The sequence below is a fragment of the Mauremys reevesii genome, linkage group 4 (assembly GCF_016161935.1).
Source record: "Mauremys reevesii isolate NIE-2019 linkage group 4, ASM1616193v1, whole genome shotgun sequence".
Classification (NCBI taxonomy): Eukaryota; Metazoa; Chordata; order Testudines; family Geoemydidae; genus Mauremys; species Mauremys reevesii.
The window spans coordinates 143,712,060-143,848,631 of NC_052626.1; the positions used below are offsets into that span (position 1 = coordinate 143,712,060).

Below are 136,572 nucleotides of genomic sequence, written 5' to 3' on the forward strand. Positions count from 1 at the left end.
GGAAATTACACCGAGACAAAATTTAGTCAATAAAGACCTTTTATTTAAAATCAATAAAACAAGAAGTAAATGTAAAATGTTAAAAGCAGTATGAGATTACAAAGTTACAAAATATCACAGTTCTTTAAGAGATATAATATGACATTACACAGTTCTAAATGCACTCTGCAGCAAATAGGGTGTTGTTCACACCTATTGATAGAGGAAGTTATAAAGGAACTGGTTATGAGTGAAACCCTCTTTTTAAACTAGATGCTCTAGCAGAAATAAGAATTTGTTCATACTCACAACTTTGAAAAGAATTAATACTATGACTTAGTATTGACAGCTTTCATAGGAGAGAGAGGCTTCGAAGCAGGTTGAGACGACAAGGAAACAGAGAGATGTATCGCCTGTCTAATGGTGGATTGTCACCCTTTTTATAGGGAGAAATCCTTCCTCCTATGCCCAAATTTGTCTTTCCCCCATGGAAAGGTGAGGGTACCTGTTTTCATAGGCTGACCTTTTGTGTGCGTACTAATGACAGCTATGTAGTAGCTTGCGGGTGTACGTGTTACATTTGTGGGCAAAAAAACCCCACTTTTCACCCTATCTAGGTGAAAGGTTAGTAAACATTCAAAAGGTCCCTAGACATTTGCATAGGTTTGTCTCCTATTATTACTTTTCTGAGTAAGGGTCTTAAAGGTTGCTGTCAGCGTCACAGAGGAAATAGGCCAGGATGTCTGGCCTAGAAGCTTCTAGGTATCTTGCATTACAGCTTATTATAAATTTCTATTAATCTATGCAGCCTACACACTTTATCAAAAAGACATTTTATACAGACCAACAGATTAATCCTCAGGGCTACAATGTGCCCCATGTTTTTGTTTTCGTTTTCTATTGCAGAATAATTTATTTTGATGGGGAAGATAAAAACACTGGGCTTCACCCACCCCTTCGTACAGCATGAAAGAGTAACAGCCCACCCCCCAACTTCCCACATGTCACTGCCAAACTGGGCAAGGGGAGATCTGACCACCCAGGAACCCACCAGCTTTTAATGAGATGAAAGGAGGGGCCTGTTCTGCAGGACGTACTATTGTATGACTGGTAGGGTTGCCTCCTGTCCAGGTTTTGGCTTTTGTGTCCAGGTGCCATTTAGGGTTTCTGGGTGTCTGGTTTTTGGGATCTGGCAACTCTAAATGGTGCCAGAATCAAAGGTCTGTTTACAAGGCAGGAGGAGGCAGCAGAGCTGAGCAAAGATGAAGGGGCTGAGGCAGGCGTACCAGAAGGCAAGGGAGGCAAACCCCCACTCTGGTCCTGCGCTGAGGACCTACCACTTCTATAAGCTGCTGGATGCCACTCTTGGTGGTGACCCCACCTCCACTGCCAAGAGCCCTGTGGATACTTTGGTTGGGCTGCAGGCAGTGGACAGGGGGCTCAAGCCCAAGAGTGAAGTCGTGGGCAAAGAGGTCAAGTTGGAGAACATTGTGGAGTCCGCGTTAGGGTCATCCGGTGGCACAGCGAGTCAGGGGTTCTCCTCTCCGGAGGGGTCTAGCCGGGCTCAGCAGTCTGTTTGTGGCCCACATGCCACAGGAGAGGAGAATCATAGCAAATGTTCATTTTGGCGTTCATGCTGCTCAGTTATAACTGTTCTTTCCTATGTATATTGTCAAAGTGGGTGAAGGGACAGAGAAATTAAAAAAGAAAAAGAAAAAAAGAAAACCCCAAAGCATGCACACACAGCCCCAGTCCCAAACCCCTCCCAGCCCTACTTCCCAAAATGAATAAGCATTCATTCGAGCCAACTTATAAACCACCATAAGCAAACATTCAAACTAGCTTTATAGATGTCACCCATTCACATACACGTTCATACTTGTTTTTCAGCATTATTTCATACAGAATACACACACAGCCTAGCTTAAAAGAAATCTAACTGTGTTCAATTGTTCAATACACCACATGTAGATAAAATATAGGGCTAGTTTAAACTATTTTGTGTTAGAGTTGATTGCACTTTTTACCAGAGCTATAAATGTTTTTTTTAACCTCTTGACACACATACAAACACATAACACTAACATCCACCCATCCCTCCTCTTTCTCAAAACAATTAAGCATACACTCAAACCAAACTGCATATTATTGTATAGATAAACTACTTCAAGCATACATTCAAGTTAGTTTTATTGACAGTTAAGTCTCCATGGGTGGGGGCCTGGCCCCAAGCCTCCAGGGTCACCCAGAGGATTCAGGGGGCCTGGGATCTTTGGCAGCCGGGGGGCCCCACTGCCGAATTGCCATCGAAGACCCGGCACTTCGGCGGCGGGTCTCGGGGCAGAAGGAAACCTGTCACCGAATTAGCACCGAAGACCTGGCACTTTGGCGGCAGGTCCCGGAGCGGAAGGACCCCCCCCGCCGCCGAATTGCCAATGATGACCTGGAGCAGAAGCAGCTCTGGGGCCCGGGCCCCGCGAGAGTTTTCCAGGGCCCCCGGAGTGAGTGAAGGACCCTGCTCCAGGGGCCCCGAAAAACTCTCGTGGGGTCCCCTGGGCGGCCCGGGGAAAATTGCCCCTCTTTCCTCGCATCTCTGGGTGGCCCTGCAAGCCTCCCCGAAGGGGGCAGGGAGGACCCACCCCCCATCACTCACCAGCGGTGTGGCTGGGGCCGGGCTGCTGTACTTCCTGCTGCCAGTGGGTGCAGGCCCTACCCTGCTGCAGGCCTCAGGGAAGTGGGGGTGAAGCAGGGGTGGGACAAGGCAGGGCTGGGGTGGAGCAGGCAGAGGCTTTGGGGAAGGGGTGGAGTGGGGGCGGGGCTGGGGTGGAGCAGAGGCAGGTGTGGGGTGGGGAAGAGCAGGGGCTGGAGCAACATGCAGCTGTGCAGGACACCAGGAAATTTGCCCTATGCAGCTGTGTACTTTGCGTACGGGTAAGGACAGCCCTGCCCCTCGGCACGGCCCAGACAATGCAGCAAGGCTGCAGCTCATGAGCCCCCTGCCCTGTGAGCTGGGCTGCCAGAATCTGGCTACATACTCCTCCCTTGATGGCTGCCTCAATGGCTGCTCTGGGCTTGCTCTTACTTCGGCACTGCTCGATGATGTTGGACAGGTTGGTGTGGAGATCAGGACTGGGTGGGTCCCATCTCTGCAGGAGGCATCACTAGGAAGACATGGCTGAGATCCCATTTCAGGGTTGTCCTGGCTCCCAGCCCCCACTATTTGAACCCACAAGCCTCCACTCCTCTTCCAGAGCCAGGGAAAGAACCCAGGTTTCCTGACTCTGACCCCCCTGCTCTAACCCACTATCCCCTTGCACAGCTGGGGATGGGACCCAGATCTTTGGAGGCCCCTGGTGACCCTCCCTGCCCCAAACCACCTGTCCCAAGGCCCTTCCCCTCTTCAGCCACCGTTAGCTGTTACCTTAGGCCACCTGAACCACAGGGACTGGACTCCCCCTCTCCTATGCCATCACACACCAATGGCCCCGTCCCTCAAGTCCCCTGGGGAAGATCAGTATTGTATGTTGCTGAAGCTGTTGCAGGCATTGCAAAGTGTTCTGGGAAGGGTTAAAGGTAGAAGAGTGGAATGAAAGGTTCCTTTGCAGATTTCAGGAGGCTGGAGGTGGGTGGGGGGGAGGAAGGAATGGATTAATTTGAAAATTCAACTTGGCCTAGAGATAAAGAGAAAGCTGCTCTGCGTTCAAGGTCAAGAATCGACACAGACATACTCTTTGCATGCCAAGCACTAACACACTGCTTTCAGCCCCAGCTGGCTGTAAAAAAAAATGAAGACAGAGGCAAAACAAAATCAGAACAAGTTGCAGGACTGAGATTACGCGTTTGGGAAGGTTGGCCGCCCAGTGAGACACAACAGTCTGTGAACCCTGTGTATTTTGGGGAAGCCGAAGAAGCCGCAGAAGGCAGTCCTGGACTGGAACACCGAGCAAAGGTCTCTGCAAGGGATGCCCCCAAGAGACCCCCGGGCATAAAAACCCTCCCAAGAGCAGAAGCAAGCTGGAGATTTGGCAGCAGAGCTCTGGACAACCTTTGCACAGGATAACCTCCCGTCCATCCCCCCCGTCCTCTTCTGATGGTACCCCCAGGCCTGGCCAGCCTGGGGCGGCTTGGCTGTATGAAAGTGGGTCAGGGTTTGAGCACTAACGCTTCTTCCTTCCTTTGAGTGACGTGGAAGCAGTTCCTGCACTCACTGCTGATTTTTTTTTATTATTTTATTAATAAAGCTTTAAAAATCCATCACATGGTATGTTCCTGTATCTCACATCCAAACGGTCCTGTGGTCTCAGACTGATCACCTGAGATCCTAGGGAGACTGGTAACAGAAATCTGTCACAATGCGAAGCAGCTGTTGGGGGGTGGGGGGGGCAGATACCCAGCCACCTTAGGGGAGGTGCTGTGGGACAGAGGAAAGGTCCAGTGGAGGAAGGATGAGAATGGGAGACACTACCCCAGGGGCCGGCAACCTATGGCCCGTGGGCCACATCTGGCTCATGGGACCGTCCTTTCTGAGCTCCCAGCTAGGGAGGTGAGCCCGGGCCCCTCCCCTGCTCCCTCTCCCCTGCCCACCCTCCCCCGGAGTCTCCACCCCTCCGACGCCCCCTGCTTCCTGACTGCCCCCCACGACCCCTGCCCCTTATCCAATCCCACCCCTGCTGCTCGCCGGAGCCAGTCACGGTGCTGTAACGCTCCCCGGCAGGAGCAGCGGGCTGGAGCGCTAGCAGCATGGCTGCGGGGAAGGGGAGACGGCAGGGGAGGGGCCAGGGCTTGCCTCTCTGGCCGGGAGCTCAGGCAAGCCAGACAGGACATGGGCAAACTACAGCCCGCAGGCCACATCCAGCCTGTGGGACCGTCCTGTCCAATCCCCTGCCCCCTCCCTGTTTCCTCCCCTCCCCTGCAGCCATGCTGCTAGCGCTCCAGCGTTACAGCAGTGTGACTGGCTGCGGCGGGGGTGGGATTGGATATGGGGTAGGGGGTCGCGGGGGCAGTCAGGGCGCAGGGGGCATTGGATGGGGCGGAGACTTGGGGGAGGGTGGTCAGTGGAGGGGGAGCGAGGGGGTGGGGTTCTGGGGGGTGTTGAGGTGGGAATGTGGATTCTGGTCTGGGGGGCTGGATAGGGGGTGAGGTCCCAGAGGCAGTTAGGGTGGGGAGCTCACTAGAGGGGGCAGTCAAGGGACAAGGAGCAGGGGGGCTTAGATGGGGGGGTGGAGTCCCAGGGGGTGATTACAGGTGGGAGGTCTCTGGAGGGGGTGGTTAGGGGATAAGGAGCAGGGGGAATTGGATGTGTCTGGGATTCTGAGGGGGGCAGTCAGGGGGCGGGAAGTGGGATGAGGTGGATGGGGCGGGGTCCATGCTATTTGGGGAGGCATAGTCTCTACCTGGCCCTCTGTACCGTTTTACAACCCCATGGGGCCCTCGGGCCAAAATGTTTGCCCACCCTGCACTACCCCATAGACCAGCATCCTCCTCCTCAGCCAGAGGGGGTGCTGGCCTTGGGTAACAGAGGTTAGGGGTAACAGGGTCCTGTTACACATGCACACTACACCATACCCAGCCTGGGGTGTGATCTCCTGTAACATACGCACCAACACCACACAGCGAGCAACAAACACAGCCCGACCCAGCCCTTACTGTGACACACACGCTGCACAGCCTGGCCCGGGGCCCCTTATACACACTAGTCCCCGCTCCCCTCCCACAGCCGGGAGAGAACCCAGGAGTCCGGGCTCCCAACCCTCAGCCCCAGCCAGCTCCCCGAGGCGCAGCGGTGCCCCACTCCCAGCCCAGGACACGACGTGCAGCGAGCGCCCCCCGGCGGCCGGATTCGGGACCCAGGTGTCCGGGGGGCTGGGTTGGAAGGTCCCTGCGCTGGGGCCTCCCGCGGCTGCTGGAGGCGGCGGCGCAGGCGCGGGGCGGAGCGGGGCCAGCCCGGCCCCTGGGTCCCAGCCCGGCCCGTGCGCAGGCGGGTCCCGGCTGCAGCCCCAGCGCGGGGAGCGGGCGAGAGGCGGCCCCGGGGAGGCAGCAGCCGCGGGGCGGGAAGTCGCTGCCGGGCGGAGGAAGCGGCCGGGGCCGGAGCCGAGCCCGGCGATGGCTGCAGCGGGGCCGGCGCAGGTAGGACGCGGGGCGGGGACTCCCCGGCCGGGCACGGGCTGGTCCCGGCTGGGGGCCGAGCCGAGGGGGGCCGGGACCCGGGTCCCTCCCGCGCTAGTGACCCCGGGGCCGGGGCTGCAGCAGCCGGAGCGCGGGGGCCGGGGAGCGGCGCTGGGGCCCCCCCGGGGCTGGGGGGCCCTGGCCGGGCGGACACGCGGAGCCGGGCGCGGCCCCTTCCCCCGAGCGCGGCCCCGGCCGGGCAGAGGAGCCGGAGCCGGGGCGGGAGCGGGGCTGAGCACAGGCCTGGGGCGGGGGCGGGGACTCCGGCCGGGGGCGGGGCGGGGGGCGGAGCCTGTTCCCTGCCCTGGGGTTCGGGCCCTTCCCAGCGCCCCGCCCAGAGCCCCGTGGGGAGCCGAGGGCGACTCCTGTCCCGGCCAGCAGGGCCCCGGGTCCCTGGGGGAGCTGGGGGGGGGAGTGTCCCTGGGTCACAGGTGCTGGGCGGGGGGGTCCCTGGGAGTCGCTCCCCTAGAAACCGCGTCCCCTGCCGAGACTCCGGGCTGGGGGCTGGGGCGGAAGGTGCTGAGTGTGGAACGCTTGTGCCAGCAGCTCCAGGTGGCGTTTGAGGACGTCGCTCTGTATTTCACCCGGGAGGAGTGGGAGCTCCTATCCCAGCCAGAGAAGCAGCTGTACCGGGACCAGATGCTGAGGAATTACCAGGCCCTCGTTTCCTTGGGTAAGAACCAATGTATCTTTACTCACAGCTGTGAAATGTCTGGGTTCCCTTGTTGCCTCCCTTGCCATGTGCCACCACGTGCCCAAGTAGTTGCAAATGTCAGCCTCTTTCAGTTCGGCTTCTTGTTAAAGATGAAATCAGGGCTACAGAGCCTGGGGCTAATCTTAGTGTAACTTGTTTACCTACCTCAGTCCTGGCACAGGGCTGGTTGCAAACAGCACATGCGCAAATAAGACTAATAACGCAGGAAGAAAACAGCTCCCCACTGCCCCCAAAAGAATGAACATCATAATCTTAACTGTACATTTGAACAATTATTGCACCCTAAGCAAAAAATTGATAGGTCTGTATAACAGTGCCATGACTCAGCCCCAAAGTAAATTGAGACGGGTCATAGACGCTGCTGCTTCAGAGTATGAACTGAACTCGCCTGGCAGGAGACAGGATGAAATCTCCTCTAAGGAAGGTTTATTTCATTATTCTCCTACTTGGGATCTCCTGCGCTTTCCTCTCAAATAGTGTCCGAGATTGGGGCCTCATTGCACCCAGTGCTGCGCAGACAAACACTGACCGAGATCAGGGCCTATTGTGCTGGGTTGCAGCAATATATAAATGAGTCCCTACCCCCAAAACTTGAGTAATAAAACTGATTCATTCCCCCTAAACAGGCTATTCAGGTTCCACACCAGACTTAATCCACCGGATCGAGGTAGGGGAGGCAGAGCTCTGGATCCAGGATGCCGAGGACTCCAGGGAAAGCTCCGGGCCTGAGAGCCCATCCCGAGGTGAGTCATAATAATCCGATCTCTTGTGATTTACGCACCTGCTAGTGGAGGGCTCCTTAATGTAGAAGGCAAAGGCAGAGCGAGATCTACTGGCTGGGAACTGAAGGGGACAAATGGAGGCTGGGAATTAGGGGCCAGTATTTATTAGGGGAAGGAATTAGGGGAAGGAGTTAGTGGGGTGGAGGCAGGAATCACTGGGGAGCTTCTCTGGCTGGGATAGGCAGGAAGCCAGGCTGGATGGGCACAATGAGCCTGTCTGGCCTTGATATCTATGAATCCTAGAAATTATAGACATGTAGGACTGGAAGGGACCTCAGTAGGTCCTCTAGTCCAGTCCCCTGCACTGAGACAGGACTAAGTATTACCTAGTCCATCCCTGACAGGTGTTTGTCTAACCTGTTCTTAGAAACCTCCCATGATGGAGATTCCACAACCATCACAGGTAATTTGTTCCAGGGCTTAACTTCACTTAGAGTTTTTCCTAATGTCTAACCTAAATCTCCCTTGCAGCAATTTAAGCCCATTACTTCTTGTCCTGGCCTCAGTGGATAAGGAGAACAATTTATCACCCTCTACTTTGTAACAACCTTTTACGTACTTGAAGACTGTTATCAAGCCCACCTTAGCCTTTCCTTCACCAGACTAAACACATCCAATCGTTCCTCAGAGGTCCTGTTTTCTAGATCTTTAATCATTCTCATTGCTCCCCTCTGACCCTGTCCAGTTTGTCTACATCCTTTCTGGAGTGCAGGGCCCCGAACTGGACACAGTAGTCCAGTTGAGACCGTACCTGTGCTGAGAAGAGTTGAAGAATTACTTCTCACATCTTGCTTGCAACACTCCTGCTAATACATCCCAGAATATTTGCTTTTTTTCTTTTCAGCAGTATTACACGGACTCGTATTTAATTTGTGATCCATTATAACCCCAGATGGTTTCCTGCAATACTCCTTCCTAAGCAGTCATTTCAATTCTGACCATTTCTCCAGTTTCAGTCACTTTACATTCTAATCCTGTCCTCTAACGCGCTTGCAACCTCACCCAACTTTGAATTGTCCATAAGGATATTAGGTTGGTTTGACATAATTTGTTCTTGACAAATCCATGCTGACTGGTACCTATTACTTTATATCCTTGTAGGTCAGGGGTCTCAAACTCTGTGGCCCGTGAACCTCCCAATGTGGCCCACGGGGCTCCAGCATTTTTGAGGCCGGGTCTCTCCTTTGGCCCCACTTGCCACCCCCGGGCACCCCTCACCCCCCCAGGCAACTTACAGTGGCCTGGGTCCCTGGCAGCACAGCAGAGTTGAGTGGTGTCTGCTAGCCCACTCCCTGCAGCGGGATGGGGCATGCCCGCCCCGAGCGCCCCTGCAGCCAATGGGAAGCTGCAGGGGTGGTTCTTGTATGACTCTTTTTTTGAGTTTTAGGTCATTGAAGATGTCCTGGTTAAGCCAGGGAGTCTTATTATCATACTTCCTATCTTTCCTACTCATTGGATATCTGTCACCTAGGATGGGACCTAAAAATGATGGGACCTCAAAGCTGTGAAAGAGAAATGGATTGGAGGTGGGGAGGTGATGAAATTGGAGAGGGGTGGGATGGTGATATGGGACAATGTGGGGAGGGGGAAGATTTGAGGGATGCTGAGGGAAAGAGAGAGGTCTCTGTGGTGGAGGAGCATATGGGGACTGCATTTACCTAGGGGGTGGGATATTGCAGTAGGATTCAAAAGATCTTGGTTCAGTTCTGGAAGTGAGTCACTACAGCTCCACCATGCCTCAGTTTCCCCAGCTGTGTAATGGAGAGGGCACTGGGGCTGTGAGGATCAAATCTGTGTGTGTCAGTGGGTCTGGCACTGGTGTCAGACAAGCACCTGGGTAGAAAGACACGCCTGCGGGTCCATAGACCACAATACCATCTTCTAGGCTTCCCACATCTCAGAAAATCATACCAAGGCAGGGGTGCCCTAGAGATTTTTCAAATGGGCTTCGTGCTGCTGACCCTCCTGACTCAAGCTGTGTGTGCTGGTGCCCTGTGGCCCTTGGCACCTGGATCCAGAAATAGTTCAGATAGGGACAAAAACCTGTGTGCAGCCTGGGAGAGTATCCCCGAGTCTCTGGCCCTTGGCAAAGAAAGCGCTGTCCTCTCCAGGTTCCCGCCCAGCCCGCTCTCTGCCACTTCACTTTGCACGTGACCTCTCAGACTGGAGAAACCTGTCCCTAGCAAGCAAGGAGAAAGCTGGGAATGACTCAGGGCAGGGTCAGTCACGTATGATAAGTGATGAGTGCGAGGTTACACCACGCGGAGGACGCCATTTTACAGAGCAGGTCTCTGACACTTCCAGCTCTTCACTGTAATGCTCTAAAACTGCCCCGTGTTCCAGGCAGCTGCTGCTTTGGGAGTGGCCATGTTTGGGAGCCAGACAAAATCATCCTTCGGGCCACAATGTGGAGTACCCTGGTGTATGGGCTGGGTGTGAGGGAGAGGGGGTGGAATGGCCTTTGTCACATCCCCTCTCCTCTTGCTCTGTGACACAAAATCATTGTCATTTACATTGCTTCAGTGTCAATGCTTTGCACAGCCCTCAGCCTTAACACGGTCTCTGACTGTCTGTTGATCAAAGGCCTGCCGGGTAGCAGCCATTCACCCCTTCCAGCTCAGCAGTGTCACTGATTGGGTTGTATAACAAAAGACATGGTTTTCAGATTACATCACACAAACCCTGAGTGACTTGTCATCCCCTCTATCCCCTTCCCACCCCCACAAAAAAACCCTACCCACTTAAGGATTTTAGTTTAGTTTTAGTTTTGCATAAAGAGTGTAACATCAGGTCAAGGGTAAATGACGTCTTTAGAAGGAATTCCTTGAAAAGGACTCACTCCCCTGCAGGAATAAAACGCGTAGTTCTAAGCAGCTTGATACCGGTCTCACTGCATCTACGTGAGCTAGTTTCGAACCAATATGGTTAAAACAGCGCAAACACTGTGGAACAGGCCTCATGGTATAAAACAGGAGAATGTGAAGAACCAGCCACATGTAAATAAAAACCTCTGATTGAAATAAAACCAAAATCAATTTGAAACAAACCCCGGTCTCTATTTGTTAGCACTTTGAGGCTCTAGTTCTGGATGAGGGCCCTGTTGTGCCAGGCGCTGCCTGTGTCCTGGGCAAGCTACAGTTTAATCATCAAAGAAAACCCAAGAGGTGCGTGGCGCATGTGGGCGCAGGCCCTAGGCGCTGCACAAACAACATAGGGTGGAACCACCGAGTCAGGCTGCAGATCTGTTATGGCATTTTTGTATCATAAATTACAGAAAATGTAGTAAAAGTCACAGGTCACTAAACTTCCTCTGACTGCTCCCTGATTTTTAACAAAACCTGCCCTCCTCCTCGCCATGCCCAGGGAGCACCCGCCCAGCACTTCCCCCAGTGCTGCAATCCTGACCGTAGCCTGGTGCAGAGGGGTTGGTGCGAGCTAGAGAGGATCTGGGGGGCAAGGCCATTCACTGAAGTTTGGCCTCCTTCCCCCACCATTATCACTGGGGGTGGGGGCAAATCCGAGTGGCGCTGTAACCCCACAGGCCAGGTCTCAGTACCCAGAGTGAGTCGTTGGGTCCAACCCTGTGAGACTGGAGCCGCCATTGCAGGGTGAGGCACCCATCCCACAAACAGTCATGGACAAATGGGGAAATCGTTCCATTTGTGACTTCTCCATCCTTGACTAACCTGTAGCCTTAACCGTGAGCTAACACCGGGATTGCCTCTGCTCTCTCCAGCAGGGCTCGGGATCCTGGGGGGAACACGGACACAGTCTGAATGCGGGGAAAATGCGGCAGGGAGGCAAGATTCCACATCCCATAGAGGGATCCATGCACCGGACGCAGTCCATCACCGGGGTAAACTCAGCCAGAGACTAGAACTTGCTACACACCAGAGACTCCCCATGGGCCGGCGTCCCCACCACTGCATCAACTGCGGCAAGAGGTTCAGCAACCCCTCCGCACTGACCCAGCACCAGTGCAAGCACACCGGGGCGTGGCTGCACCGCTGCTCTGACTGTGGGAAGGCCTTTGTACGGAGGTCACACCTGAGAAGACACCAGTGCACGCATACTGGAGAGTGGCCGCTTTGCTGTGCTGACTGTGGCACGGGCTTTGCAGAGAGCTCAAGCCTGAGAATACACCAGCGCATGCACTCTGGGGAGAGGCTGCATCACTGTGCCCACTGTAGTAAGGGATTCTGCAGTGCATCCACACTGACCCAGCACCAGCGCACGCACACCGGGGAGTGGCCGCATATCTGTGCTGACTGCGGCAAGGGCTTTGCATGGCGCTCAGAGCTGAGAAGACACCAGCGCATGCACACTGGGGAGCGGCCACACTGCTGTGCTGAGTGCGGCAAGACCTTTTTACGGAACTCACACCTGAGAACACACCAGCGCGCACACACTGGGGAGTGGCCACACCGTTGTGCCCACTGTGGTAAGGGATTCCATTGTGCCTCCACACTGACACTGCACCAGCGCGCACATACTGGGGAGCGGCCATACTGCTGTGCTGACTGCGGGAAAGGCTTTGCAGGGCGCTCACAGCTGAGAAGACACCAGCGCACACACACTGGGGAGCGGCCGCATTGCTGTGCTGACTGCGGGAAGGGCTTTGCAGAGAGGTCAACCCTGAGATCACACCAGCGCACGCACACCGGGGAGCGGCCGTACCATTGTACTGACTGCGGCAAGGACTTTGTACAGAGCTCAACCCTGAGAACACACCAGCTCACACACGCTAAGGAGCGGCTGCATCGCTGTGCTGACTGTGGGAAGGGCTTTGCAGACAGATCAACCCTGAGAACACACCAGCGCACACACCGGGGAGCTGTCACACCACTATGATGATTCTGGTAAGACTGTCAAAAAAAACCTAGCTCTGTTCCAGCCAGCTGGTGACTCTTGGGTGACATCTACAGGTGGGATTTGCAGTCCTCTCAGCATGGATTGGGTTGAGGGGCGGGGCAGGACAGCCCAGAGTGTGTGATTGAAAGACGACTCAGGAACTGCTCATGCCATCTACTTTATATAGAAATGTGATGAAGAAGAACTAAGTACCTAATGTGTAACAAAGGTCTGTCTAACCAGGTGTTTCTTTGCTATTAAAAAAGCTGATGCAGTCACATGGCAGGTGGAGAAGCCAATGTGAAGTGCAACCAATGAAAGTGTGCTAGCTGACCAGGAGGTCTGATGAACTGTATGACAGGCAGGCGCATAGGGAGAGTTTCCCATTACTCTTAGGGGAAATTCTGCGCCTAAAAATTCTGTGAACAATATTTTAAAATTCTGCACATTTTTATTTGTCAAAATATCACAATATAATCACACTAGTTTGTCATTTTGGTAATTTTTCAAAATACTGGTCGGCAAGTATGTCTGTAACAATGCAGACAACGAAAAAGATTCAGAAAATGCTTTTTGACAAATAGATTCTTTACTAGGCTATTAATACAGAACTTTGAGTAAGAATTCATGTAAACTACAATACAGAAATGGATTTCCTGCACCCCTCCAGAAGCAGTACAAAGGCTTGGGGGAGTCAGGGGTAACAGAGGAGCTGAGGGAGAGGGAAGTAATTGCTGGAAGTAGCCTGGGAGTGAAGCAGGAGGGTTGTTGGGTGTGGGTGGGAAAAGTATGTAACAGATTTTTTTTTTGTGGGGGTGGGGGGGAATTATTAGAGAGTTGGGGAGCCTCCCTCATGCTTCCCTGACTGACCTGCTAGCCTTTCCCATTCAGTTAGGTACATCTGCCCCATCTCTGTGTCCCCCTGCACTCTCCTCCCCCCATCCCTGTGTGACCCTGTGTGGTCCTGCACCCCCACTCCCACCCCCATCCCAGTCTTTCTCCCCACCAGCTCTTCTGAACCCCAGCCTATGTGATCCACGCAGCAGCCCTATGTGCCCTGCTCTGTCTCCCTCCTCCCCCCATATTGCGTGCTTCTTCACCTGGGCCCGTGGGGCCTGCTATGGCTCTGAGCTGGCTGCCCTCTGTTCTGGTGCCACAACAGCTCCTGGTGTAACGGCAGCGCCTCGCTGGCAAAATGTATTTTCTGCCCAGGAAAAAATAAATTTGCGGGGGACATGAATTCTGCGCCTGTGCAGTGGTGCGCAATTTCCCCAGGCCTGTGCAGGAGACCACATTCAGCCTGAGCTCCTGTACAACACAGGCCAAAGAACTTCCCTGCGTTAATGCCTGTTTGAACTAGAGCAGAGCTTTTGTTTGTTTGGTTTTTTTATTCAATCTTGATTTTAAAATTGCCAGAGATGAAGAATCCACCAGGATGCTTTGGAAGCTATAAATTGTACATGCATGGTTAAAAGTAGGGAAGGAAAATTGTTTTTATTTTACCATGTGCCTGTGAAGAAGAGCTTTAAGTTGCCATCTCCCCACCCCCCCACCCCACCGACAGCTCACACTGCAATGAAGAGATGAATTCTCTGTTGCAAAAACAGCTTATGAACACGGGGAAATGGTTGTGAACGTTCTCAGGGGAGAGTCAAACGGCACAATGCCTCTTGCAGGGGAACAGCCATTGCACCAGATGTTTTCTGTGCAAAGGTGGGCTGAAGGCAGCAGTAGCCGGCTGTGCAGCGTGGGCTTCATCCCCCTAGGGCAGTGGCTGCTTTTTCTCCTTCCATGAAAGTCTGTCTGATGCTTTGATGGCTCCACCCCTTACACAATAGCTCCTTGATTGGACTGCCACAGCCCACGCTGACCTGTGTTTTGGGGTTGGAGAAGGAAAAAAGGCCTCAACACTTGGGGTAGGCGGGTGGTTTGATTTGGTTGTACCTGAAATGTATTATTCTATTGAAATACTTAAAGATGGGGGCCAGCTGTACACCTCAAAGTGCTTTACAAAGCCACTTAGTGCCTCAATCCCCATTTTACAGATGGGGAAACCAAGGCACAAGAGAGCCTCACCCTGGGTCAGTCAACGGGCCAGTGGCAGAGCTGGGAATGGAACTCTGGTCTCCTAGATCCCAGCCCATAGCTCAGCCCACTGAACCACACTGCCTTTAAAAACAGCTCTTCAGTGTGTAATGTCTTGCTGTGCCTTTAAATGAAAGCGCTGAGTTTCACACACCCCTTCGTACAGCATGAAAGAGTAACGTCCCCCCCAACCCTCCAGATGTCACTGCCAAACTGGGCAAGGGGAGATCTGACCAGCCAGGAACCCACCAGCTTTCAATGAGATGAAAGGAGGGGCCTGTTCCGCAGGACGTACTATTGTATGACTGGTAGGGTTGCCACCTGTCCAGGTTTTGGCTTTTGTGTCCAGGTGCCATTTAGGGTTTCTGGGTGTCTGGTTTTGGGAATCTGGCAACTCTAAATGGTGCCCGAACCAAAAGTCCGGTTCCAGGGTGGGAGGAGGCAGCAGCGCTGAGCAAAGATGAAGGGGCTGAGGCAGGCGTACCAGAAGGCAAGGGAGGGAAACCCTCACTCTGGTCCTGCACTGAGGACCTACCACTTCTATAAGGAGCTGGACGCCACCCTTGGTGGTGACCCCACCTCCACTGCCAAGAGCCCTGTGGGTACTTCGGTGGGGCTGCAGGCGGTGGATAGGGGCCTCAAGCCCGAACCAAGTCGTGGACAAAGAGGTCAAGTTGGAGAACGTTGTGGAGTCCGGTGGCACAGCGAGTCAGGGGTTCTCCTCTCTGGAGGGGTCTAGCCGGGCTCAGCAGTCTGTGACCCACATGACATGGGAGAAGAGAACCATAGTAAATGTTCATTTTGGAGTTCCTGCCGCTCAGTTATATGAGGTAGAACTGTTCTTTCCTATGTATATTGTGGAAGTGGGTGAAGGGTTAGAGAAATTAAAAATAGATTAAAAACAAACAAACCCCAAAGCATGCACACACAGCCCCAGTCCCAAACCCCTCCCAGCCCTACTTCCCAAAACGAATAAGCATTCATTCGAGCCAACTTATAAACCACCATAAGCAAACATTCAAACTAGCTTTATAGATGTCACCCACTCACATACATGTTCATACTTGTTTTTCAGCATTATTTCATACAGAGTATGCACACAGCCTAGCTTAAAAGAAATCTAACAGTGCTCAATACATCCCATGTAAACAAAATGTAGGGCTAGTTTAAACTATTTTGTGTTAGGGTTGATTACACTTTTTCCAGAGCTATAAATGTTGTTTTCTGACCTCTCTACACACATACAGACACATAACACTTTAACATCCACCCTTCCCTCCTCTTTCTCAAAACAATTAAGCATTCACTCAAGCCAAACTGCATATTATTGTATAGATAAACTACTTTAAGCATACATTCAAGTTAGTTTTATTGACAGTTAAGTCTCACAGAACATCATACTTGTTTTCAGCAGTATTTTATACAAAACACACACACAGCCTAATGTCAGTTAAATCTAACAATACACCCAGGTAGGAGACAAAATGCAGACCTGGTTATTGACTTATTTGGCACATTTAGCAAAATACTAAAAAAGAAATAAGAAAATCATGAAACACTTAGGCCTGGCAGAAGTTATAAAAAGCCCTAGAAGCATCTGCATTTTGCCTCTTTCCTGCACCGATATCTGGACTACAGACTTATAATAAAAGGAGCTTTCTAACCAATGGACTTGGGACCTTCCTTTCTTTTGGATGCCATCAGAGACTTAACAAGCCAGCAGTTTATTCCATCACTGCTTCAAACCGGCCACAAGAACTTTGCAATGTGTGTATGTGTTTGATTCCGTTAACTGTTTTAACCCTCACCTCTTTCATTTCGCTTATACCTAAACCTTTAGATAATAGATACCAAAGGATTGGCAACGGCGATTATTGGGCAAGATCTGAGCTATATATTAACCTTCATCTTTTGGGATCAGAAGAACTCTTTGTTTGATTAAATTGGTTGTAAATAACCATTCATCATTAAGTCTAGTGTCTGGGTGGTGAAACAAGGACTGGGATACGCTAAGTTAGCCACTGTGGTGAGACACATGTTTCCTGGTTTGGTATCTTGTGGAGGAATAACCACCAGGTTTGGCGTGTCTGCACCTATTTCTCAGCAGTTTGTCCTGAATCTGGTATTTTCGGTGTGACCCTCTGAAGCACAGTGACACTAGCGCAGGGTGATTATCCCCACATCCACCACTGTGGGATTCTTACACCTGCCTCTGTAGCCTCTGGTGCTGGAAACAGGACATTGGAGTGGACACACCTCTGCTCTGATCCAGTCTGGCAATTCTCTATGACCTAAGTGATTTGCCCAAGTTCACAGAGGGTGCAAGTGGCAGAGCTAAGCATAGACACCAGGAATCCTGTAGCCCAGCCCAGCCCTGTAGCCACCAGCCCAGCCTCGCTCCCTCATTCAAGGCTCCCAATGCCCCTTGCCATGGCCCAGAGAATGCAGCAAAGCTGCAGCTCATGAGCCCCTCTGCCCCATGAGCTGGGGCTGCTGGGGCTGCTGGGACCTGGCTCCATACCCCTCCCTTGATGGCCACCTCAATGGATGCTTTGGGCATGCTCTTGCTCTGGCGTTGCTCGATGATGTTGGCCAGGTTGGTGTTGAGATCGGGGTTGGCTCTGCAGGAATTGAATGGTTGGGTCATTACACTAATTGAATCTATTTCCCTATGTTAAGTTCTCCTCACACCTTCTCTGGGCCATCTTAATTATCACTTCAAAAAGTTTTTTTTCCTCCTGCTGATGATAGCTCATCTCAATTGATTAGACTTTTCCTGTTGGTATGCGTACTTCCACCTTTTCATGTTCTCTGTATGTATAAATATCTCCTGTCTGTGTGTTCCATTCTATGCATCCGAAGAAGTGAGCTGTAGCTCACCAAAGCTCATGCTAAAATAAATTTGTTAGTCTCTAAGGTGCCACAAGTACTCCTGTTCTTTCTGCAGGAAGAGTTACAAGGAAGACATGGCTGGGATCCCATTCCAAGGCAGTCCAGGCTCCCAGCCCCCACTCCTTTACCCCACCAGCCTCCACTCCTCTCCAGGAGCCAGGGATAGAACCCAGGTGTCCTGACTCTGACTATCCCTCTCTGCCCCACACCACCTGTCCCAACACCCTTCCCCTTTTCAGCCAGTGTTAGCTCTTCTCTTAGGGTGCCTGAACCACAGAAACTGGGCTTCCCCACTCTTATGCAAAGCAGCTGCTAGAGGCGGGCAGAGACCCAGGCACCTTATGGGAGGTGCTGTGAAACAGGAAAGGTCCAATGGAGAAAGGATGAGGAGGGGAGACATTACCCCACAGACCAGCATCCTCTCCTCCAGCAGCCAGAGGGGATGCTGGCCTTGGGCTAACAGAGGTTAGGGGGTACTGGGCTTAGGGACACCAGAGTCAACGCTACTGGTCAATGCTGGGCTGGCAGGGCTCTGCAGCCACAAGCTTGGCTGGAGCTGGGTCACACACAGGATCCGTCCCTTCCTCTCCCCCTCCCCCCCATGCCTTTCATGGCAAGCACAGGGCATGGTGAGATCCTGGAAGAGCCAGCTGTGGTCGACGTCCCATGAGCCCTTGAGTCTGACTTTGGACTATTTATTGTGGCTGGCGGTGGCAGCACGTGTGGTGTGCAGGGCAGGGGCAACCAGCTCCTTCAGTGCCAGCACCGAGGCCAGAACATGGCATCTATGGGGCAGCTGCTTTCCCCATGGTGCTGGGCAGGGACATGGGTGTGAGCTTCAGAAACACACACACAAGTTACACAGATGAGTGAGAGATCCTGTAACATACATGTGACACACACACTGTGCAGCCCTTCTGAAACACACATGTAGCACACACTACAGCCAGGTGTGACTGAGCTCCTGTAACACACACACACACATACACACAGCTCCTGAAACACATGCACATTTCAGCCAGGGGTTAACTCCTGTAACACACACACACACACACACACACTACACAGCCAGGCTGGGATCTGTAAAACACTCACATCACACAGCCTTCCTGCAACACTCATACCTGCACACCATACACAGCCTGGGGTGTGATCCCTTGTAACACACACACCTCAACATCACACACAGCCTAACAACAAACACACCACAGTGTTACTGTGACACTGACACACTCCACAGGCTGGCCTGAGCCCTCTTGTACCGACGAGTCCCGCTCCCCAGAGCCGGGAGAGAACCCAGGAGTCCGGGCTCCCAGCCCCCCACGGCACAGCGGGGACCGGGCTGCCCCCTTATGGGCTCCTGCCGCTCGGGCTCCAGGTGCCGCGAGCGCCCCCGGCGGCCAGACTCGGGACCCAGGCGTCCGGGGGGCTGGGCTGGAAGGTCCCTGCGCTGGGGCCTCCCCCGGCTGCTGGAGCCGGCGGCGCAGGCGCGGGCGGAGCGGGCCAGCCCGGCCCCTGGGTCCCAGCCCGGCCCGTGCGCAGGCGGGTCCCGGCTGCAGCCCCAGCGCGGGGAGCGGGCGAGAGGCGGCCCGGGAGGCAGCAGCCGCGGGCGGGAAGTCGCTGCCGGGCGGAGGAAGCGGCCGGGGCCGGAGCCGAGCCCGGCGATGGCTGCAGCGGGGCCGGCGCAGGTAGGACGCGGGGCGGGGACTCCCGGCCGGGCACTGGCTGGTCCCGGCTGGGGCCGAGCCGAGGGGCCGGGACCCGGGTCCCTCCCGCGCTAGTGACCCCGGGGCCGGGGGCTGCAGCAGCCGGAGCGCGGGGGCCGGGAGCGGCGCTGGGGCCCCTCGGGCTGGGGCCCTGGCCGGGCGGACACGCGGAGCCGGGCGCGGCCCCTTCCCCGAGCGCGGCCCCGGCCGGGCAGAGGAGCCGGAGCCGGGGCGGGAGCGGGGCTGAGCACAGGCCTGGGGCGGGGGCGGGGACTCCGGCCGGGGGCGGGGGGCGGAGCCTGTTCCCTGCCCTGGGTTCGGGCCCTTCCCAGCGCCCCGCCCAGAGCCCCGCGGGGAGCCGAGGGCGACTCCTGTCCCGGCCAGCAGGGCCCGGGGTCCCTGGGGGAGCTGGGGGGGGGGAGTGTCACAGGTGCTGGGCGGGGGGGGTCCCTGGGAGTCGCTCCCCTAAAAACCGCGTCCCCTGCTGAGACTCCGGGCTGGGGGCTGGAGCGGAAGGTGCTGAGTGTGGAACGCTTGTGCCAGCAGCTCCAGGTGGCGTTTGAGGACGTCGCTCTGTATTTCACCCGGGAGGAGTGGGAGCTCCTATCCCAGCCAGAGAAGCAGCTGTACCGGGACCAGATGCTGAGGAATTACTGGGCCCTAATTTCCCTGGGTAAGGACTGATTTCCCTTCATTTATTTACTGCAGTGGGCTCCCTCGATGCCTCTGTTGCCATGTGCCACCGAGTGGCCAAGTGATGGCAAATGTCAGGTCAGCTTCCTGTTAAAGGAGAAATCAGGGCTACAGTGCCTTAGGGTAACGTTAATGTAACCAATTTACTTGCATTATACCTCAGTCCTGGCACAGATTTGGTTATAACCACCTCTTCCAGGAATCCCAGCCCAGACACCGAGGGCAAGAACCCTACCTCAAGAACTGACTCCAGTTAGACAAATAAGGCAGAGAGAAAAGTCTCCTGCTGCTTGGAACAGGTCCCTGCCAATGTTCTCTCTAAGTTTTTACATGCATGTGCAGAATAAATTTTGTTCTGTGCACCAATATGGAGGTGATGTGTGGCAGTGGTGGGGCTGAGAGGTTTGGAGTGTGGTAGGTGGCTCAGGGCTGGGTCCGAAGGTTGGGGTCAGGGGAATTAGGGCTCTGGCTGGGGGTGAGGGCTCTGGGGTGGGGCCGAGGATGAGGGTTTGGGGTGCAGGCTGCCCCAGGGCTTTGGCGGAGAGAGAGGACTCCCCCAGCCCTCTCTTGCTGCAGTGGGCTGGGGAAGAGGCACCTCTCCCCCGGCCGCAGCAGCTCCGGGGCTGGTTCAGGTGGAGAAGCGTCTTTCCCCAGCAGCGGCGCTTCCCCAGTCCAGACCCCATGGCTGTGCCCCTGTGCAGACCCACTAGTTCCCCACCTCCCCAGAAAGAATCATACATCATAAATTTAACAACCGCACAGTTGAACAATGCTGCATCCTAAGCAAAAGAACTGGTAGGTGTGTGTAACGGTGCCACCTGCCATGACTCAGCCCCCAAAGCAAATTGAGAGTGGTCATAGACATTGCTGCTTCAGAGTAACTGAACTTGCCTGGTGGGAGATGGGAAGAAATCTCTAAGGAAGGTTTATTTCATTATTCTCCTGCTTGGGATCTCTTGCGCTTTCCTCTCAAGCAGCGGCCGAGACTGGGGCCTCGTCGTGCCAGTTGCTGCACAGACAAACACGGACGGAGATCAGGGTCCTGTTGTACTGGGCTGCACAAACATATAAATGAGTCCCTGCCCCCAGAACTGATTCTTTCTCCCCAAACAGGCTATTCAGGTTCCACACCGGACTTAATCCAACGGATCGAGTTAGGGGAGGCAGAGCTCTGGATCCGGGATGCTGAGGCCTCCAGGGAAAACTGCTCCTCAGGTAAGTCATAATAATCCGATCCCTTCTGATTTACACACCTGCTAGCGGAGTGCTCCTTAATGTAGAAGGCAAAGGCAGAGCAATATCCATTGGCTGGGAGCTGAAGAGAGACAAATTTGGGGCCAGTGTTTATCTGGGAGGGGAATGAACCACTGGGAGAGCTCCCCTCAGGATGCAATGGATTCTCCCTCAGTGGGAGTCTGTCGGTGGAGATAAAGCGACTCTCCCTCAAAGCCAAGGCTCTAACTCAGCCAGCAGTTACTGGGCTGGAGGCAGGAATTGCTGGGGGAGATTCTCTGGTTCGGATAGGCAGGAAGCCAGGCTGGATGGGTACAATGAGTCTGTCTGGCCTTGATATCTATGAATCATAGAAATCATAAAAATGTGGGACTAGATGGGACCTCCGTAGGTCATCTCGTCCGGTCTCCTGCACTAAGACAGGGCTAAGTATTATCTAGACCAGTGCTTCTCAAAGCCAGTATGCTGCTTGTTCAGGGAAAGCCCCTGGCAGGCCAGGCCGGTTTGTTTACCTGCCATGTCTTGAGGATTTTAGTTTAGTTTTAGTTTTGCACAAAGAATGAAACATGAGGCCGAGGGTGAATGACGTCTTTCGAAGGAATTCGTTGAAAGAGACTGACTCCCCCTTAGGAATGAGCTACGTTGTGCTAAACAGCTTTATACCGGTCTAACTGCGTACACATGAGGGGATTGTAGCACCTCAACTAGTTTCAAACCAATATTGTTTAAACAGCACAAACACTGGGGAACAGGCCTTGTGCTATAAATCAGGAGACAGTGCAGAACCAGAAACATGTAAGTAAATAACCTCTGATTGAAATAAAACCAAAATCAGTGGATCAGGGCCTCGTTGTGCCAGGCACTGGGTGTATCCTGGGCAAGCTACCATTTAAGCATCAAACAAGACCCAAGAGACACATGGCACACGTGGAAGCAGGCACTAGGTGCTGCATAAACAACATAGGATAGAACCACCCTGAGTCAGACAGCAGATTTCTCACGGTATTTCATATAAAAAATTACGGAGCAGTTACAGTAAATTTATGCATCCGACAAAGTGGGTATTCACCCACGAAAGCTCACGCTCCAATATGTCTGTTAGTCTATAAGGTGCCACAGGACTCTTTGCTGCTTTTAGTAAATTTACTAAAAGTCACAGGTCACTAAACTTACTGTGATGGCTCCATGATGTTTCACAAAGGGGGCACCAACTGTCCAAAGAAGCGCTTTCCCCCAGCACTGCACCCCTAACCCCAGCCTGATGCAGAGGGGTTGGTGCGGGCTAGAGATGATATGGGTGGCAATGCCATTCACTGAAGTTTGGCTCATCTCCCCCACCATCATGACTGGGTGGGGGCAAATCTGAGGGGTGCTGTAACCCTGCAGGCCAGGTCTTAATGCCCAGAGCGAGGTGTTCGGTCCAGCCCTGTCAGATAGGAGCTGCCATTGCAGGGTGAGGCGCACATCCAAAAAACAGACACAGAGAAATTGGGAAATCGCCCTGTGTGTGACATTTTCCCATCCTTGACAAACCTGTATCCTTAACCATGAACTAACACCAGCATTGCCTCTGCTCTCTCCAGCAGATCACGAGATCCTGGGAGGAACGAGCACGTGGTCTGGCTGTGGCAGGAGCTTCAGCCAGTCGTCAGTCCTGAAAATACACTCGCGTACGCACACCGGAGAGCGGCTGTACTGCTGTGCTGACTACGGGAAGGGCTTTGCATGGAGCTCAAATGTGAGAACACAACAGCGCGCACACACTGGTGAGCGTCCGCACCGCTGTGCTGACTGCACCAAGGGCTTTGCAGAGAGGTCACACCTGAGAATACACCAACGCACACACACGGGAGAGCGGCCGTACCACTGTGCTGACTGCGACAAGGGCTTTGCAGAGAGCTCAAGCCTGAAAAGACACCAGCGCACGCACACCGGTGAGCGGCCGTACCACTGTGCTGACTGCGGAAAGTGCTTTGCACAGAGCTCAATTCTGAGAAGACACCGGCGCACACACACCGGGGAGCGGCCATACCACTGTGCTGACTGTGGCAAGGGCTTTGCACAGAGTTCAAGCCTGAGAAGACACCAGCGCACACACACAGGGGAGCGGCCATACAGCTGTGCTGACTGCGGCAAGAGTTTTGCAGAGAGCTCAAACTTGAGAACACACCAACACACACACAGCGGGGAGCTGCCGCACCGCTGTGATGTTTGCAGCAAGAACTTCAGCAACACCAATGCACTAGCCAAACACCAGCGCACGCACACCGGGGAGAGGCCTTTCCAGTGCACTGACTGCGGCAAGAGCTTTGCAGAGAGCTCAAGCCTGAGACGACACCAGCGCGCACACACCGGGGAGCGGCCATACAGCTGTGCTGAGTGTGGCAAGCGGTTTAGTAGATTGGCCAACCTCACCCGGCACCAGGTCACTCACACCAACGCCCCTCTGCCATCGCCAGGGCCTGGGGGGCTTCTGGCAGCCAGTGGGCCTGACGTAGCACCAGCAGATGTAGACCAGCGAGTGGTCCTGTCCCCCTGATGACCAGCAGAAACTGTGTGGGGCGGGGAAGGGAACTTGGTTGAGCAGTGTGGGGACGAGCAGACCGGTCCGGGTAGTAATTTAGAGATTGTCACAGCCTACTCCATTAGGGAGCTCCCCACTTGCCCCCCACACCATCCAACTATGTCTGTCCCACACACACTCATGCATCTAGCTGGGATGCAGCCAGAACAACCCCCTCCCCCCATCTAGATGGGACCCAGCCAGGAACTTCCCCCCACACCTACCTCGGTTCCAGTAAAGACCTGCTAAATTGACCGCAGATTGCTCTCCCATCGACTCCTGTACTCCACCGGATCGAGAGGAATAGGGGGAGTCGACAGGAGAATGTCTCCTCTCGACATCACGTAGTGTAGATCCCTCGGTAAGTAGATCTAAGCTATGTCGATTTGAGTTACACTATTCACGTAACTCAAATTGCGTAGCTTAGATCGAATTTCCCCTGTAGTGTAGGCAAGGCCTCAGTCTGCAGCATTATTAAGGACTTCAGCATCTGTATTTGCTCCTCCATTACTTTTAATCAGTCGCTCAATTGCATCATTAATAAAGGTGCGATTCTCTTTTCTGTCCTGCCATTCGGCTTCCCAGCACTCCTTGTGTTCCCTTTTTTCTGCACTGGAGCACTGCCAGACCTCCCGAAACATGTCTTTTTTGCTGCGTCTTGGGCGCTTTCTTATCTGGCAGAGACGCTCGGCCAGCATGCGTGGGGTGTCCCTGAAGGCCACATCTGGTGAAGCACAGGGGACAAGGCACAGAAGCGGGATTGTTAAATTCACACACCTCATTGAAACATTTCAGTTAAATACACCTTTTGCAACATTGCATGCATCACCACCCTGTTGCATCGTACTGATTATCATAGAGTCTGCAGTCAGGCAGAGCAACACAGCAGTGTAGGGGGATCAGCTCCCTGGCGGAACAGTCAGCAAAACCATCTGGTGTCCTAGTTTGAGCGGGCGATAGACCAATGCAGGCTTCTTGGCCTGAAGGTGGGGAGGCTGTCAGCCCCAGGGATGGAGTGGCAGGTGGACGCAGGCCCACCCACTCCACTGTGTCCCAGCCCAGGGCCCTAACAGTGGCAGAGTGGTCCTATTCAGCTTTCTGGGGCTCCTTCCTACTCTCCCAGTCAGGGGGCAGTGGGGTTCTGGGGTTGTCATTCATCTCGCTGGGGTAAACGGCAAGTGGCAGCTCCAACAGCTCCTCGGTAGCCCCAGCGTCTGGCAGCTCCGGCAGTCCCTCTGGGCTCTGGCCCTGTAGCAGCCTCCGTCGGGTCCAGGCTCCAGCAGTGTGGGGGAGATGTCCTGCTCCTCTGGCAGCTCTCCCCCTGCTTCCAACGGAGTGCTGCGCATGTCCCAGCTCTGCCCATCAGGGGGCGGTCATGGTCTCTCCCTGTCCGTCAGGGTTGGCGACCACACCCTCTCACTACAACCCTCCCTCAAGTCCAGCTCCTCCCCCACTCTCCGGGGTTGGTATGGTCCCCCTTCCCCAACCAGGAGAGACTATCAGCATTTGCATTCTCCTTACCTGCCCTATGCCAACTGTTGAAGGGTGAGGTACCATCTTATTAGCCTCACGTTATCGTGGTCTGGAGCCACTTGAGGGGGGGTATGATCCATGACAACAATGAAGGAGTCCCCCAGGAGGTAATATGAAAGGGCTTTCACAGCCCATTTAAGTGCCAGGGCCGCCGCCTCAATGATCGAATTGTTGCATTCCCGGGGAAAGAGCTTTCAGCCAATGTAAAGGAGGGATGGTCTTCTCCGTCGAGGGTCTGAGAGGATGGCCCCGAGTCCCACTGCCACGGCATTTGTCTGGACTATGAACCTATGAGGGAAGCGGGGCTACAAAGCATTGGTTCATGGCAGAGATGGTCCTTTAGCGTCTGGAACGCTTTGGCACACTTGGGGGGACCAGTGGCTGCACTGCGGCTGGTTCTTTGCTAGGCGTTCCTAATTCTATAGTATGAGACAAGATATTCATTTAATGTTTAAGAAAAGTTTTGTAAATGAGTTCCAATAGTTCATGGATTAGAGACCCAAGCGTATGGAGTTCCAGGCAGTGGTGAGCTGGAGCTGGTTCATACCGGTTCCCGCAAACTGGTGGTTAAATTTTGAGTTGAGAACCGGTTGTTAAAGGGTTGGGCAAACTCCGGCCCATGGAATCATCCTGTCTGACCCACCTGAGCTCTCGGCTGGAGAGGTCCCCCCTCGCAGAGCCCAGTGCCATGGTAAGGGGGTGGGGCTGCAAGCTCCAGTGGGCCTCCATACACGCTGCCCCGAGCAGCATGGTAAGGGGGCTGGCCTGGGGCTGGGATTGGCTATGGGGCAGGGTGTGGTGGGAGGGGGCAGAGGTTCTGGGAGAGCGGTCAGGGGATGCGGAATGGGGGGGTCTGTCGGGATGGTGGTGGATGGGGTTGGAGTAGTCAGGGGACATGGAGCAGGGTGAATTGGGTAGGGGGTGGGGTCCTGGGGGGCAGTTAGGGGTGGGGGGGTCTCAGGAGGGGGTGGTCAGGGTACAAGGATTAGGGAGGGTTGATGGATTGTGTGTTCTGAGGGGGGCTGTACGTGGGTGGGGGTCAAGGACAAGTTGTTTTGGGAGGCACATGGGGCTTGTACTCACCAGGCGGTTCCCTACTGGATCTTCGGTGGCGGGTCCTTCACTGACTCCGGGTCTTCGGCAGCACTAAAGGACCCACCGCCGAAAACCCAGAGCGAGTGAAGGTCCCCCCGGCCCGCCACCGAAGTGCCACCGAGGACCTGGTAGGGAGCTGGTTCTTAGGATTTTCGCAGCTCATCACTGGTTCCAGGGGCTTCTGTATAGATTATTTAGGTTAATCTTTGTATCTAAACCATGGGACTCAGTGCTCAGTCTAGAAGATACCATCAGAGATGTTTAGTTTTGCAGTTCTCAAACTGTGGATTTGTCTCCAGAGATAACATGCTTGTTAATGGCAAAAATGTTTTTAAATAAATATATAGAGGTGAGAAATAACAGACCTCAACCCTACTGTCCCTCTGCAAATTTGTGAACGTAGAGTCAGTCCTTTTCCTCTCTCACAGGAGGGACAGGCAGCAGAAACAAAAGTGGAACTGTTTGAGCAGCATATTCCAGAAGTCTTGAGGTCTTTCTGAGTGTAGCCTTCTGATTTGAGACCTACCATACCATTCTCTCACTAGAAGGGAAAACCTATAATGGCAGCAGGTCATAAGAGACCCAGTTTGGGAATAAGAACCATACAAGAAATATATGTTTGCTAATGATGTTTTAAAGAAAGTCACATTGGTGGAACTGGTGGAAGTCACTTAAGCACTTGAATTCAGAGACTGTTGAAGTGACAATCTCACTTAAGAGGAGTAGCTTCTTCTGCCAGAGTAGAAAGAATATTTTCTTCTTTTAGAATAATTCATTCCAAATTGAGAAATCATTTGGGACCTGAAAAGGCAGGAAAGCTTGTTTTTCTTTTCCAGATTATGAACAAACAGGAAAACAAAAGGTGAAGACGACTGAGTTAGCTGCAGAAGCCAATATTTTAAGTTTCTCATGTTGACCTGGCTGATAGTCGATTTAATTAAAATATATATGTTTCATTTAACTATTTTAGTTAAACAATTTTAACAAAAACAAACCTGATTTTAAAAAACTTGAATGTTTAAATGAAAAAATTCATATGCTTGTTTTGTAAAAATATTATGTTTGCTGTTGAAGAAAAAAATCCAGAATACATAACGTTGTTGCTTTAGTTAAATAAAACAATTTAAGTGTCTGTCTGGTGATGTTCTCCTCCTAATACAGCATGGCAAGAAAATCCTCCAAATATTAATGATTAACCTGTTGAATTGGAGATAGTTCACCTCCCAATGACTTCATAAATATCTGCTTCATTTACCTTTGGTAAATGAAATAACCAATCATTCATTTTCTGATATAGCTGTAAAACTAATCTGAAAAGTTTTCAAAATAAATTACTTAAAAATGTGTAGTGTGTAACCTTCTAAAAATGAAACCTACATCTATCTCTTAGTTGTGAAGACTATGCATTAAGGTTATAACAACCAACAAGAATGCACTTTTAATCATGGATTTCTACATAAATCACTTCTTCCCGACTAGTGATTTAATCATGATTTAAATCAAATTGATTTAAATCAAATCCACCCTGGTTAGACAGACCTTTATAACACATTAAGTACATAGTTCTTCTTCATCACATTTGTATTTAAAAATATGGAATGAGCGGTTCCTGCATCGTCTTTCAATCACATGCACCAGGCTGTCCTGCCCTCAGCCCAATCCATGCTGAGACAGGACTGCAAATCCCACCTCTAGATGTTACCAAGGAGTCACCCGCTGGCTGGAACTGAGGTAGGTGTGTGGGGAAGTTCCCGGTTGGGTCCCACCTAGAGGGGGATGGGGGTGTCCTGGCTGCATCCCAGCCAGATGCGTGAGTGTGGGACAGAAAGGCCTGGCTGGATCCCACCTACAAGGGGTGGGGGTGCTCCCAAATGGAGTAGGCTGTGACCATCTGCTCTAAATTCCCCATTCCCCAGAGCTGTTTGCTCTTCCCCACATTACTCAGCCAACTCCCCTTCCCTGCCCCACACAGTCTCTCTGTCGGGCATCATGGGAACAGGACCACTCCCTGGTCCACATGTGCTGGTGCTGTGTCAGGCCCACTGGCTTCCAGAAGACCCTTAGGCCCTGGCGTTGGCAGAGGGGCACTGGTGTGCGTGATTTGGTGCTGGATGAGGTTGGCCAACCTGGTAAAGCGCTTGCCACAGTCAGCACAGCGGTGCGGCCCCTCCACGGTGTGCGTACGCTGATGGACTCTCAGGTGTGAAATCTGTATAAAGCACTTGCCGCAGTCAGCACAGCGGTGCGGCCGCTCCCCGGTGTGCGTGCGCTGATGGACTCTCAGGATCGAGCTCTGTATAAAGCACTTGCCGCAGTCAGCACAGCGGTACGGCCGCTCCCCAGTGTGTGTGAGCTGGTGTCTTCTCAGGATTGAGCTGCGTGCAAAGCTCTTGCCACAGTCAGCACAGTGATGCGGCCGCTCCCCGGTGTGCGTGCGCTGGTGTTCACTCAGGTGTGACCTCTGTGCAAAGCTCTTGCCACAGTCAGCACAGTGGTGCGGCCGCTCCCCGGTGTGCGTGCGCTGGTGTGTTTTCAGGACTGAGCTCTGTCCAAAGCTCTTGCCACAGTCAGCACAGCGGTGTGGCCTCTCCCCGGTGTGTGTGCGCTGATGGACTCTCAGGTGTGCGAGCTGTGCAAAGCCCTTGCCACAGTCAGCACAGCGATGCGGCTGCTCCCCGGTGTGTGTGCGCTGGTGTCTTTTCAGGTGTGCGAGCTGTGCAAAACCCTTGCCACAGTCAGCACAGCGGTGTGGCTTCTCCCCAGTGTGCGTGCGCTGATGGACTCTCAGTTGTGCGAGCTGTGCAAAGCCCTTGCCACAGTCAGCACAGCGATGCGGCTGCTCCCCGGTGTGTGTGCGCTGGTGTCTTTTCAGGTGTGCGAGCTGTGCAAAACCCTTGCCACAGTCAGCACAGCGGTGTGGCCTCTCCCCGGTGTGCGTGCGCTGATGGACTCTCAGTTGTGCGAGCTGTGTAAAGCCCTTGCCACAGTCAGCACAGCAGTGCGGCCGCTCCCCAGTGTGTGAGAGCTGGTGTCTACTGAGGCTTGAGCTCTGTGCAAAGCTTTTGCCACAATCAGAGCAGTGGTGTGGCCGCTCCCTGGTGTGCGTAAGCTGGTGTATTCTCAGGACTGAGGACTGTCTGAAGCTCCTGCCACAGGCAGCACAGCGGTACGGCCTCTCCCCAATATGCATGTGTTGGTGCTGGGTCAGCGCGGAGGGGTTGCTGAACCCCTTGCCGCAGTCGATGCAGCGGTGGGGACGCCGGCCCATGGGGAGTCTCTGGTGTGTAGCCAGATCCGGTCTCTGGCTGAGTTTACCCCGGGGATGGACTGAGTCCTGTGCATGGATCCCTCTGTGGGATGTGGGAAACATCTTTCCTGCCACACTCTCCCCACATTCAGCCCGTGCCCTTGTTCCTCCTGGGTTCCCGTGCCCTGCTGGAGAGAATCCTGGTGTTAGCGCACAGTAAAAGCTACCGGTTTGTCAAGGACAGGAAAATGTCACGGATGGAGCCATTTCCCCATTTCTCAGTGACTGTTTTTTGGATGGGTGCTTCACCCTGCAATGGTGGCTCCTGTCCCACAGGGCTGGACCCAACGCCTTGCTCTGAGCTCTGAGACCTGGGCTGCCGGGTTCCAGCACCACTCAGATTTGCCCCCACACACAGCCATAATGGTAGGGAAAGCAGGCCAAACTTCAGTGAATGGCCTTGCCCCCCAGATCTTCTCTACCCTACCCCAACCCTCTGCACCAGGCTGGGGTTAGGGCTGCAATGCTAGGGGGAAGGTGCTTCTTTGGGCAGGTTGTGTCCTCTGGGCAGGACGAGGAGCAGGGCAGGTTTTGTTAAAAATCATGGGAGCCGTCACAGGAAGTTCAGTGACCTGTGACTTTAATAAATTTACTGTAACTGCTCTGTAATTTCTGATACGAAATGCCATGACAAATCTGCAGCCTGACTCAGGGTGGTTCTAACCTATGGTGTTTGTGCAGCACCTAGCACCTGCTCCCATGTGCGCCATGCACCTTGGGTCTCGTGTTATGCTTAAATTGTACCTTGCCCAGGATACACCCAGCGCCTGGCACAACAGGGCCCTCATCCAGAACCAGGGTCTCAAAGTCCTAACAAACACGGTCTGGGTTTTGTTTTCACACTGATTTTGGTTTTATTTCAATCAGAGGTTTTTATTTACACGTTGGGGTTCTGCACTGTCTCCTGTTTTATAGCACAAGGCCCGTTCCCCGGTATTTGCGCTGTTTAAACTACATTGGTTTGAAACCAGCCGAGAGGCTATAATCCCCTCATGTGGACCCAGTGAGATTGGTATAAAGCTGCTTAGAACAACGTAGCTCATTCCTGCAGGGGAGTGAGTCCTTTTCCAGGAATTCCTTCCAAAGACGTCATTTACCCTCGGCCTGATGTTTCACTCTTTGTGCAAAGCTAAAACTAAATTGAAGTCCTGAAGAGGGTGGGGGTTTGAGGGGTGGGTGGGAAGGGGGTTGAGGGGATGACACCTCACTCAGGGTTTGTGTGATGTAACCTGAAAAACATGCTTGTTTTGTTTTACAACCCAATCAGTGACACTGCTGAGCTGGAAGGGGTGAATGGCTGCTACCCGTCACAGACCGTGTTAAGGCTGAGGGCTGTACTAAGCATTGACACTGAAGCAATGTCAGTGACAACGATTCTGTGCCACTGAGAGAGCAGGGGCCAGTCCCCCCCCACACACACACACACCCAGCTCATACACCAGGATACTCCAAGTCGTGCCCTGCAGGACGATTTCCTCTGGCCCCAAAAGGTCCTCTCCCCCAGCCACAACTGCCTGGAACGCGGGGTAGTTTTAGAGCATTACAGTGAAACACTGCAAGTGCCTGAGACCTGCTCTACAAAATGGCCGCCTCCGCCTAGGCGCGACCTCGCACTCGTCATACGTGACTGATCCTGTCCTACCCTGAGTCATTCCCAGCTTTCTCCTTGTTCGCCGGGGACAGGTTTCTCCAGTCTGAGAGGTCACGTGCAAAGTGAAGTGGCAGAGAGGGGGTGGGGTGGGAACCTTGAGAGGACAGCACCAGGGGCCAGTGGCTCAGGGATGCTCTCCCAGGCTGCGAGCAGGTTTTTGCCCCTGTCTGAGGCGAGTGATAAATTGTTCTCCTTATCCACTGAGGCCAGGACAAGAAGTAATGGGATTAAATTGCAGTGAGGGAGATTTAGGTTAGAGATTAGGAAAAACTTCCAAACTGTAAGGGTAGTTAAGCACTGGAAAAAATTACCTGTGATGGTTGTGGAATCTCCATCATTGGAGGTTTCTAAGAACAGGTTGGACAAACACCTGTCAGGGATGTTCTAGATAATACTTAGTCTTGCCTCAGTGCAGGGGACTGGACTAGATGACCTACCAAGGTCCCGTCTAGTCCTACATTACTATGATATCTATGATTCATTGATATCAAGGCCAGACAGGCTCACTGAGCACATCCAGCCTGGCTTCCTGCCTATCTCAGCCAGAGAATCTCCCCAAGTCACTCCTGACTCCATCCCAGGAACTCCTGGCTGAGTTAGAGCAGGGCTTGGAGAAAGAGACGCCCCATCTCCACTGACAGACTCACAGTAGTGGAGAATCCACTCTCTCTGAAGGGAGTTCTCCCAATGGATCATTCCTCTCCCAGAAAAACGCTGGCCCCTAATTCCCAGCGTCAATTTGTCTTGCTTCTGCTCCCAGACAGTGGATCTCTTTCTGCCTTTGCCTTTTACATTAAGGAGCCCTCCATTAGCAGGTGGATAAATCAGAAGGGACTGGATTATTATGACTCACCTGAGGGGGGGCTCTCAGGCCCAGAGTTTACCCTGGAGGCCTCAGCATCCCAGATCCAGAGCTCTGCCTCCCCTAGCTCGATCCGGTGGATTAAGTCTGGTGTGGAACCTGAATAGCCTGTTTGGGGAGAAAGAATCAGTTCTCGGGGCGGGGACTCATTTATATGTTTGTGCAGCCCAGCACAACAGGGCCCCGACCTCGGTCAGTGTTTGCACAGCACCTGGAATGACAAGGCCCCAGTCTCGGATGCAAGAGATCCCAAGCAGGAGAATAATGAAATTAACCTTCCTTAGAGAAGATTTCTTCCCATCTCCCACCAGGCAAGTTCAGTTCACACTCTGAAGCAGCAACGTCTATGACCCTTGTTAGGATATAGATATTCAGGCCTGTCTGCAAAGGGCTATGCTTACTTAGCTAGTTATAGAGGTATAAAAGAAAGAATCAAAATCATTGTCTGTCTGTGTACGGGCCTTCTCTTACTGTGACAGTCTGAGGCCCTGTTCTTAGGCTAAGGCCTTTGGTTAAGCAGCAGAGGCAGCCATAAGCTGGGAAGTGCATGGTCACATCCTTACATTCCAAACTAGTCACACTGAAATAAAATGCTATTGGGCTGTGAAGAATACAATCCTGTCCTGATAATGCCTATCACCTCCAGAGAAAGGGAAGAGCCTAGATGATGTAAAAGAAAACTTAATTTGATAGCATCCTGTCTGGCAAGAACTCACTTATCAATAGCTGGGGTGTGAAATCCTCATTTCTTTGTTGTTCTATCATTGTAGTCTCCACTTCCCTATTGTTTGTCTGTATAATCTCTACCTGGTTCTGTGATTGTTTCTGTCTGCTGTGTAATTCATTTTGTTGGGTGTAAACCAATTAAGGTGATGGGATATAATTGGTTAAATAATCATGTTACAATATTTTAGGACTGGTTAGTTAAATATCAGTAAAATGATTGGTTAAGGTATAGCTAAGTAGAACTCAAGTTTTTTACTATATAGTCTGCAGTCAATCGGGAAGTAAAGGGGGGGATGGGAACAGGGAATGGGGGTGGGGGAATTGGAATCACGTTTTGCTAAGGGGGGGCAATGGGAACAGGGACACAGGCAAGGCTCGTCACAGCTGGGAAGGGGGACACTGAGGAGGGAAACTGGAATCATGCTTGCTGGAAGTTCACCCCAATAAACATGGAATTGTTTGCACCTTCACGCTTCGGGGATTGTTGCTCTCTGTTCATGCGAGAAGGACCAGGTGTGAAAGTAGAATGAATTATATTGTAAAAATAAGAATGGATTAAAGAAATGCTGTATGTATCTTTAAGCAGAAATAAATGTTGAAATACAGGTGTCAGGAAAAGAAACATTAAGGCATAAACAATGAGCCCACTTAAGCTAATGGTGAAACATTAACCGGAGACTGGTAAAAGTTAGTAAGGAAATTAACTATGCATGTCTAGCCCAGGTAAATTAATCAGATTCTGCTTCCTTTGTTACCTTAAGTTCACGCCCTTTTACCTGTATAAATAAGATAGTTTGCGTCTTGCATGGTGCTCACATTATCTGGGTGTTATTAGCAGAGCGTAGTGCTAATAAAACAGAGTGGTCTGACAAAATGCAAGTCCTGAGTCTGACTTTGACACAGGGAAGTGAGCAGGTGAAGGAATAAGCCCTCTAACAACCCTTCTCAATTTGCTGGGGGGCTAAGTCATGGCAGGTGTCACAGTTACACAGACCTACCAGTTCTCTTGCATAGGGTGCAAGATTTGTTCAGCTGTGCGGTGGTTAAACCTATGATGTTCATTCTTTTTTGGAGACAGGGGAGCTGCTGCAGGAGGATTTTCTCCCTGCCTTATTTGTCTAACTAGAGTCAGTTCTTGAGGCAGAGGTGCTGCCATTGGTCTGGGCAGGGATTCCTGGAAGAGGTTGTTGCTCATGGGCTGTTTCCAATCACCTCTGTGCCAAGGACTGAGGTACATAACACAAGTCAACAGGTTACATTAACATTAGCCTGAGGCTCTGAAAGTTGCTGACATTTGCCACCACTTGGCTGCTGGGTGCGTCAAGGGAACCCAGACATTTCACAGCTGTGAGTAAAGATAAATTGGTTCTTACCCAAGGAAACAAAGGCCTGGTAATTCCTCAGCATCTGGTCCCGGTACAGCTGCTTCTCTGGCTGGGATAGGAGCTCCCACTCCTCCCGGGTGAAATACAGAGCGACGTCCTCAAACGCCACCTGGAGCTGCTGGCACAAGCGTTCCACACTCAGCACCTTCCGCCCCAGCCCCCAGCCCCGAGTCTCGGCAGGGGACGCGGTTTCTAGGGGAGCGACTCCCAGGGATAACACCCAGCCCAGCAGCTGTGACCCAAGGAGACTTCCCCGCCCCCCAGCTCCCCCAGGGACTCGGGGCAGGGATTGCCCTAGGCCCCCCCTGAATTTCCCCAACACCCCCCCAGTTACATGCAGTGTTGCCAGTTTAGTTGTTGGTTGGAAATTTGAATTGAAATTGAAACATTAATACACCTCTACCCCAATATAACCCGACCCGATATAACATGAATTCGGATATAACACGGTAAAGCAGTGCTCCGGGGGGCGGGGCTGCGCACTCCAGTGGATCAAATCAAGTTCGATAGAACGCGGTTTCACCTATAATGTGCTAAGATTTTTTGGCTCCCGAGGACAGCGTTATATCGGGGTAGAGGTGTACACACTTAAAAAGCATATACAGCATATGAGAAAATACTTGTATCTGAGAAAGCATAATGGGTTTGAAAAGTACGAACCAAGACTAGCTTCCTCATACAGTTGTTATTTAGGACAATGTCAGCACATTTGTTTCGGCTACATTGGCCTACCTCATAATTTCAAATGATGATTTGTAAGCAAGGTCTGACTGAGCTCTCCCCTGACAGCTAGTGATGAGCCAGGGGTGGGTGGAAAGGCTTCAGGACCAGACGGTGTTTACATGAACTCACCTACTCTGCCTAGGTGTGCGGCAGACAGAGCTGTGCTGCCCAAGTGATCAATTTTGGCTGGCGTTGGTTACAAATCACTTAAGTATTAACTGTATGGGTCATGAAATGTTGTTCTCCTTATTGTCTGAGTAAAGGGCAGCAGAACTGTGCTTAGCCTGACTGCATGAGGGAGGGTCTCCCTCAGTGTTTAGTTTGTGCCAGGGCTCAGCCCCAGCACCTCTTTCATTACAAATTAAGCACTGGTCATCTTCAACTGAGCTATACTCCCTAAGCAGGAGGTTTGGATGCCAGATCCTAATGAAGAGAGAGAGAGAGGGTGGGGCACAGGCTGTGAGGAACTGGGACTGTTCTTAATGTGGTCTGTGAATGCTGAGTGGGGAGGGTTGGCCTGGGAGGACAGTCTGCACTGGGGGATGGGAAACTGGCCTGAGGGAGGATACCTGAGCATGTAACGTGAGAACTCAGGAAGGGGTTAGAGGCCAGGTGACGCCTTTGCCCGGGAATCTGAACAAAGGCTGAGTGAGAGGCTGGGGGGAGTTTTTCAGCTTGGAAGCTGGCTGGGAAATGGAGAACCTGATGGGGCTCGGGACTCTCAACGGGGCTGTGGCCTCCCTGGGGCCCCAGATAGACCTAACTAAAGGGAGTCCTGTTGTCTGTACCGGCAAGACCTGGTTTGGACTGTGTTCCTGTCATCTAAATAAACCTCTGTGTTACTGGCTGGCTAAGAGTCACGTCTGACTGCAAAGTGGGGGTGCAGGACCCGGTGGCTTCCCCAGGACCCCGCCTGGGCGGGCTCGCTGTGGGAAGTGCACGGAGGGGCACATGCTGAATGCTCCAAGGAGAGACCCAGGAGGTGAAGCCGTGTGAGCTTCTTGCCCTAGAGACAGTCTGCTCCGAGCAGGGGCGGCTCTAGCAATTTCGCCGCCCCAAGCATGGCGGCATGCCGCAGGGGGCGCTCTGGCGGTCGCCAGTCCCGTAGCTCCGGTGGACCTCCCGCAGACATGCCTACAGAGGGTCTGCTGGTCCCACGGCTCCGGTGGAGCATCCACAGGCACGCCTGTGGGAGGTCCACCGGAGCCACGGGACCAGCGGACCCTCTGCAGGCACGCCTGCGGGAGGTCCACCGAAGCCGCCTGCCGCCCTCCCGGCGACCGGCAGAGCGCCCCCCGCGGCATGCCGCCCCAAACACGCGCTTGGCGTGCTGGGGCCTGGAGCCGGCCCTGGCTCCGAGGGAGAGGAGTCTCCCCAAAGTCCTGACTGGCTTTGTGGGGAGCAGTTCCAGAGCATCACCTAGGGACTTCGTGACACAGGCATTTTGCTTGGTGGTGTAGGCTCTGCCCAAGAGTCACAGGCACTATTTTACCTGCCCCTCTCTCCTGAAATCACTGATAATCAGGTCTAAGTGCTTAGACCTGCTGTGGGACAGTGTTTCGGTGGAAGAGACAGCCCAGCCTGCAATAGCAGCGAGGTTCCCCCACTGAGAGCTGAAATCACAGAGCTGGGTGGAACCTCAAGAGACCGACTTGCAGAGGTCACAGGGGCAGGTGGCAGCAGAAGGTGACAGTGCAGGGCCGTTGAGGCAGAGCAGTAGAGTGCACGGTGGCACGACAAACAAGAGCGGACAGAGCACTGGACTATGTTTTAGTGACTTTGCTACAGAATGCTAGATTTGTGACTGGGAAACTTATACAATATATGTTTCGTAGTAGGCCAATATTTTTCAAATGCATTATTTGCCAAGGTCATTATCTCACATCATCGCTATCTCAAGAAGTCATTATCTTGGGGAATTTCTGTACTAAACTTTTTTTATTATTATAATTATTTTTATGTAAGGACATTATTGGGTCAGACCAATGGTCCATCTATCCCAGTATCCTGTCTTCCAACAGCAATTATTCCAGGTGCTTCAGAGGGAATGACCAGAACAGCACGCAATATTCAAGATGTGGGCATACCATAGCTTTATATAGTAAAAGTGGAGGAGGTTGGTGTGATGAACTGGGACTGTTCTTAACGTGGCCTTTGAATGCTGAGTGGGGAGTGTTGGCCTGGGAGGACGGTCTGCATTGGGGGATGGGAGACTGACCTTGAGGGAGGATACCTGAGCATGTAAGATGAGAACCCAGGAAGGGGTTAGAGGCCAGGTGACACCTTTGCCCGGGAAGCTGAACAAAGGCTGGGGGGGGGAGGAGACGCTGAGGAATGAGAGAGTTTCAGGAGCTGGCTGGAGAATGGAGGGGAGCCCAGACAGAGCTCTGATCCCCCAATGGGGCTGTGGCCCCTGGGGCCCCAAGATGGACCTAATTGGGGAAGATCCTGTTGTCCGTGCCTGCAAGACCTGTCTTGGACTGTGTTCCTGTCGTCTAAATAAACCTTCTGCTTTACTGGCTGGCTGAGAGTCATGGTGAATCGCAGGAAGCCGGGGGTGTGGGGCCTTGTGTCCCCCCACACTCCGTGACACTTGCCAGACTGATCAACTAAGCCAATACTGACAACCTATATGAAAAGTCTGCAAAACACCATCATGCATCAACATGCAGAACACCTTATACACCCCTCACCGTCAAAGCCAATTTTAGAAGACCCGAATGAGGCTGTTAAGAATGCTGGAGACACAAGTCAGTTCATGTGAACCAACAGGGCTGTTGCATCGTGCTTTCCATTTAAACAAGAGATACCACACGCTACAAAGTGGAGGCCAATGTTAAGTGCATTGTCACTTATTAATCCCGAAGTTGGACACTGGTTTGGAACAAGACTGGCAAATGCTCACTGGCTTTCTGAAAAAACTCGGCTGCCTCTCTCGAAGCATGTGGTGCAACAGTGAAAGACTCATTAGAATTATCTCACCCAGGGCTCCGGCTGCTGCAGCCCCTGAGCCCCCGGGCTGCGCTGGTGCAAAGCGGGATCCGGGGCCCTGCCTGGCCGCGCGGAGCCGCTCCCTGCCCCAGGGCTGCTGCAGCCCCGGCCCCGGGGTCACTAGCGCGGGAGGGACCCGGGTCCCGGCCCCCCTCGGCTTGGCCCCCAGCCGGGACCAGCCAGTGCCCGGCCGGGGAGTCCCCGCCCCGCGTCCTACCTGCGCCGGCCCCGCTGCAGCCATCGCCGGGCTCGGCTCCGGCCCCGGCCGCTTCCTCCGCCCGGGCAGCGACTTCCCGCCCCGCGCCTGCTGCCTCCCCTGGGTCGCTTCCCGCCGGACTGGCCCGGGAAGGCCCCGCCCCGCTCGCTGGGCGCTGCGGAACCGGCTCCAGCCCCTCCCCACCCTCCAAGGGCCCCGCGCCTGCGCCGCCGGCTCCAGCCGCCGGGGGAGGCCCCAGCCCAGGGACCTTCCTGCCCAGCCCCCCCGCGGCCCGGCTGGGAGCATCTGCCGCAGGGCGGGGGAACGGGGTGGGGGCAGGGACTGGCCGGAGGCTGCGCCAGACAATCCGCTGCCCTTGCCCGGCGCACGGGACAGCTTCCTAAGCGGGGGATTAGTTACAAAACTGGAAACAAAGTAACGGGCAGGAATTTATCACTCGTGGCTCGATCTGTTCGCTCCCGAGCGGTGCTTTGACGGCTGCTCGGAGGAGGTGAGGGCTGCGGCAGGGGAGAAATCCCCGGTAGCAGCAGCTGCGGAAGCAGTTCACTGGGACCGCCCGGTGCGCCCCTTCCCAGAGTGCGGGGCCGGAGTAAAAGAGGATCCTCGGTTTGTTCCTGGGAAGAAGGAGGGGGCGGAGGGGACTGGGCCCACGGAATGTTACTTATGTGACAAAGTGATGCCCATTGTCTGGGGGGTTACAAATACCCTCCCCGATCTGTCCGGGTTAAAGCAGCTCCCTCCAGTCAGAGACTTCAGTGCGGGCAGCTGCCGCATGCTCATAACCTGCGCCTTGTCACAGACCTCCGCACTCTCGAGAGAAGCGTTGCTACCCCATTCAGCCAGCAAACCAGGGAGAGCGGCAGTGTGAGGATCCTCCTCTGCACAGCATGGCACGTTTACAATGGCTTCTCCATTGTCATCCGCTTTTAACCTGCTTAGCAGCAGTCTGTGGCGCAACCTTGATGCGGGACCTTTGTGCCTTCTAACACCGGTAACCCCTTTCCACAACCTTCCTGCCTGGGTTCTGCATTTTGTACCTTTCCGCAGGGAGCAGGGCCGGCTCCAGGCATCAGCGCAGCAAGCAGGTGCCAGGGACGGCACTTTCAGCTATTCGGCGGCAAGTCCCTTAGTCCCTCTCGGAGGAAAGGACCTGCCGCCGAAGAATGAAGCGGCACGGTGGAGCTGCCACCAAAGTGCTGCCGACCGCGATTGCAGGCTTCTTTTGCTTGGGGCGGCAAAAACTCTGGAGCCGGCCCTGACAGGGAGTAACACCAGCTCGGAGCCCCCTGCATCAAGTGATCATTCACACACATTGCGATCACACCGGGCTATCTGAGCAGTTTGGCTCTTTATGAGGATTTCCTGAACTATTCCCATCATAGTCTTTAAAGCTTCCCCAAACCAGGGCCGGCTTTAGGAAGTGCAGAGCCGGATTCAAATAGTTTAGACGGGGCCCCCGGACTCACCACCGGGTGAGTAAAAATGAAACAGGCGCCTAAGTTAGATGCTCTTCTTTAGGGCGCAGAGCCCTCTTAGGCATGGGGCCTGATTTGGGAGAATTGGCCTAAAGCCGGCCCTGCCCCAAACTTTTGCACAAGTTCAGTCATAATCTCCTCCTCTGCCTCAGAGCCACCCTCCAGGGACTCTCCAGTGAGATCCAGGGGCCCTCTGACTTTTCTCCCACCCAGGAGATTAAATGGGGTAAACAAATAGACAGGGGAACATTACATCCAAGTCACTCAGCCTCTTGTCTGCATATGTTCCTGTTGAACATAGATTTGAGAGTCCTGATGATCTCAGGATGGTATGGGGCAAATTTCAATTGCTTTACCCTGAACATGGAATCAGAAGATTAGGGTTGGAAGAGACCTCAGGAGGTCATCTAGTCCAGTGGTCTCCAACATGGGGTGCATGGCAGGAGGAGCACTTTTTTTTTTTTGTTGGTTCGGCAGTTTGGGCAGGAGTCCGAGCGTATTTTTTGTTTGCTTCTGCACGGCTGGGGCTGCATGCTAAAAAATTTTTTACTGATGGGGTGTGCGATCAAAAAAGTTTGGAGACCACTGATCTAGTCCAACTCTAGGTAACCCATTTGAGTGCTTCACCACCCTCCTAGTGAAATAGTGCTTCCTAATATCCAACCTAGACCTCCCCCACTGCAACCTGAAACCATTGCTTCTTGTTCTGTCGTCTGCCACCACCGAGAACAGCCGAGCTCCATCTTTGGAACTCCCTTTCAGGTAGTTGAAGTGAGGTTATTAAATCCCACCTCACTCCTCTCTTCTGCCCAGTACCCTCACCTTCTCCTCATAAGTCATGTGCCCCAGACCCCTAATAATTTTTGTTACCGTCTGCTGGATTCTCACAAAATAGCTGCCCCTCTTCTCAGAGTTTGACTCTGGGAATTCAGACATACCGGTATATTCTCCTTTGATACAGGTCACAATATTAATAGGGTTGGGTGATGATATTATCTTATTTCCCACCAACACATGAGCCGAGAAGTTCTTAAGAAATCTCACATTGAAAGTACCCCTTAAACCTTCCCACTCTCATTCAATGTCAGCTAAAGGCTCCACGGTTTTCAACTTCCCCAAGACCAGGAGTTTTACATCCTCCCCTAGAATATCACCCTCTTTAATCCCATCTTTCCTGACTAGAGACATCTCTGCTCCAGTGTCTCCCCAGCCCTGGCACACGCTACCATTTACCTTGGCCTTTTTAATAAACTCTTGGTCTGGGTCCAGGTCAGACCTGCCAAAATTAACTAGAACTCTGGCTGCCCCCACTGAAGTCTCTGACTGGAGAGGAGCTGATTTAACCTGGACAGCTCAGGGAGGATATTTGGATCCCCCCAGACAATGGGCATCACGTTGTCACATAAGTAACATTCCGTGGGCCCAGTCCCCTCCGCCCCCTCCTTCTTCCCAGGAACAAACGAGGATCCCCTTTTACTCCAGGCTCTTGCCCTTCCCTGGGGACTCTGCACTCTGGGAAGGGGCGCACCGGGAGGTACCAGTGAACTGCTTCCGCAGCTGCTGCTACCGGGGATTTCTCCCCTGCCGCAGCCCTCACCTCCTCCGAGCAGCCGTCAAAGAACCGCTCGGGAGCGAACAGCTCGATCCACGAGTGATAAATTCCTGCCCGTTACTTTGTATCCAGTTTTGTAAATAATCCCCCGCTGCCGCTTAGGATCCTGTCCCGTGCGCTGGGCAAGGGCAGCGGATTGTCTGGCGCAGCCTCCGGCCAGTCCCTGCCCCCAGTTCCCCCGCCCTGCGGCAGATGCTCCCAGCCAGCAGCCGGGCCGCGGGGGGGCTGGGCCGGAAGGTCTCTGCGCTGGGGCCTCCCCCGGCTGCTGGAGCTGGCGGCGCAGGCGCGGGGCCCTTGAGCCCGGGCCAGGCGGGGAGCAGCAGAGCTAGAGCGGGGCGGAGCGGAATCAGCCCGGCCCGTGCGCAGGCGGGTCCCGGCTGCAGCCCCAGCGCGGGGAGCGGGCGAGAGGCGGCCCCGGGGAGGCAGCAGCCGCGGGGCGGGAAGTCGCTGCCGGGCGGAGGAAGCGGCCGGGGCCGGAGCCGAGCCCGGCGATGGCTGCAGCGGGGCCGGCGCAGGTAGGACGCGGGGCGGGGACTCCCGGCCGGGCACTGGCTGGTCCCGGCTGGGGCCGAGCCGAGGGCCGGGACCCGGGTCCCTCCGCGCTAGTGACCCCGGGGCCGGGGCTGCAGCAGCCGGAGCGCGGGGGCCGGGAGCGGCGCTGGGGCCCCCGGGGCTGGGGCCCTGGCCGGGCGGACACGCGGAGCCGAGCGCGGCCCCTTCCCCCGAGCGCGGCCCCGGCCGGGCAGAGGAGCCGGAGCCGGGGCGGGAGCGGGGCTGAGCACAGGCCTGGGGCGGGGGCGGGGACTCCGGCCGGGGGCGGGGCGGGGGCGGAGCCTGTTCCCTGCCCTGGGGTTCGGGCCCTTCCCAGCGCCCCGCCCAGAGCCCCGTGGGGAGCCGAGGGCGACTCCTGCCCCGGCCAGCAGGGCCCCGGGTCCCTGGGGGAGCTGGGGGGGGAGTGTCCCTGGGTCACAGGTGCTGGGCGGGGGGTCCCTGGGAGTCGCTCCCCTAGAAACCGCGTCCCCTGCTGAGACTCGGGGCTGGGGCGGAAGGTGCTGAGTGTGGAACGCTTGTGCCAGCAGCTCCAGGTGGCGTTTGAGGACGTCGCTCTGTATTTCACCCGGGAGGAGTGGGAGCTCCTATCCCAGCCAGAGAAGCAGCTGTACCAGGACCAGATGCTGAGGAATTACCAGGCCCTTGTTTCCCTGGGTAAGGATGAGATCGGGGCCCTGTTGTGCTGGGCTGCACTAACATATAAATGAGTCCCTGCTCCCAAAACTTTAGTAATAAAACTGATTCTTTCGCCCCGAACAGGCTATTCAGGTTCCACACCGGACTTAATCTACCGGATCGAACTAGGGGAGGCAGAGCTCTGGATCCAGGATGCCGAGAAATCCAGGCAAAGCTCTGGCCCTGAGAGCCCCTCCTCAGGTGAGTCATAATAATCCGGCCCCTTCTGATTTACTCACCTGCTAGTGGAGGGCTCCTTAATGTAGAAGGCAAAGGCAAAGCGAGATCCATTGGCTGGGAGCTGAAGGGGACAAATGGAGGCTGGGAATTAGGGGCCAGGGTTTACCTGGGAGGGGAATGAACCATTGGGAGAGCTCCCCTAGGGACAGGTTGGATTCTCCATCACTGTCAGTCTGTCAGTGGAGACGCGGCATCACTTTGTAAAAGCCCTGCTCTAACTCAGCCAGCAGTTACTGGGCCCGAGGCAGGAATGGCTGGGGGAGATTCTATGGCTGGGATAGGCAAGAAGCCAGGCTGGATGGGCACAATGAACCTGTCTGGCCTTGATATCTATGAATCCTAGTAATCATAGACATGTAGGACTGGAAGGGACCTTGGTAGATCATCTAGTCCAGTCCCCTGCACCAAGGCAGGGCTAAGTATTATCTAGTCCATCCCTGACAGGTGTCTGTCTAAACTGTTCTTAGAAACCTCCCGATGATGGAGATTCCACAACCTCCCCAGGTAATTTTTTCCAGTTCTTAACTACCCTCAGAGTTTGGAAGTTTTTCCTAATCTCTAACCTAAATCTCGCTTGCTGCAATTTAATCCCATTACTTCTTGTCCTGGCCTCAGTGGATAAGGAGAACAATTTATCACCTTCCTGTTGGTAACAGCATTTTATGGTCTTGAAAACTGTTATCAGGTCACCCCTCACCCCAGTCTTCTCTTCTCCAGACTAAACAAACTCAATTTTTTCAATCTTTCCTCATGGGCCATGTTTTCTAGATCTTTAACCATTCTTGTTGCTCTCCTCTGATCCTCTCCAGTTTGTCCATATCCTTTCTGAAGTGTGGGCTCCAGAACACAGTGTGGGGACACAGTAATCTATCTGAGGCTTTCCCAGTGCTGACTAGAGCGGAAGAATTACTTCTCTCATCTTGCTTGCAACACTCCTGCTAATACATCCCAGAATAATATTTGCCTTTTTTCCTTCAAAAAAACTATTCCACTGTTGACTCATATTTAGTTTGTGATCCACTATAACCCCAGATAGTTCTCTGCAGTATTCCTTCCTAGGCAGTCATTTCCCATTCTGTATTTGTGTAATTGATTATTCCTACCCAAGTGTAGTACTTGGCATATGGGCTTATAGAATTTCATCCTATTTAACTCCAACCGTTCCCCCAGTTTGTCAAGATCATTTTGAATTCTAATCCTCTGCTCTAATGTGCTTGCAATCCCTCCCAGCTTTAAATTGTCCGTAAATGTTGAATGTATTCTCTATGCCATTACCAAATCATTTATGAAGCTGTTGAATAGAACTGGACCCAGGACCGATCTCTCAATATACCCTTGCAGCTCATTTGTGAACCATAACAAGTACTCTTGAGTATGGTTTTCCAACCAGTTGTGCACAACCTTATAGTAGGCTTGCCTAAGATATGTTTCTCTAGTTTGTTTATGACAAGGTCATGTAAGACAGTATCAAAAGCCTTACTAAAGTCAAGATGTGACATCTGCTGCTTCCGTCCTATCTACAAGGCTTGTTCCCTGTCAAAAAAGGATGTTAGGTTGGTTTGACATAATTTGTTCCTGACACATCCATGCTGACTGTTACTTATTACTTTTACTCCTGGGGAGATTCTGCGTGACTTTACGCCCGCAGAAAACGGCTCCCCCGCAGAATTCCTCTGCCTCCCTGCAGAAAACGCCAGGGAAGCCACGGTGTGGGGGTGGGAAACATGACCATGGGTGCAGTTTTTTGGGGGGGATTGCTCCCCCCAACGGAGGTGAGGCATGAGGGTTTGGGGGGTGGGTTGGAAGGGGGTTGAGGGGATGACGAGTCACTCAGGGTTTGTGATGTAACCTGAAAAACATGTTTGTAATTTTTTACAACCCAATCAGTGACACTGCTAAGCTGGAAGGGGTGAATGGCCTGCTTTCCTCACCATCATGACGGGGAGTGGGGGCAAATCTGAGTGGCACTGGAACCCCGCAGGCCAGGTCTCAATACCCGGAGCGAGGTGTTGGGTCCAGCCCTGTGGGACAGGTGCCACCATTGCAGGGTGAGGCACCAATCCAAAAAATAGTCACGGACAAATGGGGAAATCGCTCCATCCGTGACATTTTTCCATCCTTGACAAACCTGTAGCCTTAACCATGAGCTAACACTGGGATTGCCTCTGCTCTCTCCAGCAGGGCACGAGATCCCGGGAGGAACGAGGACATGGTCTGAATGTGGGGAGAGTGCAGCAGGAATGCAGAATCCCACATCCCACAGAGGGATCCATGCACAGGACACAGTCCATCCCCGGGGTAGACTCCACCAGAAACTGGACCTATCTACACACCAGACACTCCCCATGGGCCAGCACCCCCACCGCTGCATCAATTGCGGCAAGAGATTCAGCAATCCCTCCGCACTGACCCAGCACCAGCGCATGCATACCGGGGAGATGCTGCATCGCTGTGCTGACTGTGGCAGGAGCTTCAGACAGTCCTCAATCCTGAGAATACACCGGCGTACACACACCAGGGAGAGGCCGTACTGCTGCACTGACTGTGGCAAGGGCTTTGCACGGAGCTCAAACCTAAGAATACACCAGCGCACGCACACCGGGGAGCGGCCACATCACTGTGCTGACTGCGGCAAGAGCTTTGCAGAGAGCTCAACCTTGAGAAGACACCAGCGCATGCACAGTGGGGAGCGGCCGTACTGCTGTGCTGACTGCGGCAAGAGCTTTGCACGGAACTCAAGCCTGAGAACACACCAGCTTCTGCACACCGGGGAGCAGTCGTACTGCTGTGCTGACTGTGGCAAGAGCTTTGCACGGAACTCAAGCCTGAGAACACACCAGCGCGCACACACTGGGGAGCGGTCGTACCACTGTGCTGACTGTGGTAAGGTGTTCAGCAGTGGCAAGACACTGACCCGCCACCAGCCCATGGACGCTGGGGAGCGGCCGCATCGCTGTGCTGACTGCGGCAAGGGCTTTGCACGGAGCTCACACCTGAGAACACACCAGCGCACACACACAGGAGAGCGGCCGCATCGCTGTGCTGACTGTGGCAAGGGCTTTGCACAGATTGCACACCTGAGAGTCCATCAGCGCACACACACCGGGGAGCGGCCGCATCTCTGTGCTGACTGCGGCAAGGGCTTTGCACAGATTGCACACCTGAGAGCACACCAGCGCATGCACACCGGGGAGCGGCTGCAGCACTGTGCTGACTGCAGCAAGGGCTGTGCAGAGAGCTCAAAGGTGAGAAAACAACAGCGCACACATACTGGGGAGCGGCCGTACCACTGTGCTGACTGCGGCAAGGGCTTTGCAGAGAGCTCACACTTGAGAAGACACCAGCGCACGCACACTGGGGAGCGGCCGCACCAATGTGCTGACTGTGGCAAGGGCTTTACACAGATTGCACATCTGAGAGCACACCAGCGCACACACACTGGAGAGCGGCCGCACCACTGTGCTAACTGCGGAAAGGGCTTTGTACAGATTTCACACCTGAGAGTACATCAACGCACACACACCGGGGAGCGGCCTCACTGCTGTGCTGACTGCGGCAAGGGCTTTGTCCAGATTTCACACCTGAGAGTACATCAGTTCACGCACACTGGGGAGCGGCCCCATCACTGTGCTGACTGTGGCAAGGGCTTTGCACAGATTTCACACCTGAGAAGACACCAGTGCACACACCAGGGAGTGGCTGCACCGCTGTGACAGTTCTGGGAAGAACTTCAGCAGAACCAGTGCACTGACCAAGCAGCGGTGCACGCACACTGGGGAGAGGCCATTCCGATGCCCTGCCGACAGCAAGAGCTTTGCATGGGCCTCTTTGATATCACATTGGCGCATCCACAGCTGAGAGTGGCAGTGCAGCTGTGCTGACTGGAGCAAGTACTTTGCTAGATTGGCCAACCTCACCCGGCACCAGGTCACTCACACCAACGCCCCTCTGCCAATGCCAGGGCCTGAGGGGCTTCTGGCAGCCGATGGGCCTGGCACAGCACCAGCAGATGGAGGTCAGGGAGTGGTCCTGTCCCCGTGGTGCCCAGCAGAGACTGTGTGGGGCAAGGAAGGAGACTTGGTTCAGCAGTTTAGGGAAGAGCAGACAGGTGGAGGGAATTTGGAGCACATGGTCACAGGCTACTCCATTAGGGAGCGCTCTCCCCCTTCCCCCCATGTAGGTGGGATCCTAATCTCTCCGTCCAAACTCACTCACGCATCTGGCTGGGATGCAGCCAGGACACACACGACCCCTCCCATCTAGATGGGACTCGGCCGGGAACTTCCCCCCCACACCTTCCTCGGTTCAACCAGCGGGTGACTCTTGGGTAACATCTAGAGGTGGGATTTGCAGTCCTGTCTCAGCATGGATTGGGAGTGGGACAGGACAGCCCAGTGTGTGTGATTGAAAGGAGACTCAGGAACTGCGCATGCCGTCTACTTTAAATAGAAATGTGATGAAGAACTACTACATACCTAATGTGTAACAAAGGTCTGTCTAAGCAGGTGTTTCTTTGCTATTAAAGAAGCTGATGCAGTCACACGGCATGTGGAGAAGCCAGTGTAAAGTGTAAATCTTTAAGGTGAACCAATTAAAGTGTTCTAAGGCCTAACTGACCATGAGGCCGGATGAACGGTGTGACTGTCAGGTGCACAGAGAGAGTTTCCCATTACTCCTGGGGGAATTCTGCACGTAAAAATACTGTGAACAATGTTTTAAAATTCTGCATAATTTAATTGTCAAAATAACACAATATAATCACACTAGTTTCAATTATTTTGCTAATTTATTTCAAAATCCCTGTCAGCAAGTATGTCTGTAACAATACAGACAGCAAAAAAGATTCAGGAGGTGTCTTTGACAAATGGATTCCTTACTAGGCATATTAATACAAAACTTTGAGTAATAATTCATGTAAAATACAATATAGAGATGTATTTCCCACACCCCTCAGAAGCAGTGCAAAGGCTTGCGGGAGTCAGGGGCAACGGAGGAGTGAGGAAGAGGGGAAATACTTGCTGGGAGGAGCTTGGGAATGAACCAGGAGAGTTCTTGGGTGTGGGTGGCAGAAGTATAGAAAAGATTTGAGGGGGTGGGGGATTCCTAGAGCAGATCATTTAACAAAACATCCCATCTTGAGCATCCACCAGGACCTTTGTAAATTGTTCCAAAATGGTTAATTAAGTTCACTGCCAGAAATGTGTGCCCTAGTTCCAGTCTGAATGTGTCCTGCTTCAACTTCCAGTCACTGGATCATGTTATACCTTTGTCAGCAAGATTGATGAGCCCATTATGAAGTATTTGTTCCCTATGTGATACTTACAGACTGTAAGCAAGTCACCCCGTGGCTTTTCTTTGTTAAAGGAAACGGCCAGAGCACCCATTACTTGGCCAGTGACAGAAAGGACAGGGGATTGGGAGCCCGTTGGGTGGAAGGCCAGGGGGACGGGGCACACTGAGGGACTGGCTGGACAAGGAAACGGGGGCTAGGAACCAGTGGTGGGAGAGGGAAGATACGGATCAGACGAGGAGCTGTGAGGAACTGGGACTGGCTGGGCAAGGAGAACCTGGGACTTGCTGGGGAAGATGAGTGGGACTGGACTGGACTGAGGAGCCACGGGTGGGGAAGAGGCAGGACTGGGAGAGGTTGGAGGGAACAGGGCAGAAGGGGACAAGCTTCGGGGAATTGAGCTGCTGACTCCTGTTGGCAAGAGCTGGATTTATCCCTGGCTAGGCACAGAAATAAGAGGGCAGGTCAGGGTGTGTAATATGGGTTCCCCATGAGGGGGTCGGATCTCTCCTGAGCTCATTCTGTACCGTTTCTGCGGCCGATGTCTGTTAGCACCTTCACGGCCACTTCCACCCCGCAGCGCTCGGCACAGAACCTGATCAGCACGTTGTTAATAGCTGTGGCAGACCCTATGTCCAGCTTCTCACAGGGAATGTGCCTCACCCCTCTGTCCAGCAGGGCCACTTGCAGCCTGCTCTCATATCTCCTCAGCTCTTGGTCCCCCTGCTCTTCCAGGGTCTGCCACAGCAGCTTTTCCCATGTCTTCTCTAGGCCAGCCCTGCCCAAAGGGAGTCAGGACGCTGCTGTCAGTCTGCGCCGGAAGAGAAGTGGAAGTGATTTCAGAATCTGTCTCCTGTCCTGTCCGAGGTCCCTTCGCCCCACCCCTTGGGCATTTCCTGCTCTGGTCAATTTCTGCTCTCAGATTTTGTTCTGATCTCAGCGTCACCAAGGGAAGTGAGTTCTCCATCTCCTGGTGTCTTCAGATCCAGACTGGACGCCTTTCTGGACCATGCTTCAGACAAATACATTATTAGGCTCAGTACAGGGGTAACTGGGTGAGATTCTCTGGCCTGTGTTACACAGGGGGGCAAACTAGATGATGTAATGGTCCCTTCTGGACTTAAAATCTATGACTGTAGCGTCACCGTGCCTAAAGTGGGTCACAACTGAGACTACCATATTCAGGATAAACTATGAAACAGGGCAGATAGAATAACTACCAGTTTGCAGTGTATCATTAGAGTTTACCAAGCCAGTAACAAAATGAGCTTCTGTCTCACCACACTGGGTCACTAGTAGCCAAAAAATACAGTCCCCTTAGGAAATCCAGCCCTTGGTTCACCACCCAGACATCTGGTCTTTAAGGTGAGAGGTCACTGAAAGACAGATTCATCATGAAGTTCTCGGTCCATTTTGGGAAATTCCACGGTCATCACATTTTTAAAAATCTTGATTTTCACAGTTACAGATCTTTAAATCTTAAATTTCATGGTGGTGTCAAATCATGAATATGTATTTAAAAATATAAACATGTAAAGCCTTCAAGTCAGCATTTTTCAAACAGGGGATCCCAACCCAAAAGGGGGTTGCAAGGCTATTGTGGGGCAGGTGGGGGTGCCTTACTTCTGCGCTGCCTTCAGAGCCAGGCGATGGGAGAGCAGTGGCTGCTGGCCAGGAGCCCAACCTTGAAGGCAGAGCCATCACCAGCAGCAGCGCAGAAGTAAGTGTGGCATGGTATAGTATTGCCACCCTTCTCCAGTGCTGCTGGAGGCAGCGCAGAAGGTCAGCAATACCATACCGTGCCACCCTCACATCTGTGCTGCTGATGGCAGCAGCACTGCCTTCAAAGTTGGGCTCTCAGCCAGCAGCCACCGCTCTCCCGCTGCCCAGCTCTGAAGGCAGCGCAGAAGTAGCGGTGGCAATACCACAAACCCCCTACAATAGCCAGATTTAATGGGGGAGACCAGGTTTCATGTCTGTGACTTTGGTAGGGCCTTAGTCATCATAAAGTCCTTCCAATCCCAAGGGACCAGCCACTTAACCAGGTCAATATGTAACTCAGATCTTACCCAAAAATCAGGCTGGTAGCCAATCCTCTAGTATCTAATAACTAAAGGTTCTTCGAGTGATGTCCGTGTGGGGGCTCCACTTCAGGTGATTGTGCACCCCTGCAGTCTAGTCTAGCAGTGGGGCCGCATGTGGGGGGGCGCATGTGTGCTCTCCCTGTCTCACGCCAGCAGGGGCCATTAACAAGCACTGTACGACCAACCCCCCCCCCCCTCTTAGTCTTTCTCAACCACCCTTAGTCTGAGTCGGAGCTCCAGCAATGCCTCTGCACGACTTACCTTTTGATATAAGATTAGCAGCATAGTTTGGGAAATACATTAGTTAGATAGGAAAATATCTCTTTGCCCTTCCAATTACAAAATGATTCTCACAAGGTGTCTGAAATCTCTGTCCTGAACTCAGAGTCCTAACACCGCCATAGAATCTTAACCAAGTACTTTGTTCTCTTACCGGACCTCCGTTTGAACCCTTGGCTACATGTCTGCTCTTACATCTGTCAGTGAAAGTGGTCCTCCTTGTTGCCATCACATCTGCAAAATGCGTATGAGAACTTAGCTAGTTATAGAGGTATAAAAGAAAGAATCAAAAATCACTGTCTGTCTGTGTAATGACCTTCTTTTACTGTGACAGTCTGAGGCCTGGTTCTTCGGCTAAGCAGCAGAGGCAGCCATAAGCTGGGAAGTGTATGGTCACATTCTCACATTCCAAACTAGTCACATTGAAATAAGGTGCTATTGGGCTATTAGGAATATAATCCTGTCCTGATATTCCTATCACCTCCAGAGAAAGGGAAGAGCCTAGCAGATGTAAAAGGAAACTTAGTTTGATAGCATCCTGTCTGGCAAGAACTCACTTATCAATAGACACAGCTGGAAAACCCTTATGTCTGTATAGATGTAGTTGTGAAATCCTCACTTCTGTATTGTTTTGTATGTTTATTTGCATGGTCTCTGTCTGGTTCTGTAATTGTTTCTGTCTGCTGTATAATTAATCTTGTTGGGTGTAAACCAATGAAGGTGGTGGAATATAATTGGTTAAATAACCATGTTACAATATGTTAGGATTGGTTAGTTAAATTTCAGTAAAATGATTGGTTAAGGTATAGCTAAGCAAAACTCAGGTTTTACTATATAGTCTGCAGTCAAACAGGAAGTAAAGAGGGGGGGAACAGGGACTAGGGATGGGGGAATTAAAATCATGTTTTGCTAAAGGGGAAAATGGGAACAGGGGATGGGAACAGGAACAGGGACACAGACAAGGCTCTGACACTACAGAGCCTTGCCTGAGGCTATGTCTACATGTGCAATTGAACAATAAAACTTTTGTAGTTCAGAGTGTTAACTTCCCCCTCCCCTCAAAAGAGAAAAGTTTTGTCGCAGCAAGTGCCATTGTGAATGGCGCATTGTTGGCAGAAGCACTCTCCTGCCGATAATGTGAACTCTGCTCATTGGGAGTGGGAGTATTTTGTCAGCAAAGGAGCTGACAAACAGTGGCTATCCTGCCCAACTTTTAGTGACATGGCAGTGCAGTGTACACATGGCCTTAGACGTTTTAGTGTTTTGTTTGATTTTGCTTGGTAATCTGCTTTGTTCTGTTTGCTATCCCTTATGATCACTTAAAGCCTGCCTTTCATAGTTAATAAACTTTTTTTTTCACACTAAATCCAGTCTGTGCAATTCATAACAAGGGGGGGAAAGGGAGGGAAATTGTGCACATCTTCCTCCACATTGAGGGAGGGGGCAAATTTATGAGCTTATGTTGTACAGACTTCTCTACAGTGCAATACAATATTATTTAGGGTGTATTTTCCAGAGGGGAGCTGCACTTGAGTGCTGGGTGATATACTAGCTGAGTCTTCTCATAGACAGCTGTTTGCAGACTGTATGATTCTACAGTTGTGTGCTGCCAGAGGCTGCAGAGCCTAATTCAGCGAAACAGGGAGAGGGAACCCAGGCTAGTGGAGTAGGCAGGCTCAGTGAAATCCCAGTACACCAGGTGGCATCCCAGAAGGGGGGAGGGGGGGTACAACCTGTCACAACATCTACTGGCTCATATCCGGTCAGTAACCTACCTCCACATGTTACTTTCCGTGGGCTCTCTGCCATGCGCTCGTTTGTCCAACTTTGCATGACTCCACGTTTTTTCCATCAGCACCCATAGCTGTCTGTAGAAATGTCCATCTGGATGTTAGAACAGCGTCTCTACAGAAAGTCTCTTCCCACACCTGGATGGCTCTGTCCTTGGATAGTAATTCATCAGTCATATACAGTGATTTGAATCAATTGCGTGGTCCATGGCTAGGGTTGCCAAGTGTCTCTCTCTTTTTTTTTAAAAACCAGAAAGTCCAGTCAAAGGGGATCTGCAGAGTTTCTTGTCAGATCTACTGACTGCACACCAAAAGTCTGGTTACCATGGGTGGGGGCAGGTGGGAGAGGGTTATCAACCCACGCCAGCCTATGCACACTCAGGGACGACACCTATCTGTATCTTGTGGGCAGATAGTCTCCATGTCGGGGCTGCAGCTCCCATCCCATCCCCGGCGTAGAGAGAGCTCTGACGGGGAAGAGTGACGATTGAGTGACGAGAAATGCGGTGGGACGGGAGAGGGGAAAGTGGGGGGAAGGGTCAAGGCATCAATGGAAGAGGCAGAGCAGGGGCTAGAGCCTATGGGGGACAAGGTGGGGCAGGAGAAACTTCCTTTGCTGTAGTGTCCTGTTTTCAGAAATTAGAAAGTTGGCAACCACATGGCCAGTTAATGAAAGAATCCTAACAGCTCTACGCACCTCTGTACCAGGGCTTGATTCTTCCCTACATCTCACTGATAACACCAGTAGTGTCGCTTCATATGCGATATTTCTGGAGGCATTCTGCATTACTGTGCAAGCTCAGAATTCATAGGCCCTGCAGATTTCTTGTCACTGCAGAATAATTGATTTTGGTGGGGAAGCACTGTAATTACATCTTTTGCCCACTAGGGGCTGCTGTGGCACCAAAAGAGAGGGCAGCTGGCTCAGGGCTGGAGAAGAGGGAGGGGGTTAGAGGTTCTTTCTTCACAGCACTGTGTCCACGGGGCCAGGTGTGGGGCAAGCGATATGGGGGGGGATGGACACAATGGGGCACATGGGGCTGCTGGGGTGGGGGTGGTCACAGGAGCCAGTGGGGTGACATTGAGCAAGGGGCTGAATGCAAGTGGGGATGCAGAGACCTATGGGGAGAGGATCAGAGGTGTCTGATTGAATGGGTGAGATCGAGGTGAAATAAGGGGAGGACGGATAGCTCAGTGGTTTGAGCATTGGCCTGCTAAACCCAGGGTTATGAGTTCAATTCTTGAAGGAGCCATTTAGGGAACTGGGATAAAAAATCTATCTGGGGATTAGTCCTGCTTTGAGTAGGGGGTTGGACTAAATGACCTGAGGTCCCTTCCAACTCTGATATTCTGAGGTTCTCCAACTCTCTATCACCCCCCTCCCCCCAAAAAAAACAACCAACCCACCATTTCATACTTCTCCCAACAACTCTCAAAGCTCACTCCAGGCTCCTTCCCAGCAATTACTTCCCTCTCCCTGGCTCCCCCAAGCCTTTGCACCATGTCTGAGGGGCACAGGAAATACATTGTCATTTATATGAATTATTACTCAAAGGTCTGTGTTAATAGGTCTAGTATGGAATCTATTTGTGAAAAATCACTCCCTGAATCTTTTTTAGTTGTTTGTACTGTTATAGACATAGTTGCCAACAGGTATTTTGAAATAACTTACCAAAATAATTGAAATTAGCATAATTATATGGTATTATTTTGACAAATATGCAGAATTTTAAAATATGGTGTGCAAAATTATTTTTTTTGACCTAAAATGGGAAACTCTCTTTCTGCACCTGCCAGTCACATGGTTCATGAGGCCTCATATTCAGTTAGGCCTTAGAACATTTTGGTTGGTTCATCTTAAAGCTTTACACATCACACAGACTTTTCCCCATGACATCTGAAAGCATCAGCTTGTTTAATAGCAAAGAAACACCTGGTTAGACAGACCTTTAGGTACATAGTTCTTCATCGCATTTCTGTTTAAAATAGACAGCATGAGCAGTTCCTGAGTCTTCTTTCAATCACAAGCACTGGGCTGTCCTGCCCCGCCCCTCAGCCCAATCCATGCTGAGAGAGGACTGCAAATCCCACCTCTAGATGTCACCCAGGAGTCACCCCCAGCTGGAACCAGGGTAGGTGTGGTGGAAAGATCCTGTCTGGGTCCTATCTAGACCAGGAGGTGGGGTATGTGTCTTGACTGCATCCTACCTAGATGTGGGGGGGCAGGAGGGAAGGATGGGGACAGAAAGAGAGACTTGGCTGGATTCCAGCTAGATGAGGGGAGGGGATATCCTGGGTGGATCCCAGCTAGATGCAGGGGGTCCCTAATGGAGTAGGCTGTGACCATCTGCTCTAAAACTCCCCACCTGTCTGCTCTTCCCCACACTGCTCAGCCAAGTCCCCTTCCCTGCCCCACAGCCTCTCTGCTGGGCATCATGGGGAGAGGACCACTCCCTGGTCTGCATCTGCTGGCACTGTGCCAGGCCCATCGGCTGCCAGAAGCCCCTCAGGCCCTGGCAGTGACACAAGGGTGTTGGTGTGAGTGACCTGGTGCCGGGTGAGGTTGCCCAACTGAGAAAAGCATTTGCCACAATCAGCACAGCTGTATGGCTGCTCCCCGGTATGAACGCGCTGGTGTATTTTTAGGTGCGAGCGCTGTGCAAAGCTTTTGCCGCAGACAGTGCATTGGAATGGCCGCTCCCCGGTGTGCACGGTCTGATGTTTGGTCACTGCTTGGGTGCTGCTGAAGCTCTTGCCACAATTGGGACAGCTGTATGGCCGCTCCCTGGTGTGTGCGCGCTGGTGTGCTCTCAGGTTTGAGATATACTCAAAGCCCCTGCCACAGTCAGCACAGCTGTATGGCCAGTCCCCCATGTGTGTGCACTGGTGTCTTCTCAGGTATGAGATCTGTGAAAATCCCTTCCCGCACTCAGCACAGCGATGTGGCTGCTCCCCGGTGTGCGTGCGCTGATGTATTCTCAGTTTTGAGCTCTCTGCAAAGCTCTTGCCCCACTCAGTACAGTGGTGTGGTCATTCCCCAGTGCGTGTGTGCTGGTGTATTCTCAGATGTCCGATCTGTGCAAAGCCCTTGCCACAGTCAGTACAATGGTGCGGCCGCTCCCTTGTATGTGTGCGCTTGTGTTTGGTCAGCGCAGTGGCACTGATGAAACTCTTGCCACACTCATCACAGCTGTACGGCCGCTCCCCAGTGTGCGTGCGCTGGTGTATTCTCAGGGTTGAGTTGTGTGCAAAGCTCTTGCCACAGTTGGTGCACTGATACGGCCGCTCCCCAGTGTGTGTGCGCTGGTGTATTCTCAGGTGTCCGATCTGTGCAAAGCCCTTGCCGCAGTCAGTACAGTGGTGTGGCTGCTCCCCGGTGTGCGTGCGCTGGTGTATTCTCAGGGTTGAGTTCTGTGCAAAGCTCTTGCCACAGTTGGTGCACTGATACGGCCGCTCCCCAGTGTGCGTGCGCTTGTGTATTCTCAGGTGTCCGATCTGTGCAAAGCCCTTGCCGCAGTCGGTACAGTGGTGTGGCTGCTCCCCGGTGTGTGTGCGCTGGTGTATTCTCAGGCCTGAGTTCTGTGCAAAGCCCTTGCCACAGTCACCGCAATGGTGTGGCTGCTCCCCTGTATGTGTGCGCTTGTGTTTGGTTAGCACAGAGGCACTGATGAAACTTTTGTCACACTCATCACAGCTGTACGGCCGCTCCCCAGTGTGTGTGCGCTGGTGTATTCTCAGGTGTCCGATCTGTGCAAAGCCCTTGCCACAGTCTGTGCAGCAATGTGGCTGCTCCCCAGTGTGCGCGCGCTGGTGTATTCTCAGGGTTGAATTGTGTGCAAAGCTCTTGCCACAGTTGGTGCACTGATATGGCCGTTCCCCCGTGTGTGTGCGCTGGTGTATTCTCAGGTGTCCAATCTGTGTAAAGCCCTTGCCGCAGTCGGTGCAGTGGTGTGGCCGCTCCCCGGTGTGTGTGCGCTGATGTATTCTCAGGGTTGAGTTCTGTGCAAAGCCCTTGCCACAGTTGGTGCACTGATACGGCCGCTCCCCGGTGTGCGTGCGCTGGTGCTGGGTCAGTGCGGAGGGGCTGCTGAACCTCTTGCCGCAGACAATGCAGTGATGGGGACACAGGCCCATGGGGAGTCTCTGGTGTGTAGCCAGGTCTGGTCTCTGGCTGAGTTTACCCCAGTGATGGACTGAGTCTTGTGCATGGATCCCTCTGTGGGCTGTTGGATCCTGCTTTCCTGCACACTCAGACTGTGTCCGCATTCCCCCCAGGATCCCGAGCCCTGCTGGAGAGAGCAGAGGCAATCCTGGTGTTAGCTCACGGTTAAGGTTACAGGTTTTTCAAGGATGGGAAAAAATGTCACAGATGGAGCGATTTCCCCATTTCTCAGTGACTGTTTTTTGGATGGGTGCCTCTCCCTGCAATGGCGGTGCCTGTCCCACAGGGTGGGACCAAACGCCTCACTCTGGGAATTGAGACCTGGCCTGCAGGGTTACAGTGCCACTCAGATTTGCCCCTCCTTCCTGTCATCATGGTAGGAGGAGGAGGTCAAACTTCAGTGAACAGCCTTGCCACTCAGATCCACTCTAGCCTACCCCAACCCCTCTGCACCAGTCTGGGGTCAGGGTTGCAGCACTGGGGGACCTGCTGGGCGGTTGGTGCCGCCTGGGCAGGGTGAGGAGGAGGAATTGTTTTATTAAAAATCAGGGAGCAGTCACAGTAAGTTTAGTGACCTGGGACTTTTACTAACTTTACAGTAACTGCTCTGTAATTTCTGACACGAAATGCCATAACAAATCTGCAGCCTGACTCAGGGCGGTTCTACCCTATGTTGTTTGTGCAGAGCCCGGTGCCTGTTCCCACGTACGCCATGCACCTCGTGAGTCTTGTTTTGTGCTTAAACTGTGGCCTGCCCGGGCAACAGGCAGCACCTGGAACATCCAGGATTTGGGCTAACACAGGTGAAAATGGCTCCCTGGTTCATGTTCAGTCTGATTTTGGTTTTATTTCCATCAGAGGTTTTTATTTTCATAGAATCATAGATTAGGTTTGGAAGAGATCTCAGGAATTCATCTAGTCCAATAGTTCTTGACTTTCTTTTTTCATGGACCTCTTGAAAATTCCTGAGGGTCTCGGTGGACCACTTAATGAACTTCCCAAATGTTGTTTGTGCCATTAGCTAACTATGGTAAGGCGCTTTGGATAAAAGCGCTGTATTAAAAAAAAACAAAAACAAAAAAACCCACTATCTCGCTTGCATCCATATTAACTGCACACATAGCTCAGCTTTAAGATACTAAACAAATCTCTGAGTCAACTAGAAATATTCATTCTCTCATCACAAATATGAATACAATATTTTCTGATACTGAAAAGGAGAGTAAAAGCCATTCACTCAGGCTTACGCAATTTCTCTGAGATGTGTACTGTAAATTTGATTAAAACCTCACACACAGAGAACAGTAAAAATAAATAATAAAGTGACACAAACAGCAAAACAAAAGCACAAACAAACAAGTGACAACACTGAAAATACACCTCTACCCCAATATAACGCGAGCCGATATAACACAAATTTGGATATAAAGCAGTGCTCCGGGGAGGGCAGGGCTGCGCACTCCGGCGGATCAGAGCAAGTTTGATATAACGCGGTTTCACCTACAACGCGGTAAGATTTTTTGGCTCCCGAGGACAGCGTTCTATCGGGGTAGAGGTGTACAAAGGGAAGTCAAATATCAAGTGGTTGGTTATGGGTATTTTAAATGAGCGTTTAGGACCCACGCTGTGCAAATGCACCAGAGCCCTGTAGAAACAGGCAACGTTCTCCCGGTTTCACACTGTGTTGTGTGTGTCACCAACTCAAAACTCCCAGAGCACTCACTGAGTTTTTATAGGCTCTGGAGCACATTAACACATGGCTTGGAGTTTGCACACAGATCCCTGCTTCAAAGAACTTGCAAATAAGGTCTTTATTATACAAAACACCAAGCAGTAACCCCATCAAACTAGTGCTGCTTGCTACTTAGGAGTCAATGGGAATACTGTCAGGCTTAAAGGGAGCTATCCACAGACCACCTGAATGGAGCTCGCAGACCAATGGGAGCTTTGGGGGAGGTACCCACAGGCCAGAGCAGCATGGGGAGCCCTCTGCCTTCCCTCCCTCCGGGGCCCCAGGGACGTGGTGCCAGCCGCTTTCTGGAGTGGCGCGGGGCCAGGGCAATCAGGGAGCCTGTCCTGGCCCCAGTGTGCTCCGCTGCCACCTCAGAGCCGCTCCAGGTAAGTGGCGTCGGGCCAGAGCCCACACCCCAAACCGCTCCTGCACTCCAACTCCCTGTCCTGAACCCCCTGCCATACCCCATACCCCCCTGCCCTGAGCCCCCTCCCTGCACCCCAACACCCTTTCCGAATCCCCTCGTGCACCCCACACCCCTCCTTTGCCCCAACCCCTTGCCCTGAGCCCCTTCCTGCACACCGCACCCCCTCCCACATCCCAACCCCCTGCCCCAGACCTACATTCATGGCCCTGCATACAATTTCCCCACCCAGATGTGGCCCTTGGGCCAAAAGGTTTGCCCACCCCTGGGTTAGACAGATACCTGTTAAGGATGATCCAGAAAGATAATACTTAGCCCTGCCTCACTTCAGGGGACTGGACTAGATGATCTACCAAACAGGGGCGGCTCCAGGCACCAGCATGCCAAGTGCGTGCCTGGGGCGGCAAGCCACGGGGGGCGCTCTGCCGGTTGCCGTGAGGGCGGAAGGCAGGTTGCGTTCGGCGGCTTGCCTGCGGAGGGTCTGCTGGTCTCGCAGCTTCGGCGGACCTCCTGCAGGCGTGCCACCGAATCCACGGGACCGGGGACCTCCCGCAGGCAAGCCGCCGAAGGCAGCCTGCCTGCCGTGCTTGGGGCGGCAAAATACCTAGAGCCGCCCCTGCTACCAAGGTCCTTTCTATGCCTACAGTTTTATGATTCATAGATATCAAGCCCAGACAAGCTCATTGTGACTCCAAACTCCATCTTGCTGCTGTGATTTTCCACAGTAAGAACAAAGGGGTCCTTCCACATGGCAGAGGGTATAAAAGGCCCTGGAAACCCCTCCATTTATTCTTCATTCCTGCTTCCAATCCGTATCTCTGGGGTAACCTCTCTGCAAATGAAGTTTTGAACAAAGGACTGAATGACCCAGCCATGCATTGGATGTAATTCCATCAAGCCTGAAACAAGCCTGAACCAAGAACTTTGCAATTGTTGTATGTATTTGATTCCATTTAACCAGTTTTAACTCTCATTTATATTTTTCTTTTTATGAATAAACCTTTAGATTTTAAAGGATTGGCAACAGCATGATTTGTGGGTGAAATCTGAATTGTATATTGACCTGTGTCTGGGGCTTGGTCCTTTGGGATCAGGAGAACCTTTTTCTTTAACAGGGGACACTGGTTTTCATAACCATTTGTTCCTATAAGGCGTGCTATTGGTGGTGATACAAGGGAACTGGGCTATCTGAGGGAATTGCTTGTATGACTTCTGGTTAACCAGGGGCGTGAAACCGTAATCCTCTCTGTTTGGCTGGCTTGATGTGCCTTAATAGTGAAGGACCCCCAGCCTTGGGCTGTGACTGCCCTGCTCTAACCAGGTCGTCCTGAATTGATACTCTCAGTTGTGTCACCCAAGAGCACCCCTTGTTACACTTCTATATTAAGGAGCTCTCTGCCAGCAGCTGTGTAAATCAGAAGGGATTGGATTGTTATGATTTACCTGAGGAGGGGCTCTCAGGCCCTGAGCTTTCCCTGGAGTCCTCAGCATCCCAGATCCAGAGCTCTGCCTCCCCTAGCTCGATTCGGTGGATTAAGTCTGGTGTGGAATCTGAATAGCCTGTTTGGGGGGAAAGAATCCGTTTTTCACTCAAGTTTTGGGGGCAGGGAATCATTTATATGTTGGTGCAGCCCAGCACAGCAGGGCCCAGATCTCAGTCAAGGTGTGGCTGCGCAGCACTGGGTGCGACAAGGCCCTGACCTCGGCCAGGTGTGTTCACACAGTACCTGGCACAGCGGGACACTGCTCTCAGTCGCTGCTTCAGAGGAAAGCCCAAGAGATCCCAAGTAGAAGAATAATGATATAAACCTTCCTTAGAAGAGATTTCTTCCCATCTCCCACCAGGCAAGTTTGGTTCATACTCTGAAGCTATGGAACCTTCTCAATTTGCTTTGGGGGCTGAGTCATGTGGCACAAGGTGGCTCCATTACACAGACCTATCAGTCCTTTTGCTTAGGATGCAGCATTGTTCAACTGTACGGTTGTTAAATTTATGATGCTCATTCTTTTGGGGGAGGCGTGGAGCTGTTACAATCAGCAGGAGAGTTTTCTTCCTGCCTTATTTGTCTAGAGTCAGTTCTTGAGGCAGAGTTGCTGCCCTCCATGTCTGGGCTAGGATTCCTGGAAGCGGTTGTTGCTCATGTGCTGTTTGCCACCACCTCTGTTGCAGGACTGAGGTACATAATATGTTAGACTAAGATTAGATCCAGGCTCTGTAGCCCTGATTTCTCCTTTAACAGGAAGCCAGCCTGAAAGGGGCTGACATTTGCCACCACATGGCAGCTGAGGAATCAAGGGAACCCACCAGAACTCATAGCTGTGAGTAAAAGAAGGGAAATTGGTTCTTACCCAAGGAAACAAGGGCCTGGTAATTCCTCAGCATCTGGTCCCGGTACAGCTGCTTCTCTGGCTGGGATAGGAGCTCCCACTCCTCCCGGGTGAAATACAGAGCGACGTCCTCAAACGCCACCTGGAGCTGCTGGCACAAGCGTTCCACACTCAGCACCTTCCGCCCCAGCCCCCAGCCCGGAGTCTCAGCAGGGGACGCGGTTTCTAGGGGAGCGACTCCCAGGGACCCCCCCCCGCCCAGCACCTGTGACCCAGGGACGCTCCCCCCCCCCCAGCTCCCCCAGGGACCCGGGGCCCTGCTGGCCGGGACAGGAGTCGCCCTCGGCTCCCCACGGGGCTCTGGGCGGGGCGCTGGGAAGGGCCCGAACCCCAGGGCAGGGAACAGGCTCCGCCCCCGCCCGGAGTCCCCGCCCCCGCCCCCGGCTTGTGCGCAGCCCCGCTCCCGGCCCGGCGCCGGCTCCGGCGCCAGTGCCCGGCCGGGGCCGCGCTCGGGGGAAGGGGCCGCGCCCGGCCGGGGCCGCCCAGCCCCGGGGGGGGCCCCGCGCCGCTCCCCGGCCCCCGCGCTCCGGCTGCTGCAGCCCCCGGCCCCGGGGTCACTAGCGCGGGAGGGACCCGGGTCCCGGCCCCCCTCGGCTCGGCCCCCAGCCGGGACCAGCCAGTGCCCGGCCGGGGAGTCCCCGCCCCGCGTCCTACCTGCGCCGGCCCCGCTGCAGCCATCGCCGGGCTCGGCTCCGGCCCCGGCCGCTTCCTGCGCCCGGCAGCGACTTCCCGCCCCGCGGCTGCTGCCTCCCCGGGGCCGCCTCTCGCCCGCTCCCCGCGCTGGGGCTGCAGCCGGAACCCGCCTGCGCACGGGCCGGGCTGGGACCCAGGGGCCGGGCTGGCCCCGCTCCGCCCCGCGCCTGCGCCTGCGCCGCCGGCTCCAGCAGCCGGGGGAGGCCCCAGCGCAGGGACCTTCCAGCCCAGCCCCCCGGACACCTGGGTCCCGAGTCCAGCCGCCGGGGGCGCTCGCGGCACCTGGAGCCCGGGCGGCAGAAGCCCGTAAGGGGGCAGCCCGGTCCCTACCACTGGGCTGTGAGTGGGGCCGTGGGGAGTTGGCTACGCGGAGGGCTGGGAGCCCGGATTCCTGGGTTCTTTCCCAGCTCTCGGAGAGGAGTGAGGACCAGTGGGTACAAGAGGGCTCAGGCCCGGCTGCGCAGTAATGGTATGTCTACATTTTGTCTTTCACAGGCACTTAAAAAAGCCCCCAAAGAAAGACAAAAGTTTTGCCGACAGAAGTGGCAGTGTGAATGTGGCTTTGTCAGCAGGAGCGCCAGCACCGAGGCCAAAAGAGGGCATCCTGCCCATTGGGCCAGGCCTTCCACCCCCGATGGCCACAATAAATGGTCCAAGGTAAAACGCATCAAGAGTCTGCGGGATGCCTAGCACAGCTGGTGTAGTGCAGGAAACTGCTTTCTGTAGGGGGTGCTCTCCTTGGCCAGGCCATGATGGTCACACTCACCACCTTTTTCATGCAGACGTTTTGACTTCAGGAATGACATGCTGAACAACATCGGACATTTTATATCATTTTTGCTGGGTAGTGCAGCCTGGTCACTGCTGGGCAAAACTGGCCTGGGCCAATCAGTAAATGACCTGTACTCATGGCAAAAGCTTGGAACATCCAACCAGGATATGAGTTGCGTCCATTCTCATTGTCCAAGGATCCAGGATGTAATCCAGACATGGGGCGGGGAAGGGGGTAATGTCACCGCCTGCCCGGTAAGCTGGGGTGCCCAGTAATGTTTTGCTGCTGTAGCTCCCAACCCGGCCCACACACAAACAGCTTCCAGCACTCCGGTCTTACCCCGAGTGTCTGTGTGTAGCTGCTGCCCGCCAGCCACGCTCAGCTCACACTCTGGCTTTCACAGCCTTGGTTATTACTCCAGGGTGACCCCAACACACACACAGTCCCAGATTTCCCCCCAAAAATGTGTAGCCTGTATTGTCCAGCCTTTTCCTGGACAATCCTGCTACAATAGGTCCATTGCCCCTCCAAGGGGATCAAGATATAACAGTTTCCCACCCCAAAAAGAGATACCCACACAGGTCACAATACTGGATTCATTTCAATTAAAGAAGAAAACAAATTTATTTAAATCACAAAGGTAGATTTCAAGTGAGTACAAGTGATGAGGCATCAAAGTCAGAAATGGTTGCAAGAAAAAAAAAAGATAAAAACACTTCCTAGTACTAAACTGAACAAACTAGACTTGGGGCGAAGTGAAGTCCCTTAGCACAGGTTTCCGGTAGCATTGCTGACCAAGTTTTCAGGTCAGGATCAGTTCCTGAGGTCCGAGAGCTGCTTTTCTTTTCTTTTTGTCCTCTTAGGTGATAACAAGAGATGAACAGTGAGAAATAATGAGGTGTTTTTGCCTCTCTCTTTTATAGTTCAATCTCCCTTTGAAATGCTTTTTTTTTTTTTTTTAAGTGACCCCTAGACAAAGTTCTCAGCTGAGTGGAGAGATGTGAACTTTGGTGGCAAAGAGATTTCATGGTGTTGTTTTCTAAATGCAGGTCTGTTTGTTCCTGATTGCCTCCCTTTCCAAAGAATGGCTACCTGATAGGTGATGGCCCCTCAGCTTTGAGGACGCCTTGGCTGGAAGTGTTAACGTCTTTGTTTTTGAGAAACACTTTTATCCACTCCCCAGACATGTCTGGTAAACACCCTTCAGTTGTGATTTCAGCTTAGACATAGTAGCTGACAGGTATTTTGAAATAAATCACCCAAATAATGGAAGCTAGCATGATTATAGTGTGTTATATTGACAAATAAAATATGCAGAATTTTTAAATAGGGTTTGCAGAATGTTTAATTTTTAGCACGGCATTCCCCAAGGAGTAATGCAAAAGTCTCTGTGTGCACCTGCCAGTCACACAGTCCATCAGGCCTCATGGTCAGTCAGGCGTTAGAACGTTTTGGTTGGTTTATCTGAGAGATTTACACTTCACATTGGCTTTTCCCTATGCCATCCGAATGCATCAGCTCCTTTAATAGCAAAGAAACACCTGGTTAGAGACCTTTGTTACAGATTAGGTACGTAGTTCTTCTTCATCACATTTGAATTTAAAGTAGACGGCATGAGCAGTTCCTGAGTCGTCTTTCAATCTCACGCACCAGGCTGTCCTACCCTGGCCCCTCAGACCAATCCACACTGAGACAGGAATGCAAATCCCAGCTCCAGATGTCCCCTAAGAGTCACCCCCCTGGCTGAAACCGAGGTAGGAGTGGGGGGAAATTCCTGACACGGTCCCATCTAGATGGGGGTGGGGGGTTGTCCTGGCTGCCTCACAGCTAGATGTGTGTGAGGGGGAGCAGAGGGGAATACAGACACCTGCGTGGATCCCAGCTTGATGCAGGGGGTCCCTAATGGAGTAGGCTGTGACCATGTGCTCTAAAATCCCCCCACCTGTCTGCTCTTCCCCACACTGCTCGGCCAAGTCCCCTTCCCTGCCCCACACAGTCTCTGCTGGGCATCATGGGGACAGGACCACTCCCTGGTCTCCCCACTGGCTGCCAGAAGCCCATCAAGCCCTAGCGGTGGCAGAGGGGTGTTGGTGAGTCAACTGGTGCCAGGTGAGGTCGCCCAATTGAGCAAAGCGTTTGCCAATCAGCACAGCTGTACGGCCGCTCCCTGCTGTGAACGCGCTGGTGTATTCTCAGATGTGAGCTCTGTGCAAGCTCTTGCCGCGGTCAGTGCATTGGAATGGCCGGCCGTGGTGTGCATGCGCTGGTGTTTTCTCAGGTGTCCAATCTGTGAAAAGTCCTTTCCACAGTCAGCACAGTGGTACGGCCGCTCCCCGGTGTGTGTGCGCTGGTGTATTCTCAGGCTTGAGCTCTCTGCAAAGCTCTTGCCGCAGTTGGTGCAGGAGTACGGCCGCTCCCCAGTATGCGTGCGCTGATGTATTCTCAGCTTTGAGTTCTCTGCAAAGCTCTTCCCACAGCTGATGCAGCAGTATGGCCGCTCCCCACTGTGCGTGCGTTGATGTATTCTCAGGTGTGCGATCTGTGCAAAGCCCTTGTCGCAGTCGGCACAGCGATATGGCCGCTCCCCAGTGTGGGTGCGCTGGTGTATTCTCAGATATGCAATCTGTGCAAAATCCTTGCCGCAGTCAGCACAGTGGTGTGGCAGCTCTCCAGTGTGTGTGCGTTGATGTCTTCTCAGGTGTGCGATTTGTGCAAAGCTCTTGTCGCAGTCAGCACAGCTGTACGGCCGCTCCCCGTTGTGCGTGCGCTGGTGTATTCTCAGGTGTGCAATCTCTGCAAAGTCCTTGCCGCAGTCAGTGCAGTGGTACGGACGCTCCCTTGTGTGCGTGCGCTGGTGTGTTCTCAGGCTTGAGCTGTGTGCAAATCTCTTGCCACAGTTGGGGCAGCAGCGCGGCCGCTCTCCGGTGTGCATGCGCTGGTGTATTCTCAGGTATGCAATCTGTGCAAAACCCTTGTCGCAGTCAGAGCAACGGTACGGCCGCTCCCCTGTGTGCGTGCGCTGATGTATTCTCAGCTTTGAGCTCTCTGCAAAGCCCTTGTTGCAGTCAGAGCAACGGTACGGCTGCTCCCCGGCATGTGTGCGCTGGTGCTGGGTCAGTGCGGAGGGGTTGCTGAACCTCTTGCCACAGTCAATGCAGTGATGAGGACCCCGGCCCATGGGGAGTCTCTGGTGTGTAGCCACATCTGGTCTCTGGCTGAGTTTACCCTGGGGATGGACTGCGTCCTGTGCATGGCTCCCTCTGTGAGCCGTGGGATCCTGCTTTCCTGCCACGCTTTCCCCACATTCAGCCTGTGCCCTCTTTCCTCCTGTGATCCCGTGCCCTGCTGGAGAGAGCAGAGCAATCCCCGTGTTAGCTCAGGGTTAAAACTACACGTTCAACAAAGATGGAAAAATGTCACAGATGGGGCGATTTCCCCATTTCTTTGTGATTGTTTGTTTTTTGGATGGGTGCCTCACCCTGCAATGGCAGCTCCTATCCCACAGGGCTGGACCCAACACCTTGCTCTGGACATTGAGACCTGGCCTGCCAGGTTCCAGTGCCACTCAGATATGCCCCCGCAACCAGTCATGATGGTGGGGGAGGTAGGCCAAACTTCAGTGGATGGCATTGCCATCCAGATCCACTGAGGCCCACCCCGACCCCTCTGCACAGGCTGGGGTTAGGGTTGCAGTGCTGGGGGAAGGTGCTTCTTTGGGCGGCTAGTGCCTCTTGGGCAGGGCAAGGAGGGCAGGTTTTATTAAAAATCATGGAGCTGTAACAGTAAATTTAAGGACCTGTGACGTTTACTAAACTTATATAACTGCTCTGTAATTTCTGATACAAAATGCCGCGACAAATCTGCAGCTTGACTAAGGGTGGTTCTACCCAATGTTGTTTGTGCAGCGCCTAGCACCTGCTCCCATGGGTATCGTTTTATGCTTAAATTGTAGCCTGCCCAGGATACAGGCAGTGCCTCGCACAACTGGGCCCTGGTTTTGTTTTCAAACAGATTTTGTTTTTATTTCAATCAGAGGGGTTTATTTACAGTTTTCACCATAAAGGTAGCAGTGATCGGTTGACTAACATAGTGAACATCATTGTCAATGGGGTAGGATCTGAGCCTAAAATAGGAAAAGAAATAGTTATGAATTACTTAGACAAGTTAGATGTCTTCAAGTCGGCAGGGCCTGATGAAATACACCCTAGAATACTTAAGGAACTGGATGAAGAGATCTCTGACCATTAGTGATGATCTCTGAGAACTTGTGGAGGATGGTAGAGAGACCCGAGGACTGGAAATATAGTACCTAGCTATAGGCAAGGGAATAAGGACAATTCAGGGAATTATAGACCAGATAGCTTAACTTCAGTACCTGGAAAGATAATGGACCAAGTAATCAAACATTCTATTTGTGAGCACCCAGAAGAAAATAAAGTAAGAGCTAACAGTCAGCATGGATTTGCCAATAACAAATTATGTCAAACCAACCTGATATCCTTCTTTGGCAGGTAACAAGCCTTGTGGATAGGGGAGACGCAATAAATGTCACATATCTTGACTTTAGTAAAGCTTTTGATACTGTTTTACATGACCTTCTCGTAAACAAAGTAGAGAAATATAGGCTAGGCAAAGCTACTATTGTTGGGAGCAGAGAGAGCGTGTGTGTGTGTAAAACACATACACACACACCCATCCATGTAATATGTTACAGGCTTGTGACGAAGTGGGGATTTCCCCTTGTTATGTTGTACGTAAGTCTTACTGTTGAGCCTATGTGAGTTTTACCATTTGGCATGAATGATATGTGCCTTGGTTTCCCTGTGTGCTGCACCAATATCTCGGTGGTGGGAATAGGGGTGTGTGACTTTGGCTAAGCCCTCTGGGGCAGGTGAGGCTGCTCCAGCTGTCTGCATGTATGCTATAACCGGTGCCCTTTGTAACCTGAGACCCAGGAGGGGGATGCAACCAGGTGATGACCAAGTGACACTCTGCCCAGGAAGTGAGACAAAGACAAGGAAAAGACGCAAGGGGGGTGGGGGAGGGTCGGAGGTCCAGTTGCTGGGAGTCTGCTTTGGGGGACTGGAAGAGGGGGAGTCCAAAGCTTCTGGCCCAGGACTCCCCAAGATGGACTTGGCTGAAAGTCACTGATTTCTGTGCTAACAAGTTATGTCCTATGCTATGTTCCTGTCGACTAATAAACTTTCTGTTTTACTGGCTGGCTGGGAGTCGCATCTGACTGCAGAGCTGGGGTGCAAGGCCCTCTGGCTTCCCCAGGAGCCCTGCCCAGGCGGACTCGCCGTGGGAAGCACACAGTGTGGAAGGGGATGTTGAATGCCCCGAGGTCAGACCAGGAAGGTTGAAGCTGTGCGAGCTTCTTGCCCTGGAGACGCTATGCTCAGAGAAGGAGGCTCCCCCAGAGTCCTGACTGGCTTCATACTGAGTAGTTCCAGAGCACTGGCCCGGTGACTCCGTGACAACTAGTGGCAGGAGTGGGATAAACTGCACCCCGTGGACAGAGCATCATGTAGTGAGTGACTGGGGAGCAGTCGAATGAAGGGGGATTAGCGAGAGACGGGCATGCTGAAGGCTCTGAGAGCTGCGGATCCAGGAGGCGGAGGAGCCTATGGCTTTACCCAGAGAGAGAGTGGACCCCCGAGAAGGTCTGTCGCACTGAAGGGGTTCCTCCCTAGGATCGCGAGGGGCTGAGAGAGCACAGGCCTGTGAGTCCATGACCAAAGAAGGGCACAGTGGAGCCCAGTGTAATGACTGATATCTTAGAAAACATGTTTGAGAGATATGTACAGCTGTACAAGCCTAATGCCAGTAAAAAGCAAACAGCCATAGTGTGGCTGTTGTGGGAAGCTGTAAAAAAGTCAATAGCACGTAAGGGGGAAATCTGTGCGGAGTTACAAATATTACAAGAGAATACCAAGACTTGCCAGGAAAATTTGGAGTGGGAAGTGAGGCAGGCACAGATCATGCAAACTCAGTTAGAACAAATGGGGAAACAAAACAGGGAATTGGAAAAGAGAATGGTGGATTGGGAAAAGATTAAGGCAGACAAAGATAAATTAGACCATCAAGTGGAAGGGATGAAAGGGTTAATTCGAGCCCCAGAAAGGAGTAGATGTGATTCGGAATATTGCTTGGAGGTATTTGAAACTGAGGGGAGCAGATATGGATAGGTGGAATGGGAGATGCACAGATGACAGGAAAAACGTATCATACAGTAGAAAGCTATACCCAGAGAGAGAGGAGGATATTTGTTGTAAAGAACAAATGCTTCAGATAGATCCGGCAGCTGAGCCAGTAATATTGGGGACTCCTTTTTTTTTTTTTTTTTTAAAAGAGGAATCGGTTCGTTTTGGATTTAACGAATGCAGTTCTGTGGCTTGTGCCCGGCTGGACGGAAAGCGTCCTGACAGCAGGGTACATTCCAAGAATCTGTGCTGCAGAAGCAGTGGAGGAGATTATACTGGATCAACAGGATGTGGGTAAAGGAGTTTCCTGATGTATGGATTAGGAATAAAGCCAGATATGGTAAAAATCAAAGCATGTGTTAAAATCCTGGGGGACAGCATGCCACCGCAGAGACAATATAAATATCCTGTGCAAGCAGAGGCAGGAATTCAGAAAATAATTGAATCATTAGAACAACAGGGAGTGATTGAAAAAGGGAATTCTGCATACAATGGCCCAATTTGGCCCGTATTAAAAGCCGCAGGAGACTGGAGCTGACAGTGGATTTTAATAAAGCTACTTGCCCATGGCACCAATAGTAACAGATCTACTTCAAGTGATGGCACGAATACAAGGGTTCTCTGTCACAGATTTGGCAAATTGTTTTCTCACCATCCCATTGCATCCCGATTCTTGGGCCTGCTTTGCATTGACTTTTAAGGGACAACGGGACTTATTTAAAAATTCCCCAGGGCCGACACTGCGCTCTGGCTATTGCGCACCGACATGCGGTGTGAATGCTGGATCAATTATCCAAAGAGGATCGGGAGAATGTCACCTCGTATGTAGACGACATATTCGTGGGGGGGGCAGAGACACTGGAGAAGAGGTGACTGAGCGGACTAAAAAAGTGTCGAAACTCATCCAGGAAACGGGTTTCAAGGCTAATAAAGAGAAAGCCCAACTAGTACAGAGGAGAGTGAATTATTTGGGGGTGACCCTAGGGGAACAAGGAATTCAGGTAGATCAATAAAAGGTGAAATCATTAATGAATTTAACAAGGCCAGAGGATTCTCATGCATTGAGGGTGATGTTAGGAGGATTTAACTATTTAAGGAAACATCTGGAATTTTGCCGCTATCACTGGACCCTTGTGGCGTTTACTAAAAAAGAAAGGAGCATGGGAGCGGGGCCCTGAACAAGAAAACGCGTTCGGTCATTTAAAACAAGCCTTGATGCAAGCTCCAGCATTGAAATTCCCAGCGATAAACAAGCTGTTTGTGATTAAGTTGGCAGCAACCCAACAAAGTCTAGCATCGGTACTAATGCAGGAAATTGACGGGAAGTTAATACTGGTAGCGTACGAGTCTAGGAGATTAACCCCTATGGGGCAGCAGTTTGGGATCTGTGAAAGAGACTGTTTAGCTGCTGTATGGGCCAGTGAAGCTTTTGATTTGACTACTGGCACAGCCCCTGTTATAATGCAAACACCTCACTCTCCCCTGAAATATATTTTATGCAGGGGAAAGGAGTATTGAATGCCAGGATGGCCCAGTGGACCTTGATGTTAACTAACAGAGATATTACTTGGTAGAATAACAGACAAGCCGTGATGTTACCCTATGTCCTCCTGACGGAAGGAGAGGAGCATGAATGCCCACTTCCAGAAACCGAACTGAAGTTAGCTGAAGAAGCACCCCCCGGTAGATGAAGTGTTAAACCTCAGAGAAAAAGAGTTTTGTTTACAGATGGTAGTTCATACCATGAGAACTCCAAGAAATATATGGGATATGCGGCTATACAAATTGATGGGGAAACTATTTCTGGTTCTAGGAGTCTGACTTCAGCTCAGAGCTTTTAGTGATCTGCTTAAACAGAAAAATAATGTTGCAGAGTGTCTTTATGGATTCAGACTTGTGATACAAGGACTGTTATTCTGGATTGGGAGTTGGAAAAAGAATAATTGGGAAACAGCTGAGGGGGAAAATTTGGTCCAAAAGAAGGATTGGAAATCTATGATTGGTTGAAAAAAATACCCAGGAAAATTAAGAGTAAGGCATTAAAGGTCACCAAAAGCGAGAAAGGAATGATTTTTTTTTTTTAAATTAGCAGCAAAGGAACCTTTGGGAGTTATGGTAGTTATTAGAGCTCAAGTCATAAAACAGGAGGTTAAACCTGAGGAAAGATGGGGAAACTGGAATATACAAGGTGGCCATGCTTTGAATAAAAAAAAAACGGGAGAGGAAAAGTGAGTACCTGACAAACTTCAAAGAGAAGAGATTATTAACCTGTGTCACTCGATACTGCATCAAGGAATAGAGAATACTCTCTTTAAGGTAAAACAAATTGGAATATGGCCTCAGGTGCGAAAGGACATACAAAAGTTTGTTAAAAACTGCATAAGGTGTGCAGCAGACAGGAATACACCACTGAATTCGAGACCCGTGTTGCACCAAAGAATTGTGGGGCCATGGAGTAGAATACAGGCTGATCATATTGATAAATTGCTTAAGTCCCAAAGGGGGAATCAGTATTTATTAGTGATAATAAGTGATACTATTAGTGATAGTAGATTCCTTTTCTGGAGGCGTGGAGGCGATTCACACCAGAAATCATACTGCACAGACCACTGCCAAAAAGTATGTTTAGTAGATATGGAAAATTAAGCGGGGGAGGTCTAGGGGGAGTTAAACACTATTTCACTAGGAGGGCGGTGAAGCACTGGAATGGGTTACCTAGGGAGGTGGTGGAATCTCCATCCTTAGAGGTTTTTAAGGTCAGGCTTGACAAAACCCTGGCTGGGATAATTTAGTTGGTGCTGGTCCTGCTTTGAGCAGGGGGTTGGACTACATGACCTCCTGAGGTCTCTTCCAACCCTAATCTTCTATGATTCCAAAAGTAATTGATTCAGAAAATGGACCACATTTTGTAAGAGGAGTAATTAAAAGTTAATTAAAAGCTTTAAGAATAAAGCAACAACTACATATGCCCTATCATCCTCAATCATTAGGGACAGTAGAAAGGATGAATCAAACTATTAAACAAGCTCTATGCAAAGTAATGCAAGAAACTGGCAAAGATTGGAATGATAAATTGTGAATGGTATTGGCGGCCATCCGAAGTAGTGATCTACTGGGTACTGGCTACCAGGCTTATAAAATTCTCTTTGGAAGGCCTATGAGATTGTGGAGCCCTTTACTGTACCCAGAAGAAGAGGAGGAGGTATCAGTTACCCAATGGGTAAGGGTGTTACCAATAGAACTTAAGAAAATGGAATTTAAACTGATTGACGCCATTGAAAAAGCAAGAGACTCTGTGGATTCTCGTGTGGCTCAGGACAGTAAATTATGGAAAATCAGAGATAGAGTAATGTATTTGAAATTAGCATAGAAAAATAATGTCCTGGAGTCTAGATGGGGTTGGACCATTTTCCATCATGAATAAAATTTCATTTACTGTGGTGCAGATTAACAAGGGGGAAAAGGGAAAGTGAGTCCATACATCACAATTACATTTATGGCCTAAAGATTAAATAATATTCCTTTCTTTTAGTTTATCTTACAGAGGGAAAGGAATGCCCAATTGCATGGAGATTATCCTGTACGGATCTTGGATTTGGAGCATGGATACGGTGCTACAATTTTTATAATTGGTTTATTGTTTATGCTTGCTCTGCATTTTGTGCTCAGTAGAAGAATTGTGTTGTGTGCGTTATATTTTAGGAAGCAAAAAAATAATACCGGAGCTCGATTGAAGATAGAAGAGGTTAGTGAAAGTATTTAGAATAATACGGCTGGAAGCATTTAATATTATTCCTATGGAATAATGGCCATGACTTCAATATTGAGGAGCCTCATAATTAAAAAGGGTGAAAATATGGGTTTTGGCTTTTAAGTTTTTTGAATATTTGGGGAAATTTAGGGGTACATGGATATACATATGGGAGCACCCCTAGGATGGAGGTATGGATCGAAGGGAAAAATACATTAGACTATTTGTGGGACAGAATGACGCGTGCTTGACATGAATACATGCATTGCAACCTGGCAACCAAAGCAAGAACATACAGTCAAGGACTATTAGAACTATCTGTGCAAAAACAATCTTGTTTTGTTCAGAGAAAAACACGGAAAATGAACAGAAAAGGAAACACCACCAGCTGGACTGATATAAAATTGTACAAGAATTGGAGGAAATGGCACGCCTGGGATCATGGCAGCTCGCCCAGGATTGTCTCTTTGGAATTGTGTGGGTAGAAGACCTAGTAAACAAAGGCAAAGAACTGAGGACGTGACAGAATGGACTATAAATGGTTGCCTGTGACTTCTGCAAATTGGAGTTGTTTATTGATCCAGAGCCCCATGTGGATACAGATGTGGTTTCCCCGGCTCTCTGCATCTTATGATCAGAAGGAATCTCAACTGGCCATCGGGCTCATTCTGACCTTTGGACTCTGGGATAAATTGTTTGGGGTGTGAACGTGGAGTGAGTAAGGTTTGTGTCCGGTATCTACCTGCTTCCCATCCCGTAGGGAGACCTCTACTGAGGGTCTAACACTCCTAGTGATGGAGAATCCATTGTGTCCTGAGGGGAGCTCTCCCAGTGGTTCATTCCCACCAAGATAAACATTGGCCCCTAATTCCCAGCCTCAATTAGTTTCCCTTCTCATAGACTTTAAGGTCAGAAGGGACCATTATGATCATCTAGTCTGACCTCCTGCAAAACGCAGGCCACAGAATCTCACCCACCCACTCCTGTAACAAACCCCTAACCTATGTCTGAGTTACTGAAGTCCTCAAATCGTGGTTTAAAGACCTCAAGGTGCAGAGAATCCTTCTGCTCCCAGCCAGTGGATCTCACTCTGCCTTTGCCTTCTACATCAAGGAGCCCTTCACTAGCAGGTGTGTAAATCAGAAGGGACTTGATTATTATGACTCACCTGAGGAGGGGCTCTCAGGCCCGGAGCGTTCCCTGGAGTCCTCGGCATCCTGGATCCAGAGCTCTGCCTCCCCTACCTCGATCCGGTGGATTAAGTCCGGTTTGGAATCTGAATAGCCTGTTTGGGGTGGAAGTTTTATTACTAAAGTTTTGGCTGCAGGGGCTCAATTATATGTTGGTGCAGCCCAGCACAATAGGGCCCCGACCTTGGTCAGGGTGTGTCTGTACAGCACCTGGCACAATGGGACACTGATCTCGGTTGCTGCTTCAGAGGAAAGTGCAAGAGATCCCAAGCAGGAGAATAACAAAATAAACCTTCCTTAGAGGAGATTTCTTCTTATCTCCCACCAGGCAGGTTCAGTTCATACTCTGAAGCAGCTGCGTCTATGACCCGTCTCAATTTGCAGTGGGGGTTGAGTTTTAAATCCTTACTAGGGGAACTCTAGAATGGATGTTCCATAGAAATATCCCATTCTGCTAACATCCTGAAAAATGTACCACGGGGGAAGATTTTGGAAGAAGGGAACTTTGCTCCTTTGCCATCTTATAGCTGTTGAAAACAGTTTGCAGTATGTCATTAAGGCATCGGCCACATGTCATGGCAGGTATCACCAGGTGGCGCCATTCAGAGCTACCAGTTCTTTCACATAGGGTGCAAGCATTGTTCAACTGCACAGTTGTTAAGTTAATGTGCTATGTTCATTCTTTTGGGGGAGGTGGGGAGCTGTTGCAGCAGCAGCACCATTATTTCCCTGCCAGATGCCGAGGTATGGAGGGAACCCAGACATTTCACAGCTGTTAAAAAGAAGCGCAATTGGTCCTTACCCAGGGAAACAAGGGCCCAATAATTCCTCAGCATCTGGTCCCGGTACAGATGCTTCTCTCGCTGGGATAGGAGCTCCCACTCCTCCCGGGTGAAATACAGAGCGACGTCCTCAAACGCCACCTGGAGCTGCTGGCACAAGCGTTCCACACTCAGCACCTTCCGCTCCAGCCCCCAGCCCGGAGTCTCGGCAGGGGACGCGGTTTCTAGGGGAGCGACTCCCAGGGACCCCCCCGCCCAGCACCTGTGACCCAGGGACACTCCCCCCCCCGCTCCCCCAGGAGGAAAGGGCCAACGCCCTCCCCTCCCTGGCCCCAGGGACGCTCCCGGGTTTGCGGGGGTGTCCCGGGGCCCCAGCGCCGCTCCCCGGCCCCCGCGCTCCGGCTGCTGCAGCCCCGGCCCCGGGGTCACTAGCGCGGGAGGGACCCGGGTCCCGGCCCCCCTCGGCTCGGCCCCAGCCGGGACCAGCCCAGTGCCCGGCCGGGGAGTCCCCGCCCGCGTCCTACCTGCGCCGGCCCCGCTGCAGCCATCGCCGGGCTCGGCTCCGGCCCCGGCCGCTTCCTCCGCCCGGCAGCGACTTCCCGCCCCGCGGCTGCTGCCTCCCCGGGGCCGCCTCTCGCCCGCTCCCCGCGCTGGGGCTGCAGCCGGGACCCGCCTGCGCACGGGCCGGGCTGGGACCCAGGGGCCGGGCTGGCCCCGCTCCGCCCCGCGCCTGCGCCGCCGGCTCCAGCAGCCGGGGGAGGCCCCAGCGCAGGGACCTTCCGGCCCAGCCCCCCGGACGCCTGGGTCCCGAGTCGGGCCGTGGGGCGCTTGTAGCACCTGCTGCCTGGACGGCCGGGGCCCGTAACGGGGCAGCCTGGTCCCCGCTGTGCCGTGGGGGGCTGGGAGCCCGGACTCCTGGGTTCTCTCCCGGCTCTGGGAGGGGAGCGGGGACTAGTGGGAACAAGAGGGCCCCGGCCAGGCTGTGCAGCGTGTGTGTCACAGTAAGAGACGGCTCGGGCTGTGTTTGTTGCTTGGCTGTGTGGTGTGTGTGTGTTACAGGGGATCACACCCCGGCTGCTGTGTAATGTGTGTGTTAGAGGAGAACTGTGTGTGTGTATGAGCGTTACAGGAGCTCACACTTGGCTGTAGTGTGTATGGGGGGGGGGGGCTGAGCAGTATGTGTGTTATGTCTGTGTTACAGGAGCTCCCCTCCCAGCTGTGTAACCTGTGTGTGTGTTTCAGGAGCTCACCCCCATGTCCCTGCCCAGCGCCATGGGGAGGGCAGCTGCCCCATACAGGTGCCGTGTTCTGGCCTCGGTGCTGGCGCTGAAGGAGCTGGCGCCCAGGCTGACTGTCCCTGCCCCCCACTCAGCATGCCGGGCCCTGCACACCTCAGGTGCCACCCCCGCCGGCCACAACAAATGGTCCAAGGTCAAGCACATCAAGGGCCCGCGGGATGCCGAGCGCAGCCGGCTCTTCCAGAGGCTCACCATGCTGCTGCGCTTCGCTGTGAAAGGTACCGGGTGGGAGAGGTGGCTCCTGGGTGTGACACAGCCCCAGCCAGAAGGGAGCGTTACAGAGCCCTGCCAGCCCAGCCTTGACCCCTAGCACTGACCCTGCTGCCCCTAACCCCAGCACCCCCTAACCTCTCTTATCCTCCCTGGTTGCTGGAGCAGAGGATGCTGGTTTGTGGGGTAGTGTCTCTCCCCTTCTCATCCTTCCTCCATTGGACCTTTCCTTTGTCCTACAGCACCTCCTGTAAAGTGGCTGGGTCTGTGCTCCACTCTAGTAGCTGTTTCACATAAGAGGGGGGCAGCCCAGTCCCTGGGGTAACAGCTAACGGTGGCTGAAGAGAGGAAGGGTCTTGGGACACGTGGTTTGGAGCAGAGAGGGTCACCAGGGACATCAGGACGCCTGGGTTCTATCCCTGGCTTTCAGAGGGGAGGGGAGGCTGGTGGGTTATAGCAATGGGGGCTGGGAGTCAGGACTGCTCTGGAATGGGATCCCAGCCATGTCTCCCTTATGACACCCCCTTTCTGTCCTATTGCAGAGGGGGGACCCAACCCTGATCTCAACACCAACCTGGCCAACATCATCGAGCAGTGCCGGAGCAAGAGCATGCCCAAAGCATCCATTGAGGCGGCCATCAAGGGAGGGGTATGTAGCCAGGTGCTGCCATCTCAGGTTGGGGGGGCAGAGGGGCTCATGGGCTGCAGCCTTGCTGCATTCTGTGGGCCGGGCCAGGCTATGCAGAGGGGTGTTGGGAATCTTGAACGAGACTGGGATTGTGGCTTCGGTGCTGGGCTGGGCTACAGGACTTGTGGTTTCTATTCCTAGCTCTGCCACTTGCTCTCTCTGTGACCTTGGGCAAATCACTTAGGTCATAGGGAATTGCCAGACTGGACACACCTCTGCTCTGATCCATTCCAGTGTCCTGTTTCCATTACCAGAGGCTGCAGAGGCAGGTGTAAGAATCCCTCAGTAGCAGATGTGGGGATAATCGTCCTGCTTTGAGCAGGGGGTTGGACTAGATGATCTTCTGAGGTCCCTTCCAACCCTAATAATGTATGATTCTATGATCCTGCGTGAGGTCTCAGCTTGGTTGTAATATCCCTGCCAGAAGTTGTTTGCATTCATTATTCCAGCTCTGGATGTTCTTGTGGTCTGTAGAAATATCCAGTCCCTCTTTGAATCTTGCTAAATTCTTGCCCCCTCATCTCCACCCCAGAGCCCATACCCCCAGCTGGAGTCCTCACCCCTTGTACACAACCCCCTGCCCCAGCCCTGAGCCCCTCATCCCCAGCCCCACCCCGGAGCCCACACTGCCAGTGAGAGCCCTCACACCCCCGCACACTAACCCTCTGCCCCAACGCTGAGCCCCCTTCCACAAGAACCCCTTGGCCCCACCCACGCCACATTAATTTTGTGGTGTCTCACATCACCTCCATATTGGTGCACGTAACAAAATTCATTCCGCACGTGGGTGGGAAAAATGAGAGGGAACACTGGCATGGGTATGTCTACACAGCAATTAAATATCTGTGGCTGCCCTGGGTCACCTGGCTTGACCAGATGAGAGGGAGGAAATATCGGGACACGTGGGGTGGGGGGTCCTCCGGCAGAGAGAAAAAAAAAAAAAGGGCGAGTGCTGCCAGTGGAGCAGCGGGGTGGGGGCAGGGGAGAGGAAAGGCGACTGCTGCCGGTGGGACAAACACCTAAATATCGGGACGGTCCCGATTTTATCAGGACGTCTGGTCACCCTAGGCTCGAGCTCATGGGGCTTGGGCTGCAGGGCTATGAAATTGCCGCGTAGATGTTTGGCCTTGGACTGAAGTCTAGGCTCTGGGTGCTGTCAGTGATAGGAGACAGGGCTAGATGGACCTAGAGCGTCGGGTTCAACGGGTAGGGATCAATGGCTCGATGTCTAGTTGGCAGCCGGTTTCAAGCGGAGTGCCTCAGGGGGTCTGTCCTGGGGCCAGTTTTGTACAACATCTTCATTAATGATTTGGATGATGGGATGGATTGCACCCTCAGCAAGTTCACAGATGACACTAAACTAGTGGGGGAGGTAGATATGCTGGAGGGTAAGGATGGGGTCCAGAGTGACCTAGACAAATTGGAGGATTGGGCTAAAAGAAATCTGATGATGATCAACAAGGACAAGTGCAGAGGAAGGAAGAATCCCATGCACCACTACAGGCTGGGGACCAACTGACTAAGTGGCAGTTTGGCAGAAAAGGACATAGAGGTTACAGTGGATGAGAAGCTGGATATGAGTCAGCAGTGTGCCCTTGTTGCCAAGAAGGCCAATGGCATATTGGGCTGCATTAGTAGGGGCATTACCAGCAAATCGAGGGAAGTAATTATTCCCCTCTATTTGTCACTGGTGAGGCCACATCTGGAGTATTGTGTCCAGTTTTGGGCCCCCTCACTACAGAAAGGATGTGGACAAATTGGAGAGAGTCCAGCATAGGGCAATGAAAATGATGAGGGGGCTGGGGCACATGATTTATGGGGAGAGGCTGAGGGAACTGGGCTTGTTTAGTCTGCAGAAGAGAAGAGTGAGGGGGGATTTGATAGCAGCCCTCAACTACCCGAAGGGGGCTTCCAAAGAGGATGGATCTATATTGTTCTCGGTGGTGGCAGATGACAGAACAGGGAGGAATGGTCTCAAGTTGCAGTGTGGGAGGTCTAGGTTGGATATTAGGAACCACTATTTCACTAGGAGGGTGGTGAAGCACTGGACTGGGTTACCTAGGGAGGTGATGGAATCTCCATCCTTAGAGGTTTTTAAGGCCCGGCTTGACAAAGCCCTGGCTGGGATGATTTAGTTGGTGCTGGTCCTGCTTTGAGCAGGGAGCTGGACTAGATACCTCCTGAGGTCTCTTCCAACCCTAATCTTCTAGGATTCTATGACCTTGGTGTAGATCCCATATGGCAAAGCCTACAATCTATTGCTCCAGAGGCCCCCCTCCTTTGCCCCAGTTTCCAGGTCTAACCGGTGCTCCACTCCATACCATACAAATTCAGAGTGTTTCTATGGCTCCAGGTTGCCGTCGGGGCCCTTGTGCCTGTGTATCCAGAGAGGAAGCAGGAGCCATTCCTGGGTAGTACAGGAGCCACCAGTAACATATATCTGGGGCCTGGTGATGGATGGAGACTTGGCCTTTACTGTTTAGCCCCAGGCCCTCCTGTTGTATATTGGCCTGTTTGTTAGCCAGGGGCAGAATTTTGGGCTGGACTTTTGATGCTCTTCTCCTTACTAACTCTTTTGATCCTTACTAATGTCTGTGAGCAAAGACACTGTGTGTTACTTCTACCCAGCCAGATGGGCTTGTTAGTACAATGAGAAGAGAGAGAAAGTTAAGTGTTACTGGGTATGGTGGGGAGTATAATGTCTGAGCATAGGCTGTAAGGCTGCCTGGCACTTCTCTCAAGCCAATGTCAAGCAATCAGTTAGGAGGGGTAAGAGGGGATGTGGGGGAGGCATAAGAAACACTAAAGGCCAAAGAAAGGCCTGGCCTTGGCCAGAACACAACCTCACTCCTTACCCCTCCCATGGGATACAGAAGAGGTGGTACCACGACCCCAGACTCACGACCCTCCAAAAAGGGACATGACCATAAATTGTAACGGGTGAGACCAGGGGCGTGCACTGCAGGTATATTTGGGCCTGCTAAGGAAGTGGGAATAGGGAACAGGGACATCCAAGCATCAGAGCCATGGATATGCTTGCTTGAAACTAACCCCAATAAACATTGCATTGCCTGCAATGTTCCCTCTAATTTTTTCCATCCATGTGCGGAATAAATTTTATATGCACCGAGGTATGTGTGAATGTGCGCCACCAGTAGAAACAAAAAACTCACTCTATATATATAGTTACCATAAGGATTATTAGTCCAGCCAGGACAGGTTAGGCATTTTAGAACTCACTACTCAAAGAATTAAATTTAAGTGTAAGAGAGAATTAAAAATTATTAAATGAATAGACCAGTCAAAACACTAAAATAACACACTTTGAAAGAATAAAATTACAGAGAATATAAGTGCATTGAAGGAAGTACCAAGAAGTAACGGCAATAATACAAGTGTGTGTTGGGAGGTGAGTGTGAAGGAGACTGTGTGTGTGTGTGTGTCACAGAGACTCTGGGTGTGTGCTGGCTGCTGGAGAAAGCCATGCACTGTCTCTTTAAGACACTCCCTGAAAGCTCTCCTGTTCTGTCCTGAGCCCTGTTTCGCTGCCCCTGCTCTAAGGAGATGGGCTACAGGGGGAGGGTTAAGAGTGTGTGTGTGTGTGTGAGAGAGAGAGAGAGACAGACGGAGCGCTGGCTGCTGGCGAAATCTCAAGAACTGTGCACTGTCTCTTTAAGAGAGGCACCCAGCCTCTCACCATTCAGACCTCACACTGCAGCCGCTCCTAGTCCTGAGCCAGGCTGTCCCCTCTGCCCTGCTCTGCGGAGATGGGGTATAGGGGCGGGGGGAGCGGGACACCCTGACATCAGCACCCTCCTCTCCCCACCCCTGCTCGGCATAGCCAGCAGGAGCATCTGGGGAGAAGTTGCAGTACAGAGCAAGGGGAGGGGAGGGGCACCTGAACACACATTGCTAGCTGTGCAGGCTCTCTAATCAGCTGGGCAGCAGTTGAATCTCTCCTGCGTGGCCGCCCAAGTGCGCAGCTCACAGGGAACACAGATTGCCGGCACTTCGGATTTTCAGTCTTCTGTTTTCTGACTGCATGACAAGACCCAGGGGAGGGGGTGAAGGGAAAGCCCCCTAACACCTCCCAAGACATAAGCCCAGCTGCAGAACTGAATCAGCCCCTTCTTGCTGCAGGACAAAGGGAAGAGCTCCTCGTACCTGCTCTACGAAGCCAGAGGCCCTGGGGGATCTGCGCTGCTCATTGAGGTGCTGACGGACAATGCAAAGCGAGCTTACCAGGATATCCGGCTCATCCTGAGCCGCAACGGGTCAGTCCTTCCCTGCCGGGCCTGACGTTCCTGCATTTCATTGCACAAAGGCCCTTCCTGTGCTCCAAGCAATGACCAAACCCGACACTTCTGGGTCTTAAAACATGAGTGTCTAGTGGTTGAGATAAATACAATGCATTAGTTCAAGGCAAGTATCTGGCTAATGCTCTCTACAGCCTGGCCACAAGTGGGCGACATAGAACATACAGTCTACATGGGGGTCAGGGCTGGGCTGTACATGAGGTTCTAATAAGCAAGGCCTTGGGTTGAATTATCAAAAGCACCTAAGTGGTTTAGGAGCCATAGTCCCATTTTCATAAGTGACTTTTGGCCTTTAGGAACCCAAGTCTTAGAAAATCAATGGGATTCAGGTTCCTAAGTCATTTAGATTCTTTGGGAAATGTTACCCCTGGTTAACTGGAACAGGTGCATTGGATTAACTGAAACGGGTTTAATTAAACCGGTGCACACCTGTGGCCTTAATTTAGCTGGAATAAATGGGCCAAAGGTGTTAACTGGTGTCACTGTCCAACATTCAAAAGTGCGAAACAAAGTTCGGGGTTTGGTATACAGAGACCTCAAATGCCTCACTAAAAATCCTTTTGTTAAAGATTCAGAAAAGAAGGCAAAACAGTTAAAGCCTGTGAGATGTAAAGTACTGACTAAGGCTTTCATTTTAACGACTTCCCTTCTAGTTGGAGAGAGTCTTTAGACGTCAAATAAGGGTTTCTCCAGTCTCTTAGATGGCCGCAAAGATGGTGATTACTGGTCTTTGCGCTAAAAGATAAGTTAGTTGAGATGAGCTGAAGCTGTTGCTGCTAAAGTCTGATCGCATTTTATCTCATGTTTGGGGCTTTGTCTGCACTGCAAAGAGATGGCCATGGCTGGCCCATGCCAGCCAGATTGGGTTAAGAGGCAGTTTAACTGCGGTGTAGACATTCAGGCTCAGACTGGAGCCCAAGCTCTGGGACCCCGTGACGGGGGAAGGTCCCAGAGCTCGGGCTTGGATGTCTGCACTTTAATTAAACAGCCCCTTAGCACGAACTTGAGTCAACTGGCACGGGCGAGATGCAGGTGTCCAATTGCAGTGTAGAAATACCCTGGGATTCAGCTCGAGCTGGTGGGGGTGGTGATGTCATCTGAGTCCCTATCTTTGGCCTGGTCTGGTCAGACATCCCTGAGGATTCGGATGAAAGGGGTCTGGGTCCAGTTGTCTCCATCGGGTTCTTTCCATATTTCCTCCAAATTGCTTTAAGGACCCTCAAAATGTACCGATGGGTGGAATAGTCCAGCCCCTTGTTATCCTGTTCAGCAATTAGGCCTAATTTTCGATTCACCAATTTTGGTTCATTAGTTTCTAGTTTCACATCTTTGGTGTTTAGCAAGGATGATTTCAACATAGCCCTTGAGTTATACTAGTCGGCCTTTTTGTTTTAGACTACGTCATTCATCCTGTCTCTTTCATACCTTTTCCCATCAGCATTTGTTATTAGGGCAAATATAGTGCCAATCTATAAAAAGGGAAATAAGGAAAACCCAGGGAATTACAGACCAGTCAGCTTAACTTCAGTACCTGGAAAGTTAACAGAGAAACTAATTAAGTAATCAATTTGCAAACACCTTGAAGATAATAAGATAATAAGTAACAGTCAGCATGGATTTGTCAAGAACAAATTGTGTCAAACCAACTTAATAGCTTTCTCTTACAGGGTAACAAGCCATGTAGATAGTGAGGGAAGGGGTAGATGTGGTATATCTTGACTTTAGTAAGGCTTTTGATACTGTCTTGCGTGACCTCATAAACAAACTAGGGAAATACCACCTAGATGGAGCTAGGTGGGTGCATAACTGGTTGGAAAACTGTTCCCAGAGTAGTTATCACTGGTTCATAGTCAAGCTGGAAGGGCATATCAAGGGGGGTTCCACAGGGATCAGTTCTGAGTTTGGTTCTGTTCAATATCTTCATCAATGATTTAAATAATGGCATAGACGAGTACACTTATAAAGTTTGCAGATGATCCCAAGCTGAGAGGGGTTGCATGTGCTATTGAGGATAGGATTAATATTCAAAATGATCTGGACCTACTGGAGAAATGGTCTGAGGAATATAGGATGAAATTCAATAAGGACAAATGCAAAGTACTCCATTTAGGAAGGAACAATCAGTTGCACACATACAAAATGGGCAATGGCTGCCTAGGAAGGAGTACTGCAGGAAGAGGTCTGAGAGTCCTAGTGGATCACAAGCTACATATGAGTCAACAGTGTAACACTGCTGTGGGGAGTGGCAGATACACTGAAGGGTAGAGATAGGGTACAGAGGGACGTAGACAAATTGGAGGATTGGGCCAAAATAAATCTGATGAGGTTCAACAAGGACAAGTGCAGAGTCCTGCACTTAGGGAGGAAGAATCTCATGCACTGTTACAGGCTGGGGACTGACTGGCTAAGCAGCAGTTTTGCAGAAAAGGACCTGGGGATTACAGTGGATGAGAAGCTGGGTATGAGTCAGCAGTGTGGTGGTTATTCTTCCATAAGATAAACCAAACCAGCAATAAAATTAAGCTTCTGTCTCACCACACTGGCTAACAAGAAGTCAGAACTGCAGCCTCCTGAGGCATTACAGTCCTTTTTCAAACACCCAGACACTCGACTTACTGATGAGTGGTTATTTAAAACCAATGTCATCAACCAAAGGGTTCTTCTGAGCCCAAAGAAGGAGCCACATACCCAGGTCAATATATAACTCAGCTCTTACCCAATAATCACACTCTTGCCAATACTTTAGTATCTAATGTCTAAAGGTTTATTTACAAGAGAGAAGAAAGAGGTGAGAGTTAAAATTGGTTAAAGGAATCAAATACATACCCACGTTGCTAAGTTCTTATGTCAGGCTTGAAATAAACCACTGGCCTGTTAAGTCTCTGGTTGTTTCCAAATGATTGGCAGGTCCTCAGTCCTTTGGATGCTCCTGTTAGTATAAGTCCATAGTCCAGAGATCACAGCAGGAAAGAGGCAAAATTGAGATGTTTCCAGGGCTTTTTATAGCTTCTTGCCCTATGGAGGGAACCCCATTGTTCCAAGCAAAGCCCTCAGCACAATTTGTTTAAAAGTACAGGTGCAAGATGGAGTTCAGCACCACGTGATCTAGTTCAGGGGTTCTCAAACTGGGGGTCAGGACCCCTCAGGAGGTCATAAGGTTATTACATGGGGGGCCATGAGCTGTCAGCCTTCACCCCAAACCCCGCTTTGCCTCCAGCATTTATAATGGTGTTAAATATATTAAAAAGTGTTGTTAATTTATTGGGGGGGGTCGCACTCAGAGGCTTGCTGTGTGAAAGGGGGCACCACTACAATAGTTTGAGAACCACTGATCTAGTCATACGCCCTGGCATGCTTCAATGAGTCATAGCAGGGGCCATTAGCAATATTCTGGCTGGAAAGTCCATCAGGTGGGGATAAGCTTCTGCCATGGCCCATTGTATTTGTTGATGGGTCATCAACCTGAATACTCCATTCACAGTGTGCTGGCTAGACTGGATGTAAATACCTTGTGGGTGTTACTACGGGAGCAAACATATTTGAAAAACAGATACATAGACAATATTCATAACTTCAGATATTAAAATGATACATGCATACAAATAGGGTAATCTTAGTCAGCAAATCATAACCTTTCCATTGACACCTTACATGACATACTTGTATAAGATTTATTGCAATTGTATAACCATGGTAGCCACAATAATATACCTGATCATATTTTAATCAGATAACGTCACAAGGACAAGAAACAATGGGCTTAAATTGCAGCAAGGGCAGTTTAGGTTGGACATTAGGAAAAACTTCATAACCACTGGAATAAATTACCTGGGAAGGTTGGGGGGATCTGCATCACTGGAGATTTTTAAGAGCAGGTTAGACAAACACCTGTCAGGTATGGTCTAGATTAGCGTTTCTCAAACTGGGGTCCGTGGACCCCTGGCGGTCCCTGAGGGGACCCCAGGGGGTCAGCAGGCCCCACTGATCAACTTCTCCCCATCCCTCCCTCAACTCCTCCCCCTCCCTTCCACCACCTCCTGCACGCTAAAGGCCCAGGGGTGCAGCGGGGCTAAGGCAGGCTTCCTACATGCCCTGGCTCCACACTGCTCCTGGAAGCGGCTGGCAAGTCCCTGGGGCGGGTGGGGCACGGAGTCTCGATACGCTGCCCCCTCCCTGAGCGCCAACTCAGCAGCTCCCATTGGCTGGGAACTGCAGCCAAAGGGAGCTGCGGGCAGGGGCAGCACGCGGAGACCCCCTGACCCCTCCACCTAGTAGCCGCTGTCAGAGGGATGTGCCGGTCACTTTCGGGAGCTGCCTGAGGTAAGCGCCACCTGGACAGAGCCCGTACCTCCAACCCCCAGCCCAAAGCCCGCACCCTGCACCCAAAATCCCTCCCCAAGCCCACATCTCGAACCCCATCCCACACCCCAACACCCTGCCCCAGCCCAGAGCCCACAACCCACACCCAAACTCCCTCCCAGGGCCTGCACCCTCTGCCCCACACCCAACTCCCTGAAAATTTTTAAATCAAAATGGGGGTCCTTGGGTTGCTAAAGTTTGAGAACTGCTGGTCTAGAGATAATACTTAGTCTTGCATTGAGTGCAGGGCACTGGACTAGCTGAGCTCTCAAGGTCCCTTCCTGTCCTATGATTATACAGGGTACTGTGACATCTTACAAATTTTTACGTAATTTTTATAGTTGAGCTCACAATTAGGGTACATTTTCCAGCCCAGTTATCACAACACATCCCTGGGTGGACTCTCTTATATCCATGCAAGAAGGGCTTAACTGGAGGTAGCTTAAACCTCTTCCCAAACCATTTACATTGTTATGGATTCAGAGAAGAGCTCCAAGAGCAATCTGGGGGCTGGAAAACCTGCCTCATAGCGAAGGACCGAAGGAGCTCGATCAATGTAGTTTATCTCAGAGAAGGTTAAGAGGTGACATGATCCTGGTCTATAAGCACCGACATGGGGAGGGGATTTCTGAGAGCAGAGGGGTCTTCGACCACCAGGCAAAGGCAGAGGAAGATGCACTGGCTGGGAGCTGAAGGGAGATGAATTCAGGCTGGGAACAAGGAGCCCATGGTTACCAGGGAGGGGAATGAACCACTGGAACAGCTCCCCAAGGGACGAGGTGGATTCTCCATCACTGGGAGTCCGTCAGTGGAGATGGGAATGTCTTTTTCTGAAAGCCCCCTCTAGCTCAGCCAGGAGTTACTGGGCTGGTGGCAGGAATCGCTGCGGGAGATTCCTGGCCTGGGTTAGGCGGGAGGCTGGGCTGGATGGGCACAATGGGCCTTTGACATCTCTGGGATAAATTCAGTACACTGAGAGCCTTCAAGCTCTCGCTATGAGGCAGGTGAATCGTTCTTGTGGCTCTTCTCTGAGCCCTTCCTCACTCGTCTCCATCCTGTGCGAAGCACGAACCCCCTGGACCAGCATCCAGGACAGGTCTCTCTCATGCTGTATAGAAGTGACTCCCTGTCCCCTGATGTCCCCCTTTTCCCATGCAGGGCGCAGATGTCCGATGGGGCCCGGCACAGCTTTGACAAGAAGGGGGTGATCACGGTCAGCGGGCAGGACTGTCAGCAGAGGCCAGTGGCCCTGGAGCAGGCCCTGGAGCTGGCGCTCGAGGCCGGGGCCCAGGATGTGTGGGAAGAAGACGAGGAGGAGGAGCGAGCAGTTCTGAAGGTGGGTGTGTGACGGGGGCTCCCTGGCTAACACAGTGGCAAGTCCACTGCAGCAGTGAGGGCTGCTGGGAGAACGTGGGACTGCGGAGCGGGAGATACCATCAGCCAATGGGGGGCAGCAGCTGGTTGATGTAATTGCTCAGGCACCAATCGGGGCCCACCTGGTGCTAATCTGGTTCGGGAGATATGTAGGGGTCTGGCTGGTTCTGATCCAGCCCAGGTGACGGGGGAGATACATGAGGGTCTGGCTGGCGCTGATCTGGCCAGGGGAGGGGAATAATCGTGGGGATCTGGCCCTACTCCGGCCCAGGAGAGGGGAGAGATGTGGGGGTCTGGCTGGTGCAGCTCTGGCTCACGGGGATTATATACAGGATGCATGGGAGGCATTGGCAGGGTACGCTTTGTATTTACCCTCAAGAATGCTATGGGAGCATAAGGAGGTTGTAAACAGCCCCCCTCAGGGTCTTCCCTGGCTGGCATGGGCATTGCTCACTGTCCTCTATCCCATTCCCTGCTTCCCCAGGGGGACTGTGTATAAGTGAGAGCTGCCCCGAGGCTGCTGTAGCATACACCTGGGGGCTCGTCCTGACCTCCCTGTCCCACCAGAGTGACTGCCTGGGCCCCCCTGTGCTCCTGTTATTCCTGGGGTGGGAGGTTAAATCCCCTGGAGCCGCAGTGCAGGAGCAGGGTGAATGGGGGTCAGACGGCGAGTTAGATGGTGGCCAGCACCGGGCATTGGACTAGCGATGATCTGATCTGAAGGGGCAGGCTCTACAGATCGGGTCCGGTGGGGGCGGCGTGGCCCCCACTGTCTGTTCAGTGGGCACCCACGCTGCTCTGCTGCGGCCCTGGGGGCCAGCGGGCAGGTCTGCAGCCCCTCACAGCCCCTGTCCTGTCCTCTCCCCTCAGTTTGTGTGTGAGGTGCCATCACTGCACCAGGTGCGGGAGAAGCTGGACTCGCTGGGGCTACAGTCGCTCTCCGCTGCCCTGGAGTTCATCCCCAATGCCAGGGTGCGGCTGTCAGAGGAGGAGATGGAGCGGGCATCCCAGCTGCTGGCCACGCTGGGCGACTGCCAGGAGGTGATCCGGGTCTACGACAACATCGAGTAGGGGCCAGCGCAGGGGGGTAGCAGATGGAGATCCGCCCAGATAGACGGTGACAAGGCATGTCGTTCCCGGCTTGGCCTAGTCCTGGCCTAAGATCAGCCCATATGGAGGGCAGTGGGTGCACGGTTGACAGCTCAGCTTGAGATCCTCCCGTATGGACGGCAACCGGTGTGTGGTTCACAGCTTGGCCTAGTCGCTTGGATCAGGAGCCCATGGGGCAATCAGTTCAGGACTCTGCCTCACCCTGCCCTGGGATTGGACGCCTGAGCTCCACGTGGTTTAGGGCTCGGCCCAAGGTCGGGCTTAATTTGAGATTTCTTCCCAGGGTGAACCATCCCCATCGCTTTCGGGCCATTAGTAACAGGTGCAGCTCTCCAGGTGCCAGCACTGGGTGCAATCTGGTGGCATTCTCAGGCGCAGAAGCCCTCGCTCCTGAGGATGGGGCGTGTTCTCTGAGGCACCTTATGACTCCTAACTTCGTCCCCTGGGATTCGTGACCCGAACGCCTCAGCTCCCCTCTTGAATCTGATCCCGCAGGCCTTCTGCAGTAAGGCCTCCCTGCGTGATGCTCTGGCACGTCCCCCTGCCCCTGCCTCTCTCCCACTGTGATGGGTGGAGGGAGCTTCCTCTGCACTCATACAGCACCGAATGCGATAAAGAGTAACACTGTGCCAAGGCGATGACAAGCTACAGACTTAACACCTCCCTGTTGTGTGACCCCCTATTCAGCACCCCCAGCAGGAGAACAATAGGGAGTGCACCCCACCCTCCAAATGTACTGTCTGGGGAGGGCGGCCGTTCCCTTACACTGCTTAATAAATGGTTTGCTTGTCAGTGCTGGGGAGACTATCCATAACTTGGCTCTCACCGCAGTGTTGCTACATCCATCCAAATGCAAACACGCCAGGAAGGGCAGAGGGTGCAGCTTTAGGAGAGGGGATCTTTGTGGGGTCACAGAGTGTGGGTGTTGAATGATCAGTTGACTGGCAGGTAAATGGTTTGGTGACAAACTGTTAATGGTTCAAAAGAATTATTTCAAAAGAATGATTTGAGGTCCGGAAAATCTGCTGTATAGTGAGAGAGTGGAGGAGCATGATCTGTTTAGTGACGAGAAGGTTAAGAGGTGACGTGATCCTGGTCTGTAAGAGCCTAAATGAGGAGGGGATTACTGAGAGCAGAGGGCTGTTTAATTCCCAGAAAAAGGCAGAGCAAAATCCACAGGATGAGCGCTGAAGGGAGAAAAGTTCAGGCTGGCAATAAGGGTCCAGTGTTTACCAGGGAGGGGAATTCATCATTAGAACAGCTTCCCTACGAGGGGGTGGATTTTCCATCACTGGGAGTCTGTCAGTGGAGATGGGGTGTCTCTTTATCAAAGCCCCACCCTAGCTCAGCCAGGGGTTAATGGGTAAGAGGTGATACCACAAAGATTCCCCATACTTCATTTTGTGTCCCCAGCTTCCATTTTGAATAGGCAAAAGTCACTCCACCATTAGAAGCTGAAGTTCACCTGGTACTTCACTGCTGAAAGTAGGCCAAAAGGTCGAAAGTTGAGCGGGGGGAGAGGGAGGAATAGAACTGGTAGAAAGCCAAAAAGGTGCAGAATAACTCAGTGATAAACAACTAGCGATAAACATGCACGGTAAAGATCCAATAGCTGACAGGACAGTATAAAAGGCAAATAGTTAAGACTATTAAAACAGTTAGGAGCAGAGTGAATGAAGAGATCGAGTGGAGAGCCGACCTGAAAGAGCGGAGCCAAACGGAGTGAAGCAACCTGGAAAACCAGCAGCAGAGTCAACACAGCAAAATCAGCAAATAAGGTGAGTCTCTTAGTTACAATGATAGTATAGTGTAGTATTAATGTGTGTGTGAGAGGATGTATGAGTGTTAATTGTGCTTTATAGATGTAAAACTCAAAGAACATTTTAAGATTCCTATCAGCACAAAAAAGAAGCTTACAAGAAGTGGAAGACTGGACAAATGACCAGGGAGGAGTATAAAAATATTGCTCAGGCATGCAGGAGTGAAATCAGGAAGGCCAAATCACACTTGCTGTTGCAGCTAGCAAGAGATGTAAAGAGTAATAAGAAGGGTTTCTACAGGTATGTTAGCAACAAGAAGAAAGTCAAGGGAAGTGTGGGCCCCTTACTGAATGGGGGAGGCAACCTAGTGACAGAGGATGTGGGAAAAGCTAATGTACTCAATGCTTTTTTTGCCCCTGTCTTCACGAACAAGGTCAGCTCCCAGACTGCTGCACTGGGCAGCACAGCATGGGGAGGAGTGACCAACCCCCTGTGGAGAAAGAAGTGGTTCAGGACTATTTAGAAAAGCTGGACGAGCACAAGTCCATGGGGCTGGATGCCCTGCATCTGAGGGTGCTAAAGGAGTTGGTGGATGTGATTGCAGAGCCATTGGCCATTATCTTTGAAAACTCACAGGGATCCGGGGAGGTCCCGGATGACTGGATAAAGGCTATTGTAGTGCCCATCTTTAAAAAAAGGGAAGGAGGAGGATCCGGGGAACTACAGGCCAGTCAGCCTCACCTCAGTCCCTGGAAAAATCATGGAGCAGGTCCTCAAGGAATCCATTCTGAAGCACTTACAGGAGAGGAAAGTGATCAGGAACAGTCAGCATGGATTCACCCAGGGCAAGTCATGCCTGACTAAATTGATTGCCTTCTATGACGAGATAACTGGCTCTGTGGATGAGGGGAAAGCAGTGATGTGTTATTTTTGTCTTTAGCAAAGCTTTTGATACAGTCTCCCACAGTATTCTTGCCAGCAAGTTAAAGAAGTATGGGCTGGATGAGTGGACTATAGGGTGGATAGAAAGGTGGCTAGATCGTTGGGATCAATGGGTAGTGATCAATGGCTCCATGTCTAGCTGGCAGGTGGTATCAAGTGGAGTGCCCCAAGGGTCGGTCCTGGGGACGGTTTTGTTCAATATCTTCCTTAATTATCTGGATGATGGGATGGATTGCACCCTCAGCAAGTTTGCAAATGACACTAAACTGGGAGGAGTGGTCGATATGCTGGAGGGTAGGGATAGGATACAGAGGGACCTAGACACATTAGAGGATTGGGCCAAAAGAAACCTGATGAAGTTCAACAAGGACAAGTGCAGAGTCCTGCACTTAGGATGGAAGAATCCCATGCACTGCTACAGACTAGGGACTGAATGGCTAGGCAGCAGTTCTGCAGAAAAGGACCTAGGGGTTACAGTGGATGAAAAGCTGGATATGAGTCAGCAGTGTGCCCTTGTTGCCAAGAAGGGTAACGACATTTTGGGTTGTATAAGTAGGGGCATTTCCAGCAGATCGAGGGATGTGATCATTCCCCTCTATTTGACATTGGTGAGGCCTCATCTGGAGTACTGTGTCCAGTTTTGGGCCCCACACTACAAGAAGGATGTAGAAAAATTGGAAAGAGTCCAGTGGAGGGCAACAAAAATGATTAGGGGGCTGGAGCACGTGACTTGGGAGGCTGAGGGAACTGGGATTGTTTAGTCTGCAGAAGAGAAGAATGAGGGGGGATTTGATAGCTGCTTTCAACTACCTGAAAGGGGGTTCCAAAGAGGATGGAGATAGGCTGTTCTCAGTGGTAGCAGATGACAGAACAAGGAGTAATGGTCTCAAGTTGCAGAGGGGGAGGTTTAGGTTGGATATTAGGAAAAACTTTTTCACTAGGAGGGTGGTGAAGCACTGGAATGGGTTACCTAGGGAGGTGGTGGAATCTCCTTCCTTAGAGGTAAAAAAGGTCAGGCTTGACAAAGCCCTGGCTGGGATGATTTAGTTGGGGATTGGTCCCGCTTTGGGCAGGGGGTTGGACTAGATACCTCCTGAGGTCCCTTCCAACCCTGATATTCTAGGATTCTAGGATTCACTGGAAAATACACTAATAGATTTTTTAAAAAGTAGCTATTTTTACAGATTCTGAGTGGACTGGGTGTCCCACTGGCAGAAAAGTGAAATGAGATTAGCAGATAACAAGCCTGTTGCACGTGCCAAGAAAGTGTCTTACCTTTGGAATTTTGCACAGCTGAGAGAACAGCCAGTACAAATGGGGAAGGTAAGGGGGTCATAAGAAAGACGGCGGAGGCTCAGTGGAATAACAGTGCACACGAGGAGGCTAAGGAAGGAGCTAACGAGGGGACATTGTGGCAACCGCAATTCCAGTTAGCTCCAATAGCAGAAGTAGAAGAGGATAAAACAGACCAAATAGGTCTAATATCCCTACAGAAAAAAAGATCCAGCAATAAAAAGGCTTGTAGCTAAACGGGAATATCAAGGGTGGAAAATTTGGCTGCATAATACAGGATTAATTTTAGCTACCAAAATGGGGAAAATGTTGCCAGTGTGGGTTGTCCCAACTGAAATAAGATCTGAAATGTTAACCCTCGTCCATAATAACGCACATCTAGACAAGGAGAAAACTCTCAGCAGGCTGCAAGCTGCAGCTGGTGGCCAAATACGAGAACCGATATAGAGCAGTATGTAAATAATTGCTTGCCTTGTGCTGCCAATAATGCAGCTGGTCTAATGGACCGGTAGAAGGACCCCCCTGAGTCATCAAAGGATAGAGGGTCCCTGGGCCAGAATACAAATTGATTGTATCGGTCCATAACCTAAAACTGCAAAAGGAAACCAATATTGTCTGGTTATAATTCAGTGCGAGACCAAAGGAAAAGTGACAGAAGGAAAAGTGAAGTGAAAAATGGTGTTTCTCTCCTGTCACTCGCCCCTGGGGGTGTCACAGCCAGATGGAGCTTTGGGACGGGCACTGAAGATGAATCCTGCATCCAAACAGGACTGCCGAGGGGCCAGAGGAAGCAGAGAATTCCCGGAATTGGGAAAGGGCAAAAGGACCCTGCCCTGCTCCCTGCAGCATGATGCCCACTACAGAGCCCCCCCTACCTGCTCCCTGCAGCACAGCACCCCCTACTGAGCCCCCACCCCACTCCTGGCAGCACAGTGCCCCCTACTGAGCGCCCATCCCACTCTCTGCAGTGCCCCCTAACACCACATTGGGTTACTGCACTGAGCACCACTCTCATTGCCCTCCAGGCTGTGTATTGTGTGGGCCCCTGAAAGCAGGCCAGGCTCAAGGGTCGGGCAACCATGCTGGGGTGGCTGCATCTGCCTTCTTCCCTGATTCCTGTCATTGCATGTGCTCCTGGACCCTGCCCACGGGCCAGGCTAGGCTCAGCATGGCATGCAGGGTCCCAGAGCAACAGTCACACCCACAGCAGGGGGCCCACTGCGGAGCAACAGGGGTGCCCTTCCCAAGCTCCACCTACAACACCGGCTTGTATTTGAAGACAAACAACAAGCCCCACCTTTTCAGCCATTGAAGATGTGGGTTATTGTTCATAGATGGGAATTCATTGGACTTGAACCTAACTGTGTGTGTTTGTACCACTGTGTTTCAGTTAATAAAACATGCGATTTGGGATTTCATTTCATGTCAATATTCCTTCACCCTGGGCACTTTACAAAGTTGAGAAGTTGATGACGATGACTCAAACCATGCCATTGCTATGGAAAAACTGGTATTTTGTTTTGAGTTTTTCCTTCAGTTTATTTGCAAGCTCCAGGAAAAAAAACAACCCTCACAAAGCAAATTTTAAAAGTACAAATATTGGGAATGCAACATTTCCATCACAGCCGGTCATCTCAATACCGTCTCCATGGCTCAGAGCATAGAGGTTAACCAATGTGTTATCCACAACACAAATACGGGACGTGTGACTCTAACTCACAGCTTCCTTCGCATCCCAGTGAGTGCTCAAATCTCCAAGCAGCCTGGCACAATCTCCCCAGTGGAACTATGGCCAACTTACTCCAGTGAAGCTACGGCCAATTGACACCAGCTGGGGATCTGGCCCCATTGAATCTGTTGGAACTATACCTGATTTATGCCCGCTGGGAATCTGGTGTAGCAGACTATACCCCTTGTGTTGTTACATCTGCAAGCTGAGATCTCAGAGACATAGACTGTTACTAGTGACCTGAACTCAATGACTGAATAGTTTAAATGTTTTGATTCCAGCCTTTCAACCTTCCACTGGATGAAAAGTTTTTGCTCTCCCAATGCAATTCTGCCCGGGGAAGCTCCCAGCCAGCGGATCATTTTCTGCCTTTGTCTGTGAGATTAAAGACCCCTCAGAAATCGAGAGAGATGAATCTAGTTGAGGAGTGAATTCTAAGTGGATTATGGGACAATACAGCACAAGAACATCTTTTAGACATTCACGGTGCACGTCTGGCTGGGTGCAACCACAGGTTGTGTTGGCTGGGCCATGTATAACTTTCATTGAAAAGAGTCGGTTGGAACTCTTCCGATGGCATACGTCTCCTTCAGAAAATGCCATTTCATTGAAACTGCCATTTCCTTGCATGGAAATGCATCAATTTCATTTAGGAAAAAACCTGGAACAAAATGCTTTGACCTTTAGTGGAACATTCTGATATCCCATTTCCAAATGACATTTCCTTTCAATTTTTTAAATTGCGTATTACATAATATTTTTAAATGGTATATTATGTTATATAATAAAAAATGAAAAAGTCTAACCCAGAACAAATTGTTTTGGTCCACACTAGATGTTCGCTCCTCCTCCCCTGCCACAGATTTTGTTTTAGGGGACGTTTTAAATTTGTTTCTTTTCATTCTGTTTTGGAAGGGATGTTCCTCCCTCCCCCCCCCGCCCAAATCACAGAATTCCCCATAAAATGGAAAACCATCCAGATCCATCTATGAATCCACCGTGTCTCTGCTTTAGCCCAAGCAGGAGAGGCAGGTGCACGTCCAACTGTGTGTAACCCTCTGCTGCCCGGGCAACGTATTGTGGTTTGTAATTCCCATCATGTCTCTGAGTTAGCACAAACATTGGAGGCTTGTGATGTTAGACCCATAGTCCCCATGGCAAGCACCGTTATGTGGGTGTGGTGGAGGGCTGGAAGGCTGTGTGGGTCCTTTGGTGCTGCAGATAGCCTGAGCTCTGCCGGAAGCTCTTGCCGCACTGGTGGCAGCGGTAGGGTTTTTCACCGGTGTGGATGCGCTGGTGGGTGAGCAGGTTGGAGTTCTGGCTAAAGGCCTTGCCACACTGCGGGCACTTGTACGGGCGCTCACCGGTGTGGGTGGTCTGGTGCTGGATGTAGGTGGAGCTCTGGCTGAAGCCCTTGCCGCATTGGTGGCAGCGGTAGGGTCGCTCCCCAGTGTGAGTGCGCTGGTGGGTAACCAGATGGGCGCTGCGCCCAAAGGCGCGCCCGCAGTCCGGGCACTTGTAGGGCCGCTCACCGGTGTGTGAGGCCTGGTGAGTGATGAGGTTGGAGCTCTGACTGAAGGCCTTGCCGCATTGGTGGCAGTGGTAGGATCTCTCGCCTGTGTGGGCCCGGCGGTGCTGGGCCAGGGCCGAGCTCTGCCCAAAGCACTTCCCACACTCACCGCACTGGTATGGTTTCTCACCGGTGTGGATGCGGAGGTGCTGGGCCAGCGTGGAGCCCTGTGTGAAGCTGCGCCCGCACTCGGGGCACTGGTATGGCTTCTCCGCCAAGTGCACGCCTTGGTGCTTCAGCAGGGACGAGCGCTCCACGAAGACCCGTCCGCACTGGGGGCACTCGTGGCGCTTGACCCCTGCGTGCACCCGCTGGTGGGTCAGCAGGTTGGCATTCTGGCTGAAACCACGGCCGCACTGTGGGCAGCGGTAGGGCTTCTCGCCCGTGTGGGTGCGCCGGTGCGTGGTCAGGTTGGAGCTCTGGGCGAAGCGCTTGCCGCAGTCAGCGCACTGGTAGGGGCGTTCCCCACGGTGAATGCGCTGGTGCTGGCACAGGGCTGAGCTCCAGCTGAAGCGCTTGCCGCAGTCAGGGCACTGGTAGGGGCGGTCGCCGGTGTGGGTGATCTGGTGCTGCAGCAGGTGGGAGCTCTGCCCAAAGGTCTTGTCGCACTCGCTGCACCGGAATGGCTTCTCTGCTGGCTGGGAGGCAGAGGTGAGATCTCCAAGCACATCCAGCTGAGGGGCAGGAGAGGGAGCCCCAAACTCCTCTTCTTTGTTGCACCGGACGGGCTTCTTGTCCTGCTGGGGGTTAGCAGTGGGATCCCTCAGTACCTCGTCCCCACAGCCAGTGGAGTCTGCCAGGTTCTCCCAGAGGGGGAATGGGCACAGGGGGCTGTGGGCAGAGGGGGCAGAATGGAACATCCCTACAGTGTTGGCACCTTCCTTGTTCAGCGTCCTGTCAACAGCTAGAATGAAGAGACAATCCACATCAGAGTCAATGCCTGAGTCAGTCTGTTGTTATAACACCTACTGCAGGGGCACCTATGAATGGGGATGGTGCAGGGCTCATGGCACTGGACCGGAAGTCAGGAGATCTGGGTTCAGTTTCCTGCTCTGAAACGGACTTCCTGAGTGATGCTGGGTGAACCTCTCTGGGCCTCAGTTCCCCACCTTTAGTCTGATCCTTCCCGGCCTCACAGGGGCTGTGTGCGGCTAAACTCATAAATGACTGTGAGGTGCTCAGACCCGGCACTGGTGAGGCCAGATAAATAACATGGATAGATACATGTGCCCCGCTGGGCCAGGCACTGCAAAGGCAGAGTGATGGAGAGTAGGACCCTGTCACACTGGGTGGTGCACAGGCACCCGGGAAGTGAGATTGGGATGCTGGGCACTGCGCGAGCACAGAGTGACTGAGTTCAGTAGGGTGGGTGAGGCACCGGAACCAAGATCAGTGTGCCAGGCACTGCACAGACACACAGTGACCGAGATCAGGGACCCGTCTCACCGGGCGCTGCACCGACACACAGTGACTGAGATCAGGGACCTGTCGTGCTGGGTGATGCACAGACACACAGCGACTGAGATCAGGGACCCGTCTCACCGGGCGCTGCACCGACACACAGTGACTGAGATCAGGGACCCGTCTCACCGGGCGCTGCACAGACACACAGTGACCGAGATCAGGGACCCGTCTCACCGGGCGCTGCACCGACACACACTGACTGAGATCAGGGCCCCGTCATGCCGGGCGCTGCACCGACACACAGTGACTGAGATCAGGGACCCGTCTCACCGGGCGCTGCACAGACACACAGTGACTGACAGCAGGGACCTGTTGTGCCGGGTGCTGCACAGACACACAGTGACTGAGATCAGGGACCCGTCGTGCTGGGCGCTGCACAGACACACAGTGACTGAGATCAGGGACCCGTCTCACCGGGCGCTGCACCGACACACAGTGACTGAGATCAGGGACCCGTCGTGCTGGGCGATGCACAGACACACAGCGACTGAGATCAGGGACCCGTCTCACCGGGCGCTGCACAGTCACACAGTGACTGACAGCGGGGACCTATTGTGCTGGGTGATGCACAGACACACACTGACTGAGATCAGGGCCCCGTCATGCCGGGCGCTGCACCGACACACAGTGACTGAGATCAGGGACCTGTCGTGCTGGGTGATGCACAGACACACACTGACTGAGATCAGGGACCCGTCATGCTGGGTGATGCACAGACACACAGTGACTGAGATCAGGGACCCGTCGTGCTGGGCGATGCACAGACACACAGCGACTGAGATCAGGGACCTGTCGTGCTGGGTGATGCACCGACACACAGCGACTGAGATCAGGGACCCGTCGTGCTGGGCGCTGCACAGACACACAGCGACTGAGATCAGGGACCCGTCGTGCTTGGTGATGCACAGACACACAGCGACTGAGATCAGGGACCCGTTGTGCTGGGTGATGCACAGACACACAGTGACTGAGATCAGGGCCCCGTCATGCCGGGCGCTGCACCGACACACAGTGACTGAGATCAGGGACCCGTCGTGCTGGGCGCTGCACAGACACACAGTGACTGAGATCAGGGACCCGTCGTGCTGGGCGATGCACAGACACACAGCGACTGAGATCAGGGACCCGTCGTGCTGGGCGCTGCACAGATATGCAGTAAGGGCGGGGGATGGAGAAGTGATTTGTTACCCGTTTCAAGGGGCTCCTCTTTTATGTCACAAAGCAGCTCAGGTTGGTGTCCTGTTTCCTGGAGAGGCTGGGGCTTCTCTTTGGGGATACAGAGCCGCTCACAGTGGGGTCCTGCTGGTTCACCCTTTCCCTCCTCCTCCTGGGATAGCCACTCAGGACGGAGCTGCGGCTGGTCCAGCTGGGACCCCGGAGATTCCCATAATGCCCCAGGGGAGGCCATCTTCTCGGGGGGTCCCTCATTCAACCTTCACTCGCACGCACGGCGACCTGGGGAAGAGCCGGACAGGTCACCGGGGCCTGGGACGGAGACTGCAGGGAGTGGGGGAGCAGAGCACACACCAGCAGGGGGCGCTGTGGAGGTTTGGGGCGGGGGGGAGAGGGGCCAGTAGCCTTGGCCAGAGCCAGGCTGGGTCTGTCGGCGCTTCCCCCAGGCACAGCTCTGCCAGTGCCCCCCCCCAGCCCTGTTCCCAGCTCAGCCCGGCCCGGGGCTGCCTGGGGCTGGGGGGTCTCTCCAGCCCGATCCCCTCCGCCCTGCAGCGGCTTCTCCCGGGCAGCGATTTCCTGCCTCCGCCGCTGTTTCGGTCCCTCCCTCCCCGGTGCCGCCCGCGGCCGCCTCTCGCTGCAGCCCGGCACCCGCCACTCACCGCCCGGCGGGGGCGATCCCCCCCAGACCCCGCTGCTCCCGACCGGGCTGCAGACCCGGGCGCTGTCAGGAAGGTCCCTCAGTTATCCTGTCCCCGGCCCAGCTGCCTGCTCTGTTAAGCGGCAGACTCAGGATTCACTGGGCTTAACCCTTCCCACCCCAGCCATGTTGCTGCAGGAGCCACTAAATACATTGTGAGAAACGGGTCGGATCCCCTCACTGGTGTAAATTGGCCCCATTTCCACTGGAGTCAATGAGGGCTAGGGGTGACCAGAGAGCAAGTGTGAAAAATTGGAACTGGGGGGTGCAGGGCAATAGGCACCTGTATAGGAAAAAGGCTCTGAATTTTGGGACTGTCGCTATAAAATTGGGACATCTGGTCATCCTAATGGGGGCAGATCCCCAGCTGGTGTAAATCAGCAACACTCCATTGTGGTGACACTGATTTACACCTAGGGTGACCAGACAACAAGTGTGAAAAATCGGGAGGGGGGGAGTAATGGGGGCCTGTATAAGAAAAAGCCCCAAATATCAGAACTGTCCCTATAAAATCAGGACATCTGGTCACCCTATTTACACCAGAGAAGGATCTGACCCTGGGACATCTTTTGACATCTCTGTTAGGCAAAAGCTCCCCAGATTATCTTGTCACTCTTCAGGCCTTTTCTCTGTCCTAGCCTTTCGGCCTATTGTCTGTCTTTCCGTTAGTCCGCTGGCCAGATCTCATGGCAGCCTCCACACATGGACTGGAAGTTTCTCCCTCAACACCTGAGAGACTAGACTCCCTCTTAAACTCCTGGCGTATTCTGTGGGCAACCTTTGCCCCCCCTCCCCGCACCCTGCCATTACAGTAGTTTATAATAGCTTGGATTTAGAGTCATGGAGTCCAAGGCCAGAAGGGTCCATTGTGCTCCTGCCTAAACCAGGCCAGAGAATCTCCTCCAGGATTCCTGCCTCTGGCCCAGTAACTCCTGGCTGAGCTAGAGCGGAGCTTTGAGAGAGAGACGCCCCATCTCCACGGACAGACTTCCAGTGATGGACAACCCACCTCCTTCCTAGGGAAGCTCTCCCAATGGTTCATTCCCCTTCCAGATAAACACGGGCCCCTAATTCCCAGCCTCAATTTGTCTCCCTTCTGCTCCCAGCCAGTAGATCGTGCTCTGCCTAGATTGGAGGATAAGAAGCCCTCTGCTCTCAGCAATCCTCTCCCCATGTCAATGCTTACACCCCATGTCAGTCACGTCACCTCTTAACCTTCTCTCAAATAAACTAAACCCATTGAACTCCTTTCGTAGCTCACTACTGGCAGGCTTGGCAGAATTTTATTTTTTTAAATAATGTTGATAGATCACATCAGTTTGGTTTGAAGCAATTTTTTTCAATATTTATTTATTCAATTTTTCACAGTTGTGGGAAATTAGAAGGGTTCCAACAAGGGTGTGTGTGTGGGGGGGAGATGTCAGACAATAATTATTTAATGATGGTAGACTTTGAGATTTAAAAAGTTAAAGCCTTATATTTACTAAAACACTAATGATCAATGTCACATGTCAAAATAGACAATGTACGTAGCCTTAAATCAAACTCTAGTTCTCAAGCAGCATGTTTTTTGCCTTATCTATCTGTACATTTGTATTATTGGAACAGAAATTGTTTTTCATCTGTGGGTGTGGGTGGATGGTGAAACTGACATTTATTGACATTTACCAATAAAAATATTATCTTAACCATAGAGCAGGTTTTCCAGCAGTTGAATAGCTCCTGTAGCTCTTCTCTGAACCCTTCTCCAATGGTGGGAGAGCTTTGCTTTGCCAGCAAAGGCCCAAATGCCGCTCTCACTTCCCTGGGATTTTCTCCAATAGACTTTTGTGAGAACAGTGTTGTGACACCAATAGACAAGGTGCCCGCTCATGCCAAGGCCCCTAGGCCTCACTGAATACTGACAAATGCAGAGCTGGAAACCAGACTGGTTCACCTGTGTGTTAGCATTGTTAAAGTATATATTAGCGTCATAGAAATATGTTCTGGGTTTGGACTTTTTAAAACGCTTGTGAGTTGCTGCAGGCATTGAGCTCAATTATAATATCTCTGTCCTCTGTTATAAGGTACTATTGAAGTGTTTGCTCTGTAACTAGTAAAGTGTTTGCTATGAAACTGGAAACCCTCAGTCAGGAGACAAACATTACCAAGTGTGTGATACTCGTTTACCACGAGAGGTGTCACCTCCTGCCCAACAGAAGAAGGCCCACAGACACCAGACAAACCATTGTGGAGTGGAACATCAAGTGGACACAAGATTTTGTTGATTGTTTTCCCCACAAAGAGGGGACTGGCAAAAAGGATCGTCCCAGCAGGGTTTGAACTCTGGGGGAAGGGAATAAAATCCCCATCAGGAAGAAATTGTCAGCACTCTGCTGCTAGGAATGTGGAGAGGGCAATATTACTGAGGTTCAGGAATCTGCTTAGCTCCAGAGCACTTATAGTGCTTGTACATTATTTATTACTTGTACATTTATTACTTTTTGGAGCCTAAGACTGTAACTCGTCTGTGTGTAAGTTACCTGCTTTAACTTTGTGAATAACTCTCGTTTCCTTTTTTTAGTTAATAAACCTTCAGTTAATTACAGGATTGGCCACAAGTGTTGTCTTTGGGGGAAGATTTAAGGTGCAATTGACCTCGGGTAAGTGACTGGTCCTTTGGGACTGCTAGTAACCTGACTATTGTGTCAAGTATCAGGGGATAGCCCTGTTAGTCTGTATCCACAAAAACAACGAGGAGTCCGGTGGCCCCTTAAAGACTAACAGATGTATTTGTGGGTTTTTTACCCACAAAAGCTTATGCCCAAATACATCTGTTAGTCTTTAAGGTGCCACCGGACTCCTCGTTTTTTCCGAATACCGTTGTGATTTTTGGTGTCAGGGACCATCTCTCACAAAAGCAGGTTTGCCCGGGTGGCAAGCGAGACGGAGCGCCCACAGCAACTGCTGGTGACTCCAGTTAAAGCGGTTATTATAGCGCTTGAGGAGTTCACACGTGGTGCTTGGTTGGTGAAATCTACATTATAGAACACACACCCGGTCTGGGGTTTGTGGCCTGGTTTGCAGCACTCTGCCCTGAGACTGGCACCCACCTTGATGAGCCGCTCCAAGCGGCTTGGCACCCTGTGTGATCTGTGCCACCCAGCCTCTCGCTCTCGCAGGCAGCCAGAGGCCAGGGAAGGAGAGAAATCCGCTCCCTTGGCGTCTGGGGAGGGATGGGTTAAACCCACCGAGTTCCTCACCCCGGATCAGAGCAGGAGAAGCCGGCCCGGGATGGGGACGTAATAACTAGAGGGACCTTCCTGTGCCAGCCCCGACCGACACTGGGGTCCCCGGCCCGGCTCCCGGCCTGCGTGTGCGCAGGGCGAGTCCCCGGCTGCAGCCCCGGGCCCCGGCAGGGCGGTGAGGGGGGCGCGGCTCCGGGGCGGGAGGGAAACAGCCGCAGAGGGAGGAAATCGCTGTGGGGCCGCAGGGCCGGGGGATCTGAGCTGCCCTGTGCCTGGGACCAGAGGGATCCCCCCTCCCAGCCAGCTGGTCCTATAGGAGATATAACCGCCCCCGCCCCTTGTCTCTCTGCTTGTCCCCTGGGCAGCGCTAGAGACGTCTCCGTTCCAGCCCCTGCTGCGCTTGGAGCTCGGGGCATGTCTACACGACAGGGGCGCAGGGAGGGCGCTGTGCTGGTAACTCCATAGCCCAGGCGCTTCCTACCGCAGGGGCGGGGATGTGGTTTATGTACCTCTCCCAGAGGCAGTAGCTAGGCCCAGGGAAGACTTCTCGCCTTGACCTGGCCACATCTGTATTGGGCCTAACTACACCAGGCTGCCCGTGAAAATGTTCACGGCCCTGGGCCACGCAGCTAGGCCCATCTAATTTTTAGCCTAGATGAGGCCCCCGGCTTGGAAGCTGGTAGCTCTGGCCCCGAAGATCCCTCGTTTGATCCCCATTGCCTGTCACATTAGCACTTCTTCCTCCCAGATGTTTTGTCTTCAGGACCCCCATGCTGTGCCCACGGGTCTCCTGGCCCTTTCCCCCATGTTCCCCGATCATATGTCCCTCCAGGCAAGAAGTTCAAACTCACAGAGCGTCCTTTGTAACAGCTGTTCAACCCAGCCCTGCTCTCCCCTCTTTTCTGTCCTCAGGGCTGGATTTCCACCCCCCAGACCGGCCGTGAGTCCCAGATGGAGCCAGAGGTAGAGCCGGGCACACTGGATCCCCAGCGCTCCAGCGGCAGCCGCGTCCCTACAGGCACTTCTGCAGGTGAGAGACACTTCCTGACTAACCCTGGCTCCCCAAGATGCCCTGAGCCCATCCAGTCCCGCCTCATCTCGTCCAGTTCGGCACTGGAACCAACAGCTGCCACGTCAAAGAGACAGGGGTCAGTTGTGACTCCAGCTGGATAAGTAATCGGAGACATACAGGATGGATTTGTTTTTTCAGACACACTTCTGTTTATAAATGGCAGGTAAAGTGTTAATCGATGAGGCCCACATGTTCAAAGCGTGGAACAGGCATGTGTGGTGGGTGGTTATAAGCACTAGGAGGTGTGTAGACGGTTTTGTTTGTATAGTTCTAGGACAATGAGGTCTTGGTCCACCACTTGAGCTCCTAAATGCTACAGTAATACAAATAAATCACACTAATAGTAATAATTATACACCATGGTTTTAAGTACCTTATTGAGCTGCTGGACACTCTATCCATTCAGTCACCATTCTTCAAGACATCTAGGAATCCTTTATAAATGGAGCCTTATTATAAAGTGGAACCAATTTTTTCTGCCTTGTGAATTCTCAGATTTGTTGAACAAAGTGTTTCTCAAATTTCTCCAGTTAAATAGACACGTGTCATTCAGCCAGGAGTTACTGGGTGGAGGAAGGACTCGCTGGGGAGATTCTCTGGCCTGGGTTAGGCAGGAGAACATAAGAGTGGCCATACTGGGTCAGACCAATGGTCTGTGTTGCCCAGTGTCCTGTCTTCCGACAGTGGCAGGTGCCAGATGCTTCAGAGGGAATGAACAGAACAGGGCAACTTATTGAGTGATCGTCATCCCTGTCGTCCAGTCCCAGCTTCTGTCAGTCGGAGGTTTGGGGGCACCCAGAGCATGGGGTTGCATCTCTAATTATCTTGGCTAATAGCCATTGGAGGGCGGACTGGGTGGTTATGATGGGCCCTGCTGGCCTTAAACTAATTCTTGGTTGGCAGATCATGCTAACAGTGATTGCTATAGAAGTGTACACAACTCACAGACTGGGCTACATTGGCGAGTTAAAGGGGGTTCCAAAGAGGATGGAGCTCGGCTGTTCTCAGTGGTGGCAGATGACAGAACAAGGAGCAATGGTCTCGAGTTGGAGTCGGGGAGGTTTAGGTTGGATATTAAGAAACACTATTTCACTAGGAGGGTGGTGAAGCACTGGAATGGGTTATCTAGGGAGGTGGTGGAATCTCCTTCCTTAGAGGTTTTTAAGGTCAGGCTTGACAAAGCCCTGCCTGGGATGATTTAGTTGGGGATTGGTCCTGCTCTGAGCAGGGGGTTGGACTAGATGACCTCCTGAGGTCCCTTCCACCCTGATATTCTTTGATTCTAACCCTGTCAGTCTATCTCCATCCACATTAATCTCTCTGCCCATCTACCCCATGTGGACTTCTCTCTTGGAGAATCCACCCCATTCCTAGGGGAGCTGTTCCGTTGGTTAATCCCCCTCCCTGGTAAACACTGGCTGCGGCCAAAAGGGCTAGGGTAGTCCTTGGATGCATAAACAAGGGAATCTTTAATAGAAGCAGAGAGGTTATTTTATCTCTGTATTTGTCATTGGTCCAACCGCTCTTAGATTCTCCATCCCTGACAGTTTTAAAACCAAGTTGAGATGTTTTTCTAAAAGCTCTGTCCGAGGAATGATTTGGGGGCAGGTCTCTGGCCTGTGTTACACAGGAGGTCAGACTAGATGATCACACTGGTCTCTCGTGGCCTTGGAATCTATGAAGTATTACAGCCGAGGATCTTGCTACTGGGTGAAGTTCTCTGGCCTGGGTTACACAGGAGGCTGGACTGGATGAGCACAATAGGCTCTTCTGGCCTTGACATCCACAGGTGAAGTCCTGGCCCCATGGAATTGTGGATTCCAAGGCCAGAAGGGACCACTGTGATTATCTCATCTGTTCTGCTCTATCACACAGGCCAGAGAACTTCCCTGAGTTAATTCCTATTTGAACTAGGCCGGATCTCTTAGAAAAACCTCCACACTTGCTTTAAAACTTGTCATGGAGAATCCGCCACAACCCTTGGTAGGTTGTCCCTATGGTTGATTACTCTCACTGTTAATAAAGCATGCCTCATAAGCCCTATGGGAGCTGCACTCTGGCCTCCAGCACATCCTGGATTTCAGCCCATGATACCTCTCCAAGCCTGCGCGTCGTGCTGGGACGCTGGCTCCCAGCCAGCTCCGACTCTAGAGGGTGGATTGGGAGGCTGTTTTGCAGCCCAGTGAGTGGTGATCTGTTTCCATGTTGTTCCAGCTGGCGACGAGGCACAGAGCGGGGACAAGGAGGGGAGTCCTGGCCCGGAGGACGGGGCGCTGTCAGGCGGGTCCGAGTGGGAGTTGTCCCCCAGCCCCGACCAGGAGTGGCCGCCGATGACGCTCCCCACTGCCAACTCAGGGAAACCCTACAACTGTGCTGATTGCGGCAAAGCCTTCACCTGGCCCTCGCACCTGGTGCAGCACCGGCGCATGCACACGGGTGAGCGCCCTTACCGCTGTGCCGACTGCGGCAAAGGCTTCGCCGACAGCTCGTCCCTAGTTAAGCACGGCCGGACCCACACGGGAGAGCGCCCCTACACCTGCCCCCAGTGTGGCAAAGGCTTTGTGGACAGCTCGTCGCTCACCAAACATGCCCGGACCCACACAGGCGAGCGTCCCTACTGCTGTCCCAGCTGTGGGCGCGGCTTCGCCGACAGCTCTCGGTTGGCCCAGCACCGACGCACCCATGCTGGGGAGCGACCTTACTGCTGCCCCGACTGTGGGAGGGCATTTGGCCGTCGGGCACACCTGATCGAGCACCGGTACACCCACACTGGCGAGAAACCCCACCGCTGCCACCAGTGTGGCAAAGGGTTCAGCCAGAGCTCCAACCTGACGCAGCACCAGAAGACCCACCTGGCAGAGAAGCCTTTCATTTGTCCACAGTGCGGGAAGGGGTTCTGTCTGCGCTCCCAGTTGGCCAAGCACCAGCGGCTGCATAGCCCTGACAACCCCCACCGCTGTCCCCAGTGCCACAAGGGCTTTGTGGACCGCTCACCGCTCCTCAAGCACCTGAGGATCCACACCGGGGAGCGGCCCTTCCGGTGCACTGAGTGTGGGAAGACTTTCAGCATGAGTTCACACCTCACACAGCACCAGCGAGTCCACACCGGTGAGAAACCCCACCACTGCCACCAGTGCGGCAAGGCATTTGCCCAGAGCTCCAACCTGACGCAGCACCTGCGCACCCATACTGGGGAGCGCCCATACAAGTGCCCCAAATGTGGCCGGGCCTTCAGTGATAGCTCCAGCTTCTTGAGGCACCAGCGGCTGCACAGTGGGGAGCGTCCCTACCGCTGCCACCAATGCGGCAAGGGCTTTGCTGATGGCAAGGTGCTGCGCAAGCACCAACTGACCCATAGCGGTGAGCGGCCCTTTGCCTGTGGGCAGTGTGGCCGCGCCTTTGCCCAGAGCTCCAACCTGGTGCAACACCAGGCCATCCACACCGGGGAGCGGCCCCATCGCTGCCACCAATGCGGCAAAGGGTTCTGCTTTCCTTCACAACTGGCGCAGCACCGGAAGCTCCATGCCACTATTATTGTGGTGGACGATGGTGATAACGAACTCCCCTCTCCATCTGCCAACTAAGCCCCTCCATTCCCCAGCTGCCCTGGGTGGGGATTGAACCCGGGACTCCTCTGTTGCTTGAATTACCGGGCGAAGAGGGTGATACAGACTTGTAATCCTTTATCCAGCCACTAGAGGGGGACAGGGAGCAGGTTTAGTGCTAGAGCTGATCAAAGGACAGAAAGAAAAACAGTTTCACTAAGTCAATCTGGCTCTGGAACAAGACACTTTTTTTCTTTTAATTGAAATTGTTGGTGATATTTCCCCCCCAAAAGTCATGTGACTATAGGAAAATCTCAGCTTTTAAAAAAAGTAATTTTCTGATCCTCATAGTTGGGGAGAAAAGCTGAGAAAATTACTCCAAATGGCTCAGAATCGTGTCTAAACAGACCTTTACATTTATGATTTTCAGCATCTCATGATGTTTTTAAGCCATGACTATTCTGGAGGCTGGCTCGTGATTTTTGAATGCTTAGAGCGGCCATGCTGCTGGGGTTAAATTTTGGAGATATTTGTGAACCCACTCCAATCTCAATGGAGTTGGTGGAATTTGTTCATGTGTCTCGCAGTTGTGAAGGGTTTAGGAATCCAACAGAGGCTGAATTTATAGCCAGGATTCTAAGGCTCGGGTGTAATTCATTGACTTAATGCCTGTTGCCAGGTCTCCCTCTAGTGCACAACCCTGGCTACTACAACATCCCACTGCTCACTCTCAGCTGGGGGAGTTACCCCTTTAGCTCAGGGTAGCATGGGATCATGTGTTGGGGTTGGGGCTAACGGACGAGAGCTGGTCAGGAAATGATTTGTTTGTCCCCATGAAATTTTTTTTAATGAAAACATGGTTGGGAAAAATGTGTTTCCTTGAAATTTTTCATCTAAACTTTCGTGGGAAATGTTCAGGTTTTTTGTCAACAAACCTAAAGCTGAGAAAATTTGGGTTCCCAAAACCCAAACAGTTTCCAAGTATTTTTCAATGAACCCCACCAACTTTTCCATGCAATGGAAATTTCTAGGGAAAAGAAAAATGTTTTGTCAACAACAACAACAAAAGACCCGGGAGGGGAAGGGGACGCCGACATTTCCCACCTAAAAGCCTTTGGACGTCCAGCATTTGATCAGCTTTGGAAGAGAGTCATGTGCCCAAATTCCTTCAGCTCCTGTAATAATCACCTTTGGGGGCTGAGACCCCATGGGTTGGATATACAAGAATAAACAACACATCACAATCGAATTGGTTCCTTGCTTTTCAAGCCTTTTTGGAAGTGTCACACTATTGCTCCTATTTGATTGAAACCTCCCTGGTTTTATATATGTAATATGAAAATTAACATTTTCCTCCATTCTTTTCCCAAACTTTTTATGTGTTTATTTTTTTAGAAAACCAACACTTAAAAATAGAACTTAGGGAAGATTAGAAATAACAACCTACATTTTTCGTTGTATTTGTTAAAACACAAAACAAAAAATAAAAACCAAGGAAAGTTTTTTTTTTTCACCAGGCAAAAAACTTTGTTAACTACAGGATTCTAACAACAGTATCACAAATTAAGGGATAACTATTAATAACCTTAACTCTGCCCTTCAGGACGTGTTTTGTTACAGACTGGGCTACTGTTGTTAGGACTCTACCACTTGGATTTGGATGTTAGGAGTTAGACTTCCCAGCTGGGATTTTTCAAAGGAGTTGAAGAGAATTTGGTTTCTAAATTCAATGGGATTAAATTAATTAGAGTGAATTGACATTTTGTAAGCAAAACATATTCCTGGCAAAAAATGAAGTTTAGTGAAAAATGGGAGTTTTTCTCATGAACACGTTATTTTCAACAAAAAATTTTGACTAGTGATTACAAAATGCACATTTCTGTTTCATTTCAAATTGGATTTTTTTGCTTTGCTCTCCTCTCGTCAAACACACTTTCTGTCTCACTTCTCCTTTCACCCATCATTTGCAGTGAGGAAAAAAAGAGGGGAGAGAAAATAACCCCAAAATCCCCAAAGTGAAAACTTTGTTTTTTAAATCCAGACCAAAACTGTGATTTGAAAGTAAAATGTTTTTACATTTCTTTCTCTCTCAAAAAAATGAATTTTTTCATGGTGAAAACTTTCATTCTTTTAACCAGTTCTAGATCAGATTTCCTGAGGGGATTTCAAGATCTTTTCTATGCTGGAAATCTGCCCCGATTCAAGACATCAGCCACACCAATAGAAGTAGTGATTTCCATAGTCTTCCCTAGGCGTTTACATTGGGACAGATACATGACGAGCAGCTGGAATCAGCACAAATCCCAATTTAGACAATGCATCTGACAAAGTGGGTATTCACCCACGAAAGCTCATGATCCAATACGTCTGTTAGTCTATAAGGTGCCACAGGACTCTTTGCTAATTTAGACAATGTTTGGGTTAAACTCTTCTTTCCTGAATCCTCCATATTTATTAGGCGCCACTTTAGAGACACCTATGAACCTCTTCTCAGATGCATCCAGGACCTGGCTGCTGCTTGTGAAGCGTTGATAGAAGCCGTAATTGCTCTGATCCTTTCAGAATTGGACCTCTGTGGCCTAAAAGGGGACCCAGTTTGGGACATCTTTAAAAGGGCCTGATTCTGAATAAAGTGCTGAGCACTTTTCCTCCCCAAATCAGGCCCCTTTTAAGGTATTGAGCTGGGGCGCACCCAGCCTCAAAATCTCTAGTCACTTCTGAAAATCTTGGCAGACGGGATTAAGTCCAAACTCCCAAATATCTGGGGTATTTGTTCGCTTTTAGTTACAGGATTTTAACAACGCCGTCAGAAATGGAGGGATGTGCGCTCATAACCTTAACTCTGCCCTGGAGGATGAATTTTGCTTTTAACTCAAGGACTCTAACAATGAGGCAGCAAATTAAGGGATATTTGTGATTAACCGTATCTATGCCTGTTTTAGGTTATATTAATCTGTGGGTTTAGCAACAACTGCTAGCATCTGATGTAGGGTTGCCAATCTTCCCGGATTGTCCTGGAGTCTCCAGGAATTAAAGATCCATCTTTAATTAAAGATTATGTCATGTGATGATACCTCCAGGAATACATTCAACCAAAACTGGCAACCTTAATCTCATGAGGAGGTGCAACTTAGATGTTACCACACTGCATTTGGAGACCTTAATGTGTTTGTAGCAGGGTGAAACCCTGCTCCTGCTGTGAGGGGTTTAAAAGTGGCCTGGCAGGGCTTGAGAGCAGCTGCTCAAGGCTGGGCTGATTGAGGAAGTGGCTGCAGCTGGGCCACGCCCCAATCAGGCCCAGCTGGCTCCTATAAGAGGCTGTGAGCCAGAAGCCCAAGAACACAGTCTTTCTCTGCCTTCAGAGAGAGAAGGGAGCTAGAGACTGGATACCTGAGTGAAGCAGGGCTGGGGAAAGGCTGGGTAGCTGGGGAGCTCCAGCCTGGAAAGCCCCAGGCTGCGGCCTAGCATTGGGCTAACAGGTACTGGGGGTTGCAGAGGACAGCCCAGGGGTAGGCCAAGGCAGCAGGTCCAAACCCCTTTGCCTGTGATGAATAGGCTGATACTGCAGTCTGCCCCAGAGTGTGGGGCTAGACAATGACTGGCAGTAGCCAATACTGAGGCAAGGTGGGGACAGAGGGTGAGGGTTCCCTGAGGAGGGGAGACCCAGAGAGAAAGGGGTTACTGCCAGGGGGCAGCACCTCCATGTAAAAGGGCACCGGGTCCAGGGAGGGACACGGGGGCCTGAGGACAGGTGGATCACCAGCCTGCAGAGGGCGCTCCAGCACTGGAATGAGCTAATTCCCAGAGTCACCAGCAGGAGGCGCCGCAGGGGTGAGTCCGACCCATCTACAGTGTTCTACTTGCCAAACTCTCTTCCAAACTTCTTTTCCTTTGTAACATTTTTCAGTCCTTCCTTCATTTGCACCTTGTCATAAATCCTCTCTGGTTCAGTTACTTGGGGTTTTTTTCTCTCTCTCTTTATTCCATTGATAAGACCTGCGATTTCAATAAGCAGTTCCCTGCATTTTAGTCCTGCTTCTGGGTTGAGTTTTTATTTGTTTGTTTCTTTCTTTGGTGGTTTTTGTTATTGTTTAACAATTTTAACGCAGACATCTCTTCTCCAAACTGCTGCTTGGTCATTTGATTTCCCAAAAGAACAAAAAACAGTCTGATTCACAGTCCCATCAATGCTCAACTCAGCAGGTGTCATTCCCAGGCCAGTGTCCTTGCCGCTAGCCCACGCTGTCAAAGCGACTGAGAGAATGTGGCAATGGTGAGGGGGGCAGAGTCAGAACTTTTGGGGTCTATTCCCAGTCGAGGGATGGGAGTAAGCGGTACAGGAATGTCTCTTCAGTGGTGATCCATACAGTGAGCTGTCAGATGCTGTGAATTCTCAGGCATCCCCAGCTCAGGTTCCCAACACATCATAACTGGTCTCCTGGGTCTGACATGTTAGCAGCTCGTCCCTCCCCCAGCAGCATCCTGGCATTCATCCAGACTGGATCAGCTGCTCCCTTCCAACCTCAGCACAAACAGATCCTTCCCACATTGGAATGGGGCTCAGACCCAGATCTCCCCCACAGCTGTTCAGAGTGAATGAGCCAAAACTATGTACCAGCCAGACCCTACCAGGACCCCAGAGACCCCCGGAGCTAGCTCCCCACGCCACCTATAACACTGTCTCCCTGAAAGAGCAACCCCCCACAAATGCTCCCTGTCATAGCTTCCATTTCAGGAGCAGACCCCATCTCCATCGATCCAATTATTCCCAGCTCTGGGAAGGGAGTGGGGTCTAGTGGGTTAGAGTTGCGGGGAGATAGGGTGGTCACTCACACCTCCCCAGAGTACTGGATATTCCAGTACTTCCAGGAATGGGGTGCGCCCCCCCTGCCAGCATGACCTGGGGGGAAATTCCTTCCTGACCACAAATTTGGTGAGCAGTTATACCTCGATTTTCAATTGGGTTCTGCTCTCTCTGAGCTTTGTGACTCTTTCGTTACAGAAGATCGAAGTGCAGGGGCTCTGGCCCAGGGGGCTCTGGGATTGAGGGCTTTGGTAGGAGCACAGGGTCCTTCCAGATTTCAGAGCTAACCCTCGAGAAAGCCACGGTCTGCTGAGTCTGCAGGCAGTGCCGCCAGCCACAGTGACTCCGGGGCGGGGGGGAGTGCAGTTTAGGAGAGTGTGAAATAAAGTGCAACTAGGATGAGCATGGCTCAGCCGGCAGCTCCGGGGCTCAGTGTGTCGGCTGACCCCACGTTTAACCTGGTAACAACAAAAAAACACGACAACTGGTTGTGGGCTTTTGTTTTTAATATAAACAAACCTGCTGCGTAGTCAGCCTCAAGTGGCATATTGTGTGTGTGTGTGTGTGTCCATCCCCTGGGCGAACTGCAGCACTGAGGGCAGGTCCAGCCTGCCTGATACTGGTCCATACAGCAAAGAAGGGCCGCTCTCCTAGAGTGGGATTGCCCCTGGGGCACCTCCGAGTTTGTCGCCATGGCGCAGCCCTGTGAGAAGCTGACTGGAGCCAGGAGTCAACACTGGCCCTATCTTCCTTGGGGTGATGAAAGGAGAGAGCTCTGCCCCAGCAGGCCTGGCCTAAAGTGGTGGTAATGGTGGGAGGAGCATTTAGGAGACGGTGCTTCCTACTGGACGGAGAGTTCAGCACCATGGCAGGGAAGAGAGGGCAGGTGCGGCAAGATGCAGGAGCCACCTTCCCTGGTGAGCTCTGGTCTGAGCCATCTGATCCTGCTCCATGGGGTGCTGCTTGGCTCAGGGCTGCAGAGAATCCAGCCACCAGCTCCTGCCTTGTGCCCTGACCATCTCAGCTTACACCTGCCATGGCCCCAACCCCCCACGGCCTTCGGCTCCACCTAGGCCTATGCCCCCAGTGACCCTAGCTTTGTCCTGCCTGTCCCAGCAAGGGAGTATCTCCACACTCGGTGACCACCAGCCCCTGGGGGTGAGTCCTCTGGTGCCTGGCCAGGTTGGAGCTGGCCCGGAAGGTGCGGCCGCAGTCCTGGCACTGGTAGGGCCGCTCCCCGGTGTGGATTCTCTGGTGCCGGATGAAGTTGGAGCTGCCGGCGAAGGCGCGGCCACACTCCAGGCAGCGGTAGGGGCGCTCCCCAGTGTGGGTGCGGCAGTGCTCAGCGAAGGCAGTGCTCTGCCCAAATCTCTTGCCACAGTCGGGGCAGTGGTGGGGCTTCTCACCGGCATGGCTCTGGCGGTGCCGGGCCAGGGAGGAGACACTGGCGAAGACCACCCCACACTCAGCACACTTGTAGGGTCGCTCCCCTGTGTGGCTCCGCACGTGCTTGACTAATGCAGCCCGAAGCCGGAAGCGCCGGCCACACTCGGGGCAGCCGTGAGGTCGCTCACCACGGTGGATTAGCTGGTGCCGGCTGAGGTGGGTGGCGCGGGTGAAGCCCTGGCTGCACTGGTGGCAGCGGTAGGGGCGCTCCCCGGTGTGGGTGCGCTGGTGCTCCACCAGTAGGGAGCTGCGGTCAAAGCTGCGCCCGCACTGGGCACAGGAGAACGGCCGCTCCCCCGAGTGGCTGCGCCGGTGAATGGTCAGGAGTGAGTGGCTGGCAAAGCCTTTCCCACACTGGTGGCAGAAGTGGGATCTCTCCCCTATGGCGTGTGTTCTTCGGTGCCTGGCCAGCCCCGCGCTCCCTGTGAAGCTCTCCCCACACTCGGGGCAGCACCAGGGCCCCTCGCCTGCTGCATGGAGGCTCTGGTGCCGGCAGAGGTTGGAGCTCTGACTGAAGCATTTCCCACACTGGGTGCAGCAGAAGGGACGCTCCCCTGTGTGGACCCGCTGGTGCTTCGTGAGGTTTGACCTGCGGCTGAAGCCCTTCCCGCACATGGGGCAGGCGATGGGGCTTGGGGTGCCACCCACTGACCCGTCGCTCATGCCACTCTTCACGCAAATGGAACCCAGAGGTCCGGGATCCTGCTGCCCTTCCACCCAGCCATCGCCCCCCTTGGGTCTACAGGACACATTCCCTTTGCATCTGGCTGCTTCCCTTTCATGCTGCAAAGTCTCTTCCTTGCGTCTACGCGGGATCTCGGCACCTGGAAGATGAGCCAAATGGGAGTGCTGGAGGCAGATCAGGAGTGGCCTGTAATAATCTATGGCCGCTCTAGAGGTTTGTCTGCCTAATGTACAGAGGGTTCCTGCAGCATCTATCGGGTCAGTTCCATATCCTGGCAGTCAGGACCCGTGACTGGACAATAGCCCAGGTCAGAGTTTTTGAGCTGCACACCCAGGACTAGCTACCTCTGCCCTCCCACCTCTGGTGGGCCAGACCCACCTTCCTAGGGCTGAGATCCAGATCCTCAAAAGTACTTCAAACTCCTAACTTCCACTGAAATCAATGGGAACCTTTGACAATCTGTGCCTGAATCACCCCCACCCCGATGAAGGGGGGAGAGGACAGTCAAAAGACCAAGGGGGAGCGAGGGGTTAAAGAGACACACACTTCCTGAGAGACTGGTTTTGCATGATGGTTAAGGGGGAAAAACTGCCTCCCTGGAGCTCCAGAGCTGGGGGTGTCTCAAGGAGGCTAAGCCTGCCTAGCATGGAAGATGAGGGAGTTAGCTACCCTCTCCTCTTTATTCACCTGCTGGAGTGCCAGGAGTGAAATCAAAGGGTGGCCCCTCACAGATGGTCTCCGAGTACCCTCACCTTCATGGGTGCCTCTTGGCATCTCCTGTTCCTTGGAGCACTGGGGATCTGGGACTTGCAGCTCTTCCCATCGCTCCATGTGGGACACGAGGTCGGGTTTGGGAACGGGGACGCCTGCCCCTGGAACAGCAGAGAGGAGGCATCGGAGATTATCACAGCACTGAGAACTTCTTATTGTCACTAGCATCAGTAGGACCTAGAAATCCCAGCAGAGATCAGGGTCCCATTGTTTCAGAGACTGCACGAGCACCCAACAACCGAGTTTGGGGAACTGTTGCCCGGGGTGCTGCACGGGCACGCAGTGGTAGACACTCCCTGCCCTGAACAGCTTACTACTGTCTACTCTAAATAGACAAAGTGCAGGAGTATGAACTGAGGCCCAAAGAGGAAAAGTGATTTGTCCAAGGTCTATAGCAGAACCATGAATCGAACCCAGGAGTTGGGAGTCCTTGCCCAGCACTCAGCCAGTGTCTGTGTCACAAGTTCCGTCCATTAAAAGTTGGGCTGTCAATTAATTGCAGTTAACGCAAGCAATTAACAGGAAACAAATTAACTAGATTAAAAAATAGTCACGATTAATCACAGTTTTAATCGCACTGTTATACATTTAAACTGGCATTCTATTATTGTTTTATAAATATTTCTGGATGTTTTTCTACATTTTCAAATATATTGATTTCCGTTACAACACAGAATACAAAATGGACAGTGCTCACTTGATATTAGTATTTTTTATTACAAATATTTGCACTGTAAAAAAGATAAACAGAAGAAATGGTATTTTTCAGTTCACCTCATACAAGTACTATAGCACAATCTCTTTATTGTGAAAGTGCAACTTACAAATGTAGAATTATTATTATTACTTTAGAACCTACAAGTCGAAGCATGAAGAGGCATACTAATGTTTAGCATATTTGGCACATAAATACCTTGCAGCGCCAGCTACAACAGTACTATGTGAATGCCTGTTCTCACTTTCAGGTGACATTGTAATTAAGCGGGCAGCATTATGTCCTGTCAATGTAAACAAACTTGTTTGTCTGAGCGATTGGCTGAACAAGAAATAGGACTGAGTGGACTTGTAGGCTCTGAAGTTTTACATTGTTTTGTTTTTGAGTCTAGTTTATGTAAAAAAATAATTCTACATTTGCAATTTGCACTTTCACAATAAAGAGGTTGCACCACAGTAGTATGAGGTGAACTGAAAAATAAAGTGAGCACTATGAGCACTCTACACGTTGTATTCTGTGTTGTAATTGAAATCAGTATGTTTGAAAATGTTGAAAAACATTAAACTATTTATAATAAATTTAAATTGATATTCTATTATTGTTTAACACTGTGACTAAAACTGTGATTAATCAGGACTATTTTTTTAATCTCGTGGTTAATTGTAATTATTTTTTTAATCATTTGACAACCCTAGATAAAAGATATTATCTCACCCACATTGTCTCTCTGATATCCTAGGGCCAACACAGCTACATTGCATATCACAAGAGACATAATGTCCTCCTAAATTGGCATTACTTGGGCACAGGATGTCCGGGGCATTGCTAATGGGTAGGGCGTCTGATTTTAGGTTTTAGCTGATAAACACCCCAATACAAAGAAAAGAAATCAAACATTGGAAGGGTTATAAGGGCTTGTCTAGACGGAACAGTAATGTGCACTACAGGAGTATGATTTCTCAAATGAACGAATATGTTGAGCATTAATTGGTCCACTTGGATCCTGCTGGTGCGCACTAGAAGCTCCCTAGTGTGCTCTAATATAGCAGTGTTTCAAACAGCACTAAGTAAAAGCGCACAAGGGTCCATAGCAAATAGATTACTCATTACACTATACACAAAGAGAAAGCCCTGAACACCCCCGCCGCCCCGCTCCCGGGGTTTTGGATATCTACACAGAAGTCAAAAATTGTTAAAAATACCACCCAAAAAACTGATGTTAGTGAATTCCAAAAGCAGAAACCCCACTAACAGGTCACTGAGGGCCCTCAGTGCCAGCCCAGCTGCTGTTCCCACCACGTGGGCATCTAGAGGAGTTGGGCGAGTCCCAGCTCCCACACCACAAACTAACTCTCCCGTGGCAGACTGGGCGGCCAGGGAACAGGAGAGGGAGTCATTGCTCCACCAGACACCAGCCCCCCTCCTTCATGCCTGCTCCACAGCTGGGCTGCCCCTACGCTTCCTCCCCACAGCCTAAGTCAGCCCACACCCGGGATCATCGCTGGCACAGCCGCTCCCCCGGGCAGGGCAGGGCAGGGCCTGTCCTCGCCTGCAGGACAAACCCCGGGGCTACCCAGGTGTGTAGCGGAGGGGAGGGGGCGGGTGTCTCCGATCGCACCCGGCCCCGCGGCCGCTTCCTCCAGGCAGCGATTTCCTGCCTCTGCTGCTGTTTCCCTCCTTCCCGTGGCCGCCTCGCCCCCACTCACCGCCGGGCCGGGGCGATCCCCGGGGCTGCAGAGTGGGACTCGCCCCGCGCACACCCTGGCGGGGAGGGGAGCTGGGCTCGGGACCCAGGTGTCCGGGGCTGGCACAGGAAGGTCCCTCCGCTATCCCGTCCCCCTCCCCGCTTCAAGCGCCACTCCAGGAACTTGGTGTCTTTAACCCATTCATGCCCCGGCTCGCCGGGGAACGGGGCTGTAAACCAGGAGGGAGCCTCCTGGGGGGAGGATTTGAACCAGGGGCAGGGAGCGCAGAGGCGGCAGCGTGGTACAGAGTCAGAGGCAGCCCGTGGGTTATGGCTGCCACAGCTAGGAATAAAACCCAGCCCCCGCTGCTCTAATCAACTAGACTCCACTCCCCCAGCAAAGAGAACCCAGGAGTCCTGAGTTCCATCCCCCTCCCAACCCACTAGACCTCATTTCCTCCCAGAGCCAGGAATAACCTGGTCAGCTGAGTCGGGGTCAGCTGGGGGGGATTGACGGAAACTGCAGGGGGGGGGGAGACATTGTGTCTCCTGGGAGATCAAGCAGTGTCAGCACAACAGGAAGGCACAGGGTTATAGACAGGCAGGGAGCCAGCTCTGGGGGAGGGGGAAGGGGAAGGGGTCTGGCTGGCACATCGCTGGGGCACATTTACTCTGGTGGATGTGGGTGAGATATGGGTCTGAGCCCTACTCCAATGGAGGAAGGGCCTGTTTGTGCCTGGGTTGGATAGGCGTGGCTGAGTCTAGTTTGGAGGGAGGGGGCAGCCCCAGGATGCCCCATCTGTCCAAACCCCGCTGCCCAGCTTTGGGTGGCCGTTAAGCTCACACCCCACATGGCTGAGTGCACAGGGATTGGGATCCAGATTCAGATCCCGCTGTTAACACTGGATAAGCCACAAGAACAGGGTGGGGGTAGCTCATCCATCCGGCTGCCCCTCCCTCCTACACCCAGAAAAGGGAGCAGACAGAGCCAGGGATGTGGCTTCCACCACCATCTTTATTAGAGAGCAGAGTGTTCACACAGGGTGGGGACAAGCCCCACCTGGAGTCAACTGCACAGGTTCCCACAGAGAGCACCACCAGAGCCAGCATGGGGGGGGGTGTCATGCTGTGGTGGAGAGGGAGAGCTCAGTGGGAGGAGCCGTGAGGATCATGCCAGGGGCATGTGATGCCCACACGGTGGGAGGGGGCTCAGTGGCAGGAGCTGTGGGGGCCATGCTTGGATGGGAACTCTGTATAGGCTGGGGGAGAGGGGAGGGACGGCTCCATGGGAAGAGCTGTGCAGGCCGTACCAGGAGGGGTGGCTCCACGGAGGCCACACCAGGGTTGAGGGGGAGAGAGGGTCTCAGTCGTCAGAGCCATCGGGGCTGCCATGGCTGGGGGACTCGAGAGGGCGGCTCAGGAACACCTCCTCATAGGAGCAGGGGGAAGTGAAGGCCTGGGCAGGGGTCAGCCCTAGTGCACGCCCCCCAGCTCCGCCCCCTCCGCGGTCCCGTTCCTCCTCCTCCTGGGCGCGGCGGCGGAAGGACTGGAAGTCGGTGGCGGCGCAGTTGTCGGGCAGCCCCTGGGGCACCTGCCCATCCCCGGGACGACACACCTCGAAGCGCACCCAGCGGTAGGCCGCGCACTTGCGGGCCCCGGGGCAGCTCTGAATCAGATTGTGCACGGCTGGGTGCGAGAAGCCGAAGAAATCAGCCCCGGCTGCCTCCAGCTCAGGGTAAGGCCGCCCCCGGGCAGCACTGATGGCCGCCAGCAGCTGGGCATGGCAGGTGTCGGCCGTGGTGCCCGCCAGAGCACTGCCCGGCTCATCCTCAGGCACGATCTCAAAGCGGGGGCCCACGCCGCCATCTTTGATCTGGCAGGTGTAGAGGCAGCGCTGGTCAGGGCGCCGCATGCTGGCGTAGACCCGTGTGCTGCAGAAGCCCACGGGGTAGATGGCTCCCTCGTCGTGGAAGCCTGGCCGGTCGGCCACGATCTCACCCAGGCTGTAGACCGTCAGCCCACCCAGCGCGATGGGGAAGACAGGCCGGCCCGAAGGGTCCAGCGGCACTGGCTGCACCAGCCGCCGCACCCCCCTGTCTGGTGCTGCCCGCCGCTTGGCCGCACGCCCATTCTCCTTGCCCTTCTTGGGCCGCTTCCCCGCAGGCGCTGGCTCATCTGGGCCAGGCATCGGTGCCACGCTGTACCCTGCTGAGATGCCCCCCAGTGGCACCGCCGGGCTCTCCTCCTCGGCTGACAGCGCCTGCAGCTGCAGCAGCTTGGTGAAGAGGAATCGACGCTCCTCTCTCGCCCGCAGGAATTTCTCCTCCAGCCGGGCAATCTCGTCGCACAGGGCTGCATTCTCGAACACCATGGCCTTGGCCGCCCGGCGCAGCCGGCTGTATTTCAGCCGGTACTTCTCATTCTGGCTCTTCCTTGACACCTTCTTCATCCTCGGCTCACCACGCCTGGAGGGATATCCGCCTTCAGACCTGCTGGAGCAGAAAGCCCGGGCACCATCACCTCTATGGGCACACACAGACACACACATTCACAGATTCACTCTCACATGGATGCTCACACCAAGATCGCTGTTTCCCATCCATTCCCAGAGCTCCCTCCATTAGCTCTGTCCCTGCAAAGGCCGCTGGACTCTGCAGAACAGCACATTTCATAAACGTTAAGGCCAGAAGAAAGGCCCATTTTGCCCCTCCATCCCAGCCCTCCCCCCCAACAATTCCTGCATCCTGGCTGAGTTACCGATGCAATTTCAGATGTTTATTGCTTTGTATGATCTGGGCTCTCTTATGCTCTATATGATTAGGTAAAAGAACATTCAGGTATTAGGCTTGGTGCAAAGTGTCTCTCTATGGGTGGCATCACTATAATGACAGCTGTATAATTATATAGCTATACCAGTACATTTTGCAGTGTAGACAAGCCCTTAGTCTCTCGCTTTAAGGCAGGTTTTCCAGATCTCAAATCGGTCTTGTAGCTCTTCTTTGAACCCTTAGCAATTTGGCAACACCCTGTTTGAAGTGTGCACACCAGAACTGGATCGAGTCTCCAGTAACAGTCTTCCTAGTGCCATATACAGAGGTAACCCCCCCCCCCCCACCTCCTCCGTCCCTGCTTCTCCTCTCCTCAGACAGCCAGGGACTGCGAGATTCCCTCTCAGCTACACTCTCCCACTAGCAGCTCATGTTCAGCAGGTTTCCACCATGACTCCTAAGCCCTTCCCAGAGCTTCTCCCTTCCAGGATACAGCCCCTCCTCTGTTACGTGTAGGCTGCCTCCTCTGTCCTAGAAGTGTAACTGGGCATTTGGCCTTGTTAAGACGCACGCTCAAGAGGCTGCTCTGGGGGGCTCTGTATAACTGACCTGCCCTTAGTGCTATTCGCTGGGGGAGACCCTCTGGCCTAGATGATGCAGGTGGCCGGGCGGGATGGGCTTAGGGGCCTTGAGTATCTATGAAGAAGGCACGGCTGGGTCCCTTCACTCACAAGCCACTACTGCTGCTGGCTGATTGGCTCTGAGCAGGGCTGCCTGGCAGGCTGGGGGGTGTGGGAGAATACTGGACATGGGGCCGGGGGGGGCAGTCCTGGCTGGCTGGGGGTGTGTGTGTGGGAGAATACTGGACATGGGGCCGGGGCGGTCCTGGCTGGCTCGGGTGTGGGGGGAGGAGAATACTGGACATGGGGCGGGGGTCCTGGCTGGCTCTGGGGTGTGTGGGAGAATACTGGACATGGGGCGGGGGCGGTCCTGGCTGGCTGGGGGTCCTGGCTGGCTCGGGGGTGTGGGAGAATACTGGATATGGGGCCGGGGGTGGGGTGGTCCTGGCTGGCTCAGGGGTGTGGGGAACGGGACACGGGGCCTTTTCCTTGCGGGGGGGGATCTCTGATCCAGCCCCAGGGGGACTAGCTGGCCGGGGGGCACCGCTAATATGGGGTTGGTTCGGGGGACCCTGCAGGGCTCAGTGCACAGACCCCCCCCCAGCCCGTGGTGCCCCGGAGCTGGCTGAGTGGGGGTGTCTCTCTCTGCTCCCCCCTCCCCGGGCTCCGATCCCCACCTCGCTCGGCCGCTTCCTCCAGGCAGCGATTTCCTGCCTCTGCGGCTGTTTCCCTCCCGCCCCGGGGCCGCCTCTCGCCGCGACTCTGGGGCTCCCCGGCGCCGCCACTCACCGCCGGGCCGGGCCGATTCCCCCGGGGCCCCGCTGCAGCCGGGACCGCTCCTTGTGCACGCACAGGCCGGGAGCCGGCTCGGGAGCGCGGCCCCAGCTGCCTGGGGGCTGGCACAGGAAGGTCCCGCTGTTATTCCGGTCCCTGCCTGCGCTGCCAAGCGGGGGATTTGGCTGCTCGGTTTTTAACCCTTTTCTCCCGGGTTAGGATGGTGCAGGTCAGGGTTAGGGTCGTGCGGATTAGAGGCGGTGCTGGGGACAGGCGGATTAGGTTTTGGGTTGGGTTATGCAAATTAGGGCGATGCAGATGAGGGAGCTGGGTTTAGCATTGTGCAGAATAGGTCTGGAGTTAGATCTGAGCAGATTAAGGATGAGTTCAGGTTCTGCAGGTTAGGTGTGTGGTTAGGGTTATTATATAGCTTATGGGTGGAGTTGTGCACATTAGGGTTTGGGTTCTGCATATTAGCCTAGTTACCCGGTCTTTATTCCATTTAACTCCTTCTACGTTGATTTGGCATGGAGCTCGGGTTTTAATCAGAACACGGTGCTGCACCAAGTCATAGACCCTGTAGAAGTCAAGTCTATTATATCCACACAATTACACAGATCAGCTAAAACTATCAGCTTGTTTTAAAATTATAGCAAGTTTGTAGAGATGGTCAAAATATAAATGAAAAAAAAATAATTCAGTTCAGAAGAAATTTTGAAGTTGTTTTCATTCCAAAGTTTCAAGAGATGTTTTTCATTTTTCATAAAATTAATCAAAACATTGTAAAAATAGTTATAGACATTTTTCATTTACAGTAAACAATTTTCTAATATTTCAATGTCATCTATAGCATTATATTTTTGATAAAACAGTCAATTAAGAAATGCCACAATGTTTTGTAAAAAAAAAAGACATGCAAAATATAAATTTTTGTGTGTGTGAAATATTTTGTTTTCGGGAAAAGTCCATTTTCACCAACATTTTTTGTGAAAAATTTTGACCCTAGTCAATTGTCGTTCAAAAAACCCATTCTGCTGGAGGACGCCATGTTGTAGAGCACCTGGTACATGCACATGACATCACATGCACTGTATATGTGCAGAGCAAAATGGAAACCTCTGTACACTAGGGATCAGCACAACCCCATCTGCAGTTTGGGAACTGATGAGAGAGATATAGATATATTGATTTCTATAACATGTTTGAGAAAAAAATGATTAAAAAGTCAAATTTTTCACAGAAGACAAAAATGCCAATAATTGTTCACAATTTCTTTTGTTTTCAACTAAAAACATTTTGTGTTAAAAAAATTGTGACCACCTGTACAAGCCATGTTGAGTTATTTCCATTAAGCCATATTGATTGGCATCAATTATATCTACATTTTCTCATTCCTCAGACAATTCTTTGAAAACTCTTGGGTGCAAATGATCTGGTCCAGCAGATGTAGGAAGATGGGCATTGCCAAACGGGATCAGAGCTGAGGTAGTCCAGTCTCCTGATTCTGATAGTGCCCAGCATCAGATGCTGCACAGAAAAGTGTAAGAATCTAGCAGATGTGGGATAATCTGCCACCTACATAAATCATCCTCACTAGCCCCTGCTCATACAGCCAAGCACCTTGAGCCTGAGCTTTTCTGACCTGGGTTATGCAGGAGGCTGGACTGGTATCTCACCCCCACTTACAATCACAACTATTTTCACTTTCAGGATAAAGAAGTTCACTCAGCGTGACGCTGGGAAACTCAGTCCTGTTTTATTAGCTCCAATTCAAAGTAAGAATCCAAATTAAACCATAAACTTAATTTAGTGCAATCTGTCAGATCCAGATCCAGTGGCCCTTGAAGCCAATGGAAAGGTTCCTGTTTTATTCTGTTCATGAATGATGAGGCCAATAGATCCCAGAAAACCAGATGGGGTGTGGGGGAGGGGTGGTACAGTTTAACCAGAGTCACAGAGTCTGGGATTACTGTTGTTAGTGCTGTGGAGTGTTGTTACAGCTGAAATGTTGCTAAGGCTGCTAAATGCTGCAGTTTCCACAGCTCCGATGTCAGCTGCACTAGCAGATAGTGCAGCTGCTGATTCAACAAACCTCCATGTTGTCCACAAAGAAAGACCACAGGCTCAGTTCGGTGGGGAAGGCGCTCGGCCAGGTTTATTTTTGACACAGCACAGTACTAGCGTCCCGTAAGAGCTACAGGGTACACTAACACATGTATGCCTGTAACAATGGTACCTGCTTAATCAGCACACCAGGATGCCGTCCCCTTGGTGAGCACACAGATATCCTCCTATGACTTCTCCTTTTATACACTGATACAGACAAACATCCATGTACTCCAGAGGTTGTTAGTTACCCTTATCCCTTGTACCTGATAGTTTGAAGAAAACATTCTCATCCATTATCCTGTCATTCCCTGATTTTACAAGGGGTCGGTGTGTTCTTGTACCATCTCTTAAGAATGTGTTGATATAGTTACTGTACTTGAGGGATCTGTGTGTTTTTATACTGTCTTCTCTGGTCAGGAATGTGCTTATTTGGTTAGCTGGCACCTGACACGTTGCTATTTTACCAAAGCCAGGCCTCCTCTGGTTCACAGCTTTTGGTTCACATTATTACTGATGCTTAGGGCTCCAGCAAAGCATACAATTACCAGGCACCATAATGGCTACCCCTCCTCTGCCAATATCTCGTCTTGGGAGGCGGGGTGCAGGCCCGTGTCTCAGACCCATCAGAGTGGTGTCATTGTCCCCACCGCTCTCACAGGGGGTGAACATCTCCATCTAAGTCTGACAAATGCCAGGTGGGCAGGGGATAGAGTGGCCCAGCAGCAGGGTCTGGCTGGCAGCCGAGTTCTGACCTTGCCTCTGCAATGGAGACCACAGCACACATATTCTGTGCCACCAGGTGGTCTCTCTCTCTCTCTTCCCCCCACACGTGTTCTATGGTGTTAGGGAGTCTCTTTCTCTCCTTGTGCAAGTTCATAGATTCATAAATACCCAGGCCAGAAGGGACCATTTTGATCATCTAGTCTGAGCACTGCAAGCCAGACAACTTCTCCAAAATAATTCCTAAAGCAGATTTTTGAGAAAATCATCCAATCTTGATTGAAAAATTGTCAGTGATGGAGAAACCATCACGATCCTTGGTAAGTTATTACAATGGCTAATTACTCTCACTGTTAAAAATGTACGCCTTATTTCCTGTCTGAGTTGTATAGCTTCAACTTCCAGCCATTGGATCGTGTTATACCTTTCTCTGCTAGATTGAAGAGTCCATTATTAAATATTTGTTCCTCATGTAGGTTCTTATAGACTGTAATCAACTCACCTCTTAACTTTCTCTTTGTTAAACTAAATAGATTGAGCTCCTTGAGTCTCTCACCATAAGGCAGGTTTTCTAATCCTTTAATCCTTCTCATGGCTCTTCTCTGAAACCCTCTCCAATTTGTAAACATTCTTCTTCAATTGTGGCCACCAGAGCTGGACACAGAATTCCAGCAGTGATAGCACCAGTGATAAATACGGAGGTAAAATAACCTCTCTGCTCCAACTTGAGATTCCCGGTTATGCATCCAAGATTTGCATTAGGTCTTTTGGCCACAGCATTGCAAGGGGAGCTCATGTTCAGTTGATTATGCACAAGGGCCCCTAAATCTTTTTCAAAGTCACTGCTTCTCCTCTTGTAAGTCTGGCTACATTCTTTGTTCCTAGACGTAGATATTAAAACACATTTTGTTTGCTAGCACCCAGTTTACCAAGCACTCCAGCTTGCTCGGAATCAGCGACCTTCTCTTCATTATTTACCCCTCCCTCAATTTTTGTGTCACCTACGAACATTACCAATGATGACTTTATGTTTTCTTTCAGGTCATCACTAAAAATGTTCAATAGGGTAGGGCCAAAAACCGATCCCTGCAGGACCCCCCTAATAATACACCCATTCAGTGATGATTCTCCACTTACGATTGCCTTTTAACACCTATCAGTGAGTCAGCTTTTCATCCATTGAATATGTGCCAAGTTAATTTTATATCTTTCTAGTTTTTTAATCAAACTGTCATGTGATACCAAGTCAAATGCCTTACGGATGTCTAAGTCTATTATGTCAACACTATAACCTTTGCCAATCAAACTTGTAATCTCATCCAAAAATGATATCAAGTTAGTTTGACAGGATTTATTTTCCATAAACCCATGTTGATTGGCACGAATTATATTACCCTCTTTTAATTCTTTATTAATTGAGTCCTGTATCAGGTGCTCTATTATCTTGCCTAGGATCAGTGTCAGACTGACAGTCCCATATTATCCAGTCATCTCATTTCTCCTTTTTAAATAGTGGCACAACATTAGCTTTCTTCCAGGCTTCTGGAACTTTCCCAGTGTTCCAACACTTATTGAAAATCACCATTAATGGTCCAGCAAGCTCCTCAGCCAGCTCTTTAAAAACTTCTGGATGCAAGTTATATATTTAAAAATGTCTGACCTTAGTAGCTGCGATACTAGTGGAATGGAATGTTATCCTATGATATGACAACATCATTTATTTTTTTCCCAAATACAGAACAGAAATATTTGTTGCACATTTCTGCATTATTATTGACAATTCTACCATTTCCATCTAGTTATGGACCAAGACCATTGTCAGGATTCTTTTTGTTCCTAATATACTTTAAAAACTCCTCCTTATAGTTCTTAACTCTGCTGGCCATAGGTTTTCCCTTGCATCCCTTTGCTTCTCTAATCAATTTTCTACAATTCCTACCTTCTGATTTATATGGATCAGCTTCCCCTTTCTTCCATTTGTTATATACAGGGGAGTTGCATCTTACGCGGGGGTTAGGTTCTGAAGTCAGCGCGTAAGGCGAAAATCGCGTCTGGTCAAACGCTCATTGACTGGAATGGCGGGCGGAATCGCCCGCACTACAGGTACAGTATTTAAATTGTTGTTTTTCTCTCCTTGTTTTTTTCTTTTGCCGGGCGCGTATAGTTAAAATTGCGTAAGTTAAATGCGCCGATGATGTGACTCCACTGTATTTTTTTTTTCTATTTTCTACAGTTGTCTTCACTTCCCCTCTGAACCAGATCAGTGGCCATCAGTGGGACTTTGGCTTTTTAGGCATCTAGTAAAGTCTTCTTAAACAATTCCCAATTATCAATCATATTTTTCTGATTCAATTCTTCCTCCCATTTGATTTGGTTCATAATTGTTTTCAGCTTTGTGAAATTGGCTCTTTTAAAGCACCAAGTATATATATCACTGGTCTGGACTTTATTCTGTTTGCACAGTATAAATCTGATCAAGTAATGATCACTTGTACCTAAGTTACCATTAATTTTTAGTTTTGTGATTATTTCCTCTTTATCTGTCAACCCCCATGTTGGATGCAATACTTTTTGAATTAGGACATTATCTATAATGTTTAGAAATTCCAAGGATGTTTTAATACTGGCAGCATGAGACCTTCAGCATATGTCACTCAAATTGGAATCCCCCAGGACCACGCAGCATTTTTATCTACACATTATAGATAGGTGTATAAGGAGCTGGTCTCCCTGTTCCCTAGTGTGATTTGGTGGTCTGTAGCAGACACCAACGAATACCGCGTCTTGTTCTTTATCTCTGAGGACATTGAGTCATAAGCATTCAAGATAATTTTCTTCCATACCATGTTCTGTGCCATCAGGTGGTCACTCTCCCCCGTGCATATTCTGTGCTGGCAGGTGGACTCTCCCCACGCATGGACTGTGCCCTCAGGTGGGCTCTCTCTCCCTGCACATGTTCTGTGCCATCAGGTGGTCTCTCCCACTGCGTGCTGCCGCCGCTGATGTGCCAGGAGGTTGCCGCTGCGGGTGAATCCCCTCCCACACTGGGCACAGTGGTAGGGCCTCTCCCCGGTGTGGACCCTGCGGTGGGCCAGGAGGTTGGAGCTGAGGCTGAAGCTCTGGCCACATTGGTGGCAGCGGTAGGGCCGCTCCCCAGTGTGGGTGCGCTGGTGGGTTAGCAGGTCGGCGCTCTGCCCAAAGCTCTTGGGGCACTGGGCGCACAGGTAGGGCCGCTCCCTGGTGTGGGTCCTGCAGTGGCTGACGAGGTCGGAGCGCCGGCTGAAGCACCTCCCACACTCCCCGCACGGGTAGGGCCGCTCCCCGGTGTGGCTGCGCTGATGCGCCAGGAGATTGGAGCGGCGGCCGAACCCCTTGCCACACTGAGCACAGTGGTAGGGCCGCTCCTCGGAGTGGCTGCGCTGGTGGGCCAGCAAGTCTGAGCTGCGACCAAATCCTTTGCCGCACTCAGCACAGCTATAGGGCCGGTCATTTGTGTGCAGGCTGCGGCGGTGCGTGGCCAGGTTGGAGCTACGGCTGAAGCGCTTGCCGCAGTCAGTGCACTGGTAGGGGCGCTCACCCGTGTGCAGGCTGCGCCGGTGCAGTGCCAGGGTGGAGCCCAGGCTGAAGCACTGCCCGCAGTCGGCACAGGTGTAGGGGCGCTCCCCTGTGTGCAGCCGCCGGTGCTTGGCAAGGGTGGAGCTGAGGCTGAAGCACTGCCCGCATTCCCCACACTGGTACGGGCGCTCCCCTGTGTGCGTGCGCTGGTGGGTCAGCAGGTTGGAACTGCGACCAAAGCTCTTCCCACACTCAGGGCACTTGTAGGGGCGCTCCCCAGTGTGGACCCGCCGGTGCCGGGCCAGCCCCGAGCTGACTCTGAAGCCCTTTCCACACTGGTGGCAGCGGTGGGGTTTTTCGCCTGTGTGAGTTTTCTGGTGGGTAATGAGGTCTGAGCTCTGGGTGAAGCCCTTTCCGCAGTCAGGACATTTGTAGGGCCTCTGCCCTGTGTGAACCCGCTGGTGCTGAATGAGGTGGGAGCTCCAGCTGAATGCCTTCCCGCAGTCAGGGCAGCAGTGGGGCTTCTGCCGCAGCTGGGTTCTTTCCTGGGCCCTATGTTCTGAGCTCCCACTGTGGCCTCTCCCCGGCTCAGCCCATGTGGCTGGCTCCTCCCCTGGCTGGGTGCCATCCTGGACATTTAAACTTCCCCTGACAGCATCAGGATCGCTATCTGCCTGCTCTTTCAACCCGCTGTGATCCTCGTGGGCTTCTCCCTGCCCAGGACCCTGGTGTTCATCAGCTCCAGAGATTCCTGAGGCGGTCCCATCCGGATCCATGGTCTCATCATCTCCTTGCTGCCGATTCCCTCCTCGTCCTCGCTCTTAAATCTCAGCTCCTGCTGGGACGAGAAAGAATCTGGATGTGAGTCATTCCCTCCGCTGGGCAATGCTGGGGGACACAAAGGAGATCCTCAGAATGGGGAATGGCCAAGGCGGTGAAATCAATCATTGTTGGATAGATCAAATAAGTTGCCAGGGGCGGGGGAGAGAGGACGACCACGCCCCCTCCAAACACCCAGGGGAAACGTAGCTGAGCGGGGGAGCAGCTGCCAGACTTCCAGTGATGCTGCCACAGTTGCTGGGTACAGTCCTAGCCTGGCTGAGATGGGGGCAGAGCTGGAGTTCGTGGCAGGTCTGTGGGATCCCAGCTGTTTCACGGCACTCACAAATACTTTGAGCTGGTTTCATTTTTTGTACCTCTCTGCTGTGCTGCTGTTTCTAGGGAAATAGATATTTAGGCCTGAAGGCCCATTGTGCCCTTCCAGCTGGCCTCCTATCTCCCCCAGCCATTCCTGCCTGTGGCCCAGTGACTCCTGACTTTGGGAAAGAGATGTCGCATCTCCATTTTAACAGACTTCCAGTGATGGAGAATCCACCCCGTGCCCAGACCCTAGAAATCCAGGACACGTAGCTCTTCCCTTCCCTCTGTCTGGGGAACCACGTCAGATTTGCTGTTGGGAATCCTGCTCAGCGTGTGGGAAAGAATCAAGGTGAGTTCAGGGCTTGTTAGGTGTTTCAGGGAACGTCCCAGGGACATGGAATCAAACATGGGGAGTGAGAGGTCAGCTGGGGCTGGGTACGTGCCCTGTGGGAGGTACAGCTCAGCCAGGAGTTACTGGGCGAGAGTCTCTGGCTTGGGTTAGGTAGGAGGCCTGACTGCATGGGCACAATGGGTCCTAGTATGTGCTGTTCTGCAGACCTCAACAGTCTGTCAAACGGACGGAGCTAATGGAGGGAGCCCTGGGAATGGACGGGAAACTGTGATCTCTGCCTGTGTGAGTGTGGGTGGGTGGGTGCCGGAGGGGGTCTGTATAAGTTTGTGTGTCAGACAGTGCATGTGTATGACTCGTGTGTGTGTGTGAATGTGTCAGCGTACGTACATGTGCATGTGTGCGTCACGGTGCACTAGCGTGTCAGCATGTGAGTGTGCTAAGGTCCATCAGCCTCTTGGTCTGTGTCGGTGTTATAGCAGCAGGTGGGTCAAAACGTGTCTGCATGTCAGCATGGGTGAGCGAGTGTGTGTGTGTGTCACTGTGTGAGTGTGTCTGTGCAGAGTGTCAGTGTGTGCATGTGTGTCAGTGGTGGTGAAATGCCAGGGGAGATGGTGGTGTGTGTGTCACTGTGTGAGTGTCTGTGCGGAGTGTCAGTGTGTGCATGTGTGTCAGTGGTGGCAAAATGCCAGGGGAGATGGTGGTGTGTGTGTGTCACTGTGTGAGCGTGTCTGTGCAGAGTGTCAGTGTGTGCATGTGTGTCAGTGTGTGGTGAAATGCCAGGGGAGATGGTGGTGTGTGGGTGTCACTGTGTGAGCGTGTCTGTGCAGAGTGTCAGTGTGTGCAGGTGTGTCAGGGGTGGCGAAACGCCAGGCGAGATGGTGGCAGCAGATCCCCTCTCTCCACATGTTTCTCCCCTTTCAGTCTCTCTCTCCCTGCCCCTCCCCAGGGCCATGAGCTCTGCCTCCCTCAGGCAGTCTCGCAGGAGCTCTGCACAGCGCCCCATCCCCAGCTCTCTCTATCACCTGGTCTCAGGAGCTAATGTTGGCAGAGCCCAGGGGGTCTAGGTCCAGCCAGAGACGGTCCCTACCGCAGCTGGGAAGCTGGGCATCAGATCCCACTAGGGAACAGCAGCCAGTCATCAGCCCAGCTTCAGGCCGGATGCAGCAGCAGCGGAAGCTCAGTCAGCCCTGGTAAGCTGAGCAGAGAGAGCAGACTCCTGCTCCTGGGCCATATCCAGGGCCCTCTAGTGGCTGCAGCCACTGGATCCTTTCCAGACACAGGGCACAGTCAGATCTAGCCAGAATCCTTCCCTTCCTCGTAACACCAGAGACAGAGCCCCAGGGAGCAAAGGCTTAGAAAACAGGCTTTATGGTGACAGGCTCAAGGAGCTCGAGCTATTTTGTTTAACAAAGAGAAAATGGAGGAGTGACTTGATCCTAGGGTGACCAGACAGCAAGCGTGAAAAATCGAGACAGAGGTGGGGGGTAATAGGTGCCTATATAAGAAAAAGCCCCAAATATCAGGACTGTCCCTAAAAAATCAGGACATCTGGTCACCCTACGTGATCCCAATCTAGACTCATACCTACACGGGGAACAAACAATGGGCTCTTCAGTCTAGCAGAGGAAGGTATAACATGATCCAACGGGACAAATTCAGACTGGAGATAAAGTGAACATTTTCAACAGTGAGAATAATTAACCATTGGAACAACTCACCCAGGGTTGCGGTGGATTCTCTATCACTGACAATTTTTAAATCAAGACTGGATGTTTGTTCTACACGCTCTGCTCTAGGAATGATTTGGGGCAGATCTCTGGCCTGTGCTATACAGGAGGTCAGACAAGATGACCACAATGGTCCCGTCTGGCCTTGGAATCTATTAATCGAAGACCTTGTCTACATTAGAAAGTTGTCCGGCTTTAACGCTGGGTATAGCTAACGTGGTACCACTTCCTCCCCCGGAGTGTGGATGCAGCGATATCAGTACAAAGATGCTAATAGCCGTATAGCTGTTCCAATCATAGAACTGAAAGGGACCTTGAGAGTTCATCAAGTCCAGTCCAATACAGGAAGACGAATGACTATACTGGTAAACACCACATTTATACCACTGTAGCTGCATCCACACTGGAGTTTTTACCTGTATACCTGTTTCAGAAAAAAAAATCACATCTCTAACAAAAGTAGTTATATTGGTAAAACTTTTAAGTGTAGACCAGGTCTTAGGTATTTATCTGGACCCCATCACCAGAGGGGGATTAAGATTTATTGGGGTCCCCTGGGCATAAAGAACATTGGGGCCCCAAACATCCCCCCTGCCACAGGGCCCCACACCCTGCTCCTCTCCTTCCCATAAAAGGCTCTGCCCCCTGTCCTGGCCAGAAGCCAGGGCCAGGGTAAGAGCTACCCAGGAAGTCTGGGGCACTATGGGGATCCCTGGACCCTCTATCTTTCCTGGGCAATGCATCCTGGGGGACAAGGACACGGGCTGGGGCTGCTCTTGCTTCTTGGGCACCCTGGTCCCCCACCCAGGGCAGGTGGAGAGCATGGTCTCCCCACAGCTGCCTGGGCTCTCTGGGTGACTTTTACCACAGCCTAGGAGGGCACGGACAGAGGGACATTTGGGTCACTGTGAGTGCAGTGGGGCCTGGGTCAGTCCACACTGGGGGCCGGGGGAATGCAACTCATCCTTGCTCTGCCCCCAGGTCTTCCCTGGCCCCACTCCAGCCCTGCCCCCAACCCCAGCCTCACCTCCTGCGTCACTCCTAGCCACGGCCCCACTCCTGGCCCCTGATTGTGGCCCCTGGCCCCCTGCAGCCCCCAGCTCCCACTCCCGACTCAGGCCCCAACTCCCAGTGGGTGTGGGCCAGGTAAAGGGGGGCACAACCTAAAAAATGTGGGGACCCCTGCTAGGGTAACCATAGCTACCGTTCTGGCCCTGGATGGATGTCCCAACTTTTTTGGCAAAACTGGATTTGTCCTATTTGCTCTTGTCAACTGAGCGCCAGGTGGCACGAGCCATACAGCACAAATAACGCAGTGTTGGCAAAATGGGGCTGGGGGGGGAGAGCAGTGGGGCTCTGGGGGTGGGTTGGGGGCAAGAGGCAGGGCTCAGGCCAGCCCTGCATAGGGCAGGAGGGGGTTTGGGTAAGTGCCTCAGGCGGCTACATGTGGGAAGGAGGGGGGAAGAGCAAGGGGGCTCGGGCTGGCTCCACACGGCGGGCAGGGGAGGAGGGCAATATACTCATTCACTCTCTACACAGGTTCCCGCCATCTTGGGGCGAAGAGGAGGTGCAGGGCAGAGGAGCAGGGCTGGGGGCGAGAGAAAGGAGCAGCAGGGGGTGGGGCCAGGGTGCCAGTGCACCTGTGGGGCCTATATGGTAACCCGCCACTGCCCATCACCGTAATATCCTACTCACCTTTAAAGTCTTTATCCTCACAACACCCTTGTGAGGCAGAGCAGGGTCATTAACCCATTGCTCAGATGGGGAACTGAGACACACAAGGCCAGATTTTTAAAGGCGTTTAGGCATCTCTTTTCTAAATCACCTGGGTGCCTACAACTCATTGATTTCATGTGTTTAATGGGTAACAAAATAGGTGCCCGGGCACAAACCCGGCACAAATTTAGCTCTGGCTGGGTGGCAGGAGAACGTCGGCTGCTGGCTGGCATGCTGCCATCAGCAGCAATGTGGAAGTCAGGGTGGCATGGCGTGGTGGAGTCCCACCTTTACTTTTGCGCTGCTGCTGGTGACAGTGCTGCCTTCGCTGGGCGGCCAGAGAGCGTCAGCGGCTGGCCAGGCACCCAGTTCTGAAGGCAGAAGCAAAAGTGGAATAAAAAAAGCCCAAATAAGTGATCTTCAGATAAAACAAGACTAGAAAACCATAACCCACAACTTTCCAAAAATTAAAGTGGGAAACAAGCCCAATTCCGCTTATTATAAAGCAGATTTGGACACTACTGTGCCTTTTTGTCCCTTTACTTTCTTATGCCAAAGAACTTCCTTTGTATTTGTTAAATCAGGGAATGAATCAGAAAGCTTGGGAGCCCAGGACCTTGGTCTAGCTAACATTGTCATTTCTCCAGCTCTCCAGCAAGTTCAGACTGTTTTGCTGAACAAATCATACCAGCAGAAAATCATGAGATTGACTTAAAATCATGTTTTTTTTAAAAACAACAACTGTGGGATTGTGTTTATTTGCCTTCTGGTGATGGCGTCTTTAGGATGCAGGTTTTCAAGCTTTTCTTTGCAACCATGAAGGGTAAAAACTTGCTTTTTTCTTTAATGAAAGCTGAGAAATTTGTCCAGCAGAATCACAGGACGCTGGGAGCTTTAAGAAAAATGCCAAATACTGCAAGAGAAGACTAAGACTATTTTTTTTAAAAACAGATTTATAAAAATCCAATTAAAGTGGCCACACTAAAAACAACAACCACACTAAAAACATTATGGTCCGTCGAGTGGTCCCGATTTCTGAGCGTTGCACTGCGGGTAGCTATCCCTAGCTATCCCGTCTATCCCCTAGTCCCTCCCCCCCCCGGCATTTCTTGGTTTGAGATCCCAGTGCTGATGGGGGCAAAAATCATTTGTCGCGGGTGGTTCTGGGTACAGCCTCACCCTCCGCCCCCTGCTCAGCTCATGGCATGTTTGGGATGTTTCACTCTCCTTGAACTGCAGTATATGCTGAACCATGCTGAACCAGGACGAAGAGAAGAGAGGCGAACCGGCGAGCGGTGCGGATACAGTGATGAGAGCGTGGTGGACACGAATTATCTCAAACCGCTGGCGGGCGGGGCCGCTTTGGAGGATGATGGGGGTAATGATTCTATCATTGAACGCCGACGATTTTTTTGGGGCCCGCACTGAAGACTGGTGGGACATTGCATTGTGTTGCAGTGGTGGGGCGATTCCCAGTGGCTACGAAACTTTTGCATAAGAGAGAGCTTTCATGGAACTGTGACTTGCTTGCCCCTGCCCCTGAAGCCATAATACCAAGATGAGAGCAGCCCTCACAGTAGAGAAATCAATCTGGGGCTGCTGTGCTGCAAGTAGCCAAAGCAGCTGCCAATCTGCTGCTGCTGCTGCTAGTGAAAGGTTTGGGAGTGGAAGCGTGCTGGCCACTTTGGATGGCTTGCAGAACCAGGCAGAGGCGATAGAGTGGGGCGATAGATGGACCCCCACCATCCTTGCACCAGCACGCACCACAAGGGCGGAAGGTGCTTTGAAAACAAGGGCACTGCATTTCGTGGTCGGATTGGTGGATTCACAAACAACATCCATGTGGGATGTAGGGAGTTCCACATGGCGCATCATATTCAAGAAGCACTACTGTGTACTACGCTGTGCAGGACTTACTTCCTGGACAGAAACAGACATACAGGGGACAGAAATGGATGTTGTTGGATGGGGTTATCCTGGGGCCCCAGCCTTGACCCTGATGCCATAAGCCATACACAGGCACACTGGGACAGTGGTCAGGATCTGTTCATTACAGGCTGGGCAAGTGCAGAATGGTGGTGTGGTGCATTTGAATGTTTGTTTGTGTGGGAGCGGTGGCGCACATTACTGACAGACCTCGAGCTCAAAACCAATGTCCCCCCCACCAATTGCTTGCTGTTTGCTTGCTCTCCACAATCTCTGTGAGTAAGAGGGGAGAGACCTTTGGTGGGGGGAGAGGCAAATCAATCACCTGGCTGATTACGCGCCAGCCAGACACCAGGGAGATTAGAAGAGCACACCAATGCAGAGAAGTCAGTCAGCAAAAGAGGGAGAGAAGATTAAGCTTTGGGAGGAGGGAAAGGAGGAGGAGAAGAGTGGCAAAAAGGAAAAAAAAAAGAGGGGATGGAGAAGGCCAAAAAAAAAACGGGAGGAGTGGGCATCCTTCTGGTCCCACTGTCACTGGGTGTGGTGGGTGAGGGTGGAGCCTCCCCCTGGTGAGGGAGGTGAGGTGAGGGAGGAGGCTGAGGGGCTGCACAGAGGCTGGTTATACAGGCTGAAGCTGGCTGCTCTGTGATCCTGCTGCGTGGCATTTGCATGTCAGTTTGCCCACGACAGCTGCGCAGCCCCCCATCCCGCCACCGCTGATCTTCGCTGCCGCCACCTTCTTCCTGCTGCCCTCCCGTCTGCCCTTCTTCTCCTCTCCTCTCATCTTCCTCCCTCTCCCCTCCCGTCTCTCCTCCTCCTCCTCCACGGCCTCACTTTCCTTCCACCTTTTCCAATGAGCTCGTCCATTTCATTCATACTTCCTCATTCCATAATATATCTGATCCCATCATATCAGAACATTCTTTCTCCCTTCTCTTTTCCCTCTCTACTCTTCGCTGGATGGAGGATGGGGATGGAGGAGCTGCATGCTGAGATTGAGGAAGATAATAGATAAATATTTAGAAAGATACATAAACATGGTTATTCTTAAGCAGCATAAAGTGACTATTCACACCACACCCTACACTATTTTGATTTTTTCATTCATCTTTTTAGTGCTTGCATCTCTCTCTCTACAGATCTCATCTCAGATCACAGGTCAACAGGCAGGCATCAGGCTTGCATCTTGCACACTGCCAGCCATGCAGTCCCTCCCTTTTCCCTCCCCAACCGCTACCCCCCTCCACGCTAGCTCCTAGCTCAATCTCCAACCCCCCCTCCCCACCCACTGCTTGTCCGGTAGCTTGGTCCGCCGCCTTGAAGCGGTGCTCGAAAAAAAAAGATCATCGGCATCCTCCTCCCCCCCCCCCCCCCCCCCCTCCCCCGGCTTTTTTTTGCAGCTGCTGCTTTTTTCCCTGAACCCAAAAAAAAACCAAGTACTTAAATTCCTGATTTTTTTTATTTTTATCCTTTTAGATATATTATCCTTGCTTTGATGTAACAAAGAGAAGGATAGGATGCCATGAGAATGCCCAGCAGTCACGGGACCACCGCGCTGGCGCTGCACGCCAATGATACCTGATTACTTGCTACATGCATGGCATTGTGCAGTGCAAGTACCAGTGTGCTACCATGAGGATGGGCTGCCCATGCCTTGCTTGCAAACAAAGGCTTCTGGGTACCTACAGGGCGCGCATTCTTCGAGATGGAGGGATTTCCTCTCTTCCAATCGGACGAAATAAACAAACTTTTCTAAGTAACTATACTGTCTGCAATGCATCCCAAGTCCCTCTGGGCAAATCATCATTAAAAAGGCTTGCTTAAAAACACTGTTTCTATTTGGCTTAAGTGGTCATTTGATTACAGTCGACATAGACAGCTCTGTTAAGATCCAGCAGACAAAAGCAGGAAGCGAGCCAATGGCTGGGAACGGATGTGAGACAAATTCAGACTAGTAAGGTTCAACAGGAGGGGCATGAACCATTCAAACATTTGCTGTGAACAGGGTGGTTCTCTGAATAAACATGGAGTCTGTCAGCAAGACTGAATGTCTTTTAGGTCAAATAGAAACTATTGGACTAGATGCAGAAATTAGTGGATGAGAATCTCTGGCCTGGGTTATGCAGGAAGCTGTGTTGGATGGGCACAATGCCAGAAATGAGGCATCAGAACTAAGTGATGCCTGCAGACTGGATTTGGATCTGTTTTGTATGTTATACTTCAGAAGGAGAATTGCTAATTGGTTGATTTATTCAGGGCTCTTTCTTAGGGCTGGTCCACACTAAGAAGCAGGGTCGAACTAGGGTACGCAAGTTCAGCTACGTGAATAGCGTAGCTGAATTCGAAGTACCCTAGTTCGAACTACTCACCCGTCCAGACGCCGCGGAATCGAAGTCCGCGGCTCCAAGGTCGACTCCGCCACCACCTTTTGCAGTGGTGGAGTACCGGAGTCGACCGCGGCGCTTCCGGAGTTCGAACTATCGCGTCCAGATTAGACGCGATAGTTCGAACTCCGAGAAGTCGAACTCACCGCGTCGACCCAGCTGGTAAGTGTAGACTAGCCCTTAGTTGCTCATCCATATCAGAGGAACAGATAAGGTGTTAAAATGTATCCACTCTCTTCAAATGAATGAAACTTGCTTCATTCATCTTTCACTTTGGAGAAGTTGCCAGCTATTGCGATTTGATCATAAGTCTCACAATAGCTGGTGTTTTTATTAAAGCCCTAGGTGTTGGAGTCATGGAGGTAAAGCACTGGACTGGGTTCTATCCCAAACTCTGCCATTGGCCTGCTGGGTGACCTTGGGCAAGTCACTTCCTTGCCCTGTGCCTCAGTTTCCCTACCTGTAAAATGGGGATAATTATACGTCCTTTGTAAAGTGCTTTGAGATCTACTGATGAAATGTGCTCTACAAGAGCTACATATTATTATTAGCTTTTTCTTTTTTTATATAAATACATTTCTAGCCCTCATGGCTATGGTGA

General features: G+C 52.1%; 10 protein-coding genes across 22 annotated transcripts; 5 read left to right on the plus strand and 5 right to left on the minus strand.

The window, feature by feature from the left end:
- Positions 1-5,904: 5,904 nt before the first annotated feature.
- On the plus strand, positions 5,905-12,974 carry LOC120403169 (zinc finger protein 664-like). 2 transcript variants are annotated; one of them, XM_039533991.1, is made up of 4 exons: positions 5,905-6,105; positions 6,688-6,817; positions 7,486-7,602; positions 11,378-12,974. In XM_039533991.1, exons 1-4 carry the CDS (start codon positions 6,082-6,084, stop codon positions 12,490-12,492), a joined length of 1,386 nt encoding a protein of 461 aa, XP_039389925.1. In that variant the 5' UTR covers positions 5,905-6,081; the 3' UTR covers positions 12,493-12,974. The 2 variants fall into 2 exon arrangements, with proteins under 2 accessions (XP_039389925.1, XP_039389926.1); XM_039533992.1 differs by having other exon boundaries at positions 5,906-6,105; positions 6,691-6,817.
- A 6,107-nt stretch (positions 12,975-19,081) lies between these two features.
- LOC120403182 (zinc finger protein 436-like) lies at positions 19,082-25,894 on the plus strand. Of its 2 annotated transcripts, none has more exons than XM_039534018.1 (4): positions 19,082-19,157; positions 19,719-19,848; positions 20,982-21,083; positions 22,685-25,894. In XM_039534018.1, exons 1-4 carry the CDS (start codon positions 19,134-19,136, stop codon positions 23,638-23,640), a joined length of 1,212 nt encoding a protein of 403 aa, XP_039389952.1. In that variant the 5' UTR covers positions 19,082-19,133; the 3' UTR covers positions 23,641-25,894. The 2 variants fall into 2 exon arrangements, with proteins under 2 accessions (XP_039389952.1, XP_039389953.1); XM_039534019.1 differs by having other exon boundaries at positions 19,083-19,157; positions 19,722-19,848; positions 22,685-25,893.
- A 1,664-nt stretch (positions 25,895-27,558) lies between these two features.
- Positions 27,559-38,266, minus strand: LOC120403159 (zinc finger protein 436-like). 3 transcript variants are annotated; one of them, XM_039533971.1, is made up of 4 exons: positions 38,155-38,259; positions 34,212-34,341; positions 32,104-32,220; positions 27,559-29,724 (listed from the first exon to the last, which is right to left on the minus strand). In XM_039533971.1, the coding sequence occupies exons 1-4, from the start codon at positions 38,176-38,178 to the stop codon at positions 28,280-28,282; spliced, it is 1,716 nt and encodes a 571-aa protein (XP_039389905.1). In that variant the 5' UTR covers positions 38,179-38,259; the 3' UTR covers positions 27,559-28,279. The 3 variants fall into 3 exon arrangements, with proteins under 3 accessions (XP_039389905.1, XP_039389904.1, XP_039389903.1); XM_039533970.1 differs by having other exon boundaries at positions 27,560-29,727; positions 34,212-34,338; positions 38,155-38,266; XM_039533969.1 differs by having other exon boundaries at positions 27,560-29,727.
- Positions 38,267-41,498: 3,232 nt separating this feature from the next.
- On the plus strand, positions 41,499-47,264 carry LOC120403152 (zinc finger protein 436-like). 3 transcript variants are annotated; one of them, XM_039533946.1, is made up of 5 exons: positions 41,499-41,756; positions 42,318-42,447; positions 42,553-42,669; positions 44,887-46,056; positions 46,159-47,264. In XM_039533946.1, the coding sequence occupies exons 1-5, from the start codon at positions 41,733-41,735 to the stop codon at positions 46,419-46,421; spliced, it is 1,704 nt and encodes a 567-aa protein (XP_039389880.1). In that variant the 5' UTR covers positions 41,499-41,732; the 3' UTR covers positions 46,422-47,264. The 3 variants fall into 3 exon arrangements, with proteins under 3 accessions (XP_039389880.1, XP_039389878.1, XP_039389879.1); XM_039533944.1 differs by having other exon boundaries at positions 41,501-41,756; positions 44,887-47,264; XM_039533945.1 differs by having other exon boundaries at positions 41,502-41,756; positions 42,321-42,447; positions 44,887-47,264.
- A 6,595-nt stretch (positions 47,265-53,859) lies between these two features.
- On the minus strand, positions 53,860-61,658 carry LOC120403164 (zinc finger protein 436-like). The gene is made up of 4 exons (XM_039533983.1): positions 61,512-61,658; positions 60,819-60,948; positions 59,913-60,029; positions 53,860-56,440 (listed from the first exon to the last, which is right to left on the minus strand). Exons 1-4 carry the CDS (start codon positions 61,533-61,535, stop codon positions 55,182-55,184), a joined length of 1,530 nt encoding a protein of 509 aa, XP_039389917.1. The 5' UTR covers positions 61,536-61,658; the 3' UTR covers positions 53,860-55,181.
- A 1,608-nt stretch (positions 61,659-63,266) lies between these two features.
- On the minus strand, positions 63,267-97,807 carry LOC120404059 (zinc finger protein 420-like). The gene is made up of 7 exons (XM_039536068.1): positions 97,550-97,807; positions 94,501-95,801; positions 87,391-87,545; positions 74,773-75,283; positions 74,269-74,398; positions 73,445-73,561; positions 63,267-65,667 (listed from the first exon to the last, which is right to left on the minus strand). The coding sequence occupies exons 1-7, from the start codon at positions 97,767-97,769 to the stop codon at positions 64,466-64,468; spliced, it is 3,636 nt and encodes a 1,211-aa protein (XP_039392002.1). The 5' UTR covers positions 97,770-97,807; the 3' UTR covers positions 63,267-64,465.
- LOC120403198 (translational activator of cytochrome c oxidase 1) lies at positions 74,194-88,395 on the plus strand. 2 transcript variants are annotated; one of them, XM_039534049.1, is made up of 6 exons: positions 74,194-74,210; positions 75,491-75,764; positions 76,299-76,405; positions 80,585-80,718; positions 86,278-86,455; positions 87,364-88,395. In XM_039534049.1, the coding sequence occupies exons 2-6, from the start codon at positions 75,503-75,505 to the stop codon at positions 87,562-87,564; spliced, it is 882 nt and encodes a 293-aa protein (XP_039389983.1). In that variant the 5' UTR covers positions 74,194-74,210; positions 75,491-75,502; the 3' UTR covers positions 87,565-88,395. The 2 variants fall into 2 exon arrangements, with proteins under 2 accessions (XP_039389983.1, XP_039389982.1); XM_039534048.1 differs by lacking the exon at positions 74,194-74,210 and adding an exon at positions 75,115-75,249.
- On the plus strand, positions 96,019-106,945 carry LOC120403165 (zinc finger protein 135-like). Of its 3 annotated transcripts, XM_039533986.1 has the most exons (4): positions 96,019-96,090; positions 100,795-100,873; positions 102,371-102,488; positions 104,745-106,945. In XM_039533986.1, exons 3-4 carry the CDS (start codon positions 102,410-102,412, stop codon positions 106,112-106,114), a joined length of 1,449 nt encoding a protein of 482 aa, XP_039389920.1. In that variant the 5' UTR covers positions 96,019-96,090; positions 100,795-100,873; positions 102,371-102,409; the 3' UTR covers positions 106,115-106,945. The 3 variants fall into 3 exon arrangements, with proteins under 3 accessions (XP_039389920.1, XP_039389919.1, XP_039389918.1); XM_039533985.1 differs by lacking the exons at positions 96,019-96,090; positions 100,795-100,873 and adding an exon at positions 101,509-101,633; XM_039533984.1 differs by lacking the exons at positions 96,019-96,090; positions 100,795-100,873 and adding an exon at positions 101,657-101,911.
- A 2,911-nt stretch (positions 106,946-109,856) lies between these two features.
- On the minus strand, positions 109,857-129,376 carry LOC120404060. The gene is made up of 6 exons (XM_039536069.1): positions 129,241-129,376; positions 126,142-127,561; positions 117,584-118,702; positions 116,203-116,342; positions 113,763-113,882; positions 109,857-113,149 (listed from the first exon to the last, which is right to left on the minus strand). Exons 2-6 carry the CDS (start codon positions 127,500-127,502, stop codon positions 111,972-111,974), a joined length of 3,918 nt encoding a protein of 1,305 aa, XP_039392003.1. The 5' UTR covers positions 127,503-127,561; positions 129,241-129,376; the 3' UTR covers positions 109,857-111,971.
- TBRG1 (transforming growth factor beta regulator 1) lies at positions 117,296-120,549 on the minus strand. 4 transcript variants are annotated; one of them, XM_039534021.1, is made up of 2 exons: positions 120,359-120,549; positions 117,296-118,676 (listed from the first exon to the last, which is right to left on the minus strand). In XM_039534021.1, the coding sequence occupies exon 2, from the start codon at positions 118,627-118,629 to the stop codon at positions 117,544-117,546; it is 1,086 nt and encodes a 361-aa protein (XP_039389955.1). In that variant the 5' UTR covers positions 118,630-118,676; positions 120,359-120,549; the 3' UTR covers positions 117,296-117,543. The 4 variants fall into 4 exon arrangements, with proteins under 4 accessions (XP_039389955.1, XP_039389956.1, XP_039389957.1 ...); XM_039534022.1 differs by having other exon boundaries at positions 117,296-118,669; positions 120,358-120,549; XM_039534023.1 differs by having other exon boundaries at positions 117,296-118,672; positions 120,358-120,549.
- Positions 129,377-136,572: the final 7,196 nt, after the last annotated feature.

What these genes read in the sequence shown, in the direction of transcription:
- LOC120403159 (XM_039533969.1), bottom strand. Translation starts at nt 38,178, where the DNA reads ATGGCTGCAGCGGGGCCGGCGCAG. An exon ending in CTGCAGCGGGGCCGGCGCAG is followed by an intron (nt 34,342 to 38,154) that starts GTAGGACGCGGG and finishes CGCTTGTGCCAG; the next exon opens with CAGCTCCAGGTGGCGTTTGA. An exon ending in CCAGGCCTTTGTTTCCTTGG is followed by an intron (nt 32,221 to 34,211) that starts GTAAGAACCAAT and finishes CTCCCCAAACAG; the next exon opens with GCTATTCAGGTTCCACACCA.
- LOC120404059 (XM_039536068.1), bottom strand. Translation starts at nt 97,769, where the DNA reads ATGGCCTCCCCTGGGGCATTATGGGAATCTCCGGGGTCCCAGCTGGAC. An exon ending in CTGCAGCGGGGCCGGCGCAG is followed by an intron (nt 74,399 to 74,772) that starts GTAGGACGCGGG and finishes CGCTTGTGCCAG; the next exon opens with CAGCTCCAGGTGGCGTTTGA. An exon ending in TTGGGCCCTTGTTTCCCTGG is followed by an intron (nt 73,562 to 74,268) that starts GTAAGGACCAAT and finishes CACCCCAAACAG; the next exon opens with GCTATTCAGATTCCAAACCG.
- LOC120403164 (XM_039533983.1), bottom strand. Translation starts at nt 61,535, where the DNA reads ATGGCTGCAGCGGGGCCGGCGCAG. An exon ending in CTGCAGCGGGGCCGGCGCAG is followed by an intron (nt 60,949 to 61,511) that starts GTAGGACGCGGG and finishes CGCTTGTGCCAG; the next exon opens with CAGCTCCAGGTGGCGTTTGA. An exon ending in CCAGGCCCTTGTTTCCTTGG is followed by an intron (nt 60,030 to 60,818) that starts GTAAGAACCAAT and finishes CCCCCCAAACAG; the next exon opens with GCTATTCAGATTCCACACCA.
- LOC120403182 (XM_039534018.1), top strand. Translation starts at nt 19,134, where the DNA reads ATGGCTGCAGCGGGGCCGGCGCAG. An exon ending in CTGCAGCGGGGCCGGCGCAG is followed by an intron (nt 19,158 to 19,718) that starts GTAGGACGCGGG and finishes CGCTTGTGCCAG; the next exon opens with CAGCTCCAGGTGGCGTTTGA. An exon ending in CTGGGCCCTAATTTCCCTGG is followed by an intron (nt 19,849 to 20,981) that starts GTAAGGACTGAT and finishes CTCCCCAAACAG; the next exon opens with GCTATTCAGGTTCCACACCG.
- LOC120403165 (XM_039533984.1), top strand. Translation starts at nt 101,873, where the DNA reads ATGTCTACACGACAGGGGCGCAGGGAGGGCGCTGTGCTG. An exon ending in GCAGGGAGGGCGCTGTGCTG is followed by an intron (nt 101,912 to 102,370) that starts GTAACTCCATAG and finishes TTCTGTCCTCAG; the next exon opens with GGCTGGATTTCCACCCCCCA. An exon ending in CCCTACAGGCACTTCTGCAG is followed by an intron (nt 102,489 to 104,744) that starts GTGAGAGACACT and finishes ATGTTGTTCCAG; the next exon opens with CTGGCGACGAGGCACAGAGC.
- LOC120403152 (XM_039533944.1), top strand. Translation starts at nt 41,733, where the DNA reads ATGGCTGCAGCGGGGCCGGCGCAG. An exon ending in CCAGGCCCTTGTTTCCCTGG is followed by an intron (nt 42,448 to 42,552) that starts GTAAGGATGAGA and finishes CGCCCCGAACAG; the next exon opens with GCTATTCAGGTTCCACACCG. An exon ending in CCCTGAGAGCCCCTCCTCAG is followed by an intron (nt 42,670 to 44,886) that starts GTGAGTCATAAT and finishes TGCTCTCTCCAG; the next exon opens with CAGGGCACGAGATCCCGGGA.
- LOC120404060 (XM_039536069.1), bottom strand. Translation starts at nt 127,502, where the DNA reads ATGGATCCGGATGGGACCGCCTCAGGAATCTCTGGAGCTGATGAACAC. An exon ending in CACGCAGTGGGAGAGACCAC is followed by an intron (nt 118,703 to 126,141) that starts CTGATGGCACAG and finishes GTGTGCCCATAG; the next exon opens with AGGTGATGGTGCCCGGGCTT. An exon ending in GGGATCGCCCCGGCCCGGCG is followed by an intron (nt 113,883 to 116,202) that starts GTGAGTGGGGGC and finishes CTGCTGTTCCAG; the next exon opens with GGGCAGGCGTCCCCGTTCCC.
- LOC120403198 (XM_039534049.1), top strand. Translation starts at nt 75,503, where the DNA reads ATGTCCCTGCCCAGCGCCATGGGGAGGGCAGCTGCCCCATACAGGTGC. An exon ending in AGGCGGCCATCAAGGGAGGG is followed by an intron (nt 76,406 to 80,584) that starts GTATGTAGCCAG and finishes TTCTTGCTGCAG; the next exon opens with GACAAAGGGAAGAGCTCCTC. An exon ending in CTCATCCTGAGCCGCAACGG is followed by an intron (nt 80,719 to 86,277) that starts GTCAGTCCTTCC and finishes TTTCCCATGCAG; the next exon opens with GGCGCAGATGTCCGATGGGG.
- TBRG1 (XM_039534021.1), bottom strand. Translation starts at nt 118,629, where the DNA reads ATGAAGAAGGTGTCAAGGAAGAGCCAGAATGAGAAGTACCGGCTGAAA.
- LOC120403169 (XM_039533991.1), top strand. Translation starts at nt 6,082, where the DNA reads ATGGCTGCAGCGGGGCCGGCGCAG. An exon ending in CCAGGCCCTCGTTTCCTTGG is followed by an intron (nt 6,818 to 7,485) that starts GTAAGAACCAAT and finishes CCCCCTAAACAG; the next exon opens with GCTATTCAGGTTCCACACCA. An exon ending in GCCTGAGAGCCCATCCCGAG is followed by an intron (nt 7,603 to 11,377) that starts GTGAGTCATAAT and finishes TGCTCTCTCCAG; the next exon opens with CAGGGCTCGGGATCCTGGGG.